Source organism: Balaenoptera musculus, chromosome 9 (assembly GCF_009873245.2).
Source record: "Balaenoptera musculus isolate JJ_BM4_2016_0621 chromosome 9, mBalMus1.pri.v3, whole genome shotgun sequence".
In the NCBI taxonomy this organism is placed as follows: Eukaryota; Metazoa; Chordata; class Mammalia; order Artiodactyla; family Balaenopteridae; genus Balaenoptera; species Balaenoptera musculus.
In genome coordinates, this window is record NC_045793.1 from 62,898,287 (window position 1) to 63,021,041 (window position 122,755).

At 37.0% G+C, this 122,755-nt stretch overlaps 1 protein-coding gene across 1 annotated transcript; it reads left to right on the top strand.

Annotated features, from left to right (window-relative positions):
* Positions 1-6,510: 6,510 nt before the first annotated feature.
* On the top strand, positions 6,511-103,700 carry GLCCI1 (glucocorticoid induced 1). Its single transcript, XM_036862948.1, has 8 exons — positions 6,511-6,619; positions 7,970-8,172; positions 40,167-40,253; positions 67,460-67,576; positions 77,896-78,048; positions 85,982-86,192; positions 99,489-99,609; positions 100,774-103,700. Exons 1-8 carry the CDS (start codon positions 6,511-6,513, stop codon positions 101,120-101,122), a joined length of 1,350 nt encoding a protein of 449 aa, XP_036718843.1. The 3' UTR covers positions 101,123-103,700.
* Positions 103,701-122,755: the final 19,055 nt, after the last annotated feature.

A 122,755-nucleotide genomic window follows, 5' to 3' on the forward strand; every position in this document is an offset into this window, starting at 1 on the left:
TTAGCTCTAGTAGTTTTCTGGTAGCATCTTTAGGATTCTCTGTGTATAGTATCATGTCATCTGCAAACAGTGACAGCTTTACTTCTTCTTTTCCGATTTGGATTCCTTTTATTTCTTTGTCTTCTCTGATTGCTGTGGCTAACACTTCCAAAACTATGTTGAATAATAGTGGTGAGAGTGGGCAACCTTGTCTTGTTCCTGATCTTAGTGGAAATGGTTTCAGTTTTTCACCATTGAGGACAATGTTGGCTGTGGGTTTGTCATATATGGCCTTTATTATGTTGAGGAAAGTTCCCTCTATGCCTACTTTCTGCAGGGCTTTTATCATAAATGGGTGTTGAATTTTGTCAAAAGCTTTCTCTGCATCTATTGAGATGATCATATGGTTTTTCTCCTTCAATTTGTTGATATGGTGTATCACGTTGATTGATTTGCGTATATTGAAGAATCCTTGCATTCCTGGGATAAACCCCACTTGATCATGGTGTATGATCCTTTTAATGTGCTGTTGGATTCTGTTTGCTAGTATTTTGTTGAGGATTTTTGCATCTATGTTCATCAGTGATATTGGCCTGTAGTTTTCTTTCTTTGTGACATCTTTGTCTGGTTTTGGTATCAGGGTGATGGTGGCCTCGTAGAATGAGTTTGGGAGTGTTCCTCCCTCTGCAATATTTTGGAAGAGTTTGAGAAGGATAGGTGTTAGCTCTTCTCTAAATGTTTGATAGAATTCTCCTGTGAAGCCATCTGGTCCTGGGATTTTGTTTGTTGGAAGATTTTTAATCACAGTTTCAATTTCATTACTTGTGATTGGTCTGTTCATATTTTCTATTTCTTCCTGGTTCAGTCTCGGCAGGTTGTGCATTTCTAAGAATCTGTCCATTTCTTCCAGGTTGTCCATTTTATTGGCATATAGTTGCTTGTAGTAATCTCTCATGATCCTTTGTATTTCTGCAGTGTCAGTGGTTACTTCTCCTTTTTCATTTCTAATTCTATTGATTTGAGTCTTCTCCCTCTTTCTCTTGATGAGTCTGGCTAATGGTTTATCAATTTTGTTTATCTTCTCAAAGAACCAGCTTTTAGTTTCACTGATTTTTGCTATTGTTTCCTTCATTTCTTTTTCATTTATTTCTGCTCTGATCTTTATGATTTCTTTCCTTCTGCTAGCTTTGGGGTTTTTTTGTTCTTCTTTCTCTAATTGCTTCCGGTGCAAGGTTAGGTTGTTTATTCGAGATGTTTCCTGTTTCTTGAGGTAGGCTTGTATTGCTATACACTTCGCTCTTAGCACTGCTTTTGCTGCGTCCCATAGGTTTTGGGTCGTCGTGTCTCCATTGTCATTTGTTCCTAGGTATTTTTTGATTTCCCCTTTGATTTCTTCAGTGATCACTTCGTTATTAAGTAGTGTATTGTGTAGCCTCCATGTGTTTGTATTTTTTACAGATCTTTTCCTGTAATTGATATCTAGTCTCATAGCGTTGTGGTCGGAAAAGATACTTGATACGATTTCAATTTTCTTAAATTTACCAAGGCTTGATTTGTGACCCAAGATATGATCTATCCTGGAGAATGTTCCATGAGCAGTTGAGAAAAATGTGTATTCTGTTGTTTTTGGGTGGAATGTCCTATAAATATCAAATAAGTCCATCTTGTTTAATGTATCATTTAAAGCTTGTGTTTCCTTATTTATTTTCATTTTGGATGATCTGTCCATTGGTGAAAGTGGGGTGTTAAAGTCCCCTACTATGATTGTGTTGCTGTCGATTTCCCCTTTTATGGCTGTTAGTATTTGCCTTATGTATTGAGGTGCTCCTATGTTGGGTGCATAAATATTTACAATTGTTATACCTTCCTCTTGGATCGATCCCTTGATCATTATATAGTGTCCTTCTTTGTCTCTTGTAATAGTCTTTATTTTAAAGTCTATTTTGTCTGATATGAGAATTGCTACTCCAGCTTTCTTTTGATTTCCATTTGCATGGAATATCTTTTTCCATCCCCTCACTTTCAGTCTGTATGTGTCTCTAGGTCTGAAGTGGGTCTCTTGTAGACAGCATATATATGGGTCTTGTTTTTGTATCCATTCAGCCAGTCTGTGTCTTTTGGTGGAGCATTTAATCCATTTACATTTAAGGTAATTATCGATATGTATGTTCCTATTCCCATTTTCTTAAATGTTTTGGGTTTGTTATTGTAGGTGTTTTCCTTCTCTTGTGTTTCTTGCCTAGAGAAGTTCCTTTAGCATTTGTTGTAAAGCTGGTTTGGTGTTGCTGAACTCTCTCAGCTTTTGCTTGTCTGTAAAGGTTTTAATTTCTGCATAAAATCTGAATGAGATCCTTGCTGGGTAGATTAATCTTGGTTGTAGGTTTTTCTCCTTCATCACTTTAAGTATATCCTGCCACTCCCTTCTGGCTTGCAGAGTTTCTGCTGAAAGATCAGCTGTTAACATTATGGGGATTCCCTTGTGTGTTATTTGTTGTTTTTCCCTTGCTGCTTTTAATATGTTTTCTTTATATTTAATTTTTGACAGTTTGATTAATATGTGTCTTGGCGTGTTTCTCCTTGGATTTATCCTGTATGGGACTCTCTGTGCTTCCAGGACTTGATTAACTATTTCCTTTCCCATATTAGGGAAGTTTTCAACTATAATCTCTTCAAATATTTTCTCAGTCCCTTTCTTTTTCTCTTCTTCTTCTGGAACCCCTATAATTCGAATGTTGGTGCGTTTAATGTTGTCCCAGAGGTCTCTGAGACTGTCCTCAGTTCTTTTCATTCTTTTTTCTTTATCTTGCTCTGCAGTAGTTATTTCCACCATTTTATCTTCCAGGTCACTTATCCGTTCTTCTGCCTCAGTTATTCTGCTATTGATCCCATCTAGAGTATTTTTCATTTCATTTATTGTGTTGTTCATCGTTGTTTGGTTCCTCTTTAGTTCTTCTAGGTCCTTGTTAAATGTTTCTTGCATTTTGTCTATTCTATTTCCAAGATTTTGGATCATCCTTACTATCATTATTCTGAATTCTTTTTCAGGTAGACTACCTATTTCCTCTTCATTTGTTAGGTCTGGTGTGTTTTGACCCTGCTCCTTCATCTGCTGTGTGTTTTTCTGTTGTCTCATTTTGCTTATCTTACTGTGTTTGGGGTCTCCTTTTCACAGGCTGCACGTTCGTAGTTCCCGTTGTTTTTGGTATCTGTCCCCAGTGGCTAAGGTTGGTTCAGTGGGTCGTGTAGGCTTCCTGGTGGAGGGAACTAGTGCCTGTGTTCTGGGGGATGAGGCTGGATCTTGTCTTTCTGGTGGGCACGTCCACGTCTGGTGGTGTATTTTGGGGTGTCTGTGGCCTTATTCTGATTTTAGGCAGCCTCTCTGCTAATGGATGGGGCTGTGTTCCTGTCTTGCTAGTTGTTTGGCATAGGGTGTCCAGCACTGTAGCTTGCTGGTCGTTGAGTGAAGCTGGGTCTTGATGTTGAGATGGAGATCTCTGAGAGATTTTTGCCATTTGGTATTACGTGGAGCTGGGAGGTCTCTTGTGGACCAGTGTCCTGAACTTGGCTCTCCCACCTCAGAGGCACAGCCCTGATGCCTGGCTGGAGCACCAAGAGCCTTTTGGGAGGTCTGACGTTTTCTGCCAGCATTCAGTGGGTGTTCTGTAGGAGCAGTTCCACGTGTAGATGTATTTCTAATGTATCTGTGGGAAGGAAGGTGATCTCCACGTCTTACTCTTCCGCCATCTTCCGAGAGTCTTTTAAAGCATATGTTTGAAATATAACCTTTCAAGTATATTTACTTCATATACTATAATTTTAAAAAAATCATGACTGGTAGAGGGAATTTTTTTTTTATATTTCTTTATTTATTTATTATTTATCTTGGCTGTGCTGGGTCTTAGTTGCGGCACACGGGATCCTCATTGCGGTATGTGGGCTCCCATTTGTGGCATGCGGGCTCTTACTTGTGGCATGCATGTGGGATCTAGTTCCCCGACCAGGGATCGAACCCAGGCCCCCCGCATTGGGAGCGCAGAGTCCCCCCCACTAGGCCACCAGGGATGTCCCTGGTAGAGCGAATTTTATAACAGGATATTGATACCATGTTGTCCTACCTTATTCTTTCTACTTAAGGCAGACCGTTTTTGTTTTTTTGGTATTGGTAATGTGTGATGCTTGTTTACACATTGTTAACACAATTAAGCATTAGCGTTATATCACAGAATTAGAGCTAACTGGCCAATCTGTAGATTGAATTTAGCACCCAATTCATATTTTTCCCTTTTATTACATTATGTTTATGGTAACCACATGGAGATATAAATTTCAGGAAGTTTCCAGTTCAAAAACCTCAGGCTCTCACCCAATATAACACATTTATACAACATTTAAAAGTACAAAAGCTCCTTTTGGTTAAGGGACAATACAAGAAAACTCATGAATTTAATGACACCAGAAGTTCCGGTCCGCGCTGTCCCAGAAAAAGGTTGCCAAATCTGTTTCTTGGCTCTCTCGTTGGTAAGAATGTCCCCCTCTGATACTCAGCACAAGGTGAGTGTTTCTACACCAAATGTTGGAGCCTAGGTTTTCAGAGTCCAAGCTGATGACCGCCACTGGTCCTTGGGCCTTGGGAGCACCCAATTTAAAGTCCCTTATCCCAGTGGTCTTCACACTGAAGTAAGGCCACCCACTTATGAGATACAGGAAGAAAATGTAACTTCCATTTTTTTCATACATATTTTTATTTTTTATATCATGTGTAAATTTCTACTTAGGTTTACACTATATATAACATATTAGTCATATAATATATACCTCATTTATAAATAAATAACTGCACATATTGCTGCATACTTAGATATTTACTATTAGGAGTACTCAGTCAAAATAACTTGAAGACCACAGTTCTGACAGTAGCTAATCAGAGAGAATGGACACTAAGGGGAGAAATGGGATCCTTTGGAAGGTATAGACAAAGGTCCAGTGATTAACAATATAATAAAAAAGTATAGATTAGAATATTATATGTATCAAGGGACTTGTTTATAGATTCTTTATATACTTACTATAAAACATAAAAATTATCCCTATTGTTCACCAAGTTAACAGGAGTTTTAATAACTATAGGTAGACTACATACAACTTTCATAATAGTTTGGAGCAGTTTAAAGTTCAGGCACAAGTTTTTTGCATATAGTGGCTTTTCATTTTCTGGTTGTGGCTGACCTTTATGTAGGTCTTTTTTATTGCTATAAATGTTCTTTTTCAAGGGATAAATTGTTTTTGTCTTTTTTTTTCTTGGTGGAGGGAATGTAAAGTAACTTTAAAAAGTTTTAAACAAATTATTATAAATCAGATTATGAGAGACATGTTAATTTTCCGTGTTCCTAAAGTTGCTAAAATTTGTGCATATTGCTTTTATAGCCAGAAAAAATATTTAAAAGAATTAATAGAAGTAACTCCTAGTAATAGAACTAAAAACAATCTGCATATCTTCTAAATTACCTATGGTAGGGGAAAAGGTAAGAAGGAGAAAAAGAAGTAAACAGTAAAACATAGAAAACAACTAGCAAGGAAGCATTTATAAGAGGAAGAAAAAAGTTATGACAGGTTTAATCAAGTTTGTTATAACAATAAATATAAGTGGGATGAACATACCTTTTATAAGGAGAAGACATACTCTAAAGTTTTTTCAAAAAGCCTAATTACATACAGTATACAAGAGTCGCACCTAAACAGCATGATTGAAAGAAATTGAAAATAAAAGAATAGGCAAACCAGATACATTATAATAGAAGGAAAGCATAAAGGGGTGATAATGTTCAATTTGACAGAGCTTAAAAGTAATAAATGGAACAGACTGCAATGGTGAAGCATATAAGCCATAATGATGATGTCATGAATCAATATGGAACCAAATTATACAGAACTAAATTTCTATAAACTTTTTTTTGTTTGTTTCTTGTTTTTGGCCACACGGCGCAGCTTGCGGGATCTTAGTTCCCCGATGACCAGGGATTGAACCCATGCCCCCTGTAGTGGAAGTGCAGAGTCCTAACCACTGGACTGCCAGGGAATTCCCCAGAACTAAATTTAAATGATAAAAATTGCAAGAGATAAAGAGAATTGTTATATCTCAAGAGTAGTTTAGAAACTTGAGTAGTTCTCTAAGTCTGTGACAGATAAAGCTAATAATTTTCTTATTAATATATTCTATATTTTTATTTCAGCTGATGTACAAGAAAAATAACTATTCTGAAAACAGAAAATATATGTTCTCCGTGACTCATGAAATATTTATAAAAATTGACCATGATTTTTGGTCACAAATAAAATTTCAGGTGATCCCAAAGAGTAGACATAGATTGTCCTAGACTCTCTGCCTATGGCAAAATAAAATGAGAGCTAAGTAATAAAGATAGGAAGGAAATTTTGTAATTTTCAGATCTTCTCTAACACTCTTGGGTCAAAGAAGAAATCAGAACTGCAGTTGTAAGATAAAATTGGCCCTCCAGCCCTCTGTGTCCAAGGATGTGGAACCCGGAGAGGTGGATGGCCAAACGTAAGGGACTTGAGCTTCCTCAGATTCTGGTATCCGTGAGGGTCCTAGAACCAGTCCCCCACAGAACTGAGGACGACTGTATGTAAATAATACGATAGTTCACAGTATGCTGCATTTTCTTTTGTTTTCCGATTAAAAAAACCCAATTTTGTATTTTGGTTTCAGAAGGGTAGTTAAAGGACAGTATTCAATAACAAATGTTTCTTGGCCCTCTGTAATGTGCAAGACATTTTGTTTGATGTGAGATATAACTCTGAGTAAGACTGAGCCTTGGTGCTTGTAATCCACTGGATTTTATTATTCAATGCACATTAGTAGTAACTTATTTGAGATGCATGTATGAAAAATCCTTTATAGTTTCTTTGTAAAGAAACGATAGAGTTCAGTATGATCATTTTAATTTTCAGCAGAGGTACCTATGGTACCTATATGGAGAGGAGAAGTAGATTATTATAGTAGATGATTGAACTGTGTAGAATGTCTGGATATCTTCGTTCCTTTTTACCTCTATCACCTGGTAGCAGTTCTGTTTCATTGGACAATTTAAGTTTATCCCTCTGGGCTTCAAATTCTTCATCCATAAATGAGGAAGCTGAATTAAAATATAAGATTCTTTATACATGTTATTTTTGTGTAGCTGTGAATCAATTCATAAGTATTGAGCATCAACTTCTTTTCAATCTGTAGGGACCAAACGTATGCTCTAGTTGGGGAAAAAAGACAAATTTAGGGCTCCACGCAAGCAGAGGAGAGTGCGTATATCTTTAAAAAGGACAGAGATGGAGAAAAGAAGAGCATTGGGAAAGGTTTCACAGAGGCAGTGTGACACCTGAGCTGATCTTGAAGATAAGTTTTTGTCAAGTGAACAGGGAAGGAGAACATTTTAGGTGCAGGAGATAATAGAAGGTATAGAGGCAGAGAAGTGAGCGTTTTACATTTGGGAAGTTGCAGTTAGTTTGTATGGCATTTCGTAGTTAACATGGGTTTATGGAGGAGTAGCAAGACATCAAGTATTGATGTATATGGGAGCTGAACTGTGAAAAATAATGGGCTTTAAGTTAAAGGCAGTGAATAAGCATGGAAATTTTTTTAAGCAGTGGAGGGAGGTGGCACTGTAAGATTTAGTTAGGGTGGATGCAGAGATAGCATTTAGGAAACTGGCAGTTGAGACATGATGAAGTCTTAAATAAAGTAATGGCAGTGGAGATGCTATACAGGTTTTAGAATAGGTCTCTAAAATGGATGGGCTTTGTAGGGTTGACAGCCCTGGAAGTGTGTGCAAAATTTAATATGTGAATGTATTTTCCTCTGGGAGAGGGTCTATAAATTTCATCACATCATGCAGGAGGGCTATTAGGGTAAATATATATTGTAGGGAAAATTGACAGAGTGATATTTTACAAACCATGAGGGTTAAATAATTTTAAGTTTTACTTTATTCATTAGTGACTAATCTAATCTTTTTTCACTTTTTGATAGTGGACAGGCCAAAATCTCATCAAGTTCGAACCTCTGGTACAATAAGGCGAACCTCTTCTTTGGATACGATAACAGGACCTTATCTCACAGGACAGTGGCCACGAGATCCTCATGTTCATTACCCTTCATGCATGAAAGATAAAGCTACTCAGGTAAAATAAGCAAATCAAAATCAGTTTTATTGTCCTGCAGTTCTTCTATTTTGATCACCGTAAAGAAAATTAATTTAATCAAATTTTCCCAGTTATTAAATATATTCAACCAAAGAAGAAAGCCATTTCTTTTAATAAACTTTAGACTAAGTATTTTTATCATCTCGGTTTTGAAAGTTTTTAAATTATTTAATATTTAATAAATAGCACATCAGTCTACATTGTGTGGTTTTTGAGACTTATAGTTTTAGGAATTATTTTCCTACAGAAATTAATGACTAGTAACTGTATTAGAAAATACAGGCATATCTCGTTTTACTGTGCTTTGCTTTACTATGCTTCTCAGATATTGTGTTTTTTTACAAATTGAAGGTTTTTGGCAATCTTGCATGGAGCAAGTCTATCGGCGTCTTTTTCCAACAGCATTTGCTCACTTTATGTCTCTCGGTCACATTCTGGCAATTCTTTAAATATTTCAAACTTTTTCATTATTATTATATTTGTTATGGTGATCTGTCATCAATGATCTTTTTTGTTACTATTGTAAAAAGATTATGACTTGCTGAAGGCTCAGATGATGATTAGCATTTTTTAGCAATAAAGTATTTTTAATTAAGGTATGTATATTGTTTTTTTAGGATGTAATGCCTTTGAACACTTTAATAGACTACAGTAATAGTATAAACATAAATTTTATATGCACTGGGAAACCAAAAATTTGTGTGACTCTCTTTATTGCGATATTTGCTTTATTGTGGTGGTCTGGAACCAAACCTGCAGTATCTCCAAGGTATGCTGGTATAAGTATTTTTGAAGAAAAGCTTGTACAGTTCCTGGAAATAATTTATAAAGTATTAACACATGGCTAAGGAAATATATGTTAAAGGATATTTTTTCTGTTTAAAGCCAAAACTAAAATCCTTGAGAGAGAAATAGAAAATTTCCTGTTTGTCACACCTTCTCTATTTGTGGATCACAGCTTTTGACTTGAAAAGTTTTCCTTCCATGTCAGAAAAAGATCTGAAAACATCTTAATTTATAATTTCTGAATTCTTGACCATATCTTTATAGCAGTAGTCGATTAGCATTATGAAGAATACTAAAAGTATAAGAGATGGTTATTGGCCTTAAAGAACTTACAGCATAGTTAGGAAGATAAGATGTAAATGTAAGAAAATTGGTAATAGAAGACAGAGTATTATTAGGTGTTAGATGAATGGAGCATTTAAATGTAAGGGAATTCAATGGAATGGGAACATTTTTGGCTTTGTGGGTTAGGGAAATAGAAGGATTAGAGTTTCATGTCTGAAGAATGAGGAAAAGGGGAGAAAACTTTGGACATGATCTATGAGAATCTTCTCCAGTTTTGTAATTTTCTCAGGCAAGCTTGAAACCATAAAATTAGCTTCTTTATCATGCATCCTATCAATTTTGTCTGTGTAACATTTTATGTCACCCACTCCCAGTCTTTTGCTTTCCATTCTTTGTGAGGGAAAGGAGGAGTTTGAGATGGTATGCAGTGGGATTCTCAAGCAGAAAGTACTAGCAAAACTTAGAGATGTGGGCCTGCCCACTTAGAAATGGTCACAGATAATTCAAAACTATCTTTCTGGAGGAGTTGGACTCCCAAGTGTGACAGAGTGTAGGTATAGAGTAAAGAAAGAAGGTCAAGAGATCAAGGACTTAGTTTTTAGAAATGCACACAAGGGAAGGATAAAAAATTAATGTATTCACCTGGTAGCAACAAGAAGAGAAAGGAGTTTAACATTTACTGACTGTGTACCATGTACTTTGTGTTTTTATATCCTGTGTTTCATTTAATTCTCACAAGAACATTATAAAATTACACGATGGGGAAGCAGAAGCTCAGGGAAGTTAAGTGACTTAGTATCCTAAACCTAGGAATTGTTGGAGCCAGGTTTCTAATACAGGTTAATTTGTCAGCCAATCTGAACTTCAATTTTATGGTGCTTTTAGGATAAATGGAATAGTGTGTGTGCATGTGTGTGTATCACCTAGTAGAGTAATTGACACCATTCTTAAAAATGGTAGCTATTCTTTTTAGGTTAAAAAGAAACCCTACCTCTTATTGAATATATGCTTTATGCTGACACTCTCCAAAAACATGATCTTATTCATTCTTCACCAAAACTCTAACAAGAGGAGACAGAAAAAGAGCAAAAGCTAAGAGAAGAAATGAAATAGTCTTGCCTTAGAAACCAAAGGGAAAGTTGTTTTAAGAAAGGAAAAATTATTAACAGTATCAGGTGCTACCGACAGGTCATGGAAAATAGGGAGTAGATTTAGGGATTAGGGGCATATTGTCTTGGAGAGTGAAATATTGATAATATGTTAGAGAAGGAAGCTCAGCTATTTGGGAGTTAAGAAGAGAGTGATATGGTGATAGAAGATAAGGGCGCTGGGTAGGTTTCTTCACCACATCTGTTTCTTTATCTGCACAATGGGATTAATGAAACCTAACTCATGGTAATGTTGTATGACTAAATAGGGTAATATTTGAAAGTGAATATGGCAATACACATGTTAGGTTATTAGTAGTAGATACAGGACAGGCCCATTTGTAACATCTGCAGGATCTGGAGCAAATATAAATGTAGACCTACATACCATATACATACTAAGTTAAATTAACAAACTGTTACATAAAATTCCCCCAAAAGCCTGAGGTCCAGGGTAGGGGCTTCTCTTGCCTGGGTCTGCATGTAGATCGTCTATTTGAGAAACCTGACATTGATAGGAAGGCCAAATATAGGCCTCATTTTACATATGATATACTGAGGCTTAGAGAAGTTTAACTTGTACATGGTTATATAGCTAAATAAATACTGAAGAGATCTGAATCCAGATTTGGCTGATTCCAAAGGTTTTGTGTTTTCTCCAGTTCCTCACTGCCTCTCATAGTAATCACTAAAGTGTATAGCACTTGACCTAGTGCTTGCCTTACAAGCCTAAGAAATGGTCTTGCCCTGAAGCATTATTAGTTTAATTGAAGGTATAAGAGATGAACATATGAGATGGTTGTTATTGTCATGTCCATACCTCCTTGATTAATTCTTTAACTCTTGCGGAAGGAAGTAGAGATTTGTATTTATTCAGTGGAAATTAGTAAACAAAAAGTGGTACAGTCATTGTGCTACAGATATTAAATACCTAGGCTGTCTGGCTTTAGTGGAGGGAATCTCTAGTATTTTCTACTTTTCATATTTCCATATTTCAGCTACCTTAATTATTGAGGGTTAGAAATAGAATTCTTATTGCTTCATGTATTTATACATTGGGCCTTTGTAAAAGAAGTAGCATAGTGTTGTGGGAAAGACTGTGGACTTTAGAGACTTTAGAGATCTTGTGTTCAAATCAAGGCCCAATGTGAGGGAACTTTCTGGGATAATGGAATTGTTGTATATCTTGATAGAGATTTTGGTTACATGGGTGGATGTATTTATTAGAACTTAGGCAAGTATACACTTGTGCATTCTAATATATAACTTAACTTTTAAAATAAAGAATATAAATACCGAAATCTAATTAAGATGTTTAGAGGTGAAGGATAGTGCTGTCTGCAACTTACTTTGAAATGAATAAAAAATAAGATCAATAGATGATAGATAGATGAATATATATGTGATGAAGCAAACGTAGCAAAATGTTAAATATAGATTCTAAGTGTTGGCTTTCTGAGTATGCACTGAGAAGTTTTTTCAACTATTCTATTTGTTTGAATTTTTAAAATAAAGTGTTGGGGGGAAAATCATGGCCCATTGAATTAACTGCTATGTGTCTCACACTTCAGTTTCCTTTTTTACAAATTGCAGTTAATAATACCCAGGTTGCACATACACATATTTATTCTGAGGACTAAAAGAGACAGCTTCACATTTTTGAGGCCAATGGGGAGATGGATAATTGCCAGTTTATTAGACTAATCTGTGTAGCTTAATAGAAAAACTAAAAACCATTTGTAGAATTTGATGTTACTTTATTACATTAACCCTGCTGATACAACCTTTTTTAAACAAGTTTATTACCGACACTTAAAATTGAACTTGTAGTTAAGGTTACTATAATCAGACAGTAGCATTTCCTCAGTTTTCACCCCACAGTCCAAAGTATAAATCTTCATCTATGGACAGATATGAAATCTACATGTGAATGTGTTTTTAAATGATAAAGTAACACATGCTCTTTGTAAAGTGGTCAAGCAATAAAAGTAATATAGAGTAATAATCAGAGGTGTTTCCTCTGACTTCTCAGGTATAGTAATGATTAGAGCTGTTAACAAATATTCTCATCTTCTCTCCTTGGCATATGATAAGATTATACTTCTCTGCCCACTTGAAGTTAAGTGTGGCCATGAGACTTGCTTTGGGAAGAAGCTTTAAAGAGCTGGTGCACCAAAACTGGACAAGTAACACCGCAAGAAAGAAAATTACAGGCCAGTATCCCTGATGAACATCAATGTAAAAATCCTCAGTGTAATATTAGCAAATCAAGTTCAACAATACATTAAAAGGATCATACACCATGATCAAGTGGGATTTTTTCCAGGGATGCAAGGATGGTCCAACATGTGCAAATCAGTCATTATGGTACACTACATTAACAAAATGAAGGATAAAAATTATACAATCATCTCAATAGATGCAGAAAAAGCATTTGACAAAATTCAACATCTCTCAACAAAGTGTGTATAAAGAGAACATACCTCAACATAATATAGGCCGTATATGATAAGACCACAGCTAACATCATACTCAATGATGAAAAATTGAAAGCATTTCCTTTAAGATCAGGAACAAGACAGGGATGCCGAATCTTACCACTTTTATTTGACATAGTATTGGAAGTCTCACCCAGAGCAATTAGGGAAGAAAAATAAATAAAAGGCATCCAAATTGGAAAGGAAGAATTAAAACTGTCACTATTTGCAAATGATAATTTACTATATATAGAAAACCCTAAAGACTCCACCAGAAAACTGTTAGAATTAATAAATGAATTTGGTAAAGTTGCAGGATACAAAATCAAGATACAGCAATCTGTTGCATTTCTATACACTAATATCAAACTATCAGAGAAATTAAGAAAACAATTCATTTACAGTTGCATCAAAAATAAAAAAATATCTAGGAATAAATTTAACCAAGAAGGTGAAAGACCTGTATGCTGAAAACTATAAGACATTGATGAAATAAATTAAAGAAACAAATAAGTGGAAAGATATTTCATGCTCATGGATTGGAAGTATTAATATTGTTAAAATGTCCATACTATTCAAAGCAATCTACAGATTCAGTGCAATCCCTATCAAAATTCCAATGGCATTTTCACAGAACTCACACAATTCTGCAATTTGAATGGAACCACAGAAGACCCATAGCCAAAGCAATCTTGAGAAGGAACAAAGCTGGAGGCATCGTACTCCTTGACCTGAAATTATGTTACAAAACTATAGTAATCAAAACCGTATAGGCATAAAAACAGACACATAGATCAATGGAACAGAATAGAGAGCCCAGAAATAAACCCACGTATATATGGTCAATTAATTTATGACAAAGGAGGCAAGAATATACAATGGTAAAAGGATAGTCTCTTCAGTAAATGGTGTTGGGAAAACTGGACAACGACATGCAAAAGAATGAAACTGAGCCACTGTCTTACACCATACACAAAAATTAACTGAAAACGGATTCAGGATGTTCAACATACGCAAATCATTGTGATAACACCACAGCAACAAAAGAGAAGACAGAAATCACATGTTCATGTCAATGGATGCCGAAAAAGCATTTGATAAAATTCAACATTCATTCATGGTAAAAAAAAAAACTCACCAGGCTTCCCTGGTGGCGCAGTGGTTGAGAATCTGCCTGCCAATGCAGGGGACACGGGTTCGAGCCCTGGTCTGGGAAGATCCCACATGCCGCGGAGCGGCTGGGCCCGTGGGCCACAGCTACTGAGCCTGCGCGTCTGGAGCCTGTGCTCTGCAACAAGAGAGGCCGCGATAGTGAGAGGCCTGCGCATCGCGATGAAGAGTGGCCCCCGCTTGCCACAACTAGAGAAAGCCCTCGCACAGAAACGAAGACCCAACACAGCAAAAAATAAATAATAAATAAATAATAAATAAAAATTAAAAAAAAAAAAAAACTCACCAAAAACGGTATAGGAGGAATATATCTCAACATAATAAAAGCTATTTATGACAAACCCACAGCCAATATAATACTCAACAGTGAAAAGCTGAAAGCCTTCCCTGTAAAATCTGGCACAAGACAAGGATGCCCACTGCCACCACTTCTATTCAATGCAGTATCGGAAGTCCTGGCCACACCATTCAGACAAGAAAAAGAAATAAAAGGTATCCAAATTGGAAGGGAAGAGGTAAAATTGTCATTATATGCAAATGACATGATACTTTATGTAGAAAACCCTAAAGACTCCACACAAAAACTATTAGAACTGATAAACCAAATAAGCAGGGTAGCAGCGTACAAGATTAACATACAGAAATCCATTGCATTTCTTTACATTAACAGTGAAATATCAGAAAGAGAAAGTAAAAGAAAAATTCCATTTAAGATCGCATCCAAAAAAGAAAAAAAATACCTAGGACTAAACCTGACCAAGGAGGTGAAAGACTTATGTGCTGAGAACAATAACACATTGATTAAGGAAACTGAAGGTGATTCAAAGAAATGGAAAGGTGTCCCAGGCTCTTGTATTGGAAGAATTAATATCATTAAAATGTCCATACTACCCAGAGCAATCTACAGATTTAATGTGATCCCTGTCATATTACCCGTGACATTTTTCACAGAATTATAACAAATAATACTAAAATTTATATGGAACCACAAAGGACCCAGAATTGCCAAAGCAATCCTGAGGAAAAAGAACAAAGGTGTAGGCATAACCCTCCCAGACTTCACACAATACTGCAGTGCTACAGTAGTCAAAAAAGTTTGGTACTGGCACACAAACAGGCATATGAATCAATAGAGAGCAGAATAGAGAGCCCAGAAATAAACCCACACACCTACGGTCAATTATATCTTTGACAAAGGAGGCAAGAATATACAATGGAGAAAAGACAGTTCTCTTCAGCAAGTGGTGCTGGGAAACTTGGACAGCCACATGTAAATCAATGAAGTTAGAACACTCCCTCACACCATACACAAAAATAAATTTGAAATGGCTTAAAGACTTAAATATAAGATGTGACGCCATAAAACTCGTAGAAGAGAATATAGGCAAAACATTCTCTGACATAAATCATACCAATGTTTTCTTAGGTCAGTCTCTCTCAAGGCAAAAGAAATCAAAGCAAAAATAAACAAATGGGACCTAATGAAATTTAAAAGCTTTGCACAGCAAAAGAAACAATAAAGAAAATGAAAAGACAACCTATGGAATGGGAGAAAATATTTGCAAATGATGTGACCAACAGAGGCTTAATTTCCAAAATATACAGACACTCATACAACTCAATAACAAAAAAACAAACAACCCAATCAAAAAATGGGCAGAAGACCTAAATAGACATTTCTCCAAAGAAGACATACAGATGGCCAATAGGCACATGAAAAGATGCTCAACATGCCTAATTATTAGAGAAATGCAAATCAAAATTACGATGAGGTATCACCTCACACCAGTCAGAATGGCCATGATCAAAAAGTCTACAAATAATAAATGCTGGAGAGGGTGTGGAGAAAAGGGAACCCTCCTACACTGTTGGTGGGAATGTAAATTGGTACAGCCATTATGGAGAACAGTATGGAGGTTCTTTAAAAAACTAAAAATAGAGCTACCATATGATCCAGCAATCCCACTCCTGGGTATATATCCAGAAAAGACAAAAACTCTAATTCGAAAAGATACATATACCCCAATGTTCATAGCAGCACTATTTACAATAGTCAAGACATGGAAGCAACCTAAGTGTACATCAACAGATGAATGGATGAAGAAGATGTGGTATATATTATATAATGGAATATTACTTAGCCATAAGGAAGAATGAAATATTGCCATTTGCAGCAACATGGATATACGTAGAAATTATCATACTAAGTAAAGTAAGCCTGACAGTGAAAGACAAATATTATGATATCACTTATGTGGAATCTAAAAAATGATACAAATGAACTTATTTACAAAACAGAAACTGACTCAAAGACACTGAAAGCAAACTTATGATTACAAAAGAGGAAAGGGGGAAGGGATAGATGAAGGGATAGATTAGGAGTTTGGGATTAGCAGATACAAACTACTATATATATATATATATATATATATATATATATATATATATATATAAAATAGATAAACAACAAAGTCTTACTGTATAGCACAGGGAACTATATTCAATATCTTGTAATAACCTATAATGGAAAAGAATCTGAAAAAGAATATATATATATATGTGTTTATGAATCACTTTGCTGTACACCTGAAAATAATGCAATATTATAAATCAACTATACTTCAGTTTAAAAAAAAAAACAATGTAAGACCCATTTTTCAAAAGCATGGCTTGGCGTTTTTTTCCTCTATGTATTAGATTCAACATCAACCAACTAATTCAAGAAAATAAAAGAACCAATAATTGGTGATATTCCAAAAAGGCAAAAAAAAAAAAAAAAAAGGACTTGAATGTAAGATCTGAAGCCATTGAAATCCTAAAAGAAAACATAGGCGGTAAGACTCCTTGACATGAGTCTGGGTGATGATTTTTTGATTTGAACCTTAAAGCAAAGACAACAAGAGAAAAAATAAACAGGTGGAACTACATCAAACTAAAAAGCTTCTGCACATGAAAGGAAACCATTGACAAAATGTAAGGCAACCTACTAAATGTGAAAAAAATACTTGCAGATTATATATCCTTTAAGGGGTTTATATACAAGATACATAAAGAACTCACAGAACTCAACAGCAAAAAAACCAAACAATCTAATTAAAAAACAGGCAGAGGATCTGAATAGACATTCTTCCAAAGATGTACAGATGGCTAGCAGACGCATGAAAATGTGTTCAACATCACCAATCATCAGGGAAATGCAAATCAAAACCACAATGAGCTATCACCTCATACCTGTAGAAAGGCTGTTATCAAAAGCACAAGAGGTAACAAGTATTGATGAGGATGTGCACTGTTTGTGGGAATGTAAATTGGTGCAGCTACTACAGAAAACAGTATGGCGGTTCCTCAAAAAGCTAAAAATAGAACTACCATATGATTTAGCAGTTGCACTTCTGAGCATCTATCCAAAAGAAATGAAAACAGTAGCTCAAAAAGATATACATACCCTCATGTTCACTGTGGAATTTAAAATAACCAAGATAGGGGTACAACCTAAGTGTCCACTGATGCATGAATGGATCAAAAAAATGAATAGATAAAAAATATTATTCAACCATAAAAAAGGAGGAAATCTTTCCATCTGTGACAACATGGATGGATCTTGAGGGTATTATGCTAAGTGAAATAAGTCAGATAAAAAATCGGTATTATATCACTTACATGTGGAATCTAAAACAAAACAAAAAACCCACTGTCTCATAGATGCAGAGAATAGATTAGTGGTTTCCAGGGATGGAGGGGGGTTGAGAGTAGTTGAAATGGGTGAAGGCAGTCAAAAAGTACAAACTTCCAGTGCTAAAGTCATGGGGATGTAATGTACAGCATGGCACCTGTACTTGATAATATTGTATTGCATATTCGAAAGTTGCTAAGAAAGAAAATCTTAAAAGTTCTCATCACAAGGAAAAAACTTTCTGTAAGTATGTACGGTGACAGATGTTCACTAGACTTACTGTGGTGATCATTTGGCAGTATATACAAACATTGAATTATGTTGTACACCCAAAACTAATATAATATTGTATGTCAGTTATACCTCAATTTAAAAAAAGGTACTGCGTTCACTCTGAGAAGGGTAGCATCAAGCATACGTGCATATTTTATCAATTGTTTTTCTTCTTTTAAAAAATGAAGAGTGATTCATTGTTTGAAATGCCATTTCATCTTTGAAATGAAGGTTGTTTTGACTCATAACCTATAATTTGGTGAATTTTTTAGTAGATTACTTAATAATTGGTCATAATTACATTTCTGGAATGAACACTATTCATTTATGGAGTTCTTTTTTAAAACATACAGTGGCAGTTGAAGTGTTTAAAATTTATTATATTTGTTTCAATATTCAGAAATGAGGTCTGAAATTTTTTCTTTCTCATAATGTAATCCTTAGATTTCTGTGTTATATTTGCTTCATAAAAAGATTTTGCAAGATTTCCTTCCTCTGCTCTGGCATGGTGTAAATATCATCTCTATTATCTGTTACTTCAGTCTGAAAGAATTTTCCCTGTAAAGCTGACTAGTATGATTTTGGATTATAGCTTTTTAGTAAATCTCAGTTTATTCCATGGCTCTTGGTCTTTTTTGATTTCTATTTCTTTAATTAATTTATTTATTTATTTATTTTTGGCTGTGTTGGGTCTTCGTTTCTGTGCGAGGGCTTTCTCTAGTTGTGGCAAGCGGGGGCCACTCTTCATCGCGGTGCACGGGGCTCTCACTATCGCGGCCTCTCTTGTTGCGGAGCACAGGCTCCAGACGCGCAGGCTCAGTAGTTGTGGCTCACGGGCCCAGTTGCTCCGCGGCATGTGGGATCTTCCCAGACCAGGGCTCGAACCCGTGTCTCCTGCATTAGCAGGCAGATTCTCAACCACTGCGCCACCAGGGAAGCCCCAATTTGTTTCTTTTGTTCAGTTTTTTGTTTTCTAGAATATAATCCACTTCATCCAAATTTTCAAGTGTATTTTCATAGTTTCACAAAGTACTCTTCTATAATTCTTTTAATTTTCTGTATATCTGCAGTTGTTTTTCTATTCTCGTTTTTATTTATTTAATTTAATTTATTTATTTTTGGCTGTGTTGGGTCTTCGTTGCTGTGTGCAGGCTTTCTCTCGTTGTGGCGAGCGGGGGCTACTCTTCGTTGCGGTGCGCGGGCTTCTCATTGTGGTGGCTTCTCTTGTTGCAGAGCACGGGCTCTAGGCACGCGAGCTTCATTAGTTGTGGCACACGGACTTAGTAGTTGTGGCTCATGGGCTCTAGAGCACAGGCTCAGTAGTTGTGGCACACGGGCTTAGTTGTTCTGTGGCATGTGGGATTTTCCCAGACCAGTGCTTGAACATATGTCCCCTGCATTGGCAGGAGGATTCTTAACCACTGTGCCACCAGGGAAGCCCTCTATTCTTATTTGTAATATTGTATATTTGTGTTTGAGTGATTACATTTATTAGGTTATATAGTATATTAAAATTTTTATGGTGTTGAATTAATTTTACTGTGGGTTTTTTTTTTTCTAGTTCATTGCTCTCTGACTTTGCTCTCTCTTTGCCTTTCTTCTGCCTTCCGGGCACGTGTATTGTTCTTTTTCTGGATTCTGAAGATGAATGCTTAATTTTGTATTTGTGATATTTACTGTTTAGTAAGTGTTTTATGCCAAGATTTATCTTCTGAGCTCAGCTTTGGCTAGTATATGTTTCCATTATTTGTATTTTCAAGATATTCAATTTCAGTTTTGATATCCTGTTTAGCATATGAGAGTATTTTGTTTTGTTTTTAACTTCTAAATGGTTAAAGTTTCTTTTCCTAGTAAAACTTTAATTTCTAGTTTTACTGCATTATAGTATAGACTAATAGGTTTTTGGAAACTTCATTGAAATTTTCATTGTAGCCTTTGATTTGTTTTTTTCTTAATTCTCTGTATTTGAAAATGAGGTACAGTCTTTACTTTAAATAAAGAATTCAGGGGAGAGGAGAGAAGATGGCGGAAGAGTAAGACGCGGAGATCACCTTCCTTCCCACAGATACAGTAGAAATACATCTACACGTGGAACTGCTCCTACAGAACACCCACTGAACGCTGGCAGAAAACGTCAGACCTCCCAAAAGGCAAGAAACTCCCCCGGTACTTGGGTAGGGCAAAAGAAAAAAGAAATAACAGAGACAAAAGAATAGGGACGGCACCTGCACCAGTGGGAGGGAGATGTGAAGGAGGAAAGATTTCCACGCACTAGGAAGCCCCTTCGCGGGCAGAGACTGCAGGTGGCAGAGGGGGGAAGCTTCGGAGCCACGGAGGAGAGCGCAGCCACAGGGGTGCGGAGGGCAAAGCGGAGAGACTCCCGCACGGAGGCTCGGCGCCGAGCAGCACTCACCAGCCGGAGAGGTTTGTCTGCTCACCTGCCAGGGCGGGTGGGGCTGGGAGCTGAGGCTCGGACTTCGGTCGGATCACAGGGAGAGGACTGGGGTTGGCGGTCTGAACACAGCCTGAAGGGGTTAGTGCACCACAGCTAGCCGGGAGGGAGTCCGGGAAAAAGTCTGCAGCTGCCGAAGAGGCAAGAGACTATTTCTTCCCTCTTTGTTTCCTGGTGCGCGAGGAGAGGGGATTCAGAGCGCCGCCTAAACGAACTTCAGTGACGGGCGCGAGCCGCGGCTATCAGCGCGGATCCCACAGCAACAGGGGCGCAGAGGAAAAAACGGAGAGATTCCCGCACAGAGGCTCGGTGCCGAGCAGCACTCAGCAGCCCGAGAGGCTTGTCTGCTCACCCGCCGGGGCGGGCGGGGCTGGGAGCTGGGGCTCAGCTTCGGTCGGATCGCAGGGAGAGGACTGGGGTTGGCGGCGTGAACACAGCCTGAAGGGGTTAGCGCACCACAGCTGGCTGGGAGGGAGACCGGGAAAAAGTCTGCAGCTGCCGAAAAGGCAAGAGACTTTTTCTTGCCTCTTTGTTTCGCGGCGCGCAAGGAGAGGGGATTCAGAGCGCCGCCTAAACGAACTCCAGAGACTGGCGCGAGCCACGGCTATCAGCGCGGACCCCAGAGACGGGCGTGAGACGCTGGGGCTGCTGCTGCCGCCTCCAAAAATCCTGTGTGAGAGCACAGGTCACTCTCCACACCGCCCCTCCCGGGAGCCTGTGCAGCCCGCCACTGCCAGGGTCCCGTGATCCAGGGACAACTTCCCCGGGAGAACGCACTGCGCGCCTCAGGCTGGTGCAACGTCACGCCGGCCTCTGACGCCACAGGCTCGCCCCGCCTCCTCTGTACCCCTCCCTCCCCGCGGCCTGGGTGAGCCAGAGCCCCCGAAGCAGCTGCTCCTTTAACCCCATTCTGTCTGAGAAGAGAAGGGGAACTCTCTCCCAGCAGCCTCAGAAGCAGCGGATTAAAACTCCACAAACAACTTGATGTGCCTGCATCTGTTGAATACCTGAATAGACAACGAATCATCCCAAATTCAGGAGGTGGACTTTGGGAGCAGGATATATTAATTTTTCCCCTTTTCCTTTTTTTTGTGAGTGTATATGTATATGCTTCTGGGTGAGATTTTGTCTGTATAGCTTTGCTTTATAATAGCTTTATTTTACTTCACTATATTATAGCCTCTTTCTTTCTTTCTTTCTATTTTTTCTCCCTTTTACTCTGAGCCGTGTGGACGAAAGGCTCTTGGTGTTCCAGCCAGGCATCAGGGCCGTACCTCTGAGGTGGGAGAGCCAACTTCAGGACACTGGTCCACAAGAGACCTCCCAGCTCCACGTAATACCAAACGGCAAAAATCTCTCAGAGATCTCCATCTCAACATCAAGACCCAGCATCACTCAATGACCAGCAAGCTACAGTGCTGAACACCCTATGCCAAACAACTAGCAAGACAGGAACACAGCCCCATCCATTAGCAGAGAGGCTGCCTAAAATCATAATAAGGCCACAGACACCCCAAAATACACCACCAGACGTGGACGTGCCCACCAGAAAGACAAGATCCAGCCTCATCCACCAGAACTCAGTCACTAGTTCCCTCCACCAGGAAGCCTACACAACCCACTGAACCAACCTTAGCCACTGGGGACAGATACCAAAAACAAAGGGAACTACGAACCTGCAGCCTGTGAAAAGGAGACCCCAAACACAGTAAGATAAGCAAAATGAGACGACAGAAAAACACACAGCAGATGAAGGAGCAGGGTCAAAACACACCAGACTTAACAAATGAAGAGGAAATAGGTAGTCTACCTGAAAAAGAATTCAGAATAATGATAGTAAGGATGATCCAAAATCTTGGAAATAGAATAGACAAAATGCAAGAAACATTTAACAAGGACGTAGAAGAACTAAAGAGGAACCAAGCAATGATGAAAAACACAATAAATGAAATTAAAAATACTCTAGATGGGATCAATAGCAGAATAACTGAGGCAGAAGAAAGGATAAGTGACCTGGAAGATAAAATGGTGGAAATAACTACTGCAGAGCAGGATAAAGAAAAAAGAATGAAAAGAACTGAGGACAGTCTCAGAGACCTCTGGGACAACATTAAATGCACCAACATTCGAATTATAGGGGTCCCAGAAGAAGAAGAGAAAAAGAAAGGGACTGAGAAAATATTTGAAGAGATTATAGTTGAAAACTTCCCTAATATGGGAAAGGAAATAGTTAATCAAGTCCTGGAAGCACAGAGAGTCCCATACAGGATAAACCCAAGGAGAAACACGCCAAGACACATATTAATCAAACTGTCAAAAATTAAATATAAGGAAAACATATTAAAGGCAGCAAGGGAAAAACAACAAATAACACACAAGGGAATCCCCATAAGGTTAACATCTGATCTTTCAGCAGAAACTCTGCAAGCCAGAAGGGAGTGGCAGGATATACTTAAACTGATGAAGGAGAAAAACCTACAACCAAGATTACTCTACCCAGCAAGGATCTCATTCAGATGTGATGGAGAAATTAAAACCTTTACAGACAAGCAAAAGCTGAGAGAGTTCAGCACCACCAAACCAGCTTTACAACAAATGCTAAAGGAACTTCTCTAGGCAAGAAACACAAGAGAAGGAAAACACCTACAATAACAAACCCAAAACATTTAAGAAAATGGGAATAGGAACATATATACTGATAATTACCTTGAATGTAAATGGATTAAATGCTCCCACCAAAAGACACAGGCTGGCTGAATGGATACAAAAACAAGACCCATATATATGCTGTCTACAAGAGACCCACTTCAGACCTAGAGACACATACAGACTGAAAGTGAGGGGATGGAAAAAGATATTCCATGCAAATGGAAATCAAAAGAAAGCTGGAGTAGCAATTCTCGTATCAGACAAAATAGACTTTAAAATAAAGACTATTACAAGAGACAAAGAAGGACACTATATAATGATCAAGGGATCGATCCAAGAGGAAGGTATAACAATTGTAAATATTTATGCACCCAACATAGGAGCACCTCAATACATAAGGCAAATACTAACAGCCATAAAAGGGGAAATCGACAGCAACACAATCATAGTAGGGGACTTTAACACCCCACTTTCACCAATGGACAGATCATCCAAAATGAAAATAAATAAGGAAACACAAGCTTTAAATGATACATTAAACAAGATGGACTTAATTGATATTTATAGGACATTCCACCCAAAAACAACAGAATACACATTTTTCTCAAGTGCTCATGGAACATTCTCCAGGATAGATCATATCTTGGGTCACAAATCAAGCCTTGGTAAATTTAAGAAAATTGAAATCGTATCAAGTATCTTTTCCGACCACAACGCTATGAGACTAGATATCAATTACAGGAAAAGATCTGTGAAAAATACAAACACATGGAGGCTACACAATACACTACTTAATAATGAAGTGATCACTGAAGAAATCAAAGGGGAAATCAAAAAATACCTAGAAACAAATGACAATGGAGATACGACGACCCAAAACCTATGGGACGCAGCAAAAGCAGTGCTAAGAGGGAAGTTTATAGCAATACAAGCCTACCTCAAGAAACAGGAAACATCTCGAATAAACAACCTAACCTTGCACCTAAAGCAATTAGAGAAAGAAGAACAAGAAAACCCCAAAGCCAGCAGAAGGAAAGAAATTATAAAGATCAGGTCAGAAATAAATGAAAAAGAAATGAAGGAAACAATAGCAAAAATCAATGAAACTAAAAGCTGGTTCTTTGAGAAGATAAACAAAATTGATAAACCATTAGCCAGACTCATCAAGAGAAAAAGGGAGAAGACTCAAATCAATAAAATTAGAAATGAAAAAGGAGAAGTAACCACTGACACTGCAGAAATACAAAAGATAATGAGAGATTACTACAAGCAACTCTATGCCAATAAAATGGACAACCTGGAAGAAATGGACAGATTCTTAGAAATGCACAAACTGCCGAGACTGAACCAGGAAGAAATAGAAAATATGAACAGACCAATCACAAGCACTGAAATTGAAACTGTGATTAAAAACCTTCCAACAAACAAAAGCCCAGGACCAGATGGCTTCACAGGTGAATTCTATCAAACATTTAGAGAAGAGCTAACACCTATCCTTCTCAAACTCTTCCAAAATATTGCAGAGGGAGGAACACTCCCAAACTCATTCTACGAGGCTACCATCACCCTGATACCAAAACCAGACAAAGATGTCACAAAGAAAGAAAACTACAGGCCAATATCACTGATGAACATAGATGCAAAAATCCTCAACAAAATACTAGCAAACAGAATCCAACAGCACATTAAAAGGATCATACACCATGATCAGGTGGGGTTTATCCCAGGAATGCAAGGATTCTTCAATATACGCAAATCAATCAATGTGATACACCATATTAACAAATTGAAGGAGAAAAACCATATGATCATCTCAATAGATGCAGAGAAAGCTTTCGACAAAATTCAACACCCATTTATGATAAACACCCTCCAGAAAGTAGGCATAGAGGGAACTTTCCTCAACATAATAAAGGCCATATATGACAAACCCACAGCCAACATTGTCCTCAATGGTGAAAAACTGAAACCATTTCCACTAAGATCAGGAACAAGACAAGGTTGCCCACTCTCACCACTATTATTCAACATAGTTTTGGAAGTGTTAGCCACAGCAATCAGAGAAGAAAAAGAAATAAAAGGAATCCAAATCGGAAAAGAAGAAGTAAAGCTGTCACTATTTGCAGATGACATGATACTATACATAGAGAATCCTAAAGATGCTACCAGAAAACTCCTAGAGCTAATCAATGAATTTGGTAAAGTAGCAGGATACAAAATTAATGCACAGAAATCTCTTGCATTTCTATACACTAATGACGAAAAATCTGAAAGTGAAATTAAGAAAACACTCCCATTTACCATTGCAACAAAAAGAATAAAATATCTAGGAATAAACCTACCTAAGGAGACAAAAGACCTGTATGCAGAAAATTATAAGACACTGATGAAAGAAATTAAAGATGATACAAATAGATGGAGAGATATACCATGTTCCTGGATTGGAAGAATCAACATTGTGAAAATGACTCTACTACCCAAAGCAATCTACAGATTCAATGCAATCCCTATCAAACTACCACTGGCATTTTTCACAGAACTAGAACAAAAACTTTCACAATTTGTATGGAAACACAGAAGACCCCGAATAGCCAAACCAATCTTGAGAACGAAAAATGGAGCTGGGGGAATCAGGCTCCCTGACTTCAGACTATATTACAAAGCTTCAGTAATCAAGACAGTTTGGTACTGGCACAAAAACAGAAATATAGATCAATGGAACAGGATAGAAAGCCCAGAGATAAACCCACACACATATGGTCACCTTATCTTTGATAAAGGAGGCAAGCATATACAGTGGAGAAAAGACAGCCTCTTCAATAAGTGGTGCTGGGAAAATTGGACAGGTACATGTAAAAGTATGAAATTAGAACACTCCCTGACACCATGCACAAAAATAAACTCAAAATGGATTAAAGACCTAAGTGTAAGGGCAGACACTATCAAACTCTTAGAGGAAAACATAGGCAGAACACTCTATGACATACATCACAGCAAGATTCTTTTTGACCCAGCTCCCAGAGAAATGGAAATAAGAACACAAATAAACAAATGGGACCTAATGAAACTTAAAAGCTTTTGCACAGCAAAGGAAACCATAAACAAGACCAAAAGACAACCCTCAGAATGGGAGAAAATATTTGCAAATGAAGCAACTGACAAAGGATTAATCTCCAAGATTTACAAGCAGCTCATGCAGCTCAATAACAAAAAAACGAACAACCCAATCCAAAAATGGGCAGAAGACCTAAATAGACATTTCTCCAAAGAAGATATACAGATGGCCTACAGACACATGAAAGAATGCTCAACATCATTAATCATTAGAGAAATGCAAATCAAAACTACAATGAGATGTCATCTCACACCGGCCAGAATGGCCATCATCAAAAAATCTAGAAACAATAAATGCTGGAGAGGGTGTGGAGGAAAGGGAACACTCTTGCACTGTTGGTGGGACTGTAAATTGATACAGCCACTATGGAGAACAGTATGGAGGTTCCTTAAAAAACTACAAATAGAACTACCATACGACCCAGCAATCCCAATACTGGGCATATACCCTGAGAAAACCATAGGTCAAAAAGAGTCATGTACCAAAATGTTCATTGCAGCTCTATTTACAATAGCCAGGACATGGAAGCAACCTAAATGTCCATCGACAGATAAATGGATAAAGAAGATGTGGCACATATATACAATGGAATATTACTCAGCCATGAAAGGAAATGAAATGGAGGTATTTGTAATGAGGTGGATGGAGTTAGAGTCTGTCATACAGAGTGAAGTAAGTCAGAAAGAGAAAAACAAATACAGTATGCTAACACATATATACGGAATCTAAGGGAAAAAAAAAAAAAAGGCCATGAAGAACCTAGTGGCAAGACGGGAATAAAGACACAGACCTACTAGAGAATGGACTTGAGGATATGGGGAGGGGGTGGGGTGAGATGTGACAGGGTAAGAGAGTGTCATGGACATATATACACTACCAAATGTAAAATAGATAACTAGTGGGAAGCAGCCGCATAGCACAGGGAGATCAGCTCGGTGCTTTGTGACCACCTAGAGGGGTGGGATGGGGAGGGTGGGAGGGAGGGAGATGCAAGAGGGAAGAGAAATGGGAACATATTGTATATGTATAACTGATTCACTTTGTTATAAAGCAGAAGCTAACACACCATTGTAAGGCAATTATACTTCAATAAAGATGTTTAAAAAAAAAAAAAGAATTCATTACGTATTAATTCTGCCTTATTAATTATATTATTCAGTTTCCATATAGACCCCTTTATTTATGTTTGTCTGTTCTGTCATGAGCTGGATGTTCTTGAGTTAAAATTTCTGTTGATTTTTGTTTCCAGTGGTCGTTTGCCTTATATTTTGACGATAATACAGATGTTTTAAAGATGTATGTTCATTATGTCTTTCTTATGGTTGACACTGTTTATTGTTACAGAATTCTCAATGTCTTAATATTTTTTTCCCTGAACTGAACCTTTTCATGATATAAATTAATATTGTAAACTCTCTTTTCTTTTCACTGGCCAAGAGCTCTGGTTTTGAATCAGATGGCTTGGTTTTGAATCTCCAGAATTTTTTAGCTTTGTAATTTTGGGCAAATTACCTCTTTGCCTCAGTTTCCTCATTTGTTAATGGGATATTATACCTCACAGGATTGTTGTAAGGGTTAAATTGGGGTAATGCATTTGAAATGCTAAGAATAATGACTGAAACATTGTCAATAAGTAATTACTATTAATTATTTACATTTACTAGGAGAGGGTTAAAGATAGGTGGACATCTGGGTATTGGCCATGGCACTCCTAATTCACAGCTGAGAAGGGGAACTTCAAATAGAAATTTCTTCCTTCTTTCTTCCCACCTGTTTCCCATGGTTTTTACTTCTTAGTGTTTTTGTCTTTTGTCTTTCTGTTCTGATAAATCTTGCTTATTGCTGGAAATAATTAGCTTTGAGCCATTTATATGTATTTTTGAGTTATCTGCCATACTTCTTGTTAGGGAAAAAAGACATGGTAAACCTGACAGTTTTTTAAAAATGTCTGATGGCCAGTTGAGGTGAGAATAGCTATTACTACTCTATATGAGTCCTTCCACTTTGACTGCTTGTCTATCCCCCTCATTCATCTTCTCTGAAAAGTTGGTATCAGAGAAAGATTTCAGAACTTTTCATTTACCTCCTGTATTTTTTGAAGGGTAAGAAATGGAATGGTTAGATTTTTAAATGAAATTCTGTATACTTCTGCTTTCTTTTCTCCAGATGATATTTTTCTTTGATATTTTATTGTTTTTAATTAATTTTCAAAATTTACAGTATGAAACATTTAAACATGCCAGAAAGTACATAAAGTAACCTTTTATTTTTCTTCATTTCATTAAGTTTGAGTGTATGGAGTTTTGTGATCCTATCTCTATGCCAGCATTTTTCCCTAGAAATCTTTTTTATATTTAAGAAACAGATCTGGAATAAGTACTTAGCGTTTGACTTTAGCCAACATTCGATAAAATTAACAACTCCAAACTAAAATATATAAATTCTTTGCTATTGAAATTACACATTTAAATACTCTATTCTTTTCTTGCCTTCATGAAAGGAGCTTGGTTGGGGAGGACTTTCATCAAAGGAGTAAATGGTATATCTCAAATTAGTAGTAGGTATAAAAGAGAACTTTCAGGGCTTCCCTGGTGGCGCAGTGGTTGAGAATCTGCCTGCTAATGCAGGGGACACGGGTTCGAGCCCTGGTCTGGGAAGATCCCACATGCCGCGGAGCAACTAGGCCCGTGAGCCACAGCTACTGAGCCTGCGCGTCTGGAGCCTGTGCTCCGCAACCAAGAGAGGCCACGATAGTGAGAGGCCCGCGCACCGCGATGAAGAGTGACCCCCACTTGCTGCAACTAGAGAAAGCCCTCGCACAGAAACTAAGACCCAACACAGCCAAAAATAAATAAATAAATAAATAAATAAAATTTAAAAAAAAAAAAAAAAAGAGAGAGAACTTTCAGTTTTACCACTCTGATCAGAAACTCATTTCCTGACCAAAAGTCATTCTTGATACAGCTGTTTGGGTTTCCTGTGCCCTGTTGAAGAGCTTGCTGTTAAAGTTTGCTTAAGAACTGGCAGTTGCTGGAACAATTTTGGACGGTGGTGGGAAGCTTTTCTTGAAATGAAAGCAAGTCTAAAGATTTGGCCATCTTGGCCTCCTAGATTGCATTCCAGGGACCTAAATTGTTATTTTTATGGAGCTGGTCTCCAACTGGCTCTTGAGTAAGTTTATAAAGATTCTATCTTCTACAGGATCGCCTTTCTTTTTTTTTCAGCCATTAGCTAATTAAAAGACAGGATTGTATAATTCTAGAGTTGAACAATCCACATGATAGTAGTCATGTTCCTAGTTTAGGGAGTAATATATTTGGTTGCCAAAGGAATATACTCAGCTGTACTGATGAAAAATTTAAATCCATGGCTAAAATATTTACTGTTTTACTCATCAGTTTCAAATAGTGTCTTTAAAACTAGCAGAAACTCAAAATTCTACATATTAATTTTTAATAGTTAATGTATTGATTTAAATCAAAAGTAGAAGGTAAATAGCAAAGAGCCTTCCCCATACTCCTGTTGCCCATACCCCCAGTTTTCTTCCCATTACCAGAAATATTTTACAGGTAACAAAAACAGCTTGTTTTCCTTTATCTCCTCCCTCACCTTTACCCCTAAACTAGCTCTAGGTAAAGTTGTGAAATACGTTGTATTTATTTGGAACAACCCTCTCACTCTATCTTCTTGACCTTTGTTGTTTGGTACATTGGTTCTCAACCTTTTATATCTTAAAATCCATCAATTTTCTATCAAAAATCCTGTGATAATAATAAACAGCATTTACTTAGAAAGACATTTATTAGAGACATTAAGCTTTAAGAATTTAAGAGTCAGATAGAATCATATCATAGTTAAGGGTGGGTGCAGTATGAGAAAGCAGTATGCCTTTCAAGTTGTCAATAACTTGGTATAAATTTTTTAATAAATGATTGGCATAGAATACATCATATTGGTAGGAAACATTAGTACAAACCAAGTGAAAACAGCTTTTTTGTGCTGTTGAAATTCTTAAAGCTTCTGGGAGATAACACTAGTACCTATTAAAATGAGGATCACATAAAATAATCCCTGTTAAGCTTCTAGCACAGTAAATAGGACATAGTAGATGTTGAAAAATGTTACCTGCTTTGTATTGGAGTCTATAGTATTTTACTGTCAGCAGGTTTAAATATAATAATACTGAATTGAGTGGACAGTATTACTGTTATCAGTAATTGATTATGCAATTATGAACATTAAATCTGGATTGGTAAGAAATGGCATAGAAATGATGCAACTAACTCCAGGGCATGATAGGGCTCTGAAACACGGTTAAACAATTTCTGGTGGGTCAGGGTTCATTCAGTCAGAAGTAGCTATTGTTTTCCACTGTACATTCTTACAAGTAAGAAATGGTACCTTAGATTTATAGGTCCAAGTATGGGACAGTGGACTTACATTGCTACAGAAACTCCTACTCCCTTTCTCATTACTTAGGTATCCCATTGATGACATTCATGCTATCATCAGTTGAACACTACTGGTTGTTATGACTTCAGAATGGTATGGAAACATTTTTGGTAGATATCTAGTAGTCACCTATGTTGCTGATTTTCTGTCAGGTGTGAGAGATTAAAGAAACATTAAAAGCTATTAAGAAACAATAAAAAGTAATTTATTGTATAATACTGAGGCAGCTATAATCCAGTGCAATTGTTAAATGTATTTTTTTAAAGTGTTTGGAAATATCACTTTTGAAAAAGTAAAATTGCTCTCATTTTTTTTACAAGTGGAATCAGTTTTCTGAAACACAGCCACCAAAGCAAATTGTAATTTTAAAAATTATAGCACAAAAGAATCAATATGTTTTAATGCTCTCTAAAAACTGAAAATTAGATCTCATCATTTGGTTTTAAATTTATCCACAACAATAGTGAGAGAACTTGTCAGAATGGGTATTATTAAGTGTAAATACTGAATAATAAATTTAAATATTGTTTATACTTTTAATTCCTCATAGTACCATCTCCTTTTGGTTAAAGCAGAAACTGTCAAGAGTCAATTTAATAACTGTTTCTGTAAGAAGCCAGAGAATAGTATTTCTGATATACAGTTTATTTTATGTTATATTAGTTCCTTTGTTAAATGTTCTCACAATGACTTGAGAAACCTGACTGGGTAGATTATTAATGTACAGTGCCTCCTACTCTTTTCTGTTATATTACTCGACTAGTGCCGCTGTGTGATTTGAAACTTGGCAAGAAAAGCATGACAGAAAATATCAATTATTTTTGAGAAAATACAAACAATGCTTGGGATTTTCAGGTTCAGCAATACGTGGCTTTTTTTTAATTGAAAAATGAGATTGATTTGTAATTTCCTCTTTGACATAAATATTTTTAATAACAGTTTTATTGAGATATAATTTATATAGCATACAGTTCATCTATTTAGAGTGTACAATTCATGGTTCTTAATATATTCATAATTGTGCAACCATTGCCATAATCAATTTTAGAATATTTCTGTTTCTACGAAAAGAAACCATTAGCAGTCACTCACTATTTCCCCCCAGTCTTCTTTTCCTCAGCCATAGGCACCCAGTAGTCTACTTTCTGCCGCTCTACATTTGCATTTTCTGAACATTTCATATCAATGGACTCATACAATTTGTAGCCTTTCGTTTCTGCCTTTTTTCATTTAGTATAGTATTCTTAAGTTTCATCCATGTGGTAGCATGGTATCAGTACTTCATTCCTTTGTAATGCCAAATAATATTTCATGGTATGGACATACTACAGTTTATTTGTACATTCATGAGTTGGTGAACTGCTATGAACCTTTGCACACAAGTTTTTGTGTTTACGTATGTTTTCATTTCTCTAGGAATTGCTGGATCATATGGTAGCTCTATGTTTAACTTTTTCAGGAAAACATTTTTATAGATATTTTTTCCTCCATAGAATTAAAGTACAACATGAAAGACATATCCAAACTGAATTATAATTTCCTGTCAATATTCTCATCAATAACTTTCCACTAATATTTCTAGGTGTTGGATATTTCAGTTACCTTCAGTTTTCAGTTACTCTAAACACTTAAATATTTCAGCTTTTCTAAAGTCTCCAATTCCATTCCCATAGCCAGTGATAAACTACATACAGGCATTTGCAGTTGTGAGAGAACCCCAACCCCTAGTCAAAGGAAACGCTGACTAGGGAAAAATATTTTATGTGATGTATACTAACATCTTGGCTTACGTGTAACCTGTGTTCCAAGATAGATTTGAAGTTTGCATCTAAAGTTAGAATTTTTGTAATTCTGTGTTGGGCTTTCTCAGAGTAGATATACATCCCCACTTACTGATTCTGTTACATAGCTATCTTTCTCATTTTTTTTAAATCCTGCTTCTAAATTTGAAACAGGAGTCACTGCAGAAGATTTGGAAAATACCAAAAATCTCAAAATAAGTTGCATTTAATTCTAATATCCAGACAGCCATTTTTAACATTTTGATGCATATCCTCTTATATTTTGATTATTTGCATTTAAAAAATAAAAATTTTAAAATTACAGACCATTTTAAAAATAGAGTTCAGATGATACTGCAGGTAGTAAATATGATTTTATAATTTATTTTTTATGATTTTAATAAATCATAACATTTACTCATGCCATTAAGTATTCCTAAACATGACTTTAAGTCTTTTTATTAATCTTGATTTTTCTCAGCTGGGAAAAAAAAAGGATTTACTGTAGAATTATCTAGAATTCTTACCACCATTTATATTTTGAAATATCTCTTTAAAGTCTTTTTCTCTTTGTGTGTACTTGCTTACTAAAGTGGGATTACAGTCCATGTAGTGTGGTTTTTTGTATTATAAGAATGTGCCACAATTTTTCTTTTCTCTATTGATAGACATTTATTTCCAGTGCTTCTCTTGGTGTACATCTTAGGTTAATTCTTAGAAATAGATTTACTATGAATATTCTTAAGATTTGGGGCACGTTTATGATTGCTTTTTCTCAAATTAACATTTCTTATAGAGTAAGGCAAATACTTTTATCATGTCTAGCACAGATGCAATAGTTGATTTCTGTGGTATTTCTTATTTTTAAAAATTGCAATCCAGAGATTTATCACCAACACCCTCCCTCCCCCTCACCTTGAGATCTGGAAACAGAAATATAGCTTCTTAACTCTTCTGAATAAGCTCCCTCATTAATAATCTAGAAAGTCACAAACCATTACTTCATAGACTTCCATTCAGTTGTGTGTTGAACACTTTTGAGGCCTAAACAGACATGGATTTTATAAATTTTACTTAAATATTCAGGCATACCTTAGTCCTTGCTGGAGACTACTGTTTAATGTTCCTTGGTAAAGAGAAATTTCTCTCTAGCAATATAACTTTCTACATGGCTCCAAACAATATTTACATTAGTTTATGTTAATTTCCAAAGGTGTAATTATATGCAAATTGATATTATACTTGTAAATGGTTATTAGCCTATAAGAAAAATGAGTGAGTATATGGTCAGCTTCTTAGAACACAGATTGTGCTGGGCTTATCTAAGAATTCCAGATTTGGTAATTCTGCTATTGAGCCTGAGAATTTGCATTTCTAACATGTTCTCAGATGATGCTGATGCTGCTCATCCAGGGGCTGCACTCTGAAAGTGATCTAACAAAATGAGCACGTAAGTTAGCATATAGCTGAAGCATGATGAAAAAATTTGAGTGTGTAACTGCTATCACTGAATTCCTAAAGCTTTTTTCAGCTGAACTCTTCCTTTTCTTTACTCCTTGTCAACTAGTGAAGAGGCTATTTATGTTTATATCTGGTTATAAAACTATATATACTTATATACTGTTACCAGAAAAGCAAAGCATAATATTAGAATCACAGGGAGTTCCCTGGCAGTCCAGTGGTTAAGACTTTGCCTTCCAATGCAGGGGGTGTCGGTTTGATCCCTGGTCGGGGAGCTAAGATCCCACATGCCTCAGGGCCAAAAAACCAAAACACAAAACAGGAGCAATACTGTAACAAATTCAATAAAGACTTTAAAAAAAAAATGGTCCACATCAAAGTCTTTAAAAAAAAAAAAGAATCCCAGTTTTCTGTACTCTTTTTTAATCAGGATAGTCTTTTCAAGACGATCTTTTAAGTTAAAAGTTTTTAAAAAGTTAAAAAAAATTTTATTAGTCAAAAGAAAATCAAATCTCTAAAAGACAATAGTTGTAAACTCTAAAAGACATAGTTGTAAACAATGAAGGGTTTGTCATTATCTATTTTTAAAACTTTTCTGTAACTTAAAATCAGACTCTAATCTTAATTATTAATTTAATTATCATTGATTTTTCCAGTAATTCTGTTTCATTTCTTGCCAGCTTTATGAGTACCTTAATATTAAGGATCATCTATGTAAGTACAGTAAAATAATTCACAGTCAGTAATCATATTTCCATAAAAGATTATAAACTATAATAAATTTCAAGGCTAAGGGTGAACCATACAAAAAATAGATTATAAAGTTTTACATAGGATTTAAGTAAGTTTTAAATAAGATTAAGAGAATTTTGTGACGTGATTAGTTTTTTTGTTTTGTGGGGTTTTTTGGAACTGACTCTAGGCTCTTGCATGTAGAAAAAGAATATTTTCTTGCTAGGGGGTTAGTTTGACCTGTTCTGAAATTGATAAAACAGGAAAGCATATTTGCCCTTGCTAGTCTGTGAATAAAGATATAAACAACAAAAGCACCCATTGTTCACATCTGATAAAGGACTCTTATCCAAAATATGTAAACAACTCTTAAAACTCAACAATAAGAAAACAAACAACCTGATTAAAAAATGGGCCAAAGACCTCCTAACAGGCACCTCACTAAAGACGATATACACATTGCAAACAAGCATATGAAAAGATGTTCCACGTTATATGTCATCAGGGAAATGCCAGTTAAAAGAATGAGATACCTCTATACATCTGTTAGAATGGCCAAAATCCAGTACACTGGCAATGCCAGATGCTGACCAGAATGCAGAGCAACAGGAACTGTTGTATGTTGCTAGTGGGAACAGGAAGTGGTACCGCCACTTTGGAAGACGGTTTGGCAGTTTCTTACAAAACTAAACATACTCTTACCTTACAGTCCAGCATTCATGTTCCTTGGTTACCCAAAGGAGTTGAAAACTTATGTTCACACAAAAACCTGCATACAGATATTTATAGCAGCTTTATTCATAATTGACAAACTTTCAAGCAACCAAGGTGTCCTTCAGTAGGTGAATGGATGAATAAAGTGTGGTACCTCCAGACAGCAGTATATTATTCAGCACTAAGAAGACATGGAGGAACCTTAAATGTATATTATTAAGTGAAAGAAGTGACTCTGAAAAGGCAACCTACTGTATGGTTCCAACTACCTGACATTCTGGAAAAGGCAAAACTATGGAAAGAGTAAAAAGATCAGTGCTTGTCAGGGGTTTGGAGATGGTGAGGAATGAATAGGCAGAGCACAGAGGATTTTTAGGTCAGTGAAAATACTATGTATGGTACTATAATGATGGATATATGTCATTATACATTTGTCCAAACCCATAGAATGCACAACACCAAGAGTGAACCCTAATATAAACTATGGACTCTGGTGATAATGATGTGTCAGTGTAGGTTCATCAGTTGTAACAAACGTACCACTGTGGTGGGGGATGGCTGTGCATGTGTCAGGGTGAGGGGTATATGGGAAATCTCTGTAATGTCCTCTCAGTTTGGCTATGAAACTAAAACTGCTCTATTTAAAAAGAGTCGTAAAAACAAGTGTGTAGTCCTGTGCAGTAGGACTGTTTTCTTTTTATTTCACTCAGAGAAGAAGCATTCATCACACAGGAAACCAGAGCTAGGAGGATGGGCCTGGGGGTTGGAGAAGAAGCTTCATGGGCTGGACTTTGGATGATTCTGAGAGGTGAAAATTAAAAAATGGCTTCTTCCACCTGTAGGTATCCTTTTCGTATAGAGGGGACTTTTTTTACTCAAACACCTTTTTGTCAGCAGTCTTAGAGATAGACTTTGGTTCTGCATTACTCAAGTGTATGAAAGGTTCAGGCAGCTAGAAAGGAAGAATCCCCTTAAGTATGGTGGCTGAAGAGCAAGCTATTTTATGTAATACCAATTACTGAAGATTATACTTCTTTCCATGCTGTCTGTGGAGGATGTTAATACGCATAAAATGAGTGTTCTGGGGTCATATCAGTAAGAAAAAGTAAAGCAGGTTTTTAAAAAAGTATTTGTGTGTGTATTTGTATATTTGAGTTTTGAAATGCTAATTGCATTGTACATTGAGTAAAGGAGTATAGTATGTAATATTTTCCAAATTTATTTGACCGTGGAATTCTTTTTCATATATTTTTTACTAACACCAAGGAACGGTGTTATAAGTAGCACCATTCATAAAATTCTACTCTAGATTAATGGACGGAATAACAGGCCAGTTGGAAGGAATCACTTGCTGATATGAAAGCATAGAACTTTTGCTATTTTGTGGTGGTGTTTTCCTAATTTAAATGGTAAAGCATTTCTCAAATACTCAGATTTAACAAATTGGATACAAATTAATTCATCCTCTGTAACTTAACAAGCATGAGCTTTAAATAGATTTGAAGACCAAGTAGCCATCTTTGGTTTTCCTTTGACTAAAATAATTTGTTTAAAATCAATGATTAGATCAAGCCTCTTAGCCTTATCCACCAGAGGGCAGAGAGCAGAAGCAAGAAGAACTACAATCCTGCAGCCTGTGGAACAAAAACCACATTCACAGAAAGATAGACAAGATGAAAAGGGAGAGCACTATGTACCAGATGAGGGAACAAGATAAAACCCCAGAAAAACAACTAAATGAAGTGGAGATAGGCAAGCTTCCAGAAAAAGAATTCAGAATAATGATAGTGGAGATGATTCAGGACCTCGGAAAAAGAATCGAGGCAAGATCGAGAAGGTGCAAGAACTGTTTAACAAAGACCTAGAAGAATTAAAGAACAAACAAACAGAGATGAACAATACAATAACTGAAATGAAAACTACACTAGAAGGAATCAGTAGCAGAATAACTGAGGCAGAAGAATGGATAAGTGACCTGGAAGACAGAATGGTGGAATTCACTCCTGCGGAACAGAATAAAGAAAAAAGAATGAAAAGAAATGAAGACAGCCTAAGAGACCTCTGGGACAACATTAAACACAACAACATTCGCATTATAGGGGTCCCAGAAGGAGAAGAGAGAGAGAAAGGACCACAGAAAATATTTGAAGAGATTATAGTCGAAAATTTCCCTAACATGGGAAAGGAAATAGCCACCCAAGTCCAGGAAGCGCAGAGAGTCCCATACAGGATAAACCCAAGGAGAAACACGCCGAGACACACAGTAATCAAATTGGCAAAACTTAAAGACAAAGAAAAATTATTGAAAGCAGCAAGGGAAGAATGACAAATAACATACAAGGGAACTCCCATAAGGTTAACAGCTGATTTCTCAGCAGAAACTCTACAAGCCAGAAGGGAGTGGCAAGATATACTTAAAGTGATGAAAGGGAAGAACATACAACCAAGATTACTCTACCCAGCAAGGATCTCATTTAGATTTGATGGAGAAATCAAAAGCTTTACAGACAAGCAAAAGCTAAGAGAATTCAGCACCATCAAACCAGCTGTGCTGTTCTATATGGCAGCCCGTAGCCTCTAGCCACATGTGGTTATTGAGTATTTGAAACGTGCTAGTGAGATTAAAGAACCAAATTTTTTGTGTTATTTTATTTTCATTAATTTAAATTTAAATTATTACATGTGGCTAATAGCTTTTGTTTTGGACAATGCAGTCTTTAGAATATAATTGTATATATGTGCAATTAAAATGAAATTTTTCTTTGGGGAGTATTTTTTGGAAAAGTTGAAACTATGATGAATATACTTCAACAATTTATATGCATGTAATTTTATAGCCACATGACTGAAAGGATTCTTCCAGTGGTTTTGTACTTTTTAAAAAACTATATATTTTACTAGATAGATTTCAGGAACATAAATATTCTTTTGTAGTTAGTTTTTATGTATTTCTTTTATAGAACCAATACTACATTCTGAAATAAATAGGTTTTCACATTCAATTTTAAGAAAAGAATGACAATAGGAAGAAAGAAGATACTCTGAGATGAGAGACCTCAGATTTAGTTTCATTTGCCATTGGTGTGCTTGGCAGTATTAAGGCATTTGCAGAATTTTTGTGGCTACTGATTTAACTCTAAGTTGGAGATACAGTTTATGTAAATTTCCTTTGAAAAGGTTAGAGCCATACAAAATGAAAATAGTGTTATAAATGTTTTCATTAGTTATGGAACATGCCAGAAATTTTATTCATTTTCTGTGAATATGCTTTTGAGTTTTAAACATTGTGATCCTTAATCATTTGATTTTTGATGAGAGCAATGCCTCTGCTTGGTAGAAAGGTAAAAGTATTAAGGGATATAAATTCTCAAAATAAAAGTTTGACTAAAACAAAGTCATAATTTAATAATTTTAGCATAAATTATTAAAGATATGACTACTTGGGGGGATTATTTTCAGAGTAGTTTTTCTTGTCTAGGACTGAGATTAGGAAAATTTAATAACTAAATAATTATTTGCAAGCAGTTTATTTAATATATTAGTACCTCTTATCTTTGCAATTACCAACAATAAAATATTTTACTCAGTATTATGACTAAATAGTTTCACTTTAGTATTTGAACTGTTTAAGCAGTTTATGTGTATTTTCATTCAACTAGCATTCAATTGTTATTGGTTTTATTTTGCAGCATCATTACTTTAAAGAGGTGGTAATTATTTAAAACTTTGTCCACAAGCATTTTGAATTGTATAGAACTGATGGCTTCTTCATAAGTTGTGTATTATGTAAAGTCACAGGTGCAGCCTCAATATGAATGATGAACTTTTCTGTATGTAATAAAAAATAATTTTTGAAGCAATATATATTTATATTGGATTGGCCAAAAAGTTCGTTCGGGTTTTTTCCCTAAGATGTTACAGAAAATCCTCAATGAACTTTTTGGCCAACCCAATATTTATATATGATAATCATTACCCTATATCTGTCTTAAAATAGTGGTTTTAACTTTCCCTAAGTTGCATTACACTAAGAGTCTTCTCATATATTAAGGATGGTAGTTCAATATTTTTTAATTTTTAATACAACTACTAAATGATCTTACTATTTGGCATTTAGTGATTTGTGTTATGTTTGGATGTAGTGTCTGTTATGGGTTAAATCACTGAAAATGAAGTTTTAGGTTAAAGCAATTCTGTTTTCTGCCATGTAGCTCAGGTTTTCTTTAAGATGCACTGTTTTAAATTATAGTCAGTTTAGCTTAATCTTGTTTATTTTTATAATAACTTTATATTTTTCTATAAAGATGCTTGATGTTTTTCAAAAAAGGATACTATTATTAACACACTCTTTCCTGAGTATAGAAAGAGTAGTACATTCAACCCTTTACCTAACTAAATATTTGGCATGTAGGTCATCTGTAACCCCACTGCTTCTAAGCACGTTCTGTTAATCTTACTTCTCTTTAGTAAACATAACATTTCATAATTAGTTTGCCTATTCTCTTTAAAAACACCAATATGCATATTTCACAGTTCTCTTTGAATTTGATAAATTTAATGTTGATGTAAAACACCAAATGTTTTGAGTAACATTACTCAGAGACATCTTAGATTGATCATATCTAATTCAGAATAATAAACATTTCACAGGGTCATGAAAGTCTTAGCTTTTAAGGGATTCTAGTATTCAGTATAACCCTTTAATTGGTATGTGCTAAGATTTTGAAATATGTTTGATTTGCTGTGAGATTAAGGATAGAGGCAAAATTCTTTATTTTTTATTTTACTTACTTATTTTTTTAAAGACACCTAGCTGTTGGGTAGAAGAAGGCACAGAAAAGAGATCACATCAGCGTTCTGCATCATGGGGGAGTGCTGATCAACTAAAAGAGGTAAGTCACTTCTGTTTTCAGTGCATGTTCTGCTTTGGTCCTAGCAAATTATCTTAACTATTTCCTGAATATAATGATACTTCCTATATTTGTGACAAACTTACCTCTCTCAGAGTTTTAAGGGTTGCCTTCCACATTTTGGTGAACAATTCTGAGTTTAGATTATTTGTGCCCTTCATATTCTTTATATATATTTCTTATGTACCCACTCAGCTTTTGCCTTTCCAGAATGAAGTCTGATTTTATGTAATTTTGTCTTATTCATTTTAGTTATATTTTGTTTCCACTTCAGCTTTCTTATTCTTGAGTTACCGCAACTAGAACTATAAATTACAATTTTTACAAAGGTAGGATAGTGTTTTCTGCTTCTTATAATTTTTTAATGATATCCAGCATATTGTCACCCTTTGAGACCCGATAGTACAGTGGAATCCATGTCTTTGAGAAACAGTTATTATAACCCATTCCCTTATTATGAATAACCCAAATTATGATAATTTTATGTATTAATATATTTTTTGATTATTTTCCTGTAGTGTTATCTTTTATCCATCTAAATTCTTATTTATTTGCTTTTATAAAATTACAGAAACTTAGAGTTGGAAGGTCATCTAGTCCATCTCCTATATAAACACTCCTTAGAAAACGTTCATCTAGTCTATTAGAGTCATTCTCAGTGAGAAAAGCTTATCACTTTGCAAGAAAACCAAACCAGTTCTGTTTGTTGCTGCTTAAGTTGTTAGTTTATTTTGTACTATATTGAACTCAAAATTATACCCCTAAGTTTTGATTCTGCCCTCTGTATCAATATTGAATAAGTCTAATTTAAATATTTGAAAGGCTTGCAATATGTCATTTTCCTCCAGGGTAAACATTGACATTTCTCTCAAATATATTTCATATGCCATAGTTTCCATACCTCTTAGTATCATTTTCATATACTATAGGTTATCAGTATTTCTCATATACTGTGGTGTCTGGACTGAATAGATATAGTAGTCTATTAGCATGATTTTGCCTGTGATTGTATTACATTTTTAGGAACTTCTTTATATTATTGATGTACAGAAATCCTCAACTCCTATCTACGCACACAGACACATATGCGCAAAATCAGTTTTTCCCAACAGCAACAAAAAACAAAGGAAGCTGAGTCTAATATATCTAGTCTAAAATAGGTACATATCTATGCATAGAATATTGAGTAATATTGAATAAAAAGTAAATTTGCTCTTTTATGTTAGAGGTAAATACAATCTCAAAGTTATAGCCAAGATTAGGTATAGTTGAACTTTGGACTACAGCAATACATGATATACACTATTAAAAAAGGAATGGCTGACATGACTGAGTGAGAGATTTAATTACTTTCCTCACAAAGCAATCCTAAAGCTGGACAAAACTGTCAAAACAAATTCAGCACTCTGGAAATCAACCAAATAAATTGAGAAACTTTATTCATGAAAAGTACTGAACTCAGGGTAAGAATCTCAGCTGCAAACAAATAGGGAGGACCAATGGCTCTGCTAGTCTGAGATTGTGGTCTCATTTGTGACAAGCAACAGACTCATGGAGTAGCAGGATTTTATAGAGAGTTCTAGGAGGTAAGACAATCTTGGGGGCTTGATAAGTTCACCACATATCACAGGTTGATTGGAGGCTGTAGACAGGCACAGCAGAATATCAAGTGGGCCCAGTCACCCACGTATCACTGGTTAGTGGAGCCTAAGAATATCTGGAAAGGAGATCAAACAGGCCTAGTGGTAATAAAATCTGAGGCCAACTTTTAAAAGGCCCAAACTCTGAATGCACTCCTCATTTCACACACAAATCCTCATTCAAATACACACACATCCTGAGAGTGGAAGCTTTACTGGATTGAGATGTTTGAGTAAAATCTCTGAATAGTTTTTGGCTAATCACTAAGGTGACACTGGAGACCAGCTTAAAAAGGTCTTAAAAAGCCAGTCGTAGAAGGAAAAATGAGGGGGGGAAAATGGAGTACAGATATCAGCAACCACACATTGTGGGGAAAACAGACTTTCAGTCCATCAGCCACCCTCAGAGAAAATCAGAATCTAGAGTTGCTCCAATATATTATCTAAAATGTCCAACATTCAACAAAAAATTTAGAGATATGCAAAGAAACAAGAAAGGATGACCCATAGTTAAGAAAAAAAAAGTCAATAGAAACTGTATCTAAGTGTCTCCATATGTTGGATTTAGCAGACTAAAACATCAAAGCAGCTATTATAAGTACGTTCAAAGAACTAAAGAAAACCATGTTTAAAGCATCAAAGGGAAGTAGGACCACAGTGACGCAATGAATAAAGAATTTCCACATAGATGTAATTATTATAAAAAATATACAAACAGAAACTGTAGCATTAAAAAGTATAGTAATTAAAAAAAAGTCACTAGATGAGCTTGATAGAAGATTTAAGACGGCAGAAGAATCAGTGAATTTGAATATAGGTCAAGAGAATTTATATACTCTGAAAGAGCAGAGGGAAAAAGATTGAAGAAAAGTCAAGCCTCAGAGGCCTGTGGGGAAACATTAAGTTCATACATATACACATAATGGGAGACTGAGGGGAGGAGAGGGGAGTTAAAAAATATTTGAAGAGATAATGGCAGAAAACTTTCCAGATCTGATGAAACACAATCTATATAGATTCAAGAAGCTCAACAAACCCCAAGTAGGAAAACACACAGAGCTGCACATAGACACATCATAGTTAAACTGTTGAAAGCTAAAGGAAAAGAGAAAATCTTGAAGCTGGAAGAAGAAAATGACTCATTACACATAGGGGACCAATAAAACCTTTAACAACTGGTATTTTTCGTCAGAAACAGTGGAAACCATAAAGCATGACATATTCAAAGTGCTAAAAGAAAAATATCAACCAAGGATTCTATATTCAGAAAACCCAGTCTTTTAAAATAAAGGTGAAATAAAGTATTCCTAGATAAACAAAGATTGAGAGACTTTCCTGCTACTAGACTGTCTTACAAGAAATACTGAAGGTATTGACTCCAGTTTAATTCAAATCAATAGGAAGAATTGAAGAGTGTTGGCAAATATGTGGGTAAATATAAAACAGTCTATAGATAGATTTTTCTCATTTTTCTAAGATTATATATATAAAACAATAATTCTAACACTGTTGTGTTGGGTTTATAACATATACATTTAATATATATGACAATAGTAACACAAAAGAGAACAAGGGAAAAGACATATTTTGGAATATAGTTTCTCTTTTACTGGAATTAAATATTATTTTGAAGTAGATTATAATAAATTCATAAAGAATTTATAAAGAATTCATGTTATAAGCCCTACAGCAGTTGCTAACAAAATAACTCTATAAGAATAGAAAATAAAAAGTATCAGAAATGGATTAAAAAGATACAATAAAAAATATTTATCACAAAAGAATGCAGTATAGGAGGAAGAGAGAAATAAAAAAGATGTGACAAATAGAAAAATAGCAAAATGGCAGAATAAATCCAACTATTTAAATAATTACATTAATTGTGAATGGAGTGAACATTCTATTCAAAAGGCAGAGATTGTCAAACTGGATAAAAAAGCAACACTCAGCTATATGTTGTCTATAAGAAACACATGTTAGATTCAAAGACACAAATAGGTTGAAAGTAAAAAGATGGGGATGAAAACAGTAGTGATAAGGAAACATCAAGACAAAATAGACTTTAAGACAAGAAGTATTACTGAAGACAAATAGAGACATTTCATAATGATTAAAAGGTCAATACATTCAGGAAGATATAGCAGTCAAAAATTGTATGTACATCTAACAACAGTCTCAAAATGCATGAAGCAAAACTGTGGAAGGAGAAATTCAGTTTCTCTAATTGGGGATTTCAATACCCCACTCTCAATACTTGAAAGAACTACTAAGTAGGTAGAAATCAGCAAGGAGATAGAGGAGTTCAACAATATCATCAGTCCGTTTGACCTAACTGACATACATAGAAAACTCTACCCATTGACTGCAGAATACACATTCTTTTCAAACATGTGTGAAACATTTTCTGGGTGAGACTATATACTGGGCCATAAAACAACTCTCAGTAGGTTACAAAGGATCGAAGTCGTATAACAGAAAGAAATCTTTAACAAACCCAAATATTTGTGAATTAAAGAACACTTACCTAATACCACAAGGGAAATTTTAAATACTTAAATAAATTAAAGCAAAAAGACAACTTAGAATTTATGTGTACAGGTAAAGCACTGCTTCAAGGAAAACTTATACCTTAAGTGTGTATATAAGAAAAAGAGAAAATTCTCAAATCAGTACTTTAAGCTTCCATCTTAAGAAACCAGACAAAGAAGAGCAAAGCAGAGCAAAAGCAAGCAGAGGAAGGAAATGATAAAGAATATAGCAAAAAGCAATGAAACAGAAAAATACTGGAAAAAAGCCAATGAAACTAAAAGTTGGTTCTTTGAAAAGATCAACAAGGTGTACAAACCTTTAGCTAGACTGACCAAGAAAAAAAAAGACACAAATTACTAAAATCAGCAGTGAAAGGGGTGACATTACTAGCAACCTTACATAACTTAAAAGTATTATAATGGAATATTATAATCAAATTTATGTCATCAATTTAGAAAATAAGATGAAATGGATAAAATTCTAGCAAGACACAAATTACTAGAAAGAAACAAATTACCAAGACTGATTTAAGAACAAATAGAAAATCTGAGTAGACTTGTAACAAGTAACTAAATTGAATGAGGAATTTAAAATCTTCCCACAAAGAAAATCCAGGATTGGATTTGGTGAATTATATCAAATATTCAAAGAAGAAACAATGTTAATCGTTCAAAAACTCTTTCAGAAAATAAAAGAGAAGGGAGCACTTACCAATTCATTTTATAAGTCCAGAGTTATCTGATTTCAAAGGCAGGCAAAGACATTAACATTTCAGATCAATATCTCTCTTGAACGTAGATGCAAAAATCCTTAACAAAATATTAGCAAACCAAATCCAGTAACTTATATAAAGGATTATACACCAAAAGCAAGTGCGACTTGGTCCAGAAATGCAAAGTTCTTTTAAGATCCAAAATTCAATTAATGTAATAAACACTATATTAATAAAATAAAGAACAAAACTGCATAATTATCTCAGTAGAGTCACAGAAAGCATTTGCCAAGGTGCACCCTCCATTCATGATAAAAATCTCTAAACAAACCAGGAATAAAAAAGAATTTTCTCTGCCTGTTAAAGAGCATTTATGAAAAACGTACAGCGAATATCATATTCAACGGTGAAAGCCAGAATGCTTTCCTCCTAAGATAAGAAATAAGGTAGTGATGTCCACTGTCACCTTGTCACCACTTCTATTCACTTGCACAGGAGGTTCTAGTCAGGCAAGAAAAATGAATAAAAGAAATCCAGATTGTTAAGGAAGTGGTAAAACTGCCTTCATTCACAGATACATGATCCTATATGTAGAAATTATAGGGAACATACAAATATATTACTAGAACTAATACAAGTTCAGCAAGGTTGCAGAAAAAAAGATCAACCTACAGAAATCAAGTGTTTGGTTGTTTGGTCTGAGGCGACCCACCACTGGAGCTTACAGGCACTTTGATGGGGTGAATGGCGGACTCTGGGGGGGTTCACGCCAAGGAGTACTCCCCAGAACTTCTGCTGCCAGTGTCCTTGTCCTCGCGGTGAGCCATAGCTGCCCCCTGCCTCTGCAGCCGAACTTCCAATGCTAGCAGGAGAATCTAATGTGCTGTCACAGTTGTGAAAACTGATTAAAGGTAGAGTCTATGCGACCAGAGGGCAGACAGCAGAAGCAAAAAGAACTACAATTCTGCAGCCTGTGGAACGAAAACCACATTCACAGAAAGATCGACAAAAGGAAAAGGCAGAGTACTATGTACCAGATGAAGGAACAAGATAAAACACTAGAAAACCAACTAAATGCAGTGGAGATAGGCAACCTTCCAGAAAAATAACTCAGAATGATGATAGTGAAGATGATACAGGACCTTGGAAAAAGACTGAAGGCAAAGATCGAGAAGATGCAAGAAATGTTTAACAAAGACCTAGAAAAATTAAAGAACAAACAGAGATGAACAATACAATAACTGAAATGAAAAATACACTAGAAGGAATCAATAGCAGAATAACTCAGGCAGAAGAACAGATAACTGACCTGGAAGACAGAATGGTGAAAATCACTGCCGTAGAACAGAATAAAGAAAAAAGAATGAAAAGAAATGAAGACAGCCTAAGAGACCTCTGGGACAACATTAAATGCAACAACATTCGCATTATAGGGGCCCCAGAAGGAGAAGAGAGAGAGAAAGGACCTGAGAAAATATTTGAAGAGATTATAGTCGAAAACGTCCCTAACAGGGGAAAGGAAATAGCCACCCAAGTTCAGGAAGCACAGAGACTCCCAGGCAAGATAAACCCAAGGAGAAACACGCTGACACACATAGTAATCAAACTGACAAAAATTAAAGACAAACAAAAATTATTAAAAGCAACAAGGGAAAAACAACAAATAACATACAAGGGAACTCCCATAAGGTTAACAGCTGATTTCTCAGCAGAAACTCTACAAGGCAGAAGAGACTGGCATGATATATTTAAAGTGGTGAAAGGGAAGAATCTACAACCAAGATTACTCTACCCAGCAAGGATCTCATTCAGATTCGACGGAAAAACCAAAAACTTTACAGGTAAGCAAAAGGAAAGAGAATTCAGCACCACCAAACCAGCTCTACAACAAATGCTAAAGGAACTTCTCTTAGTGGGAAACACAAGAGAAGAAAAGGACCTACAAAAACAAACCCATAACAACTAAGAAAATGGTAATAGGAATATACATATCGATAATTGCCTTAAATGTGAATGGATTAAATGCTCCAACCAAAAGACACAGGCTTGCTGAATGGATACAAAAACAAGACCCATATATATGCCATCTACAAGGGACCCACTTCAGACCTAGGGACACATACAGACTGAAAGTGAGGGGGTGGAAAAAGATATTCCATGCAAATGGAAATCACAAGAAAGCTGGAACAGCAATACTCATATCAGATAAAATAGACTTTAAAAGAAAGAATGTAACAAGAGACAAGGAAGGACACTACATAATGATCAAGGGATCAATCCAAGAAGACGATATAACAATTATAAATATATATGCACCCAACATAGGAACATCTCAATACATAAGGCAAATGCTAACAGCTATAAAAGAGGAAATCGACAGTAACACAATAATAGTGGGGGACTTTGACACCTCACTTACACCAATGGACAGATCATCCAGACAGAAAATTAATAAGAAAACACAAGCTTTAAATGACACAATAGACCAGATAGATTTAGTTGATATTTATAGGACATTCCATCGAAAAACAGCAGATTACACTTTCTTCTCAAGTGCACATGGAACAATCTCCAGGATAGATCACATCTTGGGTCACAAATCGAGCCTTGGTAAATTTAAGAAAACTGAAATCATATCAAGCATCTTTTCTGACCACAATGCTATGAGATTAGAAATAAATTACAGGAAAAAAAGGTAAAAAACACAAACACATGGAGGATAAACAATACGTTACTAATTAACCAAGAGATCACTGAAGAAATCAAAGAGGAAATCAAAAAATACCTAGACAAATTACAATGAAAACACGACGATCCAAAACCTATGGATGCAGCAAAAGCAGTTCTAAGAGGGAAGTTTATAGCAATACAATCCTACCTAAAGAAACAAGATAAATCTGAATGTAAACTTACACCTAAAGAAACTAGAGAGAGAAGAATGAACAAAACCCAAAGTTAGTAGAAGGAAAAAAATCATAAATATCAGAGCAGAAATAAATGAAATAGAAACAAAGAAAACAATAGCAAAGATCAGGAAAACTAAAAGCTAGTTCTTTGAACATATAAATGGAATCTAACAAAAAAATTAAAGATTGATTCTGAAGAACCTAGGGGCAGGACAGGAATAAAGACTCAGATATACAGAATGCACTTGAGGATACAGGGAGGGGGAAGGGTAAGCTGGGACGAAGTGAGAGAGTGGCATGGACATATATACACTACCAAATGTAAAACAGATAGCTAGTGGAAAGCAGCCGCATAGCACAGGGAGATCAGCTAAGTGCTTTGTGTCCACCTAGAGGGGTGGGATAGGGAGGGTAGGAAGGAGATGCAAGAGGGAGGAGAAGTAGGGATGTATGTATATGTATGGCTAATTCACTATGTTATACAGCAGAAACTAACACACCATTGTAAAGCAATTATACTGCAATAAAAATGTTTAAAAAAAAGCTGGTTCTTTGAGAAGATAAACAAAAGTGATAAAACGTTAGCCAGACTCATCAAGAAAAACAGGGAGAGGACTCAAATCAATAAACTGAGAAATGAAAAAGGAGAGATTACAACGGACACCGCAGAAATGCAGAGCATCCTAAGAGACTACTACAAGCAACACGATGCCAATAAAATGCACAACCTGAAAGAAATGGACAAATTCTTGGAAAGGTATAACCTTCCAAGACTGAACCAGGAAGAAATAGAAAATATGAACAGACCAATCACAAGTAATGAAATTGAAACTGTGATAAAAAATCTTCCAACAAACAAAAGTCCAGGACCAGATGGCTTCACAGGTGAATTGTATCAAACATTTAGAGAAGAGCTAACATCCGTCCTTCTCAAACTCTTCCAAAATTGCAGAGGAAGGAACACTCAAACTCATTCTATGAGGCCACCATCACCCTGATACCAAAACCAGATAAAAATACTACAGAAAAAGAAAATTACCAATATCACTGATGAATATAGATGGAAAAATCCTCAACAAAATACTAGCAAACAGAATCCAACAACACATTAAAAGGATCATACACCATTATCAAGTGGGAGTTATCCCAGGGATGCAAGGATTCTTCAAGATACACAAATCAATCAATGTGATACACCACATTAACAAACTGAAGAATAAAAACCATATGATCATCTCAATATATGCAGAAAAAGCTTTTGACAAAATTCAACACCCATTTATGACAAAAACTCTCCAGAAGGTGGGCATAGAGGGAACCTACCTCAACATAATAAAGGCCATATACGACAAACCCACAGCAAACATCATTCTGAATGATGAAAAACTGAAAGCATTTCCTCTAAGATCAGGAACAAAACAAGGATGTTCACTCTCACCACTGTTATTCAGCATAGTTTTGGAAGTCCTATCTACAGCAATCAGGGAAGAAAAAGAAATAAAAGGAATACAAATTGGAAAAGAAGAAGTTAAACTGTCACTGTTTGCAGATGACATGACACTATACATAGAGAATCCTAAAGATGCCACCAGAAAACTACTAGAGCTATTCAATGAATTTGGTAAAGTTGCAGGATACAAAATTAATGCACAGAAATCTCTTGCATTCGTATACACTAACAATGAAAGATCAGAAAGAGAAATTAGGGAAACAATCCCATACACCATTGCAGCAAAAAGAATAAAATACCTAGGAATAAACCTGCCTAAGGAGGTAAAAGACCTGTACTCAGAAAACTATAAGACACTGGTAAAAGAAATCAAAGGTGACACAAATGGAGAGATATACCATGTTCTTGGATTGGAAGAATCAATATTGTGAAAATGACTATACTACACAAAGCATTCTACAGATTCAGTGCAATCCCTATTAAATTGCCAATGGCATTTTTTACAGAACTAGAACAAAAAATCTTCAAATCTGTATGGAGACACTAAAGACCCCGAGTAGCCAAAGCAATCTTGAGGGGAAAAAACGGAACTGGAGGAATCACACTCCCTGACTTCAAACTATACTACAATGCTACAGTAATCAAGATACTATGGTACTGGCACAAAAACAGAAATATAGATCAATGGAATAAGATTAAAAGCCCAGAGATAAACCCATGCACATATGGTTACCTTATCTTTGACAAAGGAGGCAAGAATATACAATGGAGAAAAGACAGACTCTTCAATAAGTGGTGCTAGGAAAACTGGGCAGCTACGTGTAAAAGAATGAAATTAGAACACTCCCTAACACCATACACAAAAATAAACTCAAGGGCTTCCCTGGTGGTGCAGCGGTTAAACATCTGCCTGCCAATGCAGGGGACACGGGTTCAAGCCCTGGTCCAGGAAGATCCCACATGCCGTGGAACAGCTAAGCCGGTGTGCCACAACTACTGAGCCTGAACTTTAGAGCCTGCGAGCCACAACTACTGAAGGCCGCGTGCCTAGAGCCCATGCTCTGCAACAAGAGAAGCCACCGCAGTGAGAAGCATGTGCACCACAACGAAGAGTAGCCCCGCTCCCCGCAACTAGAGAAAGCCCACACGCAGCAACGAAGGCCCAATGTAGCCAAAAATAAATAAACAAAATAAATTAATAAATGTAAAGAAACCCAAAACTCAAAATGGATTAAAGACCTAAATGTAAGACCAGACACTATAAAACTCTTGGAGGAAAACATAGGAAGAACACTCTTTGACATAAATCACAGCAGGATCTTTTTTGACCCACCTCATAGAGTAATGGAAATAAAAACAGAAATAAACAAATGGGACCTAATGAAACTTAAAAACTTTTGCACAGCAAAGGAAACTATAAACGACGAAAAGACAACCCTCACAATGGGAGAAAACATTTGCAAAGGAATCAGCGGACAAAGGATTAATCTTCACAATATATAAATAGCTCGTGCAGCTCAATATTAATAAACAACCCAGTTAAAAAATGGGCAGAGACCTAAATAGACATTTCTCCAAAGAAGACATACAGATGGCCAAGAAGCACATGAAAAGATGCTCAACATCACTAATTATTAGAGAAATGCAAATCAAAACTACAATGAAGGTATCACCTCACACTGTTTAGAATGGGCATCATCAGAAAATTTACAAACAATAAGTGCTGGAGAGGGTGTGGAGAAAGGGAACCTCTTGAACTGTTTTGTTTTTGTTTTTTTCAAACACATAGACTTTTTAAAATTTATATTTTTATACAGCAGGTTCTTATTAGTTATCCATTTTATACATATTAGTGTATATATGTCAATCCCAATTGCCCAATTCATCACACCACCACCACCACTGCCCCCCGCCACTTTCCCCCTTGGTGTCCATATGTTTCTTTGTTCTTTCTCTAATTGCTTTAGGTGTAAGGTTAGGTTGTTTATTTGAGATTTTTCTTGATTCTTGAGGTAGGATTGTATTTTTGATTTCCTCTTTGATTTCTTCAGTGATCTCTTGGTTATTTAGTAACGTATTGTTTAGCCTCCATTTGTTTGTGTTTTTTACGCTTTTTCCCTGTAATTCATTTCTAATCTCATAGCGTTCTGGTCAGATAAGATGCTTGATATGATTTCAATTTTCTTAAATTTACTGTGGCTTGCTTTGTGACCCAAGATGTGATCTATGCTGGAGAATTTTCCGTATGCACTTGAGAAGAAAGTGTAATCTGCTGTTTTTCGATGGAATGTCCTATAAATATCAATTACATGTATCTGGTCTGTTGTGTCATTTAAAGCTTGTGCTTCCTTGTTAATTTTCTGTCTGGATGATCTGTCCATTGGTGTAAGTGAGGTGTCAAAGTCCCCCACTATTACTGTGTTACTGTCGATTTCCTCTTTTATAGCTGTTAGCATTTGCCTTATTTATTGAGGTGCTCCTATGTTGCGTGCATATATATTTATAATTGTTATATCATCTTCTTGGATTGATCCCTTGATCATTATGTAGTGTCCTTCCTTGTCTCTTGTTACATTCTTTCTTTTAAAGTCTATTTTATCCGATATGAGTATTGCTACTCCAGGTTTCTTTTGATTTGCATTTGCATGGAATATCTTTTTCCATCCCCTCACTTTCAGTCTGTATGTGTCCCTAGGTCTGAAGTGGGTCCCTTGTAGATGGCATATATATGGGTCTTGTTTTTGTATCCATTCAGCAAGCCTGTGTCTTTTGGTTGGAGCATTTAATCCATAAATTACGTTTAAGGTAATTATCGATATGTATATTCCTATTACCATTTTCTTAGTTGTTATGGGTTTGTTTTTGTAGGTCCTTTTCTTCTGTTGTGTTTTCCACTTAGAGAAGTTCCTACAGCCTTTGTTGTAGAGCTGGTTTGGTGGTGCTGAATTCTCTTAGCTTTTGCTTGTCTGTGAAGCTTTTGATTTCTCCATCGAATCTGAATGAGATCCTTGCTGGGTAGAATAATCTTGGTTGTAGGTTTTTTCCTTTCATCACTTTAAATATATCATGCCACTCCCTTCTGGCTTGTAGAGTTTCTGCTGAGAAATCAGCAGTTAACATTATGGGAGTTCCCTTGTATGTTATTTCTCATTTTTCCCTTGTTGCTTTCAGTAATTTTTCTTTGTCTATAATTGTTGTCAATTTGATTACTATGTGTCTTGGTGTGTTTCTCCTTGGGTTTATCCTGCCTGGGACTCTCTGCGCTTTCTGTACTTGGGTGGCTATTTCCTTTCCCATGTTAGGAAAGTTTTCGACGATAACCTCTTCAAATATTTTCTCTGGTCCTTCCTCTCTCTCTTCGCCTTCTGGGACCCCTATAATGTGAATGTTGTTGCGTTTAATGTTGTCCCAGAGGTCTCTTAGGCTGTCTTCATTTCTTTTCATTCTTTTTTCTTTATCCCGTTCTGCAGCAGTGAATTCCACCATTCTGTCTTCCAGGTCACTTATCCGTTCTGCTGCCTCAGTTATTCTGCTCTTGATTCCTTCTAGTGTATTTTCATTTCAGTTATTATATTGTTCATCTCTGTTTGTTTGTTTTTTAATTCTTGTAGGTGTTTGTTGTTTAATTCTTCTAGGTCTGTGTTAAACATGTCTTGCATTGTCTTGATCTTTGCCTCCATTCTTATTCCGAGGTCCTGGATCACCTTCACTATCATTATTCTGAATTCTTTTTCTGGAAGGTTGCCTATCTCCACTTTATTTAGTTGTTTTTCTGGGGTTTTATCTTGTTCCTTTATCTGGTACATAGCTTTCTGCCTTTTCATCTTGTCTGTCTTTCTGTGAATGTGGTTTTTGTTCCACAGGCCGCAGGATTGTAGTTCTTCTTGCTTCTGCTGTCTGCCCTCTGGGGGATGAGGCTATCTAAGAGGCTTGTGCAAGTTTCCTGATGGGAGCGGTGGATACAGCTGGGTGTTGCTCTGGTGGGCAGAGCTCAGTAAAACTTTAATCCGCTTGTCTGATGATTGGTGGGGCTGGGTTCCTTACCTGTTGGTTGTTTGGCCTGAGGCGACCCAACACTGGAGCCTACCTGGCTCTTTGGTGGGGCTAATGGCGGACTCTGGGAGGGCTCACACCAAGGAATACTTCCCAGAACTTCTGCTGCCAGTGTCCATGTCCCCACGGTGAGCTACAGCCACCCCCCACCTCTGCAGGAGGCCCTCCAACACTAGCAGGTAGGTCTGGTTCAGTCTCCTGTGGCGTCAGTGCTCCTTCCCCTGGGTCCCGATGTGCACACTACTTTGTGTGTGCCCTCCAAGAGTGGAGTCTGTTTCCCCCAGTCCTGTTGAAGTCCTGCAGTCAAATCCCGCTAGCCTTCAAAGTGTGATTCTCTAGGAATTCCTCCTCCTTTGCCAGACCCCCAGGTTGGGAAGCCTGACATGAGGCTCAGAGCCTTCACTCCAGTGGGTGGACTTCTGTGGTATAAGTGTTCTCCAGTTTGTGAGTCAGCCACCCAGCAGTTATGGGAATTGATTTTATTGTGATTGCACCCCTCCTACCGTCTCATTGTGGTTTCTTGTTTGTCTTTGGATGTGGGGTATCTTTTTTGGTGAGTTCCAGTGTCTTCCTGTCGATGATTGTTCAGCAGTTACTTGTGATTCCGGTGCTCTTGCAAGAGGGAGTGAGCGCACGTCCTTCTACTCCGCTATCTTCTCCGCTTGCACTGTTGGTGGGAATGTAAATTGATACAGCCACTATGCAGAACAGTATGGACGTTCCTTAAAAAACTAAAAATAGAATTACCATATGACCCAGCAATCCCACTCCTGGGCATATACCCAGAGAAAACCATAATTCAAAAAGACACATGCACGCCAATGTTCATTGCAGCACTGTTTACAATAGCTAGGTCATGGAAGCAACCTAAATGCCCATCAACAGATGAATGGATAAAGCAGATGTGGTTCATATATACAATGGAATATTACTCTGCCATAAAAAGGAACGAAATTGGGTCATTTGTAGAGATGGGGATGGACCAAGAGACTGTCATACAGAGTGAAGTAAGTCAGAAAAACTAATATTGTATATTAATACATATATGTGGAATCTAGAAAAATGGTACAGATGAACTGGTGTGCAAGGCCCAAATAGAGACACAGATGTAGAGAACAAACATATGGACACAAAGGGGGGTTAGCGTGGGAAGGCCTGGTGGTGGGATGAATTGGAAGATTGGGATTGATATATATACACTAATATGTGTAAAATAGATAATAAAAAAAAGAAAGAAATCAAGTATTTGTCTAGATATTAGATATGAACAATCCCCTAAATCAGAAAACAATTACAGTTGCATCAAAAATATTATAATATTTAGGAATAAATTAAACAACAGCAGTTCAAGATTTATACACTGAAAACAAAACACTGCTGGACAAAATTTTAAAAGATTTAAATAAATGGATAGACAGTTTGTTCATGGATTGGAAGACTCAGTATTATTATTAAAATGGTAATTCTCCCCAAATTGATTCAGTATAATTCCTTTTTTCTTCCCAGGGTTTTTGTTTTTGGTAAAAATTGACAAGCTAGTACTAAAATATTCGTGGAAATGCGAAGGGCCTAGATTGGGCAAAAGTAATTTTGAAAAGAAGGAAAAATTTGGAGGACTTGCATGGTACAATTACAATACTTTCATATAAATCTATATTAATAAATTTGGCAAAATATTAGCATAAAGAAGAAAGAAATATAGATAAATGATTCAAAATTGTGAATCAATGAATAAACCCTTATATTTTATGGTCAGTTAATGTTCGACAAAGCTGCCAACGCAATTCAGTTGAAAAGGACAGTGTTTCTGATAACTGGTACTGGAATAATTACATATTCATATATAGGAAAAATAGTTAGGTCCTTGACGCTCACTGTAGAGATAAATGAACTCAAAATGGATCATAGTCCTAAATATAAGCTCTAAAATTTTAGATCTTCTAGAAGACCTTGGATTAGGCAAGGCATTTTTAGATACAACACCAGGAGTAAGGCCATAAAAGAAAAAAAAACTGAACTTCATTTAAATGAACATTTACACTACATGACTAAAGGAATAAGACAAGCCCCAGGCAGAAATATTAGCAAATCATATCTGATATAGGACTTATATCTGGAATATATAAAGAACTCTTAAAAATCAATAAGAAGACAATGCACTTAAAAGGGGAAGACACTTTGATAGAAGTATTTCATCAAAGTTGTATGGATGGAAAATGACCACATGAAAAGGTGTTCAACCTCATTAGACATTAGGCAAATGCAGATTTAAACCATGAGATACAACTACACACCTACTACAATGACTGTAATTTAAATGACAGAAAATGCCAAGTGTTAGCAAGAATGAAGAGCATCTGGAACCCTCAGACATTGTTGGGAATATAAAATGATACAGCCAACTTTGGAAAACAGTTTGACAGTTTCTTTAAAAGTTAATCAGAAACTTTGCATATAACCTAGCAATTCTATTGCTAGGAGTCTGTATAAGAAAAATGAAAACACATGTTTACACTGAAACATTTACACAAACATTTATAGCAGAATTATTCATAATAGCTAAAAACTAAAAAATATTGAAATATCCACTGTTTGGTAAATGGATAAACAAAATGTTATGTGTTCATGCAATAGCATACTGTTCAGCAATGAAAAGGAACACTATACTGAATACTGATACATGCTACAATGGGAATGAACTTCAAAAACATTTTACTAAGTCAAGGGTCAGCAAATTTTTTTCTGTAAAAAGCCAGATAGTAAATATTTTATGGTTTGTGGGCCACAGAGCCTCTGTTGCAACTACTCAACTCCACTATTGTAGTGTGAAAGCGACCATAGACAATATGGAGTGGACATGGTTATGTTCCAATAAATTTTATTTACAAAAACATGTGGCCTGCTAGAGTTGGCTTGCAGACTGTAGCTTGCCAATCCCTGCTAAGTGAAAGAAGCCAGATGAATAAGATTACATATTGTATGGTTTCATTTATATTGAAATGCCAGAAAAGGCAAATCTATAGAGGGAAAAAAAGCCCATTAGTGGTTGCATGTGGCTGGAACGGGGTGGGGGGTAGGGGTGATTGGCTACAAATAGACTCAAAGCAAATTTTGGGGGTGATGAAAAAGTCCTAAAACTGAATTGTGATTATTTTGTACAACACTACAAAGTGAGTACAACTTATTGAATTTTACCCTTACAATGGATGAAGTTAAGGGAATGTAAATTATATTTCAATAAAGATGAAAAAAAAGGAATAAACATAAAAGACTAGTAGGTTTTCCATGTTATGTCCATGGTAGATATTAAATTTTAAATGATATATAACTGAGGCTGGAAAAATGAGTACATGGGTAAAGACTAAAAGTAAAAATAAGAATAGTTATAAAAGATGACAGAATTGGAATCTGAGGAAATTATGAAAGCCAAAACTATTATTGAAATAGTACTATTTGTTTTCAGTTATATGCTACTAAAGTTCGGTGTTTTTTTTTTGACAAACAACTTTTGACCTGCTTCCTTGTCTTGGCAGCAAATTCAGCTGTATCACATCCATTCTTCCTGAGTCACATACATGCTCTCCCCCTCAGATAGTTTGCATCTGGATTTCTGATTTAAGTGTCAGTGAAAGCACCTGAATAGTCTGCTTCCACTTTGCTCCAAGCTTTTAAATTACAATGTGAAAATTTTTCAAAGAAATACATAAGTAAATATATTTTAGGTACATTTAAGACAAGGAAAACCCCTGCAGACCATGAATAGAAGGGAAGTCCTTAGTGATGAGTGGATGTTGATGTTATCTGACTCACAGAAATCTGGATCGTGTTGGCCAGGTTTCTGTGAGTTAAGCCAAATTTAAGAGACTACACATTTTAAGAGAGTCAAATATATCTTGCAAATGGGAGATTGGAACCGGGCTGTCTGCATAAAGCAGGGAACTGGGACCATGTTTCCAGGTAGTAAAACTAGACCTGAAAAAACTCCACCTGACACTGTTGGTGTTCCTGTGGGCCAGACAAGCCTCTATACAAAAATGGAAATAGTAACCAAAATATGTTGTGTGTGGATATGGCGTCTGGAATAGAGCTCTACCCATGCGGGAGCAAAGCCCCAATCTTCCTGATTTAAGACTTTTGCTCTGAAGCTATGCAACTCTGAAGCACTAGTCTGAGCAACCATGAAACAATATGGCAGTAAAGAGTTCACTAAGTATAAAACTCCCACATACAGAGAACTTGCAAGTAAGTATTTTAGGGTATGTAAGGAAATCTATTGCCATAAGAGACAGCAGATACATTAAATAGAGTCATATCTGAGTAACTAAGAATAAGAACACAATCCCAAAAAAGAATTCAGAAATAAGAATGTTTAAGAATTTCAAATGAAACAGTAGCTCACAATGAGAACAGAAGTAAATAAGAACAGGCAGAATGAGAAAGGATCCTTTCTAAGTCTTATATATAATAAAAGTTGGGGAAATTAAAAATAAACTCTTTGATGGCTTAAATTGACACAGCAGAAGAGAGAATTAGTGAATCAAAAGTCTCAACTGAGAAAGTCTGGATGAGCAAATCAGCTAGAATACAGAATAAAAAGATAGAGGTTGACAGAATGGCCAGCATTAAAAAGTCTACAAACAATAAATGCTGGCGAGGGTGTGGAGAAAAGGGAACCCTCCTGCACTGTTGGTGGGATTGTAAATTGGTGCAGCCACTATGGAAAACAGTATGGAGGTTCCTTAAAAAACTAAAAATAGAATTACCATATGATCCAGCAATCCCACTCCTGGGCATATATCCAGAGAAAACTCTAATGCGAAAAGATACATGCACCCTAGTGTTCATAGCAGCACTATTTACGATAGCCAAAACATGGAAGCAACGGGAAGAGATATTTCTTAAAGGTTGAAAATATGCTAGATTTGGAGAGTGATGTGTCTTCATATTGAAAAAGCCCATCAATTCCACGAAGGATAAACAGGACAAAGAAAAAATTTCCACCCTAGGTAAACTGAGTTGTAGATCAAGGACACACACACACACACTTACTCACTCATTCTTGCAATTAGAAAAAAGATTACCTACAAAAAAATGGGAAACAGATTATCAACACATTTGTCAGAAACTAATTGATACCAGTATACAGTGAAGTTATGGGTTGTGTCCATGTTAAGGAAATGAATCCAAGTGAGACGTCATTTTCTTTTATGAAAAGATTACTTTTCCTCCTTTGAATTATGTTTACTGTAGGGACGTTAACCCAACCTTTATTTATATTTTACAAACCAAACAAATGTTTAAGTGTACTTTTCCATTGGTTAGATATGTGGTTCCCTGTTTACATAACACAATTTAAAATTAATTTATAAAGCATAACTACAGTTTAAGAAGTCTGCTAAGCAAATTATAAGGATTTAATTAGTACTTATCACTTTTTTATTGTTGATGGTGCTTTTATTTTTATTTTTAATTTTTATTGGAGGATACTTGATTTTACAATGTTGTGTTAGTTTCTGCTGTACAGCAAAGTGAATTAGTTATACATATGCATATATTCACTCTTTTGCAGATTCTTTTCCCATAAGTCATTACAGAGTATTTATCTATTTCATATAGTAGAGTGTATATGTCAATCCCAGTCTCCCAATTTATCTCTCCCTCCACGCTTCCCCCCTGCCACTGCTTTCTCCCCTGGTAACCATAAGTTTGTTTTCTACATCTGACTCTATTTCTGTTTTTATGGTACTTGATTTGTATACATTTAATAGAGGTAAAAGAGAAGAAAGGTAAATTTTAAATATATTTTTTAGCATACATCATCAGCCTGTAGTGGCACTGCATTTGTTCATGGAATAGCATCAAATGAATAAGACTGTATGCTCAATATTGTGTAAAAGCATCTAGAATTTCAAAAGAAAGAGTAGATACAATCTACTTTTTAAAGAGCTTAATTACATATTAGCAAAATCAACTAAGAGATAATCACAAAAGGACTTTATATTAACTCCCACTATCCTTATTCAGTGAGAGAAGTTCATCTCTTGTGTATGGTGCAAAACTAGAAGCTCTTACACACCTATGATTCCTTCAAGTGAACATGCTTTCCAATCTCTCGTAGTAGTTAAAGCTTCCTACTTATTTCATGGTTGCAGCTACTCCTCTTCTAGCTAGGGCCTACTGCAGGTGAATGACTTCATGGGTGAAGGGATCCCAGAGGCTCCTTTTGTCTTTCTTGCTTACCTCTTTCCTAACTCCATAGCTACGATTTCTGACCCCTCTGGAGTTGGAGCTTGGGGGAGAGAGGGAGAGGTAAGGGGAATAGAAATGTTCCTACTTGACTGGTACTGTTATCAGATGGCTGTCAATTAGCTGGGCTTGACAGATTTTTAAAACTGACCTTCTTTTATAGAGTAATTTCTTGGGTTCTTTGGACATCCCTTGTTGCTGCACATCTCTTACCTACACTTCTATCTTACTCTCTCCTTAGCCTCTAGAATTCTAGAAATAACATTCAGTTTCTCAGCTGCTGAGCTCTGATTACCCTTTTAGGTGGTCCTCTTAAGTAGGACCTAAGACAACCCTCCACTACGACTCTCACTTTCAAATTGCCCAAATGGTTACTGGGAAGCTTGCACATTAAAAAAAATCTGGTTAATATCTGGGAGTTTAGGCTGATTCTAAAGCAAGAGTAAATCTCCATCATCCTAGCTCAACATTTTCAGTATCTGGGGTGGAGTCATGTTCCAGTCCATCCGGTCTTCTTATCTGTGAGGAACAATCAGTCCTTTCAAGTTGTTCCATTAAAACTCCTTTCTCTTCATTTGAGGCAAAAGAGGAAGTATACCCTCCACGTCTCGGATTTGATTTTTTCCTACTTATAACCTAATAAGTTAGCTTTTTACTATTTCATGGATGCTGGCAGAAGTCATGAGGGTCGTGGTTTAGAGACAATGGACTTTATTATTCACCGCACAGCAGGTATCAAGACTATCGAGTTTGCATTAGTTCCCCTGAACCCCAAGTCCAGTGGGGGTGATGGGGAGGGCCTAAATGGATGCCTACACATAAAGTAGATCACGTTGTAGAAGAGAAACAGAACTTGGAGAATCCACTGTTTTTATAGTAAGCAGTAAGTAAACCTACTCTTTATCCCAGAGGGTGACGTTCCCAGAGAGAATATAAATATGACTGTATTGTTGTTTTGACTTTATACTATTTCTGATTTTGATAAAGATAAGTTGCAAAAGGTGAGTTTACTATTCTTAAGTCCTTCAGTGGATAAAAGGAAGAATCATGGATTACTTCTTTATCTCACCAATAAGCCCTCTTCTCATTACTGGGATAGTTTTTCTCTAAGTAAAATGATTAGGGAAGTTTCTTGCTTCTGATCAAATAGTGATTAATAAATATTGTTGTGGTCTTCCGTTTTTAAGTAAGAAAAATAAAAGTTTCCTTATAGTTTTAGTAAGAGTATACATTCTGCCCTAATGAAAAAAAAATTGTTTTATCATACTATACTAGGGGAAAATTGCAATAATATTTTCTCTGGACCTAAAAAACAACAGTCTGAAGAATTCTTATTTAGTTATGTGGTAAAGTCTTTTAAAAATACAAATATTTATCCAATAAATTCTGAGTCCACATTAAATTGAATTGTAAAGATGTTTTATAATATTTTCATTGTTTAAAACTGGATCCAACATGAACAATATTTAAGGTTATTAAACTGCTTATCGAAAAAGAAATATATCAGTAAGTTAGTATGTAGTCAGTTAATTGCTTCATCAAATTTTTGTTCACCTTTATTGCAGTTTCACATCTTGCAATATCTCCAGCATTAAGAAAGGAAGTTACTTTGCGAAGTGGTTGAGATTATGAGCCAATACATAGTGACTGGTAGTTATTTGCGAACGTTAACACAGTATTACTTTCAGCAGCACTGATAGGTAATAGAAAGGGGTTACAAACTAAAGGCTAAAGGACTGGGTCTGCCATTTATTAGCTGTGTTACCTTGGGAAAGGTACTTTATTTTTCAAAGTGTTTCCTCGTCTGTAAAACAGTTACAATGTATCTGTGGAATCTAGTGGGTTTATGAACCAAGTGTTCTTTAAATGTTAGTCTGATTTTGTTGTCAACGTTCCTCTGTTGACAAGTATGCCTCATTGGTAGATACATGTCTGTATTAAAAACTATTTTATGTGTATAACAATTGTCCCAAAGCTAGCTATATTTGTGGGGATGGATCTCTGTAAATCTCTCTTTGTTACTGGGGTGGGGGTTTGTGTGAGTCTGCATGTGGGCAAGCATGTCTGTCCGTGGGCATGTGTAAAGGTGATGTGCATGCAGGTGACAACTCCCTGTGCATGTGTATGTGCTTACATATATGTGTTCTTTATATATGCACGTTTGTGCATACGTATGCCTATGTTTGTGCATTTGGATATCAGAGGGCTGAATGAACAGCATTTATTTCATTAGGGTTTCATTAGAAAAACAGGAAAACAGCATGAATTATTCATATTTAAACAAAAAGAAGTTTTAAATTTTTATTTTTAGTATTAGAGTAGGTAATGTTGCATTTTAAATTCCTTTGGACACTGTCAAAGGATATAATGTGTAAAATTTGTTTTAGACTGTAGAACCTTTCTTTTGAGACACTGATCTTTACAAGCACTAAAGTTTGTCACATATTCTTTTTTTCATATAAAAGAGAATAACAGCTTGAGATTCATAACTTCTGAAACTATATTTTCAGAAAAATTTGTTGGGTTAATATCTTTAGTAATTGTTTGGGGGCCTTTTTTTCTTAACAGTTCAACTATTGTCATTTGTGTGTTGTTCCCATTTGTATGTCTGTCCTCACTTTTTGTAAGATTTCTTTATCTCCTTATGAGTTATTAACTTGATCCTTTAGGCAATACAGAATAGTGATTAAGAGAGCAGACTGGAATTCCACTTCCTAAGTTCATATACTTGTTTCACCACTTTGTGGCTTTCAACAAGCTAACCTTCCTACCTCTCAGTTTCCTCACCTATAAAGTGGGGATAATAATAGTACCTATCTCATATGTTTTTATTGAGAAATGAATGAGAGAATTCATATAAATGCAAGTGACAAAGTGCCATTCCTGGCGTTAGTCCAGCTCTCTTCTCACTTTTTTTTTCCTCTTTCAAAAGCCCCAGGATCTTGCTTCCCTTCCTACTGCAGCCACTTAGTCTGTTTAAGATGTCTCAGTTCCTTGGCCTACTATAGAATCCATTCTGAGAAATATTACCCTCCCTCCCTTTCACTACCTGAGGCAAAAGTACTCAACCAGTCTTTTGAGACTCAGAGTTTAGTTTTTTTCTGTTTTTATTTTTATTATCATTATTTTTAAAAATTTATTTATTTACTTATTTATTTTTGGCTGCATTGGGTCTTTGTTGCTGCACGCAGGCTCTCTCTGGTTGCGACGAGCAGCAGCTACTCTTCGTTGCAGTGTGCAGGCTTCTCATTGTGGTGGCTTCTCTTGTTGCGGAGCACAGGCTCTAGGCGCACGGGCTTCAGTAGTTGCGGCACACGGGCTTCAGTAGTTGTGGCTCGTGGGCTCTAGAGCACAGGCTCAGTACTCATGGTGCACGGGCTTAGTTGCTCCACGGCATGTGAGATCTTCCCGGACCAGGGCTTGAACCCGTGTCTCCTGCATTGGCAGGCAGATTCTTAACCACTGCCCTACCAGGGAAGCCCTTTTTTCCTGTTTTTAAATGTTAACAATAGTGGGGGAAACTAACAGGACAAATATAGCAAATAAACAAGGGTGATGTTATCAGGTTTCCAAAAATTTACAGTGAAATGTGTTCCTAGTTCTTAGATTTTAAGTGGGGCCAGTCTCTAATTTTTCCTCATCTAATCCCACAAACATTTTAGTCATTTCTTTGTGAGTATTTATGTTAATTCTTCTCTCTACAAATATTATTTCTTCTTTGTGACCCAGGCTTACTTAGTCCCTAACTTTTTTAAACTTTGGAGCTCACGTGCCTAGGACCCCTTTCATGTTTAAAGAATGCTCCTATCTACTTCCCTCTTAATTTTTTTTCTTTAAGCTTCATTGAGATATAATTGACATATAACATTATATAAGTTTAAGGTATATACAACATAATGATTCGATATATGTATATATTGTAAAGTTATTACCACGAGAAGGTTAACACATCCATCACCTCCACATTTTTATAATTTTTGTGTATGTGGAGTGAGAACTTTTAAGATCTATTCTCATAGCAACTGTCAAATATACTATAGAGTATTATTATCTAGAGTCACTATGCTTTACATTACATCCCCAGAACTTACTCATCTTATAACCAGATGCTTGTTCCCTTTTAACCACCCTCACCCATTTTCTGCCCCCCACCAGACCCTGTTCTCTGGTTCTGTGAGTTGTTTTGTTTTTGTTTTTGTTTTTTCAGATTCCATATATGAGTGAGATCATACAGTATTTGGCTTTCTTTGTCTGACTTATTTCACTTAGTATAATACCCTCAAGGTCCATTCTTAATTTTTTCCTTAAGGCCACAGCATTGCTAATGAATATTTAGAAACACAAGTAAGATTCATCTATAGTTTAAGAAATCCAGTCAGTATTACTTAGGGTTCCCTTTGTAAAGGAAGGTTGTATGGGCATTTCATTGTAGTAACTAGGGTGGGTAGGCCCACCAAAGTGAGGACCAAGAGCTTTGTGTGATGCATTGGAACATGGGACTGATTAGAGAGGTTGTCTTAGGCAGAGGTTTGGAACTACGGATGAGATGGGAGGGGTGTGTGAGTGTAGGGTGGAAATTACAACTCCCTCTGCCCCTTCCTCCCAGAGATACCTTTGTGTCTACTGTCTACTGGTACTGAACTTAGGGAGAAGAGACGGCTTCGGATGACCATGGGCTCTTGAGCATCAAAGGGAAAAGAGAAGGGAAATTCTAAGTAAAAGCTGTGGGAGGTGAGAATATTTGCAGTTGTTATATAGGTCAGCCCCTCTTCTGAATGTGGTATAAATAACACAGGAACCTCCTATATTCTGAAGCAAAGGAGGATTTATTGTATCTTGTTTTCATTTTACGTGGTTCTTGAGTAAGAGTTGTAATGTTTTTGAGTATATATATTTAGTAAGATGGGCTTCCTTTTTACTCTGATCTCTTCTAAGTTGTAAACAAAAGCAGAACTATGTTATAATCCAAAGATAAACAGTATTGTGTGGAAACTATAAGGTTGCATAGTTTAAGTTGATATTCCAAGCAAAGTAAGGTGTGTACCATTATGTATGCTTTTTGTTTTCAGGGGTTTGGTAAAGTTATTTAGAACAAAAACTTTTCTGGCTTAATATGATATCTCAAAGGCCTTTAAAAAGAGAGTGATTAGGATTGATCAATTTTCAGATTATTTTTGTTTGTTTATTTTTAAAGATTATTTTTAAAAATGAAAAAGTACAAATTGCTTTGATTAATCTGTAAGCATTATGGGCTCTTCTCTACAAGCTCTTGCCAGTTTTGAAAAACCACTGAAACATCATTAATATTCAGAAAACACTTAATTTTATACCCCATCCTAATTAAGTAACTTGTACAATTTGAAATTCTATTTATTTTTATCATAGAGTATAATCTCTCTTGATTTATAATGATTACCTACTAATTTTGATTCCTTTTCTCATGAAAATTAATGTTCTCTAGAAGAAAATGATGTCATTTCAACAGAGAGCAAGGAACACAAATATTAACATAGATAATCTTATTTATATATCTTTGCAAGGAAATTGTATGGGATGTCCATAAGCTACAAAGAGTTTCAAAAAACTAGAGGATCTTACTTAAAAGAAAGGATATAGATTATTCTTTTAGGTGCTTTATTTTCTTCCATGCTGCTTCTCTTCTGTTTGTAAGTTTTCCCAGCAACCTATATACATTTCCCCTTGACCATTAACAGGCTTCAATAGCAACTATTTTGCTTTTTATTGCCATGGTTATTCCAAGTAAGCATTTTGCTAACATCTCTTTGAGGAAATCAATGTATTTTACACACTTTACTTTGTATTTGCACTTTGCCTAGTAGGTAACATAAAACTGAGCTCACTGTATGTGTTCAAGGAGTACCTATTAATTGAATAATGTCATCTTTTCTACAAGGAAAGTAATACCAATATTAAGTAACTTCCCCCAAATTGCTAATGATTCCCTTTGAAAATGCTCAGGTATATTTTACTTCAGGTCTAGCAGTTTAAGAAGATTATACAACACCTAAAATATGTTAATAGTTTAATGAATTCCAAGCCATATTGTAGAAATGACTTTTCTCTTAAGCCTTAAGTCTGGGAGTTTTACTGTTCCATTTAGGAGAATACACTCCTGAGTTATATTTGTTTTGAAAAGTTGTGTCACTGTTGCCAAGTATCTGTAAATGGAGAAGTGGATAAAGAAGATGTGGTACATATACTCAGCAATGAGGAAGAAGGAAATCCTGCCATTTGTAAACAACATTGATGAACCTTGAGGGCATTATGCTAAGTGAAATAAGTCAGACAAAGAAAGACAAATACTGTATGGTATCACTTGTTTGTGGGATCTAAGAAAAGCTAAACTCATAGAAACTGAGAGTAGAGTGGTGGTTGCTAGACTGGAGGGTAGAGGAAAAGGGGAGTGGTCAAAGGGTACATACTTCCAATTGTAAGATGAGTAAGTTCTGGGGATCTAATGTACAGAATTTTGATTGTAGTTAATAATACTGTATTATATATACTTGGAAGTTGCTAAAAGAGTAAATCTCAAATGTTCTCATCCCCAAAAAGAAATGGTAATTATGTACTGGGATGGAGGTATTAACTTATGCTACAGTGGTGTCATTTTGCAATATATAATAGCATCAAATCAACATGTTGTACAGGGACTTACCTAGTGGTGCAGTGGTTAAGAATCCGCCTGCCAGTGCAGGGGACACAGGTCCAGTCCCTGGTCTGGGAAGATCCCACATGCAGCAGAGCAACTAAGCCCGTGCACCACAACTACTGAGCCTGCGCTCTAGAGCCCGTGAGCCACAACTACTGAGCCCACATGCCACAACTACTGAAGCCTGTGCACCCTAGAGCCCATGCGCGGCAACAGGGGAAGCCACCGCAATGACAGCCTGCGCGCACTGCAATGAAGAGTAGCCCCTGCTCGCTGCAACTAGAGAAAGCCCGCCTGCAGCAATGAAGACCCAATGAAGCCAAAAATAAATTAATTAATTTATTTAAAAAAAAAAAAAAAAGTTGTACACCTTAAACTTACACAATGTTATATGTCATTTATGTTTCAATAAAGCTGGAAAATAAAGATTTTGTGACTAAGTGTAATATAATAGTAAGATATTAAATACTAACAAGTAACTAATGCTAAATGCCATACGATTTACACCATGGGATTTACAATTTTAAAGTGTTTAGTAATTGGTCTACCAGATCCATTTTTGTTTATATAAGATGGGAACTTAAAAACTTAATGAGGTCCCTACATTAAGAGATTGGGTTTGACTTGAATCAATAGGCATGTGAAATACTAGTTTTTCACCTTAGAAAAAGTGTTTAAAGGGGAAGATGTTGCTGGTGTTACAAAGGTAAAATATGAAATAATCTGGGGAAATTTAGTCTATGTATTTACCAACAATATTTGAATGGTGTAAGTGAAGCATTTGTAGCATATATTTATTTCTTATTTTCAATAGTTTTGATTATTAAAACTTGGAGAATAAATCATTGTAGTGAAATATTGCCTCTTCTTGAAATCTTTGATAAAAATTTTATTTTTTAACATCTAAAATTAAAGAAATAAATACTTAAAGCTTGGTATTCACTTCTGTTCTCTCCTTGCTTCTCCTCCCTTCTCCCCAAAGCAGATTGCCAAACTGAGGCAGCAACTACAACGTAGTAAGCAGAGCAGTCGGCACAGTAAGGAGAAGGATCGTCAGTCACCTCTCCATGGCAACCACATAGCAATCAATCATACTCAGGTAGGCTAACTTCTTGTCCAGATTGGAATAATTCCTTTTAAAGGGTTCATTATAAAGGAGAACCCATCATTTTAGGATTAAAAAAAAATTAATGTAAATCTCTAGCTCTGTTACATTACAATGTTTGTTTTAAGAAGTTTTTGTTTTTGTTTTAGCCCTATGTGTAATCTTTTAATAACAGACATAACAGAGTGTAGTGGTCACAAGGATGACTCTTACTGGCCTGGGCTGAAATCCTAGCTCATTCATTTACTAAGCAACTCTGGGCATTATCTTATTTAATCTTCCTAATAGTACCTTAACCCATCTCTCTCTGTGTCTCTTGATGTATTTTACCCCTATCTGACTTAGGAAGAAATGGAGAATTAATTTTTTTGTCCTCCCGACCCTACCGCAAACATGTACTCACATACCCCATGGAACAAACTTCGGGAAATGCTATTCTAGACCAAATTTACTTACAAATGTTAACGTAAATTTTAGTAAATCAAATATAGTCGTATAGCAGGAGAAACCCAAGTAGTGTATCAAAAAAATCTAATTAGGGGTTGTTTCACAAATGTAAGGATAATTCAACATTAGGAAATGTATTAGGTTAGTTCATTGCATCAGAAAGTCAAAGTAGATGCTGAAAAACATAATAACACTTGATAAAAATTCAGTATCCATATGTGATAAAAACTTATCCTAAAATAGGACACTTCCTAATGGGACTAACTGCAAATGTAGTTAGATCCTAACAATAAAATACTGGAAGTATTTCTGTTAAAATAAAAATGAAGTCATAGATGACTGTAATTATTGATGTTATTTGCTAGTAGTTTAGAGGTTCTAGACAGAGCAGTAAGAAATGTTATCACTATGTGCATACGATATTGTTGTATATTTAGAAAATCAAAGTGAATTTACTAAACTATTAAAACTAATGATAGGATGGCTAAAATGGAAGATAATGACAATACCAAGTATTGATAAGGATGTGAAGCAACCAGAACAGCCACACATTGCTGGTGGCAACACAAAATGGTACAGCTACTTTGGAAAGAAGTTTGGCATTTTCTTAAGAAGTTAAACATACACTGACCATATAGCCCAGGAATTCCACTCTTTGGTATCTGTCCACAAGAAATAAAAACATATGTCTACACAGTGACTTCTATATCATTGTTCATGGCAGCAGTATCTATAAGAGTCAAAAAATGGAACCCAACAAATATCCATGAACTGGTAAATGGATAAACAACACTTCATACATCCATATAGTGTAATACTATTCGGCAGTAAAAAGGAAGGAACTACTGGTACTTACAACAACATGGTTGAATCTCAGAAACATCATGCCAAGTGAAAGAAGTCAGAAGCAAAAGGCTACATACTATATGATTCATTACATTAAATCCTCAAAAGAGCAAAATGATGCAAAGTATTAGGGGTGGGAATTGACTGTAGAAAAGCCTTAGAGAAATTTTTTGGATGATAGAAGTTTCTAAAATGTGATTATACTGATAATTGGATGACTATATATTTACAAAGCTCAATGAGCTACATACTTAAAATGGGAGGATTTTATTGTATGTCAGTTATACCTCATCAAAGCTGTAAAACAAACATGTAGTTGGCAAGCAAGCCTCAGACATTTCAAGAGAAAATTCACATATGCCTTACTTTTTCTTCTTAATCTGGTAGAATTAATATATTATTCTTATTCTGTTTATTTCAAGCACCTTTTCTGTAAGAGCCCAATGCATTTATAGTATATCTATTGACATATTGATTTAACAGAAAAAATTTATACACTTGTTCCCAATTTACATTGAATTTTTTGGCATTGTAGTTATGTTTAAAAATAATTATCTTTTGCTATACATACTGAAATAGTTGTAGATGAAATATGAAGTCTAGAATGTGCTTTAATATACTCAAAGAACAAAAACAAGTGGATGTTTAGATGAAATAAAGTTAGAAATGTTGATAAGTTTTGGAACTGGATGACGTGCACCTGAGTGTTCATTATACTATTCTGTTTAATTATGTTTATGATTATAATTTTTCACAATAAAAAGAAAAACTGAGAACTTAATGATCAGATAAAATGTAAACATATAAAAATCAGTTGTTTTCTCCTATACTAGTAAAGGTAAACTACTGTTTCCCTCTGCTTATAACATTCCTGACACCAAATGCGTGATATTTTTCTCCCACACCAACCAGTTCTCCGACTCGCCAGACACCAACCAAGTGTCCTACAATTCAGTTATAACACTAACTACGTGGAGTTAGCACAGACCTCACAGATGAAGGACTCCACCCCACAAAACTGCTCCTCTTCAGATGCCAGTTGAAAGGTCCAGATTGTCATTGTACTTTTGACCTACTGGCTATAAAGAAGGGATTCCCACAGCCCCTTCTTCAGGTTCAGTAACTTGCTGTAACGGCTCAAAGAACTCAGGGAAACACATTTCCTTGTTTATTACAAAGGATATAGTAAAGGATACATACAGATGAACAGCAGGATGAAGAGGTGCACAGGGCAAGGTCTGTAAGTAACTCACGTGCAAGAGCTTCTGCTCGCATGGAGTTGGGGTGTGCCACCCTTCTGGTACATGGATGTGTGTTCACCAACCTGGAAGCTCTCTGAACCCGTACTGTAGGGATGTTTTTGGAGGCTTCATCACATAGGCATGATTAATTATTAACTCAGTCTCCAGCCCCTCTCCTCACCAGAGGATGAGGGGGATGGGGGCTGGACTGGAAGTTCCAGGCTTCTAATCATGGCTTCTTTCTAGTGACCAGCCCCCCCATTCGGAACCTATTCAGGAACCCACCAAGAGTCACCTCATTAGAACAAAAAACTCTTGGTCCTATCTCCCAGGAAATTCCAAGGGACTTAGGAGCTATGTGTCAGGACTGGTGTCAAAAACCAAATATTGGAACAAAAGATGCTCCTAGTGCCCCTGTCCCTCAGGAAATTACAAGATTTTAGGAACTCTGTGTCACGAACCAGGGGTAGAAACCAAGTACATATTTCTTATTATGTTACAACTAGCAATAACATGTTAGTATATATATAATGAAAAATATAAAATGCCTAGGCTTAAAAGCAATATGCAAACTATAAGACTTTATTGAGGATATGAAATATAAAATAGAGACAAATGGGAAGTCATTCATGCATGGGAAGACTCAATATTTTTCAAATAGTAATTTGCCCAAAATTAATGTACAAATTGAGTTCCAATGGAAATGTAAAAGGAATTGTTTTATTACTTTAAAAGTTATTTTCAAAGGTAATATGGAAAAGTAATGCCAGTTAAAAAGAAAATTTGAAAAGGGTTTCCCTATAGGATACCAAAATGCAAAATGTAACTGCTATAAAGTTATAGCAGTTAAAGTGGAGCTCTGTATAGGGATTATCAAGTAACAACTCAAGGAAATCAAATACAGAATCCATAAATAAATGTTGGGGCAGTTTGATTACTATGTGGGAAAAAAATACTACTTCATAACATACACAAAAATAAATCATGGTAGGTTAAATATTTAAATATGAAAAACCATAAAAGTACTGAAAGATATTTCATACTAAAGTAAACAGTAAATGTATGACAAAGAGTTACAACTTTAATATGAAAAAAGCTCATGCATTAATAATGAGACAAAGGACATTCGTGGGCACCAGTTTACAGATGGCAGGAGCACAGCACTGAGTGTGGGAAATATATTATTCATTTAATCAATGACTAGCTGTCTACCTTATTATGAATCATATATATCAACGTTAATCATTCAGAATAAGGTAGAGATCATATACTGTTCTTCTTTTTTACCTTGATCATCTTTAATTTTCTTATTTCCTTTCTGTTCTTTAAGTTCCTTGAGCATCAAAAGGCTTGTCTTAACACTTTGTCGTACCTCCTGCAGGACAGCTATGAGAGGTCGTTAATTTTTGACAACTCCTCCAAAGGACTTTTTTTTTAATCAGTCATCAATTTTGTACACATCAGTGTATACATGTCAATCCCAATCGCCCAGTTCAGCACACCACCATGCCCACCCCACCACGGTTTTCCCCCCTTGGTGTCCATACATTTGTTGTCTAGATCTGTGTCTCAACTTCTGCCCTGCAAACCAGTTCATCTGTACCATTTTTCTAGGTTCCACATACATGCGTTAATATACGATATTTGTTTTTCTCTTTCTGACTTACTTCACTCTGTATGACAGTCTCTAGATCCATCCACGTCTCAACAAATGACTCAATTTCGTTCCTTTTTATGGCTGACTAATATTCCATTGTATATATGTACCACATCTTCTTTATCCATTCGTCTGTCCATGGGCACTTAGGTTGTTTCCATGACCTGGCTATTGTAAATAGTGCTGCAGTGAACATTGCGGTGCATGTGTCTTTTTGAATTATGGTTTTCTCTGGGTATATGCCCAGTAGTGGGATTGCTGGATCATATGGTAATTCTATTTTTAGTTTTTAAGGAACCTCCATATTGTTCTCCATAGTGGCTGTATCAATTTACATTCCCACCAACAGTGCAAGAGGGTTCCCTTTTCTCCACACCCTCTCCAGCATTTGTTGTTTGTAGATTTTCTGATGATGCCCATTCTAACTGGTGTGAAGTGATACCTCATTGTACTTTTGATTTGCATTTCTCTAATAATTAGTGATGTTGAGCATCTTTTCATGTGCTTCTTGGCCATCTGTATGTCTTCTTTGGAGAAATGTCTATTTAGGTCTTCTGCCCATTTTTGGATTGGGTTGTTTGTTTCTTTACTACTGAGCTGAATGAGCTGTTTATATATTTTGGAGATTAATCCTTTGTCCGTTGATTCGTTTGCAAATATTTTCTCCCATTCTGAGGGTTGTCTTTTCGTCTTGTTTATGGTTTCCTTTGCTGTGCAAAAGCTTTGAAGTTTCATTAGGTCCCATTTGTTTATTTGTGTTCTTATTTCCATTACTCTAGGAGGTGGATCAAAAAAGATCTTGCTGTGATTTATGTCAAAGAGTGTTCTTCCTATGTTTTCCTCTAAGAGTTTTATACTGTCTGGTCTTACATTTCGGTCTTGAATCCATTTTGAGTTTATTTTTGTGTATGGTGTAGGGAGTATTTTAATTTCATTCTTTTACATGTAGCTGTCCATTTTTCCCAGCACCACTTATTGAAGAGACTGTCTTTTCTCCATTGTATATCTTTGCCTCCTTTGTCATAGATTAATTGACCATAGGTGTGTGGGTTTATCTCTGGGCTTTCTATCTTCTTCCATTGATCTATGTTTCTGTTTTTGTGCCGGTACCATACTGTCTTGATTACTGTAGCTTTGTAGTATAGTCTGAAGTCAGGGAGTCTGATTCCTCCAGCTCCGTTTTTTTCCCTCAAGACTGCTTTGGCTATTCGGGGTCTTTTGTGTCTCCATACAAATTTTAAGATGATTTGTTCTAGTTCCGTAAAAAATGCCATTGGTAATTTGATAGGGATTGCATTGAATCTGTAGATTGCTTTGGGTAGTATAGTCATTTTCACAATACTGATTCTTCCAGTCCAAGAACATGGTATATCTCTCCATCTGTTGGTATCATCTTTAATTTCTTTCATCAGTGTCTTATAGTTTTCTGCATACAGGTCTTTTGTCTCCTTAGGTAGGTTTATTCCTAAGTATTTTATTCTTTTTGTTGCAATGGTAAATGGGAGTGTTTCCTTAATTTCTCTTTCAGATTTTTCATTAGTGTATAGGAATGCAAGAGATTTCTGTGCATTAACTTTGTATCCTGCTACTTTACAAAATTCATTGATTAGCTCCAGTAGTTTTCTGGTAGCATCTTTAGGATTCTCTCTGTACAGTATCATGTCATCTGCAAACAGTGACAGTTTTACTTCTTTTCCTATTTGGATTCCTTTTATTTCTTTTTCTTCTCTGATTGCCATGGCTAGGACTTCCAAAACTATGTTGAATAATAGTGGTGAGAGTGGACATCCTTATCTCGTTCCTGATCTTAGAGGAAATGCTTTCAGTTTTTCACCATTGAGAATGATGTTTGCTGTGGGTTTGTCGTATATGGCCTTTATTATGTTGAGGTAGGTTCCCTCTATGCCCACTTTCTGGAGAGTTTTTGTCATAAATGGGTGTTGAATTTTGTCAAAAGCTTTTTCTGCATCTATTGAGATGATCATACGGTTTTTATTCTTCAATTTGTTAATATGGTGTATCACATTGATTGATTTGCATATATTGAAGAATCCTTGCATCCCTGGGATAAATCCCACTTGATCGTGGTGTATGATCCTTTTAATGTGTTGTTGGATTCTGTTTGCTAGTATTTTGTTGAGGATTTTTGCATCTATATTCATCAGTGATATTGGACTGTAATTTTCTTTTTTTGTACTATCTTTGTCTGGTTCTGGTATCAAGGTGATGGTGGCCTCATAGAATGAGTTTGGGAGTGTTCCTGCCTCTGCAATTTTTTGGAAGAGTTTGAGAAGGATGGGTGTTAGCTCTTCTCTAAATGTTTGATAGAATTCACCTGTGAAGCCATCTGGTCCTGGACTTTTGTTTGTTGGAAGAGTTTTAATCACAGTTTCAATTTCATTACTTGTGATTGGTCTGTTCATATTTTCTGTTTCTTCCTGGTTCAGTCTTGGAAGGTTATACCTTTCTAAGAATTTGTCCATTTCTTCCAGGTTGTCCATTTTATTGGCATAGAGTTGCTTGTAGTAGTCTCTTAGGATGCTTTGTATTTCTGCAGTGTCTGTTGTAACTTCTCCTTTTTCATTTCTAATTTTATTGATTTGAGTCCTCTCCCTCTTTTTCTTGATGAGTCTGGCTAATGGTTTATCAATTTTGTTTATCTTCTCAAAGAACCAGCTTTTAGTTTTATTGATCTTTGCTATTGTTTTCTTTGTTTCTATTTCATTTATTTCTGCTCTGATCTTTATGATTTCTTTCCTTCTGCTAACTTTGGGTTTTGTTTGTTCTTCTTTCTCTAGTCCCTTTAGGTGTAAGGTTAGATTGTTTCCTTGAGATTTTTATTGTTTCTTTAGGTAGGCTTGTATAGCTATAAACTTCCCTCTTAGAACTGCTTTTGCTGCATCCCACAGGTTTTGGATCATCGTGTTTTCATTGTCATTTGTCTCTAGGTACTTTTTGATTTTCTCTTTGATTTCTTCAGTGATGTCTTGGTTATTTAGTAACGTATTTTATCCTCCATGTGTTTGTGTTTTTTACGGTTTTTTCCCCGTAATTCATTTCTAATCTCATAGCATTGTGGTTAGAAAAGAGGCTGCATATGATTTCAATTGTCTTAAATTTACTGAGGCTTGATTTGTGACCCAAGATGTGATCTATCCTGGAGAATGTTCCGTGCGCACTTGAGAAGAAAGTGTAATCTGCTGTTTTTGGATGGAATGTCCTGTAAATATCAATTAAATCTATCTGGTCTATTGTGTCATTTAAAGCTTCTGTTTTCTTATTTATTTTCATTTTGGATGATCTGTCCTTTGGTGTAAGTGAGGTGTTAAAGTCCCCCACTAGTATTGTGTTACTGTCGATTTCCTCTTTTATAGCTGTTAGTAGTTGCCTTATGTATTGAGGTGCTCCTATGTTGGGTGCATATATATTTATAATTGTTATATCTTCTTCTTGGATTGATCCCTTGATCATTATGTAGTGTCCTTCCTTGTCTCTTGTAACATTCTTTATTTTAAGGTCCATTTTATCTGATATGAGTATAGCTACTCCACCTTTCTTTTGATTTCCATTTGCATGGAATATCTTTTTCCATCCCCTCACTTTCAATCTGGATGTGTCCCTAGGTCTGAAGTGGGTCTCTTGTAGACAGCATATATATGGGTCTTGTATTTGTATCCATTCAGCAAGCCTGTGTCTTTTGGTTGGAGCATTTAATCCATTCACGTTTAAGGTAATTACTGATATGTATGTTCCTATGACCATTTTCTTAATTGTTTTGGGTTTGTTTTTGTAGGTCCTTTTCTTCTCTTGTGTTTCCCACTTAGAGAAGTTCCTTTAGCCTTTGTTGTAGAGCTGGTTTGGTGGTGCTGAATTCTCTTAGCTTTTGCTTGTCTGTAAAGCTTTTGATTTCTCCATCAAATCTAAATGAGGTCCTTGCGGGTAGAGTAATCTTGGTTGTAGGTTCTTCCCTTTCATCACTTTAAGTATATCATGCCACTCCCTTCTGTCTTGTAGAGTTTCTGCTGAGAAATCAGCTGTTAACCTTATGGGGGTTCCCTTGTATGTTATTTGTCTTTTTTCCCTTGCTGCTTTCAATAATTTTTCTTTGTCTTTAATTTTTGCCAGTTTGATTACTGTATGTCTCGGCGTGTTTCTCCTTGGGTTTATCCTGTATGGGACTCGCTGCGCTTCCTGGACTTGGGTGGCTATTTCCTTTCCCATGTTAGGGAAGTTTTCGACTATAATCTCTTCAAATATTTTCTCTGGTCCTTTCTCTCTCTCTTCTCCTTCTGGGACCCCTATAATGCAAATGTTGTTGCGTTTAACGTTGTCCCAGAGGTTCCTTCGGCTGTCTTCATTTCTTTTCATTCTTTTTTCTTTAGTCTGTTCTGCAGCAGTGAATTCCACCATTCTGTCTTCCAGGTCACTTATCCGTTCTTCTGCCTCAGTTATTCTGCTATTGATTCCTTTTAGTGTAGTTTTCATTTCAGTTATTGTATTGGTCATCTCTGTTTGTTTGTTCTTTAATTCTTCTAGGTCTTTGTTAAACACTTCTTGCATTTTCTCGATCTTTGCCTGCATTCTTATTCCGAGGTCCTGGATCATCTTCACTATCATTATTCTGAATTCTTTTTCTGGAAGGTTGTCTATCTCCACTTCATTTAGTTGCTTTTCTGGGGTTTTATCTTGTTCCTTCTTCTGGTATATAGCCCTCTCCCTTTTCATCTTGTCTATCTTTCTGTGAATGTGGTTTTTGTTCCACAGGCTGCAAGACTGTAGTTTTTCTTGATTCTGCTGCCTGCCCTCTGGTGGTTGAGGCTATCTAAGAGGCTTGATGGGAGGCTCTGGTGGTGGGTAGATCTGACTGTTGATGTGGTGGTCAGAGCTCAGTAAAAGTTGAATCCACTTGACTGTTGATGGGTGGGGCTGGGTTCCCTCCCTGTTGGTTGTTTGGCCTGAGGCAACCCAACACTGTGGAGCCTACCTGGGCTCTTTGGTGGGCTTAATGACAGACTCTGGGAGGGCTCACGCCAAGGAGTACTTCCCAGAACTTCTGCTGCCAGTGTCCTTGTCCCCACGGTGAAACAGAGCCACCCCCCGCCTCTGCAGGAGACCTTCCAATACTAGCAGGTAGGTCTGGTTCAGTCTCTCCCAGGGTCACTGCTCCTTCCCCTGGGTCCCGATGCGCACACTGTTCTGTGTGCACCCTCCAAGAGTGGGGTCTCTGTTGCCCCCAGTCCTGTTGAAGTCCTGCAATCAATTCCCACTAGGCTTCAAAGTCTGATTCTCTATGAATTCCTCCTCCCGTTGCCGGACCCCCAGGTTGGGAAGCCTGACGTGGGGCTCAGAACCTTCACTCCAGTGGGTGGACTTCTGTGGTATAAGTGTTCGCCAGTCTGTGAGTCACCCACCCACCAGTTATGGGATTTGATTTTACTGTGATTGTGCCCCTCCTACCGTCTCACTGTGGCTTCTCCTTTGTCTTTGGATGTGGGGTATCTTTTTTGGTGAGTCCCAGTGTCTTCCTGTCGCTGATTGTCCAGCAGCTAGTTGTGATTCTGGTGTTCTCGCAAGAGGGAGTGAGAGCACGTCCTTCTACTCTGCCATCTTGGTTCCTCTCCTCCAAAGGACTTTTGAAAGCAACCTTATAGTTAAGTGAGTGTTACTGAACTTAACATGATGTTGTTGCCACACTACTTAGTAATCCAAAAGGCTTTCTTAAATGGTTGCTAAAATGGAAATGAAAAATACTAGAAGGTAATTGTCACAGGGCAGGGAACAAATCTTTTTTTTTTTTTGGAACAAATCTTTTAAACACATACACAAGCACAGAGCAGAGCTGAAGTTTCACGTGTATACAGTTTACAATCCTACTTAGTTACATAAAGGATTTATAAAGGATTATTATACTTACATAAAGGATTATTTTGACTCTGTAATTTTTACCTTACTTCCTTACTTTGGAACCTAAACTGCTGTATGTGTATCTGTATTTATATTGTATTTGAAATTTCAAAATAACTCTGCTCATTGAGTTTCTCTTTTAAGATTTACCATGCTCTTTAGTTCTTGATTTCTTTGGCTACAAATAATTTGGTAACACCTTATCTTCTGTTTTGTAGTCTACTGGATCAAGATCAGTCCCTATGCCACTGTCAAATGTATCAGTGCCAAAATCATCTGTTTCACGTGTGCCCTGCAATGTAGAAGGAATAAGTCCTGAATTAGAAAAGGTATTCATTAAAGAAAATAACGGGAAAGAGGAAGTGTCCAAGGTAAGGTTACATGGAATGTTTGAATCACTTTTTTCTTTAATATTGTGGACTGTCTCAAAAGTTTTTTTTTTGGGGTTACAGCTTTATTAGATATAATTCACGTATCATACAGTTTACCCATTTAAAGTGTACAAGTCAGTGGTTTTTAGCATATTCACAGAGTTGTGCAACCAATACCGTAGTCAACTTTACAGCTTTTTCATCACCCCAAAAAGAAACTCCATACCCTTTAGCAGTCATCTCTTATTTTCCTCCAGTGAGGCAACAACTAATCTACTTTCTACGTCTATGAATTGGCCTGTTCTAGATATTTCATATAAATGCAGTCATGCAATATATGGCCTTTGTAACAGATGTTTTTCACTGAGCATAATGTTTTTAAGGTTCACCTATAGTGTAATATGTATCAGTACTTCATTCCTTTTTATTGCCAAATAATATTCAATCATACAGATTTTATTATCCAGTCATTAATTGATAAACATTTCCATTGTTTCTACTTTTTGGCTATTATGAGTAATGCTGCTATGAAGTTTATATACAAGTTTTTGTGTGAACATGATGTTTTCATTTCTGTTGAGTATATACCCATGAGTGGAATTGCTTGTATGGTAACTCTTTGTTTAACCTTTTGAGAAGCTGCCAGACTACTTTCCAAAGTGGCTGCACTGCACCATTTTACATCCCCACCAGCTGTGTCTGAAGGTTCCAATTTCTCCATCTTCAGCAACACTTGTAATTATGTGTCTTTTTTATTGTAGCCATTCTAGTGGATGTGAAGTGGTATCTCATCATGGTGTTAACCATTTGTATATCTTCTTTGGAAAACTGTCTATTTAGATCCTTTGCCCATTTCAAAATTAGGTTGTCTTTTTACTATTGCTTGGTAAAAGGTCTTTATAAAGTTCTTACCTTCTAGATAAAAATCCCTTATTAGATATATGGTTTGAAAATATCTCCTATTCTGTGGGTTGTCTTTTCACTTTTCATTTTCTTTTGGGTCATATCTAAAAGATTGCCTAATCTAAGGTCACAATGATTTATTCTTGTGTTTTCTTCTAAGAGTTTTATGGTTTTAGCTTTCTCTTATATTTAGGTCTCTGATCTATTTGTATTAATCAAAAATACTTTATAAATTACCTCTGTCCCAGAAAGGAAATCTGGACACTCCTGCATATGAACCTATATTTGACCACATTTTAAAGATATACTCAACAAAAGAAAACATCAAGTAGCATTTGGCTTAATTATCTATCTGATGGTTTTTTAGAACTAAAATATGATTTAATTTATGTCAAATGTGTATCTAATTCCTTCAAATAATGTGTAGGTTTTAAAACTGATTTAGAGTTCATCTCAAAATTCACACAGTTCAATATTATATTTATAAAATTGAAAAAGAAACTTTTTCCAACTCTGAATATTGCTTAGCAGATATAAGCATTAATCACAGTTTATTGTATATGCTTCCAAATATGTGTATGTATGCTAATATATATTGAATCACTGTATGAATGTACCATAATTTAAAAGTCCCCTACTGATGGGCATTTAGATTGTTTTCAGTTTTTGTCATCATAAGCAGTGCTTTAGAAAACATAGTGTACTCTTGGCAGACAATTCCCTGGCTGTGAAACTGCTGGGTCAAAGCATTTGCACGTTTTAAATTTTGATGAATATTGCTAAAATTACCATCCCAAAAGGTTGTGCCAGTTTACTCTCCCTAGAGTTAAATTTTTATGTTATATTCATTAGGCCAAAAAGGAACCCTTTGGAAACTGTGCTCTTAGCTTAGCTGTGTATACCATTAAAATGTTTCCTTTATACATTAAGTAACATTTAAGAACAGTAATGTAAGGAAGTAGAATTGGTCTAATTTTTTGAGGATGAGATAATCAGACACATATTTGCTAATTCTTTAAGAACTGCTAAGCAAAACTATACTAGAAGATGAAACTTAGTAACATAGTTCTGCTTGAATACACTTTCTTCTCACATGCACACAGAACATTCTCCAGGATAGATCATGTCTTGGGTCACAAGCCTCAGAAAATTTAAGAAAATTGAAATCATATCAAGCATCTTTTCTGACTACAACACTATGAGACTGAAAATCAGTTCCAGGAAAAAAACTGTAAAAAACACAAATACATGGAGGCTAAACAGTACGCTACTAAATAACCAAGAGATCACTGAAGAAATCAAAGAAGAAATTTAAAAAATTAAATTAAATTAAAAATTAAATTAAATTTAAAAATACATTAAAAATAAAAAATTTATTAAAATATAAAATTAAAAAATACATAGAAACAAATGACAACGAAAACACAAAATCTGTGATCCAAAATCTGTGGGATGCAACAAAAGCACTTCTAAGAGGCAAGTTTATAGCAATTCAATCTCACCTCAAGAACCAAGAAAAACTTCAAATAAACAATCTAACCTTACACCTAAAGCAACTAGAGAAACAAGAACAAAGAAAACCCAGAGTCAGTAGAAGGAAAGAAATCATAAAGATCAGAGAAGAAATAAATGAAATAGAAATGATGAAAACAATAGCAAAGATCAATGAAACTAAAAGTTGGTTCTTTGAAAAGATAACCAAAATTGATAAACCCTTAGCCAAGACTCATCAAGAAAAAAGGGGAAAGGACACAGATCAATAAAATTAGAAATGAAAAAGGAGAAATCTCAACTGACACTGCAGAAATACAAAGGATTATAAGAGACTACTACAAACAATACTACAAACAATTATATGCCAATAAAATGGACAACCTGGAAGAAATGGACAAATTCTTGGAAAGGTACAATTTTCCAAGACTGAACCAGGAAGAATTAGAAAATATAAACAAGTAATGAAATTGAAACTCTAATTAAAAATCTTCCAACAAACAAAAGTACAGGACCGGATGGCTTCTTAGGCAAATTCTATAAAACATTTAGAGAAGAGCTAACGCTGATCCTTCTCAAACCCTTCCAAAAAATTGCAGAGGGAGGAACACTCCCAAATTCATTCTACAAAGCCACCATCACCCTGATACCAAAACCAGACAAAGATGTCACAAAGAAAGAAAACTACAGGCCAATATCACTGATGAACATAGATGCAAAAATCCTCAAAAAAATACTAGCAAACAGAATCCAACATCACATTAAAAGGATCATACACCATGATCAAGTGGGATTTATCCCAGGAATGCAAGGATTCTTCAGTATATGCAAATCAATCAATGTGATACACCATATTAACAAATTAAGGAATAAAAACCATATGATCATCTCAATAGACTCAGAAAAAACTTTTGACAAAATTCAACACCATTTATGATAAAAACTCTCCAGAAAATGGGCGTAGAGGGAACTTACCTCAACATAATAAAGGCCATATATGATAAACCCACAGCAAACATCATACTCAATGGTAAAAAATTGAAAGCATTTCCACTAAGATCAGGAACAAGACAAGGATGTCCACTCTTGCCACTCTTATTCAACATGGTTTTGGAAGTTCTAGCCATGGCAATCAGAGAAGAAAAATAAAAGGAATACAAATTGGAAAAGAAGAAGTAAAACTGTCACTGTTTGCAGATGATATGATACTATACATAGAAAATCCTAAAGATGCCACCAGAAAACTACCAGAACTAATCACTGAATTTAGTAAAGTTGCAGGATACAAAATTAATGCACAGAAATATCTTGCATTCCGATACACTAACAATGAAAAATCAGAAAGAGAAATTAAGGAAACAATCCCATTTACTATCACAACAAAAAGAACAAAATACCTAGGAATAAACTTACCTAAGGAGGCAGAAAACCTGTACTCAGAAAACTATAAAACACTGATGAAAGAAATTAAAAATGACATAAACAGATGGAGAAATGTACCATGTTCTTGGATTGGAAGAATCAATATTGTGAAATCACTATACTACCCAAAGCAATCTACAGATTCAATGCAATCCCTATCAAACTACCAATGGCATTCTTCACAGAATTAGAACAAAAAATTTTACAATTTGTGTGGAAATGCAAAAGACCCCGAATAGCCAAAGCAATCTTGAGAAACAAAAACGGAGCTGGAGGAATCCCTGACTTCAAACTCTACTACAAAGCTACAGTAATCAAGACAGTATGGTACTGGCACAAAAACAGAAATGTAGATCAATGGAACAGGATAGAAAGCCCAGAGATAAACCCACACACATATGGTCACCTAATTTATGACAAAGGAGGCAAGAACATACAATGGAGAAAAGACAGCCTCTTCAATTAAGTGGTGATGAGAAAACTGGACAGCTACATGTAAAAGAATGAAATTAGAACACTCCCTAACACCATACACAAAAATAAACTCCAAAAGGATTAAAGACCTAAATGTAGGACCAGACACTATAAAACTCTTAGAGGAAAACATAGGAAAAACACATCTTTTTGACCCACCTCCTAGAGTAATGAAAATGAAACCAAAAATTAACAAATGGGATCTAATGAAACTTAAAAGCTTTTGCACAGCAAAGGAAACCATACACAAGACAAAGAAACAGCTCTCAGAATGGGAGAAAATATTTGCAAATAAAGCAACGGTCAAAGGATTAATCTCTAAAGTATACAAACAGCTCATGGAGCTCAATATCAAAAAAACAAACAACCCAATTAAAAAATGGGCAGAAGACCTAAATAGTCATTTCACCAAAGAAGACATACAGATGGCTAAGAAGCACATGAAAAGATGCTCAACATCACTAATTATTAGAGAAATGCAAATCAAAACTACAGTGAGGTATCATCTCACACCAGTCAGAATGGCCATCAAAAAATCTATGAACAGTAAATGCTGGAGAGGGTGTGGAGAAAAGGGAACCCTCCTACACTGTTGGTGGGAATGTATATTGATACAGCCACTAGGGAGAACAGTATGGAGGTTCCTTAAAAAACTAAAAATAGAACTACCATATGACCCAGCAATCCCACTACTGGGAATATACCCTGAGAAAACCATAATTCAAAAGGACACATGTACCCCAATGTTCATTGCAGCACTATTTACAATAGCCAGGACATGGAAACAACCTAAATGTCCAATGATAGATGAATGGATAAAGATGTGGTACATATATACAATGGAATATCACTCAGCCATAAAAAGGAACGAAATTGGGATGTGGATGGACCTAGAGATGTGGATGGGCCTAGAGTCTGTCATACAGAGTGAAGTAAGCCAGAAAGAGAAAAACAAATATAGTATATTAAGACATATCTGTGCAATCTAGAAAAATGTTACAGATGAACCTACTTGTAGGGTAGGAATAGAGACGCAGATATAGAGAATGGACATGTGAACACGGGGGGAAGGGGAAGGTGGGACAAATTGGGAGATTATGTTTGACATAAATACACTACCATGTGTAAAATAGATAGCTAGTGGGAACCTGCTGTATAGCACAGGGAGCTCAGCTCGGTGCTCTGTGACGACCTAGACGGATGGGATGGGGCAGGGGGCGGGGGGCGGGAGGGAGGTCCAAGAGGGAGGAGATATAGGTATACATATAGCTGATTCACTTCATTGTACAGCAGAAACTAACACAACATTGTAAAGCAATTTTACTCCAATTAAAAAAAAAATAACATAGTTCTGCTTTTAAGTAAGTCATATTCTAATTTCACAGTAGCCACTTCAGAATTACTCTGGGGTAACCTACACAGTTATAGCTAAAATATTAATTTTAAGAATTTTTAGATTTATGATTAAGTGTGCCTCAAAGTTTTAATAAATCAAAATGTCACCATCAGTGAACCTGTCAGTAGCTTCCTAAGCCTTTATATTTCCCATCATTATTTTGTGTAAATGTGTAAACTTCTAAAATCTGTTTTGTTATTCTAATTCTTCTGAACCCCCTCCCCAACAAAACAGAAGTTGGTTAAGGAAATTGATATATATTATCCAGTTAAAGATTCAGAAATGGGAATACAAAATGATTGTATCAAATAGGACATGAATAAAAGATAACTCAAATTCTTAAACTTTTTTTAGTTACAAATTGATACATTATTCTTTTACTAATTACCAATATTGACATTTTATTAAAGCAGCATTTTCCTTGACTTAAATATCTAAGTTTTAAGAAAGACCTCTGTCATGAAACCCTCATATATTTTCCAAAATGATCTTTCTTTATGGGTTGTTCTGAAAACCTCACACACCTATCACATAATTTTGTCCAAAAAAAACCCCAAAAACCTGCACCAATGATTTATTCTTAGAATAGTTCATTCTAAAATTTAGTGCAGTGTTGTAATTAAAATCTAAATTTAGTTAAGTAAAAGAAAATTTTTAAATAATAAATAATTTTCTTAGCATTTGACCAAGTAACTTAATATTCCTTTGGGAATATTTCTTTCCTAAATTGGAAAATTTTACTTTTTTTGTTTGTTGACAAAATTAACTAATATTCCATAATTGAATATTCTCTTTACAGTAGCTTGGTCATCGTCAGGTTGTGAAAATGGTATAGTTTTGGTTTAGCAACTCTGCATAGATAGATGAAGTTTTTATTTTAGGTTTTCACCTTCACTTAATTTGTTGTAGAAAAACATTGATATATTTTGAGTGTTGCCTAATTTTATCTTACTTCATTTTCCCTCTGACAGTGTTTCTAAAATCTCTGAAATGACAAAGCTCAGAGTAATAGCAGTAAACAGTGAAAATAAGTTGTAAATAAACTAAGAATATATTGGTTCTTTTTTCCTAGCATTTCAATCTTGTCTATGTAATGACAAAAATACTGTAAATATATACAATTGTATTTGTTGACCTCACTTTGTTAGCATGCTGATGAGCAAGATATATCTTTACAGCAGAAGCAGAGTTAGAAAGAGTCCACTGCAGCTGAAGCTCTGATACCATTTAATTGACCATGTCACCAGGAGCTCTAAACTTTAAGTTCTTGGGGTTTCCCTGGCGGTGCAGTGGTTAAGAATCCGCCTGCCAATGCAGGGGACACGGGTTCGAGCCCTGGTCTGGGAAGATCCCACATGCTGCGGATCAACTAAGCCCGTGCGCCACAACTACTGAGTCTGTGCTCTAGAGCCTGTGCTCCGCAACAAAAGAAGCCACTGCAACGAAGAGTAGCCCTCGCTCGCCGCAACTAGAGAAAGCCCGCGCTCAGCAAAGACGACCCAACGCTGCCAAAAATAAATAAAATAAATAAAATAAATAAATTTATTTAAAAAATAAAATAAAATAAACTATAGGTTCTTTATTGGTAAAAACATTGTACTTATGAAGTCTAGGGTCTTCTCGGGTCAAAAATATATGATTCATATATGATTCTATGATTATAATTTAATTTCTATTGTTTATTTTTGCCACTCAGAACAATGCATTAGAACTAAGCAAAATTCATTAGTAGTCCTACTCGGTTGGATACCAAATTAGAAGAAATGTTCTGAGTTATCTTAATATCCTCCCTTGAGTACTAATAGAATAAACCTTTTATTATAAATTTTGGGTAAACTGCAAAATCTGTTCCTGGCTTGTAAAAAAAATAATAAGAAGAATGGACAAACGGAAATCCATACCTGTGAATATGAGATTTCTCTTTTTTTATTATCAAGTCAAAGTGACTTCTTGAGCGGTTTGACTAATTCTTAAAGCAAATGTTTATTGAATGTCTGCTGTGTGCCAGGCACAGTGCTAGGGATACAGTATTAAAAGAAGCCCCTGTCCTTGAAGAGTATTACTGGGAGTGCTGACCTAAAAGTGACTGGCAGAAATTAAGACACAAGATTGGTATCTTTATTCTCTGAAGAATCAACTGTGGTGGTGATAATACTGCAAAATGAAATCAAAAGAAACACCAGAGCTTTCTATATGGATGGAGTATATGAACTGTCACTGACGGTGTGATGGTTGTTGCTCTTCCAGCCTGTGGATATCCCGGATGGTCGGAGAGCCCCGCTCCCTGCTCACTACCGGAGCAGCAGCACGCGCAGCATCGACACGCAGACCCCCTCTGTGCAGGAGCGCAGCAGCAGTTGCAGCAGTCACTCACCCTGTGTCTCCCCCTTCTGCCCCCCGGAATCCCAGGATGGTAGCCCTTGCTCAACAGAGGATTTACTCTATGATCGTGATAAAGGTGAGAATGAAATCATCCATTTAGTGGGTTTGTTATAAGGCCTTGGTCATTCTACTTTCTTTGTCTTAGACCATTACATCACCTTTTTTCTTTCATTGAATGGTGGGATTGTAAAGGATTGGTTGATCTAGGTTGGTTTGTTCATTGGTTTCATGTACCCCCTTCTTTGTGACTTTCGCAAACATCTTCCATAAATGTGTCAGAGGAGCACAGCGCATGGTTATACCAGCTAATGAAAGCTATAAAATGAGTGTGTACAGCTTCACATCATATAACACACAGTTTTTTCCTTGGTATTGTCCAGAGTTAAGGATGGTTATGGTAGAGTTTATGTTCCTCGTGCCTGAGGTTAGATTTCGTATTCAGATTAATTTGGGAGGAAATAATTTCCAAAAAAATCTGTTGGAAGAATGAGTATATTTTTAACCAAGTGGGATAAAGTTTAAAAAGTACCTGCAGCACATCAGGGAATATATTATAGTATGTAGATGAGTTATTAACGAACACCAATAAGAGTGCAGAACCCGTGGGGTTTCTAATTGCCTGTCAAGTCCTGTCTGTCCATGTCCTCCTGTCCTCGTGTCAGGCACTGGGCTACCACTGTTCACTCTCTTCTTTCAGTTTCTAGCCCTCTCAGACTCAAGACACCGAAGGTACTGAAGACTGCCCAGCTTCCACCTTCCTAGCTACTTACAAAGAAACACTGAACTTCCTTTGTAACACATTTATTGCTTTTCACCACAGAGAAGATCATAGGCAACACAAATTTTAAAACATGAAAAAATTAAAAGTTTATAGAATCTTACAGGATTTTATGGGCCTTGTCCTGACTTGACCCCCAACCCCCTCAGTTTGTTTTATTTTGAGGTATTAATACATTTAAAGTGCCCAAATATTAAGTGCTAAGCCCCCTGAATTTTTACACACGTATGCACTCATGAAACCACTACCTGGATCAAGATACAGAACATTTTTTGCATCCCAGAAGGATCCCTAGCCCCCTTCACAGACAGTATCCTTCTCCTCTCCACCTGGAAGTAACCACTGTTGACTTCCATCATCATAGTCTAATTTTTCCCTGTTACTGGATTTCATAGAAATGGATTGATGCAGTGTGTATTCTTTTGGTCTGGCTTCTTTCAGTCATCATTACGCCTAACTCTCTGCTGAGATGTTAGATGTAAGCTACTTTGGACTTCGTCCTCTGCTTTTATTTCTGTGGGTGGATCTCAACAGTTCTCCCCTTTTCGCCTTTTCCTTATTGGAAGCCTTGTGAACTCTCTTCCTCCATTAAGGTACTGAAAGCAGTACCTTAGTTAGGCATCTCTCTGCTTCAAGTGGAATGTCGATTTTGTAGAATGCAGACTAGGAAACTTTCATTTCACTGAGGCATCCTACGACAGCAAACACTTCAGTCACTTCCTCGCATTTTTAGTATGGATGTTTCATAGTAAAACAAACAAGAAAACACCTTGCTTCTAGTAGGAGTATTTGTTTTGAAGGTAAATGGAAATGTTAAATAATCTTAATTTATTGTAGGCTGCAGAGGTGGTATATGGTGAAACAGATCTTGTAAAACCCGTTTTTTGTATTATACCACTAGAAAAGATAAGTGCAGACCACTTTTGCTACTTATTAGCACTTACAGTTGGGTTAAGATGAAAAGTAAAAATAACAGTGATAATAAGGCTAGGCAGTTAATTCAGAAGTTTTGTTTTCTTCTGAGTTTAACACTGTGGATAGTTGAGAGATGCTGAACCAAAAGGGAGATGTATTAGGAAGTTGATAGATGAATTCCATTTTGGTTAGCTGGTTGTGAGATTGTCTTCTTGGCCTCTATGGGACTATATTCTATGAGGCAATCTCACAGCCAGTTAAAACCACATTCTCTTTATCTATTCATCTGTCCATGGACACTTAGGTTGTTCCCACGTTTTGGCTATTGTGAATAATACTGCAATGAACATGGGAGTGCAGGTATCTCTTCGAGATAGTACAATATTCGGAATTCTGGCTGTTTCTTAGAGAAGTTAGACTTTTTCTTAAGACTTTGCTTTTGGTTGTATATTTTTCTCTATGCCCTTTTATTCTTTTATACCAGATATCTGCCTGCATGACACAAGTGTCTTATCTTTCTTCTGTTCCTCTTGCTTGTTTAATGTAAAATGAGAACGTCGGTCCACATCATCTCTAAGGCCAACAGTTTTTCCCCTAATAGTTAAAACAAATTTTTTTCTTAGTAAAACAAGGTGATAATACTTGTTTTCATACCTCATACCATTATTGGGGTTAAATGAGATATTGGAACAAAGTGCTTAGCACAACTCTTGGTATGTAGTAAACACTCAATAAATGGTGTTGGGTGTGACTAATAGTGATTTTTTAAAAAATTTCTTTAGAAACTAAGAAGACTACAGAATCATTTAAGACACTTTTCTGTTTTCTACAAAACTACCTCATTTTGGGAATTAAGACCTCATGACATAAGTTTCTTAATATATCTACCATATTTAGCTTTGAGGCATTACTTTGTGATTAAGATCAAGTTTATGTTACTGTTCTCTGGAAAAAATGTGTGACCTATTACAATGTGCAGTTTCTAGTTCTCAAATCAGCTACTTTCTCTGTGAAGAGAAAATTAAAATAGTATCTATCTCTTTTATATATGTATGTATATGTGTATGTATACATACACGTACATGTATTTTAGGATTGGGAGTGGAGATTTATGTATTTCGACGGAGTTTATGCTGCTGGTTTATTCAAGACACATTTGTTGAACACCTGCTGTATGTCAGGCACTCTACTGGAGAGTGGAGAAATACAGAAGAGTAAGATGTGGTATCTGTTTTTAGGGAATCTGTAGTCTAATAGGGAGTAATAATAATGTTAACAAGTAAAACACTATTATACAAGTATGTTCAGAAAACTAAAGGTACAAAGGAGAGGGAGTTGTCAGTTGTGCAATTTCTGAAACTTACATATTTAAATCATTCAAACTATAGAATAATCTCTGACTCACTACTTCAGAATGGACAGTCCAAATTCTTTTAAGATACTAATTCTAGCTTACAATTTGCATTTTTCCACAGTGAAGCTTAAATTGGTCTTTTGTTTCTTTACATTTATTTCCAGTAAAGAGAAAAAAAAGGAAGCTATAGATTTCTAATAGGTGTGCATCATTAACTCTGAAAACAGAATTGATACTGTAATTTTGTAGTCAACTAGAATTGATTTGGAGTACCTACCTATCCTGTAGTTGCTGTTGTAGACTAGCTAGTTTAGACATCCTTAGGTGCCTGGATTGGCATGCACAGGTGGGGAGAGGGATAGGCATTGTGAGTATATAGCTCTAATGAGAGACGTGCTAGTTAGCTGATTATTTTTCTCGTACTCATCTGTTATATCCTTATCCTTTTCCTGACTTTATTATTTCTGCTTATTCCTAACATCTGTTTTTCTCCATGACACATGTATAATTTGAGACCTATAAAATAATTTTAGTTGATTAGCATAGTGGTTGTTCTTTGGCTGTTTCAATTGCAATGCCAGGACAAAAACACTCTCATTATTGAGAAAAGTCCAGCCTTTAAGAGACTATTTTCAGGTTTTAGTTTTTTGGGTTTGGTGGTTTTTTGACAGATTTTTCCAGTGACCTAAAGACTGAAGGCAGCCTGGTAACATGTGTAAAGTTGCTAGGCTTACTAACCTAATAACAGCCACAGTTCCTACATTATGATCTGTGTGGAGAATTCAGGGATCCAGAATAAGAGCTCTTATTATCTTGACATCTTCAGAATATATCCTAAGAGTTAGCCTAAATTCTTCTACATTATCATGCCCAAAATGCAAGGGAGAAAAACAGTCATTTATATAATGTAAATGGCAGTGTCAAATATTAGTTCTTTTAGCAGCTCTGCCAGCTTTCCTTAATAAGGTAGCAAGCCACAAAATCTAGACTTCAGTCTGCCACTTATAGTTGATCTTTGGCACAATTCACTTAGGCATGTTGTTATAAAATTCTGCAGTTTTGCAAGATACTGTGGAAACATTGATTATTCTAATCATGATGTCAACTGAACCATTCTATGCAGGTCAACTACCAAGAGTTGTATTCCAAGAGTCCATAAATTGATTACTTGGAACTTAAACTATGTTTTCCCACAGGAACAATGTATATCATGTAGATGGAGTTTCCAGGGCAAAATGCATATAAGCCTATTTAACTCATACTATGATGTAACTCATAAATATTAATATTTCTAAACTTTGGGTATTAGGACTGAGCAGCCCATAGTTGCAGGAAAGAAAAAAAAGTATTATCTTTTCAGGATCTAGGGCTGACCCCAGGCAGACTTTTAAAAGAGACTGTTTTTGATATCTTATTCCTTTCTGTATACATTTTAAACTCTATTTACATTCATCTTTAGGGCTCTATTTCTTAACATTCTTTGACCTTTGCCCTTACCATACTTTAACTCTCCACCTTCTAGATATCCTAATCAGCCAAGATTTTGTGGCACTTTTCTTTTTGTGGTTTATATTGTGAAAATAGATATGTTGGATATACTTCTTTTAGCTACCACACCTTGCAAATTGCTGCTTTTGAGCCTGAATCTGTTTCTCGATCAAAAGATTCTCCCCACATAATTCTAGGATGCTTATTATCCTAGAAGAACCTCTTGCTGGTAAAATTACAAAGACTGTAGAAATCTTATTCCAACAAAGGAGTTATTCCATAGGTTAAAAAGTGAACTTTTCTAGAATTACATCCCTAAGGTCATCTTCCCTGTTTTGCTTTTTCAAGAGTACATCTAAAATTACATATACTCCCATTATCTGATGCGTATAAGAAGCATCCAGTAAATGCCTTTTCCCCCTCTTTTGGAAAATGTCTACAATTTTACTAATGACAGTTGCTGTGCTGGCTTTCTATGGGTGAGTTACTATTCTTAATTCAAAATTAGTAGTAAGTATACAACTCAGTTCTAGCAGTTACAACTCAGAGTCTAAAACAAAAGCAAACCAAAATTTATTAATATGTCCGCATATATAATTTCACTTAATCTTCTATTATTTATTTACTAGACTATAAGCTCCATCAAGAGCAGGTAACTTTATTTTGCTCATTACTTTATCCTCAGCAACTAGAGTGGTGCCTAGCATTAGCATGGAGTAGTGCTTAGTCGAGATTTTTTGAGTATTCCTTCTTCATGGTATGTCCATTTTTTTAAGAATATATTTTTATAGCTTTGTTGAAAACATTAGTGTCTTTTTCCTTAAGTGGTTAACTTATATATGTTAGGCTTTTGAATGTTCAGGAAGAGTATGATAATCCTCCCCGCTACCACCAACCAAAAAAAGATAATAAACCGTCACCACTCTAAGATTATGCTAACTTAGTGATGATAGGCCTTTGGTGAGAAAGAAGCCATAAAGTTCAAATTTCCTGTTGAAATTAGGGGAAGGGAAGTAACTTTGCTAAAATCCATCTCGTCTTCTACTCTGATCACGACTGGGGAAAAAATAGGGTATGGGCTACAGGAAAAGGGGATCTGTTGAATTTTTTTCTCCCTGTTATCTTTTATGTTCCTCTGAGAAGAAATATGGACACACTGAAGCCACTCCTTGCACTGTGTCTCCTTGTGAGACTAACAGAAGGCAGACCCAGTGAAGCTGTTGCCTAAACTCTAAGATTCTACTGAGGAGAAGCATGGAATGTTAGATTGGAACTTGATCGTCTAGTCTAATGAGGACACTAGAGTTGAGATAGATCAAAACAGTGAGGCAGATAGCATGATGGTAACGAACTCTGACTCTGGTGCAGCCAGGTTGAATCTCTGCTCTGCCACTTACTAATTATGTGTCCTTGGGCAAGTTAGTCAACCTCTCTGTATCTGTTTTCTCACCTGTAAATTAAGGGAAATGATGGCACCTGCCTCATAGGATTGTTATGATGATTAAATTTGCCCAGGTGACTTTACCTTTGTTATCCCCTGTAATATTATCACAATCCTATGAGTAGGGACATTGTCATTATTTTAAGAATGGGGAGCCTAAGGCTTAGAGAAATGACGTTAACTTTCCTAAATTTTGTGAAGTCCAGATGCCAACAAAGATCTTCTGTAGGAACTTCATACTACTGCTTGCTGCCTTTGCAGGAGGAATAGCCATTACACAGTCATTCCGCTATGAAAGAGCCTGGTGTGTGGACAACAGTTAAAAAATAAAAATTGTGTGGCTGGAGCATAAGGGTAAATGGTAGGGAGTAGAAAGCAGTGAGAGTGGAGAGGTAGGTAGAAAGGCCACTGTTTCATAAGGGCCTTGTAGCCTTGCTGAAAGAAATGAAGACCCAAGCAAAGATCTTTTGTCAGCTAAAGCAGGGGTCCCCAACCCCCGGGCTGTGGACCTGTAGGGGTCCGCAGCCTGTTAGGAACCCGGCGGCACAGCCGGCAGTGAGCGGCGGGCGAGCAAACAAAGCTTCATCTGCTGCTCCCCGTCACTCGCATTACTGCCTGAACCACCACCCCTCACCCCACCCCACCCCACCCCCCATCTGTGGAAAAATTGTCTTCCACGAAACCGGCCCCTGGTGCCAAAAAGGTTGGGGACCGCTGAGCTAAAGGACGTGACCAGCTTTAAGGATAAAGCTACAGAAGTGGAGAGAGACAGCAAGAGGGGAAGATAAGATGCTATTTTAATAGCCTAGTCCCATCTCTCCAAACTTGATTTATTACATACTTTTTTCAGCAATTTTTAATTTGTACCCGTAATATAAATTTATATATTTCTAAGTTATGTAAGTACATAATTCAATCCATATACGAAATATTTGCTGGTAAAGCTTAGTTTCTTATTTTTAGAGATAAAAAGTAAATACATATAAATGTTGTTTTCTTCCTGCATATCAGCAGATTGTTTAGTGCACCTTAATTGGGAGACCACAGGTGTAGGGCAAAGGAATTGGAGGAAATAGGCTGAAGAAGAATCAGCAGCATTTGGTGGTTGATTAGATGTACAAGGTGAGGGATTAGAAAAATGAGGATAAAGGCAAAGTTCTGGCTTGGGACATAAGAAAACGATTACCACTATTAATAAGGCAGTGACTGTCAGAGAAGGAAGAGGCTTTAAGATGACTATTATATAAGTTTAAGATTCCATTTGGTTATTTGCCGAAAAGATGTTATAATACCATTTCCCTTTAGCAAGAATTGGGAAAAAAAAAAAAGAGAGAGAAATACTGAGTTTTACCTGATACCTAGCATTTTGTTTTGTCTTCTGTTTTGTACATAATTAAGTGCTCAGTAAATATATACAAGTGTACATTTAAAATTATATTGAAACTTTTATTAGAAGTTTTCATTTTTTCCCCCTGTAGGATACTTTAGGAGCACTTTAATATGAACAGTGTGTTTCAGTGTTTTGAAAACTGATGTCCCTAGAAATTTTTTCATTTAAAAACCTCCAGAATTTAAAAAAACTAAGATTGCATCAGACTGATTTTGATTTTGCTGAGAAACTTAATTACATTACTTTTCAAGATATAAAATATTCTGGGTAATCTGAAATTTATTTTCAGTTTAGTTTTACCATTATGATTTATAAGAGACAAGATTTTAGTCTATAAATTGGTTTGCAGACTGTCTTCAACAGAGTGATTTGCTTTCATTTTTTAACTGCCACGTCGGATAGTCAGATTCAGAGTGATTTGTTCACATTCATGTAAGATTCTGAGTGAGTAGTTAGCATATCAACGATGCCAAGTCAGATTTGGAGACAATAATAAGCAATGTTGTTCTGCATATCAGGATTATGTTTGCAGAAGAAGCATTGTACTTATTGTGAGTACACAAAAACAAAGGTGCAACTATGATTTGTTTGCTTAATTTGTAAATTAATATCAATTCAGTGAACATGGAATAAATGATTAAAATATAAAACACCTTCCACATATGACAAATATTTAATTAATGGGCCTAACATTTGGAATGTAAGTTAAGTCCCATTAATTCAAAACACAGTCTTATTTGAGACAAAGTTCAAAAATATAAGTAACAAGGATTATGTTACATTTTCTCTCCTTACCCTTTGCTGAATGCTGATGTAAGGGAGATCTTAGCTATAGCTGATGTATTGTTTTATTAAAATTTTGTAACCTTCTCATAAAAGGTTGACTTTGAAATTGTAGAGAAACGTTAGAGACTATTTGTAAAAGTCAAATGTTCTCCTTACTCTTCCACAGTTTTTTTTTTTTTTCACTGAAAATGCAGGTTTTCAATACAATCAGTAATGCCAACTGGTTCCAAAAGTTTGTTGTCAAGAAACACTCGCTATACAGTTGTTTCTCCTGATTTCATTAGACCATCAAATTACACTATAGCTGATAATTTCATTTCCTGATGCAAAAAAAGTATTTTTTAAATTGAAGCATAGTTGCTGTACACTATTATATAAGTTACAGGAGTACAATACAGTGATTCACAATTATTAAAGGTTATACTCCATTTATAGTTATTATAAAATATTGACTATATTCCCCCTGTTGTACAGTATATCCTTGTAGCTTATTTTATATCTAATAGTTTGTACCTCTTATTTCCCTACCTCTGTATTGCCCCTACCCACTTCCCTCTCCACTGGTAACCACTAGTTTGTTCTCTATATCTGTGTATCTGCTTTTTTGTTACATTCAGTAGTTTGTTGTATTTTTTAAATTCCACATGTAAGTGATATCCTACAGTATTTGTCTTCCTCTGTCTGACTTATTTCACTTAGCATAATGCCCTCCTAGTCCATCCATGTTGCTGCAAATAGCAAAATTTCATTCTTTTTTATGGCTGAGTAGTAGTCCATTGTGTATACATACCACATTTTCTGGAAAAGAAGTAATTTTAATACTAGAATAGCAATTCTGTTTAGATCCTATTTAGTTCATCATATTTATAATCTTATTCTAAATTGGCTAACTTTGTCACTAAGTTTAATGTTGGTTGAACTCTATGCTCGTTTTCTCAGCCTGTTATTCTAGCTTTGAAAGATAGAATAATAATTACATTCTACTGGCTTTTGCTACACATGTAATAAAAATATTTTCTATGTAGAGGAATCTATAGAATCTGTATACTTTAGGCATTACTTTTAAAATTTCAGAATGATAGATCTCCATATGCTAAAGGATGCCATCATGAACTGGCAGAGTTCCTACTAGGCAGTCATAAACTGGAGAATCTGGTACTCCAAATGTTACTCGGCTTCCCCACCAGACACAAAATCTTACCTTTATATACCTTACTAAAGTTAGTGTGCAGACCTATTAAAAATGACATTTCTGTTACTCTCTTGTACCAAGAAAGTGGAATAGGCACTTAATTTCTGAATGGTTCACCTTTGTTAATTTGTGAATTAGGAATGATGTGTTCTTTCTACTATTGTAGCAGTATTTATTGAGGGCTTATTCTGTTTCAGGTACACATTTTTCACAGCCATCGTATCAGTAGTTATTCCCATTTTATAGATCAAAACACAAGGGGATCACACTTTTCCTAGGCCATGCAGTTAGGCCTAGATAGGAGCCAGGTGGCTTGACTCCATACCAGTGTTTCAACGTTTTCATGATTGGTTCTCAAATTTGGCTGTACTTCAAAAGCATTTGGGAGCTTTACCAAAAAAAAACAGCCAGCACATGCCTGGGAACGGGCCCCAGACTAATTAAATCAGAACCTCTTGAGGGGTGAGGTTTCAACATTGGCATTTAATAGTATTGTTAAAACATCTTTGATGAGTCTAATGTGAAACCAGGGTTAAGAACCACCACCCTGTAATTATATTGCTTATTTTAGAATTAATTTTACTTAATTTGATAAAGTAATCTGATAGTAGGAGATAAAGCACGTATAAAGACTTAGGGCTAGAAAAGAACCATGGCAGAGATTTTACATACCTTCCTACATAAATGAAGCAACTTAATATATATGATTTTTTTTATACTAGAATTATGGGCCATACAACCTAACATACTAGAAGTAATGGAGGCCGTTTATAAGGAGAAATTCAGAAAACTCTAAAACTATAAATGTACACATAGTTTAATGAATCTTGTTTCTATATGGAATTTCAGACTTCAGTAATATCTCTAACTTTTCCAAGCTTTAGTTCATTATGATGTGTTTTAAAATGTTTGTCAAACTACTTATATTTTAATCATAAATACGGTACACATGCATAAGTATAATCTTTTATAATAAAATAGTCAATAAAATGTTTCCATACTCTTAATTTTGAGATCTGGGTGATTCTGTTATAAATATAGATGAAACTATTATGAATGCAGACAGATATGTAAATAATTATATTCATCACATTTAATTTCATTCGTTATGAGGTTGTAAGAACATAAAGTAACATTTAACTTAATCTCAATTACATGTCTAGTTATTATCCTGTTGTGGGATAACATAATGAGAAAATGTATCATGCTTGTGAACAGAAGGGATTAAATTAAGATTACCATGAGACTTCATCCTGAATCTCCTGAGCAAGCATGCTTACCTCACACTTATAATGTTCTGTTAATGAAATGTGGTTATTAAACTCAGCACAGAGTTCTAAATGCAGGAGTTAGACAGCCAAGCTTGGAATGGGTAGAATAGTTTGTTCATGGGAGTTGTTTTTAAAGCATGCCATTTGTAAAGCAAAAAAAATATTTTGGTACACTGTTCCTTTTTTGTATGTTAGAACCTTTTTTAAAAATCACAGAATTTCAGAGTTAGGAATGGCAGTTCCTTTAGTTATATAGAAACTTAGAGAGGCAGCTGTGTTGAAGGTTATACAACTATACAGCTAATGACAGCTAAAACCCCAGAAAGTTGTCTCCATTCCCTGTTCCTCTTTGCACTCTATCAGATTGCATATTTACCTGAGGAAAAAAACCCCAGATTTAAGAAATCTGTTTATAGCTCCAAATTTTTTTCTTTCAAGCTTTGTCTTTCCAGACCACCAAACATTAAATGTAATATACACACACACACACACACACACACACACACACACACACACATGTATAAATATATGTATATATATATTCTCAACAAACAGTTTTTATTGAAAAGTCAAGGCAGTATAATAGCACTGAATACTGTCTTTCTGGGATAGCAATATATTGTGTTTGTTTGTTTAAACATTTATCACCCTCCTCCCCGCCCCCAATAAAAGAATGTTTAAGTGGGTAAAACTCTGTAAAGATATAAGCCTCGGAAATTAGAAAAATTTCAAGGAGAAAAACCATTTAATATGTAATTCATTGTAGATGGTTTATAGGAAGACAGTTAGTTTTGCGGATTATCCAACTCACATCTAGCTTTCAATTCTGGGAAGCTCCCTTGAAACCATCAGTAATGTTATGAGAGAAATCATGTGGTAGGTCTGATGATGTAACAAGAAATAGAACACAGGAGACTGTAACAGTGGCCAAGATGACTTTTCTTACATGATAATAGGGTGGATTCTTAACTACTGACATGGTCACACCCCTGCTGATGGCAGAAAAGGCTTGTTAAAGGCGCGGAGCCCATGGTTTTAGGCGGATCCTGCGTTCAGTAGGCCTGTGTTGTTACCACCAGCCCTCTCCATGGAGGCACTACACGCCATAGCTACTTTTTCATGTATGTCCTTATGGCTGGTCGTTGCTTGGATAATAAAGCAAGGTCAACCTGTATTTTTGGTATTATACTGAGTTCAAGGCCTCATTCCCACCAGTTTTTGATTGTAGACCAGTCGTTTTGGTTTAGCCTAGCACAAATAGCAGCAAACTCGGACTCTAGTCAGGTTAATGATGTTTTGCATCTACCTAAGAGAAAAAATAATATTCCCTCTCCTCCCTCCCATCTGTTTAAGCTATATAGGATAAATGTTGAGTCTAAGAAAATCCTCAAGTCTGAAGAAACCCAACGTAACTCCAAGACTTAATTCCTTCCAAGAGACTATGCATAATCTGTATGGACATGTGTAACAGTAGTGATGGAGAAACTATGTGGTTTTCTAGGTTTCCCAATAATGTGGCCTTGTTATTTTGCAGGCAATGATTTCCCAGCCAGAGATATAGCCATATTCAAATATAAGCACACATCTGCATGCCCAAGACTTACATAGATGCTCTTTGAATCATTCACCAAATACACTCTAAGTGTGCCTCAAGGGTCTACTTTCTAAGCATGTATTATACTTCATTAATGATGATTAAAAAAACCCTCCCTGTTACTCAGATTCTGAATGTTGGGCCATGTACTGTATCCTAAACTGAAGCAACTTATCAAAATTGTGACATCTGAAATTTATGGTACTAATGCCATCTTTCAAAATACATACGAAAATACTACATCTCAATAGGTCATGTGCTTAGTATTTTAGCATGGGGTATTGGTTTGCATTAAGTCAGAATTTGTTTAAATAGGACTATTGTATTTATAAAGGTATGTTACTGACTTTACAACTTGGCATCTTAAAAAGATAATGACACATTTTGGTGGATATGAATTTCCAAAATCCTTTGCCAGGTAGGAAAGGGAGAAACTGCATATAGGTTTTATGGCTTTTCATGAATAGACCATTTCTTTTTGGTCAAAAATACAAAGAAAACATGTTAGATAGAGATGCTTTTAGATTCCTCGTGCTTCCAGCAGCGAAAATACAAATAGTGCTCAAAAAGTTCTTTTATGTAGACATTTTAAAGGCAAAATTCTGAACATTACCTTTTTCATTGTGGGCCAAGGGAAAGTATATTGTGTTATAAGCCTATTTTTCCCTGCATATATGTTATTCACAGTGTTTAGTAAAACTAACGTTTCTGCTAAGAACTTTTATAATGAAGATTATTCCACATGTTAAAATTTTCAATTAAATTGGTTGAACAGTGAGAAAATATAGAGAATGCTGTATTTAATCTCTTAAAATTCTGCATGGCTATACATATTACCCCATTTATTTACCTTTTTGACATACATAATGATGTATTTATTTTCAGGATTACAGCTCTACTTTACTCCAAATGCAGTTGTCTGGACCAAAATACCTGCTTTTTATGTTCTGTGGTATGGCAGATTACTATTGCATTGAAGCTTTTATTCATAAGATATGTACTACACAAGGATGTTAGAAACAGCTTTGCAATAAAGGAAGCTCTGTGGTGGAAGCAAAGGGGCAATAGTGGATAAACTGTGCAAAAGGCTGCTTGTTTGGAAATCAAATTTAATTTAAAAGAGCTTTCAATCACTAGTTAATATAACTGCTTTAAATTTACAGACAGTGGGAGTAGCTCACCGTTACCCAAGTATGCTTCATCTCCCAAACCAAACAACAGCTACATGTTCAAACGGGAGCCCCCAGAGGGATGTGAGCGAGTGAAGGTCTTTGAGGAAATGGCGTAAGTAATGTCTTTTCTGTCAGCTGGGATCTGCAAAGCTGTAAAGCTTTTTAGTGAGACCAGTTGATTACAGATGAATCAACTACTCCATCCAGCTGATGATGTGTTTCAAAAGCAAATTATGAAAAGAGAGTTGAATAGGCAAAAGAGATCTTATTGAAGGAGAATTAGAGTTTGTGTGCTGGAAATATGCTAATACAAAGAAACTTGGAAATTCATCCTTACTACCTAAAAGATTTATTTTTAATCATTAAGAATTTTCCTTTCAAAAGTTCTATTAATTTAGATGGCTAAAAGAAAAAAAATAAAGACATTTAGCGGCAAAGTGAATATCCATGTGTGGCTAGCCTTAACGATAGTGATACCACAAGCCAGAGGGAACTCACTAACTCATCTCCTTCCCTGTAGACACATCTAGCATGTGTATTCATTGAATTTAGACTTTCTGCTCACAGATTTTTTTTTTTCTTTTTGAAAGTTCGGTATGTATGAAATAGAAATTAAAGGGAAAAGAGGTTCATGCTGTAAATACTCGGCAGAATAACTCAAAAAAAGAGTGTGTGGCTCTTGGACTCACTCATCCCTTTGTCCCAGTGCAGGTGCCCTAGTGGAGGCTGCTGGACTCTTGTAACCTAGAAGGGGACAGAGACGGGTCCTGCAGGAGCTGATGGCTTAGTTTCCGGGCAGGGGAGGAGAGGAAGGGCTTGTGGACGCTGTTCTGTTGGGCTGACTCATCAAGAAACTACTGAAACTTTTTTTCCTGATCTGTGTTAGTAGAAGTATGTCTAGAGATACAGAAAAAGGAGGAAATGCTTAAAGCCAAATATATGATTGGGTAATCCCTCTCCCAATATACTTAACAGAAAAGGTCATTTTAACACCGCATAATCCGTGTTTCTAAATGAATGAAAGCAAACTAATCTCTGAAAAATTCTGTCTGCCCAGTCCTTTTGAAAATCCTTTTGTTTTAAATGTCACCTCAGTGCTGTGTACATCAGTAGTATGCCAGCTGACTTGTGCTATGGAAGATGTTTACCCCTCTGTGTACACTTGATTCATTCCCTGCCATCCACATTTTAGCTGTTTTAGAGAAGAACTCCAATTAATTCAGAAAGTGCTTAACGTTTTAGTGATTGTAAACCTAATTTTGTTTTATGGTTTTAGGTCTCGCCAGCCTATCGCAGCCCCTCTCTTTTCATGTCCTGACAAAAACAAGGTTAATTTCATCCCAACCGGATCAGCTTTCTGTCCTGTAAAACTTCTAGGCCCTCTCCTACCTGCCTCTGACCTGATGCTCAAGAACTCTCCTAACTCTGGCCAGAGCTCAGCTCTGGCCACCCTGACCGTCGAGCAGCTCTCCTCCCGGGTTTCCTTTACGTCTCTTTCTGATGGCACCAGCGTGACGAGCTCCACAGAGACCTCAGTCCAACAGCCATCCCCGCAGCCACAGCAGCTCCTGCAGGAACTGCAGGGTGAGGAGCACATCTCCGCTCAGAACTACGTGATCATCTAAAGCAGAGGGGGAGCTGGCCTCTACCCTGTGTTCCCTGGATTAGGAACTAGATCTCAGACATCTATCTGCATGGAGTGACAAACTTCCTGACACCACCACCACCACCAGAACACTTATCAGCATCACAAAGTATCTCTTAACACTGATCTTGGCAGGGACGGAACTCCTATTCAGCAGTTTTTGTGGAAAGCAGTAATGCTTGCAAAAATGTGTGTATCATTCAGCATTTTAAGTGGAGACTATGCATTTCATAGTATGTTTGACAGATTAGTACTGTGTCCTGTGTTTTGTTCCAAACTCTTCAGTATAAATAAGCTCTATATCAGAAAGTTGCCTGTCTAAATAGAAAATGTCTTGCTGTGTTTTGTCCTATGGAAAAATACTGTACTTCAGAATTATGTTTACAATTGATCCAGGTGTTTGTTTCTAACTTCTGTAATACATACAATGCAAAAAAAATAAATAAATAAATGGCCACAACAGTTGCACAGTGCCCACCCTATGGCCTAGCTTCAGGTACTTCAGTTGAAGTCTAAACTCAGGTAACTTGGAATGTATATCATATTGGGATATTAACTATTTCACAGCTAAAAAGCTAAAGAGGGAACATCACTCTTTTGCCTTTTCTTATTTTATGCATTTCCCTTTCCTCATTACATTCCACATTCTTAGAATAAGAAGTGCATTCAACCCTAGGAGAACAGAAATCCTGGACATGGGTGAAACATGAGGAGAACCAGCAAATCTGTGGTGTCTGACATCACTTTTGTCATGTGGTTACACGTAAAACAACTATTGCATTCACTGTTTCAACATGTGTAAATGTGGCTTTATTTTGTTTTTTTTTAACAAGTTCAGGTGTTGCTCAGTTAATGACTGATAACAATGTTGCAAATAAAATGTCCAGTACTAGGCTGTACAAAAACATTCCACCTTGTGTGTGTGGAATTTAAAGACAAGAATGTCTAGGTCTAATTTCAGGACCAGTGCAGTTTCACAGGGGGATGGCTGAGGTTATTTTGTTTATATTGGCCATGAGGGTCATGAAATGCTACTGTTCTATCAAAAGGCATGTTAATGTTTGGTTTCTCTTTTGGAAATTCTTTAATTTGCATGTTAAGAAATGACACACTTTTGGTTATTGTTTTCCTCGAGCAGTTCAGGTGCATGAGTTGCATTCACACAGAGAGAGCATATGTGAGTCTCAGAATTCAACATAAGTAAGCAGGTTATGTGGTGACTTACAAATGCAGTAGTTTGAAGCTGTCTCATTCAAGCCTCTCATAATAATACCATGAACAGTTCTGCTCACATTTTGGATGCACTAAGTAGAGCATAAACCCAAGTAAAGAGCCCTGAACTTGCAGACTCAACCTAACTTCTCTAAGTGTGAAGAGAGCCCTAGATATTCCTGATTGGTCAGTGGAAGAGCCCAACTTCAGACATTGTTTTCTGCAGCACAAAGAGAGTATTCAAAAGCAAAGGGAAGTTTCTGTATTTTTATTCCATTGCTTTCAGTTCAATAAAACAGTTGTTTCATCTGCACCTGAAGTGTATGGCACAGTTTTCTTAAGAATTAGGGGAACAAGGTGCTTACAGTTACAGGAACGTTTCAGTTCCTTTCAGTCATTCCTGGGTTTTTCTTTGTTTTATTTTCTAAGGAGGTTGAGGAAGGAAGAGTTGATAAAGAAGAAAGCAACACCATTGATTTTTTTTTTTTTAAAGAAATGATATATATATGTGTGTATATGTTTGTGTGTGTATGTGTTCTGTGTATTATTTTGTCATGATCCCAATTATCTTCTTTCCACCAAAGTTTGCAGTAATATTCTCTCCTGAAGGTGCATTCTGGCTCCTTTAAATTAGTCAGTGTTATATTGTAGGAGACTGTCATGGGAAAGGACTCAGTTTACTTTCGCCATTTTCACAGGGGAACCTTTTAAAACAATCTATTCAGCAGAAGACACCTTTAACCCTAATAATCTCAGGCCTTGATGAAAATACTATATTTTGTAGATTATGGTTAAAGGGAGAAAATATTAGTTCTGTAAGATAAATATGAGCTCCATTAACTTCTGATATCTGGTTTAGCATTACATAATGTGTTGATCTTATGCTCTGCTTTTGTCCAAATAAGATGCAATAGTATCAATATCAGTTTCTGAACGATGGACTGAATATGCTTTTTTTGGTAATGAAATCTGATGTACGATACTTATAGTGACATGTGCTTTTATTTTCTCATGAGAAAACTAAATATTAATTGTGTTGTACATTTGTTCTTAGCATATATTAAAGTTTTGAACCAAATGTGTTAAAGCTTATGCTTTGCCATGTAAATTTCCCAGAAGTTGTTGAGCTCAAATGTATCCTACATCCAGCTGTAGAAATTTGTCAGAAATTGTTTAAATTTTGTATATAGTTGTACTGTTTAATTCTAGCCACTGCGCTGAACAGTATTCGAGTTACCATACAATATGGCTTTACACAAGGAAATGTGTGGCTTTTGTTTTGTATTTTTTCAGTATAGAAGTTCCTGTGTCTTCTTATTTAAATAAAGTTATTAGTAAAACTGGAATAGTTCACATATGTTTTTGGAAAGACCGAGCTTTTCAGCATCTTACCTGACAGGGATGAATTCAGCTCAGGGAAATGGCAGTATTCAGTACTCACTCAGTTCCTGACCTGCATCTCTGGGTTGTAGGTAGTCTGACTGGATCAGATTTCCACAGCCTGGTTTCCTCTTGACATTTAATTTACACACTTTCCATCACAAGGTAAGAAGCCAGATGTCTGAAGTTCCAAGTCTTTGTACTGCTCCCAGCTATGAGCACCTTAAAAAGAGAAAACATTGTCCCCATGTTATTATTTTATGCCTAAGAATTATTTATGAAAATAAGTTTTTTAAGTTCAGTGAAATCGCCACAAAGGAAGTTGCAGCAAAATTAACAAATTTTTCACTCTTTTTATATATGTTTTCAGGATAATAGGGAGAAAAGCTTTACGGAACAAAGGAGTGTTGATGTTCTTCCCAGTTACCCAAATAGGGTCATCATAGGCCACGTGGTGGCTTGAAAGCAAAAACAAACCACTTTGAGAAATAATTTACCAGCAGAGTATTCTTCATTTCCGAAGCACATCTCACTAAAGAGATTGATGAGATTTGACTTTTAAATTGAACTTAAAAATAACGACTTAGTAGCTGTGTTCCGGGCCTTAAAAAAATAAATATAACTTTTTAATAGGGAGTTTGATCTTCTTCAGGACAATATATGATTTAGGCAGGAAATTATCTACCTTATACAAGTTAAAAACTCCATTGCAAATGAACATGAAGGAAAACTGGAATTCTCAGCCCCATCTCTGCTTGACTTGATCAGATAACAAGCTTAATATTAAATGGCCCTGAGAAACAAGTCAGTATTTGCAAAATCAAACCTAAGGAACAAGGAAGGGGAAATCAGTTATAAGAATTTACATGTTTAACCCTATGTTAGCTAGAAATAATCACTTAGAGTTTATTTACGAATATCGCAAAATAAATATCCACCCCCACCCCCACAGTGTGAGATGAGGTCCCTTCTAGCTTTCAAGTTCATTTATCCCCAACATATTCCCTCCTGCTCTCTACGAGCAGCTTCCATCTTCTACCCCATCTTTGGTACTCGCAAGTCTTTCTTCCCTGTAAAATCACTCCTTTGGGGACCTCAGGGCTCCTTAGAGCTGCAGGAGCTTTGTGAAGATAGATCCTGTAATTCACACCTTGAGTCAAAAGCTAAATGCCATAGTCTAGCCCCACAGTTCCAGTTGTCTGAAAAGCATCTTCTCTCAGACTTCCTGCCTCATTTCAACTGCAGTGATTAAATGCAATGAAGACACTCTCTTGTCCCTGTCACACCAAATCAGCTCTTCTCCTTTACTCTCCTATTCCTCCTATTTCCCAAAAGACAAGGACTGGAATTCTATGTCCTGAAGTTTTCTCCACCTACATCAGAGTTGCCTTTCTGTCTTCCTATTATCTCACCACTAAATATCAAGCTGTAGAGACATGATGGTGGCAGAGTAGACAGCCATGCCATGTGGATGAAATTTCTTTTGAAATAGGATTCTAATGGCAAGGACACAAAATAAGTTTGCTGGACTTCCAATAACCTCTATAGCTGTAGACCAGGGATCAACCAACTACAGCCCATGGGCCAAATCCACCCCAATGCCTATTTTTATAAATGTTACTGGAACAAAGCCATGCTCATTTGCTTATGTACTGCCTATGGCTATTTTGCTGTACAATGGCAGAATTAAGTAGTTACCACAGAGACAGTCTGGCCCACAATGCCTAAAATATTTACCATCTGGTCCTTTACAGAAAACATTTACTGACCTCTGACGTAGACTAAAGAGTAAACTGGATTAGGTAACTTGTGTCATAAATGTGGTGGTTTTAAAAATATGGCCACAGTCTCTTCAGCAAGTGGTGTTGGTAAAGCCGGACAGCCACATGTAAATCAATGAAGTTAGAATATTCCCTCATACCATATACAAAAATAAACTCAAACTGGCTTAAAAACTTAAAATATAAGACATGACATCATAAACTCCTAGAAGAGAAGGTAAGCAAAACATTCTCTGACATAAGTCATAGCAATGTTTTCTTAGGTCAGTCTCCCAAGGAAATAGAAATAAAAGCAAAAATAAACAAATGGGACTTAAAACTTATAAGCTTTTGCACAGAATAAACAAAACAAAATGAAAAGACAGTCTACGGAATGGGAGAAAACATTTGCAAACGATGAGACCAACAAGGGCTTAATTTCCAAAATATACAAATGCTCATACAACTCAATAACAGAAAAACAAACAACCCAATCAAAAAATGGGCAGAAGACCTAGACATTTCTCCAAAGAAGACAAACAGATGGCAAACGGGCATATGAAAAGATACTCGACATCACTAATTATTAGAGAAATGCAAATCAAAACTACAATGAGGTATCACCTCACACCAGTCAGAATGGCCATCATCAAAAAGTCTACAAATAATAAATGCTGGAGAGGGTGTGGAGAAAAGGGAATCCTCCTACACTGTTGGTGGGAATGTAAATTAGTGCAGCCACTATGGAGAGTAGTATGGAGGTTCCTTAAAAAACTAAAAATAGAGCTACCATATGATCCAGCAATCCCACTCCTGGGTATATATCCAGAAAAGACAAAAACTCTAATTTGAAAAGATACATGCATCCCAGTGTTCACAGCAGCACTATTTACAATAGCCAAGACATGGAAGCAACCTAAGTGTCCATCAACAGATGAATGGATAAAGATGTGGTGTGTGTATGTATATATCCATTGTATGTATATGTATTAGCCATTAAAAAGAATGAAATAATGCCATTTGCAGCAACATGGATGGACCTAGAGATTATCATACTAAATGAGGTCAGTCAGAGAAAGACAAATATCATAGGATTTCATATTATATGTGGAATCTAAAAAAATGATACAAATGAACTTATTTACAAAACAGAAACAGACTCACAGACATAGAAAACAAACTTATGGTTACCAGTGGGGAAAGAGGAAGGAGGGATAAATTGGGAGTTTGAGATTAATAGATACACACATATAGAAAATAGATAAACAACAAGGTCTTACTGTATAGCACAGGGAACTATATTCAATATCTTGTAATAAACTATAATGGAAAAGAATCTGATATACATATACATATATATATCACTTTGCTGTACACCAGAAATTTATAGATTGTAAATCAACTATATATATATATATATATATATATATATATATATATATATATATCTCCCCACAAACTTTTTTTATATTCCTCCCTTCCAGAGGTAGAGCTTTATTTTCCTCCCCTTAAGTGTGGGCTGGACTTGCTTTAGAATAGAATACAGCAGAAGTCACTTTTGAGCTTAGGTTATAGAAAGCCAGGCTGCTGTCTTGCATGTGCACTCTCCTGGATCACTTGCTATGGGGAAGCTATTTGAGAGGATACTCAGGAAGTCTATGGAGAGACCCACATGGCAAGCCGCAGAGTCCTCTGGCCGCCAGCTAGCAGGGAACTGAGGCCTCCTGCCAGCAACCATGTGAGTGAGCTTGGAAGCAGCTCCTCCAGCCCGTCAAGCCCTGAGATGCCTGCAGCCCCAGCCCACAGCTTGACTGCTGAATCTCATGAGAGGCCTCAAGCCAAACTAACTAAATCACTCCTGGGTTCCTGACCCTCAGAAACTGTGAGAGAATGTTTGCTGCTTTAAGGTGCTAAGTTTTGGGATAATTTGTCACATAGGGTTAGAGAACTGATACAGTACAGCAGCTGCCCTCCGTGCCTGCCCCCAGACACAAATACCCATTACTGCCACCAATATCACCTAGAGCAGGGGTCCCCAACCCCCAGGCCATGGACCGGTACCAGTGTGCGGCCTGTTAGGAGCACAGCAGATGAGTGGTGGGTGAGTGAGCGGAGCTTCATCTGCTACTCCCCATCACTCACATTATCGCCTGGACCATCCCCCCCATCGCTCGAATTACCGCCTGGATCATCCCCCCACCCCCCCACCCCCCCGCCCCAGCTTCTGTGGAAAAATTGTCTTCCATGAAACTGGTCCCTGGTGCCAAAAAGGTTGGGGACCGCTGACCTAGAGTCTTACTGTATCATTCTGTCCTCTGGGTCCAGAAAAGGAGGCTTGCCTTTTTGGAATGGACATTTTTTGAATGAAGCCCATTTGGACTAGGTCCAAGACAAAGCTTTCTCATATAAAATTTTGTTATTTGAACAACTCACATGATAGTAAGTCTACTAGATGTGCGTAAAAGTTGTCTAACACTATACCATCTTACCTAAGACAATCCAATGGAGGGAAAAATTAAACCCTTACAGGAAAGGATTCCCCGTGGGAAACAATGCAAAAAGAGGGAGGACAGGTGATCAGTTTTAAAAGCTGGAAAAGAAGAAAAAGCAGAATCTCTAAAGAAAATGAGAAATATTTCCATCTCAAGTATCTTTTTTTTCCTTTAGTGAACAGGAGGCTGGTGACCCATTGATTCTAATGGCCTATTCCATTCCAGAGGCACTTGCATCTCTCAGGAGAGGAAAATTTTTTCAAAGGTTCCAGATCAGTTGGGTGATGACCCCTCTCATTCAAAAAAGCCATTTTCTTAAAAATGACTAAGAATTTGAATAATTAGATCATTTTCCTTCCAAAAGATTTTCTGATAATAAGAAATGGGTCGCCTTTCACACTACAGATTCTACTCAAGTTTTGGCATCAGTTTTAAGCAGGACTTTGATGACATCCCTTGAGCCAGATCTGGGTGTGGGCCTGCAGGCAATGGATGTTATTTCAAACCACTGTCGGGAAGCAGACTGGATAAAAGGTGGTTGGAGGGCTCCACAAGGACCTGCCAGACGGAGAGAAGGGTTCATGTGGGAAAGGCAAACCATTTCTCAGGTTTTCGATTCCACTTTGTAAAGGAAAAGGGTTATACTCAAGGGATAGAAGTTAACAAAGGCCACTGCTCATGTGTTGCAATCAACAGCCTGCCATTTTTCATATGGACTGAAATCCAGGCAAACAGGGTAATCTTAACTCACTCTCCATTCATCTGCCCGTTTGATTACAGACAAACACCTGGTGTGGTCTCCCTTGCTTCCCTTCCCAGTTGACCCCCCACGGAGCTTTGTATGAAGAACCTATTTCGTTTTGAACCCCTGCCCCTTTCTCCTGATCACTCTGCTAAATTCAGGTCCTGCAGGAAGACAATAAAGAGGTAGGAAGAGGAGGCCAAAGATGGTTACACCCGGGGAACAGCATCTGTGGGTGGGGCAAGGAGAGGGCTGAGGTGAGCTTTCACAATATTCATATGTCCTTTGGAAATATTTGATTCTTTTCTTACAATGAGCATGTATTCCTTTAGTAGTGTTTTCTAAAAGAAGACAAGGACGCAGCATGACCTTCATTTTTGCAGAACTATTGGCAGTCCTCTTCCTTCTGCCTCCAACCACCTTCTTACTATCCATTCATCATTCCTGCAGCAGCAGGTGCATATGACTGGACTGCTTCACATACTCCTGATATAAAGACAAGGTGAGATTCAAGGGGAGTGATCAACATGAAGATAAATGTTTAGCCTCACTAATGATCAAAGCAATGCAGATTGAAACAACTTGTTTCCTTTAAACTAGCAAAGATTAATAAGAAGGATAATATTCAGTGCTTAAGGGGGTTGCGGGGATATGGTCACCCTCATATATATGCCATTAGAAGAATAAATTGGTACAGCTTTCTGAATAAGAACATGGCAGCACTTACACAAACCAGTGTGACCCCGTAGTTTTGTAAAAACACATATATGTGTGAGTTTAAAAAAGACATGAAGAAGGTACAAAAATTAATAGTGGTTATATCTAGGTTGCGGATAATTTGTATTTAACATTTGCATTTCTGTTTTTCTATGTTTTCTTTAGTAGCAACTATTAGCCTTATGACTTGAGAGAAAATACATGTTAATTTCTAAATATTAAGGGAGGGAAAAAAGTATGGAGGAAAGGAAGGAAATGCTAGCAAAAGGTTTAGTTTTAACGAAAATGAGCCGCAGATCTCTTAAAATCAAGGTGGATTGAGAGAAGGTTTGGTACAGCGAATTTTGGTCCAGCAGGAGAATCCGAAAATGACATAGAGTTTCAGATGTTTTCCTCTTAGAAAAAAATGGCCCCAACAGCCTCATACTCAGGTAAAGAAGATTAAATGATTTAAGCCTGGGTATAAATTGGGAGTTTGGGATTGACATATACACACTATTGTATACAAAATAGATAATCAACAAGGACCTACTGTATAGCACAGGGAACTACACTCAATATACTGTAATAACCTAAATGGGAAAAGAAACTGAAAAAGATATATATATATATATATATATACAAAACTGAATCACGAGCTTCCCTGGTGGCGCAGTGGTTGAGAATCTGCCTGCCAATGCAGGGGACACGGGTTCGAGCCCTGATCTGGGAAGATCCCACATGCCGCGGAGCAGCTGGGACCGTGAGCCACAATTACTGAGCCTGCGCGTCTGGAGCCTGTGCTCCGCAACAAGAGAGGCCACGATAGTGAGAGGCCCGCGCACCGTGATGAAGAGTGGCCCCCGCTTGCCACAACTAGAGAAAGCCCTCGCACAGAAACGAAGACCCAACACAGCCAAAAATAAAATAAATAAAATAAATAAAATAAATTTAAAAAATTAAAAATTAAAAATAAAAATCAAAAAAAAAACTGAATCACTTTGCTGTACACCTGAAACTAACACAACATTGTAAATCAACTATACTCCAATATAAAATAAAAATTTTTTAATGATTTAAGCCTGGCTTGGAGTTGGAGGTGCATCTGGGAAAGGCTGCAGCTTTAGTTCTGAGGACAGGGCATTCCCTGGAGTGTGGAGCACACTAAGAGCCCTCCACTCAGCTGAGACGGATTTGTGAAGCGGGCACCCAGGGACCCAGCAGTCTGTCCTGTTGTTTACATTTCTTGAACTGCCTCATCTAGAAAACTGAAAAGGACGTCCTGCCCCAAACAAAGTATAGAAACCTGAAAATGGCCAAGGGATTGTTCTTCAGTGTGATTCCTGTTTCTTAGTACACTCTTTATTGAGGGTTGTTTAGTCTAGTTTTACAGATTGCCTAAAGTGGATACATGTGGGATGGACTCCGACCAGGATTTGGATTAGAGGCGATTGGGAATCAAAGCACGAGACAAGCTGCAGTGAAGTCCTTGGCTTGAGAATCACCACTGTAGGAGGACTAGGCCCCTCCTATTTGTCTTTGAATCTGTAGCTGGCATAAGCCAACTGGGTGGAAAGCAACTTGGGACATTTCCTTATTTCTCCTTTTTGGCAAGTTTCTGCCCCTTATTCACCAAACTGAGTCTCTGAACTTTGCCATCTGTGATTTTGGTCAGCTGGCAGGCCACGCCTGGTAGAAAACCATGTCTCTCCCACATCCTGGGACCCAGAGGAAGTGTGGCATAAGGGCATATGGTCCAGGTTTGGCATCACACAAGAGTGAGTGATGACCCTGTGACCCTAAGTGTCTTGGTTTGTAAAATAGAGATAATAATTCTTAATCTGCTTGGGCTGCCATAACAAAAGACCACAGGATAGGTGGATTAAACAACAGAAACTTACTTCTCACAGTTGTGGAGACTGGAAGTCCTGGATCAAGGTCCAGCAGCGTTCAGTTTCTAGTAAAGACTCTTTCTGGCTTGCAGATGGCTAGTTTGCCCTCACATGGCCTTTGCTCTGCACCAGTGTCTCTTCCTAGGGTGCTAATCCTATCAGGTCAGGGCCCTGCCCTTCCTTATGATCTCATTTACCTAATTACCTACCTCCCAAGGCTGCATTTCCAATATAGTCACATTGGGGGTTCAGGCCTTCAAATATGAATCTTTGGGGAGACACAATTCAGGGCAAGCAAATACCTACTTCCATTAGGAAAATGCAAATTAGAACCATGAGATACCACTTTATACCTGCTAGGATGGCCATAACCACAAAGACAAATAATTACAAGTCTTGGTGAGGATGTAGAGAAACTGGAACTCTGATACACTACTGGTGGGAATGTAAAATAATGTAGCCACTTTGGAAAACAGCCTAACAGTTCCTCAAAAGATTAAGCATAGAGTTGCCGTATGACCCAGAAATTCCACTGCTAGGTATATACCCAAGACAATAAAAATAAGTCTACACAAAAACTTGCACACAAATGTTCACAGTGGCATTATTCATAATAGCCAAAAAGTAGAAACCATTCAAATACCCATCAATTGCTGACTGGAAAAATAAATTGTGTCATATCCATACAACTACTAATTCAGCAATAAAAAGGAATGAAGTACTGGTATATGATACAACATGGATGAACTTTAAAAATATTATGCAAAGTGAAAGTGTAACCAAGCAGAAGCCTATGGGACCTTCCTGGGACAGACTTTAAATGACCTGTATTTGCTCTTAAAATATTTTGTCACTTTGGTTAAGTGAAAACTATTGTTTCACAGTGACCTATGATCTTACTTGACCAAGTGTTTTGAAAACTTTTTGATATTTTTGACAAACTTCCCCAATATCAAATTCTAATTAAAGTTCTTTTGACCTCCAGCTAACTTTGGGATACTTCAGAGGGCCCCTAAGGCACCTGAGAGAGAAATATTAAACCAACTAGGATTATTTGGTATGTTAACTTACATGGGAAGCATTATCACACGAGGGATAAACCTTCTTAAGTTATACTATATGGATGTCATTAATATAAATGTTCTAGAAATTATAGGAAGTTCCTAAAATTTAAATATACCTTGATAGAATGTTATCAGTCATAATTCTAGTTATTACCTTAAAATGTATGTCACAGCAACTTGGCTAAGTCCGTTTGTCAACTGCATTGCAATCAGATCTTTAACCATGCCTTCTTATGTCTTTTGTCATTCATAAACAGTTATTGTTTCACTCTGATGCTTTTGCAAAAATGCTTCGTCATCATGAAGATTCAAAGAAAGGACTTTTTGACAAGTACAGGTTTCTGATAACTTTCAGATAATACTGCTGAACTGAGTAAAAAATTAAAGAATTGTAATGGAAACCCTGATGGTTTCATAAAACTGTTAACAAAAAGGATTAGTTACATAGGACTGAATGAACTGATAAATATGGTTATAATTTTATGGTTTTTGTCCAAAATATTATTGGCTTTTAATCTGTTTTCCAGATATAAGGAAACCTTTCCCCTTAAGCTAATTATAATTTATAACAACTTGGTAAATTACACTTTTGTATGTAAAATTGAAACACTTATCTTTTCCCTCTACCTGATCCTTCCAGAAATTGGAAATTCTTGGGTTTCCAGCAGCCTTATCAGGTGAATAAGAGAGGTCACCTCCTGACAGGTGCAGGAATCTCAAGATATTTGGGGGACTTCAAGAAGAGAGAAATTCACCCAAATCTATAGATATTGCAGGCACAATCTGACGACAAGCCCATGGTATGGCTTTCCTGGTCCTGAGAGGCCTTTTAAAAGTTCAATCTGAGGTTCCTTATGAAAAGTTCCAGCAAAACCAATTTAAAAGAGCCTATGTGATCAATTAACGAGACTTACTTTGCAAACAAATTAGTTTTAATTTGGCTATATTTGGTAAAAATGAGGGCAATTTTAGAAAGAAAAGATTATGTTCAATGGATATTAAATTCTAGTTTTGTTAATTGAGGTCAATATTTACTGCTTAAGACTCACTTCCCAAGTAGCTCCTTGTTGCTATGTTACATTATTATAAAGTCTGAGTTATTAGGAGGATATTCTAAGCTTGTTTCTGAAGTCAATCACAGTACTGTATCTTTGGATGAAGATCAGATACCTCATGACCTGCAACCAGGAGATTATGCACACTGGAAAAGGCATCATTTAAAGAACCCTTATCAAGTATTCTTAAATACCTCATGCACAATGAAACTGAAGGGAGTTAACTCTTTAATTCATATTTCCCACTTAGGAAAGACCTCTGCATTGGACTGGTCTATAGAAAGGTCTATTGATTCCAAATAATATCCACACCAGGAAAAAAAGAGGATGACAGCAATGGTAGGCAGCTAACCCAAGAATCCAGACCAGGTTTATAAGCCCTATCATACTAATTTAATTGAACTCTTTACCAAAACTTTGTCTCCCTATCAACACTGAAAGTTATTGTTTTACTTCTAACCATATTTTGCCCCCCAGTGTTTAAGATGGAAAGAAAATTCTCTAATGAAGTTGTCACAGAGTATAACTACTCATGACACCTATCACTCCTTGCTTTAGGTCTACTGCTTGAAGCACATGTACAATGTTTTGCATGACAATTCAGTGTAATTGATAAAAATGTATAGCCTACAAAGTGTTTCCCCATCAGCATACCTCTGTGCTTATTTATTTTGTCTGACTATTTTCTCCTAATGTGGATAAGTAGGCAAATTATATACACATACACATACACATACACACACACACACACACACACACACACACACACACACACACAGACACAAAGTAGGCCTAGCACCGAGGGACATCATGGACCCAGGGCAGGCAGCAACCATCCTGGCAACAAGGGACAATTATTTTGATTATTAATGCTTTCTATCAAAAGTGGGAAATGTGGAGGAAATTTTCACATATTGAGGTCTGGGAAAGTAATTCTGGCTTATACATGACTTAAATTGAACTTTCGGCTAACCAAAACAGCCCGTTTGTGGCCTACTAAACATACATTGTACATCTGCTTTAACCACTGAAGAAAAAATTACTTTTTTAAAAAATGGAATAACTGTGGTTCAGGCATCCAAAACAGAGCTGGATGGCCATTATGGACGTGGTTTCAGACTATTTTACTATATTACTGAGAACTTGAGTTTTCTAAACAGTATCAGACTCAAGGACACCACCAGATGTTCTCAAAACAATATCTGCTAGCAGCTGCCAACCGCAACCTTACGGTCTCAAGGTCTCCTCTCGTAACTGTGAAACCTTTCTCTTACTTCAGGAATAGTAGTGGCAAACAAGGCAGCTCAAGTTATAGCCTCCCAGCTAGGCCCTAGATTCTTTAGCCAGAATAGTATTAGATAATAAAATTGCTTTATATTATATTTTGGCAAAAAAGGAAACATATGTGTATTGACCAATAGCTCCTGTTATGTATAATTTGTATCTCTGGACTGGACAGCTACATGTAAATCAATGAAGTTAGAACACTCCCTCATACCATACACAAAAATAAACTCAAAATGGCTTAAAGACTTAAATATAAGATGTGACACCATAAAACTCCTAGAAGAGAACACAGGCAAAACATTCTCTGACATAAATCATAGCAATATTTTCTTAGGTCTCCCAAGGCAATAGAAATAAAGGCAAAAATAAACAAATGGGACTTAATCAAACTTTAAGCTTTTGCACAGCAAAGGAAACCATAAACAAAATAGAAAGACAACCTAGGGAATGGGAGAAAATATTTGCAAATGATGCGACCGAGGGCTTAATTTCCAAAATATACACTCATACAACTCAATAACAAAAAACAACCCAATCAAAAAATGGGCAGAAGAGTTAGATATTTCTCTAAAGAAGACAAACAGATGGCCAAGAGGCACATCAAAAGATGCTCAACATCACTAATTATTGGATAAATCAAATAAATAAATCAAATCAAATAAATCAAAACTACAATGAGGTATCACCTCACACCAGTCAGTATGGCTGTCATCAAAAAGTCTACAAATAATAAATGCTGGAGAGGGCATGGAGAAAAGGGAATCCTCCTACACTGTTGGTGGGAATGTAAATTAATGCAGCCACTATGGAGAATAGTATGGAGGTTCCTTAAAAAACTAAAAATAGAGCTACCATATGATCCAGCAATCCCACTCCTGGGTATATATCCAGAAAAGACAAAAACTCTAATTCAAAAAGATACATGCACCCCAATGTTCATAGCAGCACTATTTACAATAGTCAAGACATGGAAGCAACCTAAGTGTCCATCAACAGACGAATGGATGAAGAAGATGTGGTATATATGTACAATGTAATACTACTCAGCCATAAAAAAGAATGAAATAATGCTATGTGAAGCAACATGGATGGACCTAGAAATTATCATACTAAGTGAAGTAAGTCAGACAGAGAAAGACAAATATCATGATATCACTTATATGTGGAATCTAAAATATGATACAAGTGAGCTTACAAAACAGAAACAGACTCAAAGGCATAGAAAACAAACTATGGTTACCAAAGGGGAAAGAGGGAGAGAAGAGATAAATTAGGAGTTTGGGATTAGCAGATACAAACTGCTATATATAAAATAGATAAACCACAAGTTCCTACTGTATAGTACATGGAACTATATTCAATATCTTATAATAAACTATAATGGAAAAGAATATGAAAAAGAATATATATGTGTGTATACCTACATACATATATACATATATATGTGTATGTATATATATTATATATGTATAACTGAATCACTTTGCTACATACCAGAAACTAACATAACTATAAATTACTAAAACTTAACACAACTGTAAATTGACTATACTTCAATTAAAAAGAAAACCTGGAAAAGTTGAAACGCAAATATGGAATAATTCAAAAGGCTACTTGTTTACTGGATGTATGTAAAGAGGACCCACTCCAAAACTTATTTTCCTGGTTTCCATCTAAAATAGGAGGACCATTTTGGGGAATACTACAAGGTGCATTTTAATCATTATCCTTATTGTAATATGTCTACTAATTTTCCAACCTTTGTACAGGTATTATGACAAAGCAATCAAAGAGAGAGGTAATGTTTTCATAATACGAAATGCTGATGCTAAGCTTGGAACTGGGGAGTATATCCAACTCTGTGTCCATTCCCCAGACTGAGGCAGGACTACACCCCATTTCAGCAGGAAGTATCCAGAGCCCCATTCCCTCAAAGATTTGGGGAAAGTTGAAACAGAGTAGGGGCTAAAACCAAGTCCTCCGAAAAGTGAGTTCCTCTGCCGAGTTAATGATTAACTTCTTTAACCAAAACTTTATTCCCTTTCTTGTCCTGCACTGGTTCCCCGTCAAGTTTGAGGAACATGAAAGAAAAGAAGGGATTGTAATCAAGTAGAACGCTATGGGGTCTTCCCTGGACAGATCCCTCCATATCCTCCATCTACCTCTTGTTTATAGAAAAACTTTAGCCTCCTAGGCTTTCCCCGAGTTCCAAAGAACAAATTTAATTAGAGACGCAAGGAAATGCAGAAACAAAGGAAAACAGTCAAACAAGACAAAATAATAGTAGTTTAGCCATTAAACAAAGTCAAGGACCTTTAGCTCCTCCTCAAGGGCTATAGATAATATTCTGAGCCATATCCTTGAGCTGTTTTGCAGCTACTGAAACCCCCACCAGGTGGAAGAAGTTAATTGAATGCTGACCACAAGCACGTAGACCCCAGACTGATTAGAACCAGAAGGTTGATGATGTTGACTCCTGATTACCTCACCACCAACCAGTCAGAAGAATGTCCACAAGCTGATCACGTACCCCACAACCTTCTCCCTCACCCTGCTTTAAAAACCGTTCCCTGAAAGCCATCAGGGAGTTCGGGCCTTTTCCTTTGGAAGTTAGCTTCTGGTACTACTTGCTTGGTGCCCTGCAATTAACGCTGCACTTTCTTTCACCGCAACCCAGTGTCAACAGATTGGCTTTGCTGCACACGGGCGAGTCAACCCAAGTTGGGCTGAGTAACAAAAGAAGCCAGTTACAAAAGACTACATTATCCCATTCTGTCCATTATAGGTAAATTCATAGAGATAGAAAGCAGATTAGTGGTTGCCAGGGTCTGGGGTAGGGTGGAATAGGGAGTCACTGATAACAGGTTACAGAGTTTCCTTTGGGGGTAATAAAACATGCTCTGGAATTAGATAATGGTGATGGTTGCATAACCTTGTGAGTACACTAAAAAGCACTGAATCATACACTTTAAAAGGGTGAATTCTATGGTATGTGAATTGTAACTCAATTAAAAAAAATTTTTTTAAATGCACACACACACGCACCAAAAAATAAATCCTACCACATAGATAGTTAGACGATGAGTGGGCTTACGTGCACGTGGCACAGTGCCCAGCAGAGTTCCTCATGGATAACAGCTGTTTTTATTTTCCACAATCTATGTAGGGTCAGAAAGAGTGAAGGTAGTACAGCCATAAACATGGTCACATTAGCCTAACATCTCTGCCTCTGATGTCCTCAGGGACATTCACTGCAGGGCCCTACCTCCTTCTCTGCCGTCCACTGCCTGGCGTTTGCACCGTTCCTCGCTCTCCGCTGGGCGGTCTGTCCGGTTCCCACCACCCAGGCTACTCAGGCGAGAGGCCCAGGGGTGCGCCTCCGACCCTGTCCTTCCGCAGACCCCCCTAGTCCTCCCTGCTCAGCCTCTACAAGCAGCCCGCTCTGCTTACCCCGCCCACCCCCGGAAACCAGGCCAGGAGACCAGGACACTTCGGCTTCACCCTGGACCCACCCCTCTCTCCTCTCCAGGTGCTTCATCTTTAACCATAGGTCCTGGTTCTAGGGCAAAAAACCTGCTTGGCCCTGGGCGTGCTCTCACACCACAGGCTCCCCATTGAAGCCCAGGATAAAGAGGCAAGGGCTCCCACAGGGCGGTTCTGAGGGCAGCTAACAGATGGGCGGCAGACCACAGGTAGCAAGAGCTCAGGCTAGTATGTCATCAGGATTTGTTCTCTCCTGCCAGCTTCTTCCTTCAAGCTGGAGCCAAAGTCACAGCTCACCCAGGATGGCAGCTCCTACTGGCAGGATAAAAATACCCCTCAGTTTGACTACTGAGCCCACCCCACGTGTGGCCAATTCAGCCATTAAGGGCAAGGAGAGAGGAAACAGGACAGAATGGCTGTGACTTCCCTGCAGGGAAAGGCAGTCCAGGGAGCCTCCGGCTTGCTGACACACGGACGATGCAGGATTTCAGGGCTCATAGGAAGTTCCAATCACATCGGTGCCCTCAGCATCAGCATGAAACCTCTGATGATTAGCGTGAATGTTTCTACTTTTATTGTTTCATCGACCCCTTTGAGGATTTATGGGAGCTCTAGACCATTTCCTCAGGAAAAAAAATCCACAGAGGTGCATTTTCACAAAAATTACATATGATCTCAGAGGATGTACAGAACTCTTGATGCTAAGAGGTCCATAAATCCCTGGGCCAGAATAGACTCTACAGTAAGGCAGAAAGCATTTAGAACCCAGCCATCAGAAATAGCAATGAGGTGCTGGAAAAGGATGGAAGCAAGGATGTTGATCTGTCCAGCGCTGCGTCCTAAGAATGCCTTCTGTCTGTGCTGGGGACAGGGGCACAGTGGGGGATACTCTAAATGTGAGACAGACCCTTGGGCGCCCACAGTTCAGGGCCAGAAACAGCAAGGAGACACCTCGGATCAAAATCAATAAAAGAGCTCCCTGGGTAGTAGCTGGAGAAGGAAGCCCCAGAGAGCTGATATATAATCCAGCCTCTACTGATGAGGCATTTCTAAAATCGATTGCCTCATCCCTCACTGGCAGAGGCGGCCTCTGTCGGGTTTTAGAGGTTTCCTGGGCACTTCCAATCAGCTCTCTGCTGGGCCACGTCATGAAATCACCACCCTAATGCCAGCAGCCAGCAGTTATCCAACGCTGAGATTGCTGTTCCCACCGGGGGGGGGGGGGTGGGGGGGGTGGGGAGGTGGGTGGGGCAGGGTTCCTAGCAGTGGAAGGAGGAGCATCTCAGTGCCCTTGAACATACTGGAAGTGCCACCAGAGTGTCAGGCCATTGGACCAGCGGGGAAAGGAAGAGATTTGATAGAGAGCCTCAGGGGCCCCAGAATTCCATTGAAAATAATCATGTCCTTCTCCAGGAGGACACAATGACTGTGGCTCCTCTTGAGAACTCTAGAGCCCATCATTTGGCCTGTTGAGAGCAATAGAGTCCTCAGGTCAGTCTCTTACCGATTAATTATCAGAAGGCAGGACATAGGTGTATATTTTGTATTAAGGCCAAAGATCCTGTTTTCAAAGAGGTTCAAACGTCAGTTGATCAAAGGAGTCTGAGAGCACTGGAGCAGCCCGGGGCTGTCTCCAAGGTTCTGGCGACCACCTGCCCTCTCCCCTGCTCCACCCCCTGTCTGGTCTATACCTCTCTGCTTCTGCTGGCTTGGTGTTTCTGATTACAAGCCTCCCATTGCTTTAGAGTAACTGTGCCTTGCTTCTGTTAATTTTGGTATCTACAGATTTGTCCAGCTTCAGAACCCAAACTCTAATGACTGCCCTGTATTACTGTGCTAGATTCTATTCCAAAGGGTGTAATTTAATGACTGGTCTAAAACCTCAGCTCTCAGTTTCTAGCAAACACCTTGAAGTAAAAGAAGCCTTGGCCCAGGAGTCAGGCAATGCGGGCTCTAGTCTTGGTTTTCCACTAACTTATATGTCTTTTATGTCCCTTGGGTCCCTCAGTCTCGTCACCTGGATATGAGCAGATTGGATACAAAGAGATCTGTGATCCCTTTTGACTTTCCTGAAGTCAGCTATAGGTCAGCTGCAAGGTAGGGATCCTCCATGGGCCACTGAGAGCACCAAGCCTTCCAGCCCCAGTGCTGGGGGTGACTTCAAAAGGGACCCCAGTGGGGTTCCTGGAAAACATTCCAGTTCTTTAACACAGCTCACTCCATATCCCTCTGGAAAGACTACACAGTGTCTCCTCAAAGTCCTTCCAGCGGAAACTAGAGTGGATCGCTATTGCGTTCTCCTTCCCAAGGCCCATTCCCTCTTCCTCTAGTAATGGTGCCCTAGTTTTCCCTTAAGGAACTATCTTTTCTTTACTGCCAGTCCTTGAGGGTTGAGCTCCAGGGATAGGCTCATGAAAAGCTGGGCAAATAGCCTATTTTTCACCCCAGTGGTTGACTGATGATTGGACCAAGGACAAAAGGCAGACTCAAATCAAGACTTTGGCTGGAGATGCTGGTGGCCTTTTGGCCTCCTTATGAGAAGAGTCTGTTGGAATGAAGCAACACAGAGGGAATCAGAGCTGGGAGCTGAAGAGGGGATAATTGTTGAGAACATCATTTGAGCCCCTAGATCCAGCCATGCATGAAAGCCTACACCTGGACTTTTTAGTTACCTGAGCAAATAAATCCACCCCCACTTTTTGTTGTTGTTGTTTAAGTGAGTTTGAGTTGAATTAGGTGTCAGTAATGTGTTCTTTGAACTTTCTGCTTTTCTCATTCATGCATGCCCCTCTGTTGCCAAATCCTAGCCATTTTTGATTAAAAGAAGAGGAAGAGGAGGAAGAGGAGAAAGAAGAAGAAGAAAAGGAGAAAGAAGAAGGATAAGAAGAAGTTGTTAAATCTAAAAGCTGCATGAAAGGCAAGGTCTAATGTAGTGCTGGTAATTATATAGCACTGTTGCCACCACTCCCTGCCCTGTACCCATCACAAATATCACTCATTTATAAGAATTCTTCTCAATGCAGAATTCTTGGCAGCCATTGCCAATCATTTGGAGTTGCCTCCAACCTGAAATCTATTTTCCAACAAAGCTAAAGAGACCTACATCATTACACTGGGACTGGGACTGGGAGATGGTTTAAACCAAAGCAGAGGATTAACGACCATGGCCTGTCTGGAGGACACTAGTTGATCACAAAGACAGAAGCAACTTTGATATACTGGCAAAATCAAACAGTGCTAATAGTTAGCCCTGAGCCACTGCCAGGGTCAGCCCTTGGGGAGGGGTCTCAGAGAGAAAAGCATAGAGTTTGGTTAATTGGCCCCTGGAGCTGAAGCCTGGGCAGGAGAGGTCTGGTGGGTGCCATCTTAACCCAGAGGGCTAGGCAGCCTCACATGGCAGCCTTGGCGGGGGGGGGGGGGGCCCTCAGCCCTGGCCCACACCCAATGTCAACACTGGCCACAACATGATGGTGAGCCCCACCTACACGCCAACTGGCAACTCAGGGCTCCCAAGGCTGCCAGTTCTGAGCAGGTAACATTTTCTTGGGCATAAACCTCTGATAACAACAAGTGCTGGTTCTTTCTAAGTTGGCACATTTCTAATTCTGAAGCTGACGGATGCTTTTCCCACTCTCCCAGAACTCAAAATCAACTTGACATTTCTAAAATTACATTTTGAAGGCAATGAATCTATAAAGTGCAAATAGAAACATTCTGGCTCCCTCCCGTAAATGTGAATATTCTTTCTATATTAGCTGAGACAGGAGGAGTGGGGAAGGGAGGCTTGCACCTCCAAGGGATGGAAGTGTTCAAGGAGCAGGTGCTCTCTGAATGTCCCTGAGAGTTCAGAGCAGCCTCACGACATGGGATGAAAATTAAGCAGAAGCAAGACAGGGCACGAAGAGGTGAGGCACCTTCGATTTCTAGACGAAGACAGCCCGGCCCCGACGTGGGTCCCAGAGGAAGCCCCCTGGCTGGGCCGGCACACAGGACGCTTAAAAGAGAATCAGGCAGCAGCTGCTTCTCCTTAAACTGGAGAGGTGGTCGAAGGGGCTTTGTGTGAGCCACGATCGAAACACACCTATCAAGAGGGATCAAGAGCCTGGCCGAGAGGACTGCAGATGGGGACAGGGAATTGAATCTTTTTTTTTTTTTTTTTAACAAAAATGTAAAAATCCAGGGAGAAAAATGCCTCTTTTTTTTTTTTTTTTTTAAATTGTAGCAAAGGCTGTCCAATGACCACAGTCCTCTTCTCCCCTTCACGCACAGATCAACCGTAAAATGCAACCTGTTAGTATTTAAAGTGATCCATTCAACAGAAAAGAACCCCGCACCCCTTGCCCTCCGCCAGCCAAGCTCCCTGGGCCTCCAGCCTGGACAGAGAGTGTCAGGCCCTCCTGCTTCACCGCCTTACAGGGGCTGCTGTGGGTTTTTACAGCTGCAAACAAATGGGACCCAGGATGAAACTATGAGGCCTTAATCAACATTCCACACAGGGCAGCTCCATTCAGCAATCATTAATCCAGTGCTTACAAGGTGACTCCAGGGCG

Bases quoted from the DNA above. Each gene is read 5' to 3' on its own strand.
- GLCCI1 (XM_036862948.1), top strand. From the start codon at position 6,511: ATGTGGAACCCGGAGAGGTGGATGGCCAAACGTAAGGGACTTGAGCTT. The intron at 67,577-77,895 runs GTAGGCTAACTT...TCTGTTTTGTAG, and splicing joins TAGCAATCAATCATACTCAG to TCTACTGGATCAAGATCAGT. The intron at 86,193-99,488 runs GTGAGAATGAAA...TTAAATTTACAG, and splicing joins ACTCTATGATCGTGATAAAG to ACAGTGGGAGTAGCTCACCG.